Source organism: Haematobia irritans, chromosome 3 (assembly GCF_050003625.1).
Source record: "Haematobia irritans isolate KBUSLIRL chromosome 3, ASM5000362v1, whole genome shotgun sequence".
NCBI lineage: Eukaryota > Metazoa > Arthropoda > Insecta > Diptera > Muscidae > Haematobia > Haematobia irritans.
Window position 1 is genome coordinate 191069196 of NC_134399.1, and position 144179 is coordinate 191213374.

The 144179-nt window shown below is 34.6% G+C and overlaps 3 protein-coding genes across 5 annotated transcripts; all 3 read right to left on the reverse strand.

Annotated features, from left to right (window-relative positions):
- Positions 1-13263: 13263 nt before the first annotated feature.
- Positions 13264-34563, reverse strand: LOC142229557 (uncharacterized). Its single transcript, XM_075300123.1, has 17 exons — positions 34383-34563; positions 34140-34325; positions 33902-34084; positions 33654-33842; positions 33250-33438; positions 33000-33182; positions 32757-32939; positions 27541-27729; positions 27291-27479; positions 27047-27229; positions 22110-22292; positions 21857-22042; positions 21605-21790; positions 20714-20893; positions 13719-13886; positions 13467-13655; positions 13264-13393 (listed from the first exon to the last, which is right to left on the reverse strand). Exons 1-17 carry the CDS (start codon positions 34447-34449, stop codon positions 13347-13349), a joined length of 2880 nt encoding a protein of 959 aa, XP_075156238.1. The 5' UTR covers positions 34450-34563; the 3' UTR covers positions 13264-13346.
- Positions 34564-38020: 3457 nt separating this feature from the next.
- On the reverse strand, positions 38021-58189 carry LOC142231361 (uncharacterized). Its single transcript, XM_075301972.1, has 4 exons — positions 57941-58189; positions 38574-38820; positions 38286-38500; positions 38021-38214 (listed from the first exon to the last, which is right to left on the reverse strand). The coding sequence occupies exons 1-4, from the start codon at positions 58170-58172 to the stop codon at positions 38021-38023; spliced, it is 888 nt and encodes a 295-aa protein (XP_075158087.1). The 5' UTR covers positions 58173-58189.
- On the reverse strand, positions 41192-48406 carry LOC142231567 (uncharacterized). Of its 3 annotated transcripts, none has more exons than XM_075302206.1 (3): positions 48279-48406; positions 47161-47366; positions 41192-41379 (listed from the first exon to the last, which is right to left on the reverse strand). In XM_075302206.1, exons 1-3 carry the CDS (start codon positions 48358-48360, stop codon positions 41341-41343), a joined length of 327 nt encoding a protein of 108 aa, XP_075158321.1. In that variant the 5' UTR covers positions 48361-48406; the 3' UTR covers positions 41192-41340. The 3 variants fall into 3 exon arrangements, with proteins under 3 accessions (XP_075158321.1, XP_075158320.1, XP_075158322.1); XM_075302205.1 differs by having other exon boundaries at positions 41192-41426; XM_075302207.1 differs by lacking the exon at positions 41192-41379 and adding an exon at positions 44721-44916.
- Positions 58190-144179: the final 85990 nt, after the last annotated feature.

Here is a 144179-nt window from a genome sequence, read left to right on the forward strand (position 1 = left end):
ATTCCTAAGACAACTTTGCAGCCCTTCCGGATCCAAAAATCTCATTTTCATTGCTTTTTTTGGCTACACTTTGTTCGCTGGGTACCTGTGGATCAGTCTTGGTTATTAGAAGACGTCTACTAAAATCACGTAGCAAATGTTTTATCCGGACCATATAAAATTTACTCCTTTAATAGACTCCGAAGATCTGTGATCGGTTTATATGGTGACTGTATATGATTATAATCATATACAGTCACCATACGAGGGCGGTCCGGAAACTTCTTAGCCTATCAATGAAAGAGAATAATTAGTTTTTCAAAAATATTTTTATTTTTCAATATAATCTTCTGAAGCTTCAATACACTTAGTCCAACGCTTTTCTAGCAATTCGATCCCTTGATTAAAATACTTTTCCTCAAGGTCTTCAAAATAGTGGTTTACAACTGTAATTGCATCTTCATTTGAGGTAAAACGCTTGCCATCAAGGAATTTGTTTAGATTTGGGAACAAGTAAAAGTCACTGGGAGCTAAATCAGGAAAATAAGATGGGTGGTCAAGCAACTCGTACTTTAATTCGTTGTTTTTAGCCATTGTTAAAACACTCTTGTGCGCTGGTGCGTTGTCTTGATGAAAAATTATTTTTTCGTGTTGTAAACTAGGACGCTTTTTTCGAATTTGTACATTTAATTGATCCAAAAGGTTGCAATAGTACTCTGAATTTATTGTTTTACCCTTTTGCAGATAGTCAATAAATAAAATACCTTTGAAGTCCCAAAAAACCGTTGCCATAACCTTAACAGACGATTGAATTGTTTTTGCCTTCTTTGGGGCTCTTCCTCCAGCTTCAGTCCATTGTTTGGATTGTTCTTTTGTTTCTGGAGTATAGTGGTGGATCCATGTCTCATCAACGATCCAAACAAGCTTGAGAAATGTTCATTCTTATGCGTTTTTGATCGACTGTTAACAAATGCGGCACCCATCTTGCAGAAAGCTTTTTCATGCAAAATTAAATGGACTCGATCATTTGATATTAGCAATTTCACGCAATTTTATTCGTCGATCATTTAATACCATATCATGCACTTTGGCTACAATTTCTGTTGTTGTTGCTGTTTTTGGACGTCCACTACGTGGTTCATCTTCAATGCTTGTACGACCACTTTTAAATTCAGCAATCAAATTTTTTACTGTTGCATATGAAGGAGCACTTTCACCTAACACATTCACCATATCATTATAAATTTCTTGTCCCGATAAACCTTTTTTATGTAAATATATAATGACAGCACGCATTTCTAATTTTTCCATTGTAAAAAAAAAATTGCGGATGTTTCTATATGAAGGAGTTGCCAGATCGAAACAAAATTTAACATGTGTTCATAACAGAGATGGTAGTTTACAAAACACTCAACTTTTTTCTTTTTACACCGCGCTTTTTGTGCTAGGCTAAGAAGTTTCCGAACTGCCCTCGTATAATTATAGCCCGATATGGACCAATTACTGATGGTTGTTGGAGAGGATACACTAACATTACCTACCAAATTTTAACCGCATCAGATAAAATTTACTCCTTCACGAAGCTCCGGACATCAAATCTGGGTGGTGGCTGTATATAATTATGGACCAATATTGACCAATTTTTCCATAGTTGTTAGAGGGCATATTCCCGAAAGGTGTTAGATAGGGTCCATTTGCAATATCATCCGACCTACATCAATAACAACTGCATGTATCAAGTTTCAAGTCGACAACTTGTTTTGTTCGGAAGTTGGAGTTATTTCAACGTAGTACAGGATGTTCATCGCAAGATAGGCTCAGAATTTCCCCACGATCCAAAATATATATACATATACTTTATGGGATATGAGAGCAATATTTGGATGTGTTACAAACAGAACGACAAATTTGGTATACCCCTCATTCTATCCTGTGGAGGGTATAAAAAGTTGTTTGACAGGAACCATTTCGAGATCAGACGTATTAGGTTTGATAAAGTCATAGAGAGCTTTTCCCTGTTTATATCGAATGCTCTTGGTCTAGATCTTAGGTATATATAAATACACCCAACTTGTTATCCTTTTCACCTAATCTAATCTAATACAGAGTCTATGCCCATTCCTATTATGTGTTACATTTCTATTTGTTATCAGAGAGGCAATCCTGATTCCATAAGTATCACTGTTGTATTAGTACATTAATTAATGTATCAGAATCAATTCGGAGGAAAAAACCAAGGCAATTTTCTTGTCCTCTTAGATCACCCGAAGGATTTCGATACTGTTGATCAAACAATGTTATGTCTGAAACTCCGGCTATTCTTCTTCTATTTCTCTCCAAGCATTAAATTTCCAATTACTTCCTAATTTACCAATTGCTTACAGTCAGCTTACTAGGGAGTTTCTGTTTCACTGGAATACGGAGATTCTTTTTCACAGTAACTAAACGAATACCACAGGGTTCGGTAACTGGTAACTCAGTTATTTTGTTTGTACCTGAATGACCTTCCTCTCGCAACTATAGGAAGTTATGGTTACCAAATGCCTAGGAAAACTTAACAATGAAGGACCCTAAAATACTCTGAAACACAACTGAAGTTCTCCTAGCAATTTTGTATTGGCCATTATTGACAAATTATCCCATTGTACAAATGTGCTAACTTAAAGATCTGTCAACAAAAAAAACTATATTGAGATAAAAAAGAAAGAAATACACGCACCAACTACAGTTTCAAATAGAAAACAGCGGAAGAATTCACCACTTACACCCTCAAAAAAAATCGCTTCTCTAACATATATTCCAAACATATTTTGCAGGAAGCACATATATTATTGGATACTGCCGAAACATTAATATGTTTGTTTTATGTGAGCATATTATATGTTTGGAAGCATTTTGAGTCCAAAAATAGTATATGCTTGGAAGAATTCCTCAAAGAAGATTGTGCTCATTCCCTCACATAATTTTCATTTCCACGAAATTTTTGAGTTCTTCGCATCTTTTTCTGTAATACAAATATGCTGTTTTTTTTTCAAATGTCTATTTTCTTGGTTCCGAATGTCTATTCTCTTTATTCCGAATACTCATTCTAATATTCAAATTAAATAATATTTAGACTTAAGCATATTAAATTTTTGGCCTTATCATGAAACAGTTTTCCGAAACAACATACAAGCGGTTTCCCAGAAATTGCTCTCATTTCATTCTCTCGCTGCGTTATGTTGATATCTTTCAACATAACAACCCTCCCGTTTTTCATCTCTATTTCTTTCTCTATATTAACTCTCTCTGTCGCTCTATGAATAAAGTATCACAACATATATATGTTTACTCGAAATTTGTAAATTTATATATGTTTACATTCACACATATTATTTTTATGAAACATTCATGCCCCAAACATAATATATTCTAACATATTAACATATGTGTCCCAAACATTTTGTGTTAGTTTAGGAACATTACATGTTTGCACTTAAATATATTGTGTTTAAAAATTGTGCCCGAAACACATTTTGTTTATATCGGAACATATGAAAAACATATTTTTCTAACAGTGTACTCATAAAGCATGTTTTGCGCTATTGTTGAAGTTCTTGCTGTTGTTGCCGCAAACAAGTGAAATGTTTCAGCTGATTATCTCATCTCCATGTCGTGTCGTTTATTTACCCGCTTATATTACAACCGTGCTCAACGTCGCAGCGTTGATGTGATGGGTAAGTTGACATCCGGTGGTGGTGACATGTTCAACATCCTTCTCTACTCGTATGCAGTAAACTCTTTACGACGACAACATGAATCACTCATTCATATCCCCGCACGTTTATCATACGTACCGGTGTGCTCGATTTTTATTTTTTATGTTCATGGGGGGAATGGGGGTAAGGCATGTCTGCCGGAGGTTTTTTTTATACCCACCACCATAGGATGGGGGTATATTAACTTTGTCATTCCGTTTGTAACACATCGAAATATTGCTCTAAGACCCCATAAAGTATATATATTCTGGGTCGTGGTGAAATTCTGAGTCGATCTGAGCATGTCCGTCCGTCCGTCCGTCCGTCCGTCTGTTGAAATCACGCTAACTTCCGAACGAAACAAGCTATCGACTTGAAACTTGGCACAAGTAGTTGTTATTGATGTAGGTCGGATGGTATTGCAAATGGGCCATATCGGTCCACTTTTACGTATAGCCCCCATATAAACGGACCCCAAAATTTGGCTTGCGAGGCCTCTAAGAGAAGCAAATTTCATCCGATCCGGCTGAAATTTGGTACATGGTGTTGGTATATGATCTCTAACAACCATGCAAAAATTGGTCCATATCGGTCCATAATTATATATGGCCCCCATATAAACCGATCCCCCGATTTTGCTTGCGAGGCCCCTAAGAGAAGCAAATTTCATCCGATCCGGCTGAAATTTGGTACATGGTGTCAGTATATGGTCTCTAACAACCATGCAAAAATTGGTCCACATCGGTCCATAATTATATATAGCCCCCATATAAACCGATCCCCCGATTTGGCTTGCGAGGCCTCTAAGAGAAGCAAATTTCATCCGATCCGGCTGAAATTTGGTACATGGTGTTAGTATATGGTCTTTAACAACCATGCAAAAATTGGTCGACATCGGTCCATAAATTTATATAGCCCCCACATAAACCGATCCCCCGATTTGGCTTGCGAGGCCTCTAAGAGAAGCAAATTTCATCCGATCCGGCTAAAATTTGGTACATGGTGTTAGTATATGGTCTCTAACAACCATGCAAAAATTGGTCCACATCGGTCCATAATTATATATAGCCCCCATATAAACCGATCCCCCGATTTGGCTTGCGAGGCCTCTAAGAGAAGCAAATTTCATCCGATCCGGCGGACATTTGGTACATGGTGTTAGTATATGGTCTCTAACAACCATGCAAAAATTGGTCCACATCGGTTCATAATTATATATAGCCCCCATATAAACCGATCCCCAGATTTGACCTCCAGAGCCCCTTGGAAGACCAAAATTCATCTGATTCAGTTGAAATTTGGTACGTGGTGTTAATATATGGCCTCAAACAACCATGCAAAAATTGGTCCACATCGGTTCATAATTATATATAGCCCCCATATAAACCGATCCCCAGATTTGACCTCCAGAGCCCCTTGGAAGACCAAAATTCATCTGATTCATTTGAAATTTGGTACGTGGTGTTAATATATGGCCTCAAACTCCCATGCAAAAATTGGTCGATATCGGTCCATAATTATATATAGGCCCCATATAAACCGATCCCCAGATTTGACCTCCAGAGCCCCTTGGAAGAGCAAAATTCTTCCCATTCGGTTGGAATTTGGTACGTGATGTTAGTATATGGTATCCACCAACCATGCAGGAATTGGTTCCTATCAGTCCATAATTATATATAGCTCCCGTATAAACCGATCCCCAGATTTGACCTCCGGTGCCTTTTGGAGAAGCAAAATTCATCCGATCTGCTTGAAATTTGGTACGTGGTGGTAGTATATGGTATTTAACAACCATGCCAAAAGTGGTCCATATCAGTCCATAATCGTAGATAGCCCCATAAAAACCGATCCCGAGATTTGGTTTTGGAACCTCTTGGAGGAGCAAATTTCATCCGAGTGAGTTGAAATTTGGTACATTGTGCTAGTATATGGTCGTTAACAACCATGCCTAACTAGGTCCATATCGGTCTATAGTTATATATGGCCCTCAGATAAATCGATCCCCAATCACACAAAAATTGGTCCATATCAAGTTCATAATTGTATATAGCCCCCATATAAGCGACCCCCATATTTCAATTCTGGCTCTCTACGTACAAAAAGTCCATATCGATTAGTAATTATTTGTAGACTTAACTATACATAACTTTTTTGTCTAATATATACCATGTATGGACTAAATCACAATTTAGAAAACGATGTTAAGAAGTTTTAAGATACCACAACCCAAGTAATTCGATTGTGGATGATAGTCTTTCGTAGAAGTTTCTACGCAATCCATGGTGGTGGGTACATAAGATTCGGCCTGGCCGAACTTGCGGCCGTATATACTTGTTTTTTTTTTTGTTTTGGCGAGGCGGGAAATTTTCGCATGTGGAGTAAAAACCTTATGACAAAATGTGATGTTCTTACATCCTCATTATGCTGAAAAGTGGTTAAAAAGTTTGTTTTTCTTTTCATTCTTTTATTTCATTTTATGAACATTCTTTTTCTTACCTAAAGACATACATTCATAAATACAAGAGAGTGAAACAAAAAATACGAAAATAAGAAGATAACTCGTTAAACTTACATGGACAAGTATGTCAAACGGGTTTATGTACCGTAAGAAATTTGTAGTAAGAAGATAATACTAATTTTTTTGTTATTAGTGGAGCCACCGTGGTGTAATGGTTACCGTGCCCGCATTGCATACAAAGGGTCGTGGATTCTCTCCGTTCTTCGACCGAACACCGAACATTTTTCAGCGGTGGATTGCAAAGCTTCTCTAAGTGGTTTCACAGCAATGTGAAACGCCGTTCGGACTCGCTATAAAATGGAGGTCCCTTGTCACTGAGATTAACATGGAATATATTAGAGAAGCTTTGAAACATTGTCAACAGCATTATTGAAGTGGGATAATCCACCGCTGAAAAACTTTTTGGTGTTCGGTCGAAGCAGGAATCGAACCCACGACCTTGTGTATGCAAGGCGGGCATGCTAACCATTGCACCACGGTGGCTCCAGGGGGGTTTGATGACAGATATTTTCCCAAGCAGATCAGTTCAACTAGTACGCTTCCCACAGATAAATGTAAAGATTTTACTTATGAAGACTACATCAGATTATGAATTTATAAAAACCATTTTTTGTTTGAGTTTTAGAGAAATAATAAACATCTCTTGTAAGTGTGCAAGAAAATTATGAAATTACGCCTTGATTTGAAATCTATAATCTGTGGATTTTCATACCAATTATTTAAATGACTACGAGAAGTAAAATCTGGAAATTTTGCATTCAGTTTCAAGCAATTTTCATGATCAGTGCGCCTTCTATAACCTCAATAAGTGAAATCGGTCTATATAGAGACCTTACCAAATGGACCGATAAAACTAAATCATATACACTTTGTTATGGGTCTAAAATGCCAGTATATTTTCAATTTGTGGCAAATCGGATAAAAACTACAATTTCTAGAAACCCTAGGAGTTAAATCGGGAGTTCGGTGTAATGGGGGCTATACCAAAACATGGATAGATACACACAGTATTCAGCACATTTAATTGTAGTTCTAGAATCTCGACACCAAATCGGAGGGCCGGTTTATAAAAGAGCGTTCACCGTCCTCCATGCTCATTTCACCACGCTTGAATTTGGCATACCAATCAATTATTGTTGATTTCCCTGGGGCAGAGTCCGGAAACTCATTATCAAGCCAAGTTTTTGCTTCCACCGTATTTTTTCCCTTCAGAAAACACGAAATTCCTTTTTTCCATTTTTTTTACAATAACAAAAGTTGCTTCACAAAAGACGCTCTATCTCACAAACTAATTGACTTACAGACGTTAAATTTTGACACGAATCATTTGAAAATTGGTACTACATAAAAATAATATGCATTTAATACTAGCGACGCCATCTATGTGTCAGACCGGTTACATATCAGCCAACCTGTTAGACCGATCTCCAGATTTGACATCTTAAGTCTATAGACATCGCAATTTTTATGCGATTTTTCAGAAAATTCAAAATCAAGAGATACTTTTCTATCGATTTTTATATAATATATAGACCGATCTAACGATTTGACTTCGAGATGCCGCAATTTTTATACGATTTGCCGGAAATTCAAAATTTACAGTTATTTTCGATCCGTAAATAGGCGTAGCGAATGGACCGTTTTGGTATAGTTCCCATGAGTTTAGTGTCCCGATTTCTATGTTTTCTTGGCAGAGTGTCTATCATCAAATTCACCTGAAAGTCTATATATTTATTATCAAGTAACCTGACGAAGAGTTTCCTACACCGAAAAAAAAGTAAATTGTTTTATAAGAAGAATGTACTACCTCGTGTGAAAAATGAACTAAATTGTACTCCACATTTTGAGATTTCCCCAAAGCGTTGTTAAAACCTAGAAAATTGAATGCCTTGTTGTACTTTTTAACTGCTGCTCACGATTACATCCTCTTGTAGAAGATAAAAATGAATTAAAAGTAAAGAAGAAAATCATTGGCGCCAAAGCATGACTATTTTAACCGTGCAATAGTTAATTCTTACTCTTTTTGGGAACCATACAAACATTTTCTTTTGCATTGGTTCATTGAACTTTATACCAATGTTTAGTTTATAAAATGTTTGAGACAAATTTCGTAAAAAATAATAAAAATTAACTACAAACTAATAATTTTTTCCTACGGTTTTTTTGTGTAAGGAAACAATTTTATTTTTTGATTCATGGTGATGGGAATTTAAAATTCGGCCCGCCTGTATATACTTAGGTTAGGTTAGTTTAGTTTAGGTTAGGTTAGGTTAGGTTAGGTTAGGTTAGGTTAGGTTAGGTTAGGTGGCAGCCCGATATATCATGCTCACATAGACTATTCAGTCCATTGTGATACCAGATTTGTGAACTTCTCTCTTATCACTGAGTGCTGCCCGATTCCATGTTAAACTCAATGACAAGGGACCTCCTTTTTATAGCCGAGTCCGAACGGCGTTCCACATTGCAGTGAAACCACTTAGAGAAGCTTTGAAACCCTCAGAAATGTCTCCAGCATTACTGAGGTGGGATAATCCACTGCTGAAAAGCTTTTTGGTGTTCGGTCGAAGCAGGAATCGAACCCACGACTTTGTGTATGCAAGGCGGACATGCTAACCATTGCACCACGGTGGCTCGTATATATTTGGTTTAACTAACTTTCTGTTCTTAGGTTGATTAAAAAGATATTTATCAATTAATTTTGTAATTAAAGACGAAACTAATTTCAATCACTTTCTTAATTGAATTTTTGTTTTTATTTTGATTAAAATGTTATTATTTAATTAATTTTTGAATTAAAAAAGTTTTCAGCTTCAATTGGTTTTACCTGGAAATATTTTGGTGATATTTTTTCTGTGCAGTGTCAGCCTCTGAGTCGATCTAGCCATGTCCGTCTTTCTGTAAGCACATTTTTGTGTTCAAAGTCTAGGTCGCAGTTTTAACCCAATCGCCTAAAATTATCACAACAATTCTTCCAATTAAAATGTTAATTGAATTTTAAAAAACTTATCAATTCAAATTTAATTGGATCAACAAATTTTTTAACTGAAACAATAAACAATCACAACAATTAATTGTATCAATAATTTTTAATTGACTTTGGTGATCGATACTCATCACTTCTTTGATTGAAGACATTTCAATTAAAAATTATTTGGATCAATTAATTTCGTGATTGAATATAAAAAAAAGTATATACGGCCGTAAGTTCGGCCAGGACGAATCTTATGTACCCTTCTTCTACGAAAGACTGTCATCCACAATGGAAATACTTGGGTTGTGTTATCTTAAAACTTCTTAACATCGTTTTCTAAATTGTGAGTTAGTACATACGTGGTATATATTAGACAAAAAAGTTATGTATAGCTAAGCCTACAAATAATCACGAATCGATATGGACTTTTTGCACGATACGTAGAGAGCCAGAATTGAAATATGGGAGTCGCTTATGTGGGGGCTATATACAATTATGAACTTGATATGGACCAATTTTTGAGTGATTGGGGATCGATTTATCTGAGGGCTATATATAACTATAGACCGATATGGACCTAGTTAGGCATGGTTGTTAACGGCCATATACTAGCACAATGTACCAAATTTAAACTGACTCGGATAAAATTTGATCCTCCAAGAGGCTCCGATCTCGGGATCGGTTTATATGGGGGCTATATATGATTATGGACTGATATGGACCACTTTAGCATGGTTGTTAAATATCATATACTACCACCACGTACCGAATTTCAACCATATCGGATGAATTTTCTTCTCCATAAGGCACCGGAGGTCAAATCTGGGGATCGGATTATATGGCAGCTATACATAATTATGGACTGATATGAATCAATTCTTGTATGGTTGTTGGATACAATATACTAACATCACGTACCAAATTTCAACCGAATCGGATGAATTTTGCTCTTCCAAGTGGCTCCGGAGGTCAAATTTGGGGACCGGTTTATATGTGGTATATGTAATTATGGTCCGATTTCGACCAATTTTTGCATGGGTGTTTGAGGTCATATATTAACTCCACGTACCAAATTTGAACAGAATCAGATGAATTTTGGTCTTCTAAGAGACTCCGGAGGTCAAATCTGGTGATCGGTTTATATGGCGGCTATATATAATTATGGACCGATGTTGACCAATTTTTGCATGGTCATTAGAGACCATATACTTACATCATGTACCAAATTTCAGCCGGATCAGATGAAATTTGCTTCTCTTAGAGGCTCCCCAAGCCAAATCAGGGGATCGGTTATATGGGGGCTATATATAATTATGGACCGATGTGGACCATTTTTGGCATGGTTGTTAGAGACCATATTCTAACACCATGTACCAAATTTCAGCCGGATCGGATGAAATTTTCTTCTCTTAGAGGATTCGCAATACAAATTTGGGGGCCCCTTTATAATGGGGCTATACGTAAAAGTGAACCGATATGGCCCATTTGCAATACCATCCGACCTATATCAATAACAACTACTTGTGCCAAGTTTCAAGTCGATAGCTTGTTTCGTTCGGAAGTTAGCGTGATTTCAACAGACGGACGGACAGACGGACATGCTCAGATCGACTCATAATTTCACCATGACCCAGAATATATATACTTTATGGGGTCTTAGAGCAATATTTCCATGTGTTACAAACGAAATGACAATGTTAATATACCCCCCATCCTATGGTGGAGGGTATAAAAATTTATTGGCTTTTAGATGCCAGAACTAAACCCCGAGAAGTAATATGGTCACCCTAAACATAACAAGTATGTACGGCCGTAAGTTCGGCCAGGCCGAAGCTTATGTACCCTCCACCATGGATTGCGTAGAAACTTCTACTGAAGACTGTCATCCGCAATCGATTTACTTGGGTTGCGGTAACTTTAGCTGATCTTAAAACTTCCTAATACCGTAATATATACCACGTAGTCCATACGTGGTATATATTAAACTTAAAATGGCCGACTAAATACGTATATAATTAAGTTTGACAAAATTTTCTATAGAAATAAAATTTTGACAAAATAAAATTTTGACAACATTTTCTATAGCAGTAAAATTTGGATAAAATTTTCTATAGAAATACGATTTCAACAAAATTTTCTATAGACATAAAATTTTGACAAAATTTTCTATAGAAATAAAATTTTTACTAAATTTTCAAAAGATTTAAAATTTTGACAACATTTTCTACAAATTTTTTTGCCAAAATTTTCTATAGAAATAAAATTTGACAAAATTTTCTATAGGAATAAAATTTCGACAAATTTTGCTAGATTATTTTTGCTCGAGTGGCAAGCATGATTATGAACCAATATGGACCAATTTTTGTGTGATTGGGGATCCGCTATATATAACTATAGACCGATATGGACCAATTTTGGCATGGTTATTAGCGGCCATATATTAACACCACGTTGCAAATTTAAACCGGATCGGATGAATTTTGCTCGTCCAAGTGGCTCCGGAGTTCAAATCTGGGGATCGGTTTATATAGGGGCTATATATAATTATGGACTGATATGGACCAATTTTTGAATGGCTCTTAGAAACTATATACTAATATCATGTACCAAATTTCAGTCGGATCGGATGAAATTTGCTTCTCTTAGTGGATCCGCAAACCAAATCTGGGAATCGGTTTATATGGGGGCTATATATAATTATGGACCGATATGGACCAATTTTTGCATGGTTGTTAGAGACCGTATAATAACACCACGTACCAAATTTCAACCGGATCGGATGAATTTTGCTCCTCTAAGAGGCTCCGGGGATCGGTTTATATGGGGGCTATATATAATTATGGGCCGATATGGACCAATTTTTGCATGGTTGTTAGAGACCATATACTAACACCATGTACCAAATTTCAGCCAGACCGGATAAAATTTACTTCTCTTAGAGCAATCGCAAGCCAAATTTGCGGGTCCGTTTATATGGGGGCTATACGTAAAAGTGGACCGATATGGATCAGTTTTTGCATGGTTGTTAGAGACCATATACTAACACCATGTACCAAATTTCAGCCTGATCGGGTGAAATTTGCTTCTTTTGTAACAATCGCAAGCCTAATTTGGGGGTCCGTTTATTTGGGGGCTATACGTAAAAGTGGATCGATATGGACCAATTTTTGCATGGTTGTTAGAGACTATATACTTACACCATGTTCCAAATTTCAGCCGGATCGGATGAAATTTGCTTCTCTTAGAGCAATCTCAAGCCAAATTTGGGGGTCCGTTTATATGGGGGCTATACGTAAAAGTGGACCGATATGGCCCATTTGCAATACCTTCCGACCTACATCAATAACAACTACTTGTGCCAAGTTTCAAGTCGATAGCTTGTTTCGTTCGGAAGTTAGCGTGATTTCAACAGACGTACGGACGGACGGACATGCTCAGATCGACTCAGAATTTCACCACGACCCAGAATATATATACTTTATGGGGTCTTAGAGCAATATTTCGATATGTTACAAACGGAATGACAAAGTTAATATACCCCCATCCTATGGTGGAGGGTATAATAATACAAGGGAAACGTGGAATATTTTTGTGGCTAAAATTTTTTTTCTCGCCTAACATGCGGATAGATATCAAATATATAATTTCCGATAAAATAACATGGTAACAACAAACATATTACATATTTCTCGTGAAAAAGTAAAACTATACTCATGAAACATTTTTGGGGTAATAATATTCCTTCTTTGCGTGTATCTATCACAGTTAATATGCAATCTTTCAGTGTATTAATTTCGTTTTTCCGTGTTTTTGTTTTTCCAGAGAAAAGTATGCAGTACCATGACAAAAAGTTATAAGAAACCAGCATGAGTTAATAGTATGAAACTCGTATGTCATGAAATTATGTCGTACAATGTAGAAATGAACATAATATTTTGCTACAGTGTTGATGTGAAATAAATGTAATTTTTACTTTAATAATGGAGAAAGCGAATGCGAAAACTTAATAAATTAAATGAAAATTTGAAACTACTGCGCAACAAAAAAAAGATCATTAGTATACTTATAGAAGAAATTAAGATTTAAAATTCTTTACTAATTTCATAAAAAAAAATAACATGTCAATTAACAATTTGTAAAATTAATTTCGTATATTCGAGCAATTTTCTTCACCCACGGGCCAGAAATCTAAAATCAAAAAAAGCAAATTATTTAACACCAAGAAAGTAGATCTCAAAAAAAAAAAAACACACGAACTTACTTCTACATGTCCAAAAATTGTAGTGTTGTAGCTGACACTTTGAGCTAAACCATTTGAATTGATCATCATAGCGGGCGCAAACATTGCGTTGCCTATCTTGAGTTGCTAAACAAGTCGGCTGTTGAACACATTTCCCTGGTCTACCAAAAGCCAGACATTTACATTGGCTGCGATCTACTATAGAATATCCTGGAAAGAGAATTTGTTTGCAATTAAAAACAAATGTTGTTCATACGACACAGCTAAACTTACTTAATTGCAAATTATTATTCACAGCATTCAATTGACATCGATTAGCGAACATACGACAGGTGTTATCTGGGGCACGACCACATATGGCATTCTCTGAAGACAGGGTACATTTGCCAATTTCATTAGTATGAAATTGACAACAGTTCTGAATTGAAGTTTCCTTCCAATCTTAAGGAGAAAAGTAAAAACGTATTAGTCCAATAGAGCTGCTTAATTAAAAACATGAAAAACAAACTTTATTCTTTCACTGAAAGGCAGAAAAGGCTACTTTTCTCCATAAAACAGTTTTCCTTTTGTTATATCTCTACGGGAAATAGGGTGGCTTTTCAGAGTGTTTCAAAGCTTCCTTAACCCTTTCGACCCCGAATTTTTATAGGTATCGCTAAAATTTTTTTTACTTTTAATGATGTTGAAGTCATTTAAGAAGCGTCTAGCCAAAATTTCGGGTCGCCACGCCCATTCGTTTAGGCGGTAGAGAATGTTGCCTGTGGGCAACTTTGGGCAATTGTGACTACAAACTATTTTGTTTTGTAATGATAGACGTATTACGTTTTATTGGATTTTTGTTAAGTTTTTTGTTATTTTACAGTAAATATATACTTAGATGCGCGCGTGAATTTCAATCACGCTCAAACACATTCACGAAGAAATATTTGTACTCACGCATGCCATGTGGGTAGGAATTCACGGTCACGAAATGAAAAGTCATACTCGCACACGCTCACACATGAACAATGTTTATGTCTCACGCTTTCGCACGATTCACGACAATTTTCGTAATCTCGTAAGTCACGAATATTTTCGGAACACAACAATTTTCGTGGCTCAATAAAATTCTGGTAATTAACGAAATTTCTCGTGACTCACACTATTGAAATCTTAAGCGTGATTAAATATGTAAAGGTGATTAAAATCGGTGAGCTTGAATTTAATCGTGAACGTGAATTTGTTCGTGATTGTGACTTTTTGTGTCTGTTTTACCGTGAGTGCGAATTTTATCGTGAATATGAATTTTATTGTTAACGTGAATTTTATCTTGAGCGTGAGTTGGATCGTGAGCGTGGGTTGGATCGTGAAAGTAAATTTTTATCGGGAGCGTGATTTCGGAGAAAGTTTACTCACTCACAATCACGAACACGATTTGATTTTTACTCACGCTCACGCGCCACACATTTTTCTTTAATCCCGTTCACGCACATTCACGAGGTTTCGTTTAAATTTCATTCACGAGATTTCGTTTAAATTTCATTCACGACTTCGCGTGAATCACGCGTGACTCACGAAAATGTTTTGTTTTTTTTTTTAACCCATGTCAATTTAACTGGCGGTGTAAAAAACCAAAGTATTATAAAGCGCCAATATTCGTGCTAATCCACTAATATGTTGCCCCCCTTTTTACGATTCCTTCCAAATTCCCCACTGCACTGCAGATATGTTTTCCACATCATCGCCGCATTTCTCGTCACTGGGACATTCCAATTGAAGTTCAAAATTTTTTAAAAATCATTGTTTTTCAAACCTTTTTTCTCCAGGACTTAGGTTCAAAAATATGTAATTTTACTACCACAATTGCCCAAAGTTACCCAAGGCAACTTTTCAATTTTAAAAATTTCCTATCTGTTGTTTTTTTGCAATTCTAAGATTTGACTTCCAGAAATATTTTATTTGACATTACTACAGTAGATTTAATAAAAACTTTCAACATTTTAGTTGTAATTTTTGAAAAAAGTCCCATGTATAAAAACCTCTTTTTAAATTCGCAAATATTTTTTTCTTGAGGTACTTGCATATTAATGAACAATTGTTTGCCAATTGACAACCAAATTAGCTGATTTTTCATTCAACTTGAAGAAAACACTTGTAGCTTTCGATACCGTTACAGTTTTATGAACAAAAACAACGCTGACAGTGAGTCTCAAAACACACAGGCAACTTTAGGGTAAAAATTGTTAAGTGGTTTCACTGCAATGTGGAATGCGGTTCGGACTTGACTATATAAAGCCTTGCCATTGAGGCCACGGCCATCGACTGCCGCAAATCTCTCAATGAGATGGCTGAGCAGTACAATATTAACCTGATATGGGTGCCTGGCCATAGGAACATACCGGGGAACTGCGAAGCGGATGAGTTGGCAAGGCTAGGGACTACCTTATATATTCCAGGGGAATATGTAAGGTATGCCCCTAGCTACCTGCAAGCTCATGCTGTGTGAGAAGGCTGTTATGATGGCAAATATTCAATGGGAGAATTGCAAGGGTTGTAACGACACCAAGCAAATATGGCCCCATTTCAACTTAAACCGCACACTAGATATGCTAGTGTTCTCAAGGCGTCAGATAGCACTCCTGATATCTGCTATAACGGGTCGCTGCCTGATAGGCGAATTTGCAAAAACTATTGGCGCGAAGTATAATGACTATTGTATGAGCTGTCATGATGCGGAGGAAAAAGAATCAATTAAACACCTCTTGTGTGAGTGTCCTGCATTTTATGTAAAGCGCAAGCAACTTTTAGGAGCATATAGCTTCAGATTACTGGCGGATCTGGAAAACGTTAACATAAGCAGTCTGCTAATGTTTTTGGAACAATCTGGTTGGTTCAACAAAGAAAAATAATCAAGAACGTTCAGCGGTTAAAACTAGAAGTGCCCATATGTAATATGTACTTTTAGTTAATGTGGTATCACAATGGACTGAATAGTCTCAGTGAGCCTGAATCTTCATCAGGCTGCCACTTTAACCTAACCTAACCTAACCTTGCCATTGAGCTATACAAAGAACTAAGCAGCATATTTCAAAATTTTCATTGTGAAACTTTTACCTCCGTGGACAAATGAATCTTAATCGGGCAAACATGATATATCTAAATCTGAACCAATTTTGATCACATTTGGCATATATAGTTGTTGAATGTAAATTATATTACCTCCTCAACATTTTACGTAAATCGTAGTAATACGATTTAATTGGTGGTTATAAGAGAGCAAATAGGAACAAATGTATTAATTGGAGCTATATATGTACATTTGTACCAATTTCGACCAAATTTGGCATGTTTAGCTATGACCTCTGTCTAAATCTGAACCTATTTCAATAAAATCTAGCACATTTGAGGATGGTATAAAGTATACCAGCAAAAAAAGCGTCGCCAAAAAAGTATTGAAAATATTCTTTTTGGATCCGGAAGTGGTGCAAAATTGGCGCAGAAGCGATGAATTTAGCATGGGCTTGTCGTAGGACGGATGGCCACCATTTCAACAGCCGTTCCACTGAATTTGCATCACTTCTTAAGGTGTCATCCCAATTCAGCGTTTTGGATGTGAATTAAGAAATTTTGTGATATTTTGACAAATAATTAATTTTTATATTTTCATTATAAAGCTTGTCTGGAACGTTTGACACCAAATATTTTCAAAAATTGGCAATTTTTCTAGAAAGCATTTACCATTTTTTTTTCGGCAAAATTTAAATAATTTGGACCATTTTATTAATTCTTACGGCCATTTTCTTATAGTTCGGTAAAAATATTTTAACGGAAAAGTTAGCTAACGATATTTTTTTCTAAAAAAAAATTTAACTGGTTTCTAAGGAAATGAATTTCAGAAGAGTCAAGTTAACAAACCTTATGTTTTGTTTATTGTGATCAAACATTTTCGTGATTGTGATATATATGTCATTTTTATGAACAATATCCCTCCAAATATTCTGCGATGATTGATCATTGGAATGATTATTTTATGACTCCGTTGGATGTTCAATTATGGATTAATTATAACCATGAGTAATTATTGACTCTTTTGTTATGCCAAAATATGATGTTCTGATTTTTATTACTCATTTTGGAGAATAATTTCCTAATCATTAATGATTGCGTGATGAGACTCATTAAATGATATATTCTTAATCATGTTTGTTTCATTTTGCTGATTTTCATATGCACGATGCCTAAAGTAATTATTAAAAAGTCATACATATGATTGTTTTTTTTCCAGTTAGTTTGAAAAAGCGATCGTCAAACAATCACCCACATAACTCTTTAATGATAAAAACATGAATTACATGGAAAATCTTTCTGGTAGAAGTTTTTCAAATTCTGCAGATGTACTTAAAGCAAAAAATTTGGCGGAAAATTCGTCTATACTAAACGAACTTCGATCACTGAAACAGGAAATGATACGCAGGGATGAAGAAAAACAAGTATATACGGCCGTAAGTTCGGCCAGGACGAATCTTATGTACCCTCCCCCAGGGATTGCGTAGAAACTTCTGCGAAAGACTGTCATCCACAATCGAATTACTTGGGTTGGGGTATCTTAAAACTTCTTAACATCGTTTTCTAAATTGTGAGTTAGTCCATACGTGGTATATATTAGACAAAAAAGGTATGTATAGGTAAGTCTACAAATAATTACGAATCGACATGGACTTTTGCATGGTACGTAGAAAGCCAGACAATTATGAATTTGATATGGACCAATTTTTGTGTGATTGGGGATCGATTTATCTGACGGCTATATATAACTACACGCAAAGAAAAAAAAAACGTTTGGAAAACGTGCACCGAAAACGTTTTTCTTTTGTGAGAGTTTTTTGAATTGCTTCGAAAATTTTAAACTTTTTCACCAAAAAAATTCGTTTGTTACAAAATTTTTATTTTTTCAATAAAAAAAGTTATTTTTGAAACAACAACACAGTCCATTTCGTTTATATCAAACACTGTTCTTTTCTGACTTTAGGTCTTTAATAAGACACATTTTACAGTTCAAAATTTAATATACTACAATGTAATGTTGAACATTTTTTCGGAATCTTCCGAACATATCTGGAATATATGTAAAAAAAAAATAAAAATAAACTTTGGTCGAAGCAGAGATCGAACCCACGACCCTTGGCATGCAAGTCTGACGTAGCAACCACTGCTCCACGGTGCCAAACTAAATGTTTGTTTCTGTTAAATAAACTTTGTTTATTCGGTTCGTGGGCGCCGCAAGCTATGCTATATAAATATAACTTATATGGATAATTATCTATTGATGACCATAACAGGTACATAGCTCAGTGGTTAGTGTGTTGGCTTACAAAGTGCATGGTCCGCGGTTCGATTCTCCGTCCAGGCGAAAGGTAAAACAATTTAAAAAATTTATAAAATCGTATAATTTCTTCTACATTGTTGGTATTACAGGAAAAGATGTTAAATACTAAAAAACCTCGTGGATGTGAGAAAGATGTGATTGGCAAGAAAACAATGTTTTTTTGTCTTTATGAAATTGTTTTTAAATCCTGGAAAAGAATAAACGTTTAACACAAAAAGTATATACTTTTCTTCCAAATACACTTCCTTACAGCGAAAAGCAAATGAGAAACGAACTTTGTTTGTCTAAAATTTCGTTTGGGAGGAAAGAATTATTTTTTTGCGTGTATAGACCGATATGGACCTAGTTAGGCATGGTTGTTAACGGTCATATACTAGCACAATGTACCAAACTTCAACTGACTCAAATGAAATTTGCTACTCCAAGAGGCTTCAAAACTAAATCTCAGGATCGGGACTGATATGGACCACTTTTGGGATGGTTGTTAAATATCAAATACTACCACATCGTACCAAATTTCAACCGAATGGGATGAATTTTGCTCTTCCAAGGGGCTCCGGAGGTCAAATCTGGGGATCGGTTTATATGGGGGCTATACATATATAATTATGGACCGATTTCGACCAATTTTTGCATGGGTGTTTGAGGCCATATATTAACACCACGTACCAAATATCAACTGAATGAGATACATTTTGGTCTTCCAAGAGGCTCCGGAGGTCAAATCTGGTGATCGGTTTATATGGGTGCTATATATAATTATGGGCCGATGTAGACCAATTTTTGCATGGTCATTAGATACCATATACTAACACCATGTACCAAATTTCAGCCGGATCGGATGAAATTTGCTTCTCTTAGAGGCTCCGCAAACCAAATCAGGGGATCGGTTTATATGGGTGCTATATATAATTATGGGTCGATGTAGACCAATTTTTGCATAGTTGTTAGAGACCATATACTAACACTATGTACCAAATTTCAGCCGGATCGGATGAAATTTGCTTCTCTTAGAGGCTCCACAAGCCAAATCTGGGGATCGGTTTATATGGGGGTTATATATAATTAAGGACCGATGTGGACCAATGTTTGCATGGTTGTTAGAGACCGTATACTAACACCATGTACCAAATTTCAGCCGGATCGGAAGAAATTTGCTTCTCTTAGAGGGTCTGCAAGCCAAATTCGGAGTTCCGTTTATATGGGGGCTATACGTAAAAGTGGACCGATATGGCCCATTGGCAATACCGTCCGACCTACATCAATAACAACTACTTGTGCCAAGTTTCAAGTCGATAGCTTGTTTCGGTCGGAAGTTTGCGTGATTTCAACAGACGGACGGACGGACATGCTTAGATCGACCATACTAGCGTAATGTACCAAATTTCAACCGAATCGGATGAATTTTGCTCCTCCAAGAGGTTCCGGAGGTCAAATCTGGGGATCGGTTTATATGGGGGCTATATATAATTATGGACCGATGTGGACCAATTTTTGCATGGTTGTTAGAAACCATATACTAACACCATGTACCAAATTTCAGCCGGATCGGATGAAATTTGCTTCTCTTAGATGCCTCGCAAGCCAAATTTGGGGATCCGTTTATATGGGGGCTATACGTGAAAGTGGACCGATATGGCCCTTGGCAATACCATCCGACCTACATCAATAACAACTACTTGTGCCAAGTTTCAAGTCGATAGCTTGTTTCGTTCGGAAGTTAGCGTGATTTCAACAGACGGACGGACAGACGTACAGACATGCTCAAATCGACTCAGAATTTCACCACGACCCAGAATATTTATACTTTATGGGGTCTTAGAGCAATATTTCGATGTGTTACAAACGGAATGACAAAGTTAATATACCCCCATCCTATGGTGGAGGGTATAAAAATACTTACTTTGATCTTGACAATGAGCCGCTTTCCTTTGACAATCATTCTCGAATAGCCTACAAGTGTTACCAATTTCTCCGCATACTCTCTGTTGGCGGTCACACTGTTGCAGCTCTGGACACGAGCAAGTGGCAGTGGCTCCCAATGGTATTCCTAAGCATTTTGCAGGATCTGTTCTGCTAAAAACTATAAGCAAAGAAAGAAAATATCCGTTAGTTAAATAAAACTACATTTGTAAGGCCACACCCAGAGAAGGAATATGATCACCTCAAACATGTTTCAAGAGCACCATGTTATTTTTTCACAGCGACCATGTAGCATTTTGGTCGCAAAAATATTCTTTTCTCGTCAAACATAACATGCTATCCGAAATCAGATACATAATCTCCGAGAAAGGAACATGGTTTCGACAAACATGCTACATGTTTTCCGTGAAAAAGTAACATTTTGCTCTTGGAACATGGTTGGGATGATCATATTACTTCTCTGCGTGCATATTGAAGATACGGGAATATGTATGTGTGTGTGTTGTTTTTTTTTTTTTTTTTTGGTTAAAATTATTTAATATAAATAATATCATCTACACAAACTCTCAGGGTTACCACCATTGAAATATTTGCATCATATTCCCCTGTATTTCCGATGTTGATTTTTCGTATTGTTTAGTCAAAATTCGATTAGTCGTAAAAAGTCGACAAGTATCACTTTTCAAAAATACCAAAAATCGATTAGTCCAATTTGACTTTTCTTTGGTCATTTTTTGATAAATTAAGTCCATTATATTTTGTGTAATTTTTTTACTTAGTTTTTCAAAGAAAAATAAAACTTTTTTATAAATTTAAATATATCTACAGAAAATGTAATAAATTATTAATAAATAATCGTATAATTTCTTACCCTTTCCTTTACACCAAGCCATATCCAAATCACATTTATTACGCATATGGGTACATTTACCACGATGTGTGACACATATACTAGAATTACCCATTATGGGGCATGTTTCCAATGCTGGGCAAAAACAGGCCCCAGTGTGGCCGGCAGGAATATCTCTACATTGAATAGAATTCTGAGTTTGCCAAACTGAAATTTGTAAGAAAACAAAACATTCAAAATTATTTATGCCTTATAAATAATTTAGGGACCCACCTTCTCCTTTACATTTGGCCATTTCCACCTCGCAACTATTCGATATTAGCCTGCAACCATTGGGCCCTTTAACGCAAATATTAGATGTTGTATTTAGACTGCATGTTTCAAGAGCAGGGCAAGAGCAAGGTTTCACTTCACCTATAGCAAAATTTCTGCATTGCAAAATGTTGGTAACATTAAAGGCTAGAATTTTTGAAATCAAGATAATATTTTTATAAAGAGCTAAAGTTGAGAAAATTTTAGATTTTACCACTTCCTCTGCATTTCATTTCTTCCAAGTCACAATGATTTCCTAGAAGCTGACAACCCCTTTCTGTGGTAATACAAACTTGAGATTGATTCAGGGTACAATTCAACCATGATGGACAAGCGCAAGCTCCTCTTGCTCCAGATGCAATAGATCTACACTGGATTTCGGGTAATATCATAAAATCTAAAAAAAAATAAACATTTTAAAGTTTTTTGTTTATTATTAAAAAAAAAAAAACTTCTCCAAGCTAAGATTGCATTAAAACAAAAAGGTTTTACAAAAAATTTTCACAAGGAAAGATACCCCAATAAAGTTGAAAGTTTTAAAGTTTTTTTTGTTTTTGTTTTTTTTTGTGGCATTGCGCTATGAAAAGATCGCCAGTGTTACAAAAAATAGATTATTGTTTTTTTATTCCTCTCAATTCACTATTTGTTGGTAACTTTTTAACTAAGACCAAAGTCATGAAGTGAAGTGCAACAAAATCTTGGTAAGTTTAGAGACAATACACTTGAATTTACTTTTTTAATTCATTTCTAGAGACCTATCGTGGACACGGTTGCCACAGTTGGTAGAATTCTACGAAAAATGGTAGATTATTTTACTTTTTGGTATATTGGTAGAATTCTTGATGTTTTGGTAGATTTTGCAAAATAGACCTGTCCAATTAATAGGTACTTTACAAACTTTCTATAGAAAAAAGTTTTTACAAAACTATCTATAGAAATAAAATTTTTTATCAAATTTTCTATAGGAATACAATTTTGTCTAAATTTTCTATAGAAATAAAATTTTGACCAAATTTTCAAAATAAATAAAATTTTGACAACATTTTCAATATAAATAAATTTTGATAAAATTTTCTATAGAAATAAAATTTTGACAAAATTTTCTGTTGAAATAAAATTTTGACAAAACTTTCTAAAGAAATAAAATTTTGACTAAATTTTCCATAGAAATAAAATTTTGAAAAAATTGTCTATAGAAATAAAATTTTGATAAAATTTTCAACAGAAATAAAATTTTGACAAAATTTTCTATAGAAATAAAATTTTGACAAAATTTTCTATAGATATAAATTTTTGACACAATTGTCTATAGAAATAAAATTTTGATACAATTTTCTATACAAATGAAATGTTAATTAAATTTTCTATAGGAATAAAATTTTGACAAATTTTTCTATAGAAATCAAATGTTGACAGAATTTTCTATAGAAACACAAACAAAATTTTCAATGGAAATAAAATTTTTATAAAATTTTCAATAGAATAAAATAAAATATAATAATAATAAAAAAAATTGATCAAATTTTCTATAGAATACAATTTTGTCTAAACTTTCTATAGAAATAAAATTTTGACCAAATTTTCAAAATAAATAAAATTTTGACAACATTTTCAATATAAATAAATTTTGATAAAATTTTCTATAGAAATAAAATTTCGACAAAATTTTCAATGGAAATAAAATTTTGACAGCATTTTCAAAAACAACAGAAATAAAATTTTGATAAAATTTTCAATAGAAATAAAATGTTGACAAAATTTTCAATAGAAATCAAATGTTGACAAAGTTTTCAATAGAAATAAAATGTTGACAAAATTTTCAATAGCGATAAAATTTTGACAAAATTTTGACAACATTTTCAATAGAAATAAAATTTTGACAAAATTTTCTATAGAAATAAAATTTTGACAAAATTTTCAATAGAAATAAAGTTTTGACAAAATTTTCTATAGAAATAAAATGTTGACCAGCCAAATACATACAAATCGATGATTTGAGTTTGGCAAAGGAAAAGAGATATGCTGGCAAATTTGTTGAGGCAGTAGCCGACTATCAAACCCTTTTTCGGGAGGTTCAAGTGTAGTTCACGTTGGGTTGAGTGAATTACCCGAATTTATTCTGATAATTGGTTGATAGTTTTGCTGCAAGTAGAGGATGCTGATGAGGAATGTGGTAATTCCGAAACAGCTGTACATCCAACCATCTTGCAGTCTATAGGGCTTTGCCCAGATAAATTTGACAAGCATACTTTTCCTCTGTTGGTTAAGCTACACTTGTAGTTTAGCCAATGCATGGCTTTAAGCTGAGATCAAAAAACAAAAAAACAACAATAACGATTGAAGAGAAGGCAACAATAACAAACAAAACGAATAAATTTTCTAAAGAAATCAAAATTTTGACAAAATTTTCTATAGAAATAAAATTTTGACTAAATTTTCTATACATATAAAATTTTCAATAAAAATAAAATTTTTACAAAATTTTCTATAGAAATAAAATTTTGACTAAATTTTCTATAGAGATAAAATTTTGACAAAATTTTCTATAGAAATAAAATTTTGACAAAATTTTCTATAGAAATAGAATGTTGACAGTAAAATTTTGACAAAACTTTCTATAGAAATAAAATGTTGACTAAATTTTCTATAGAAATAAAATTTTAAAAAATTTTTTATAGACATAAAATGTTGACAGAATTTTCTATATAAATAAAATGTTGACAGAATTTTCTATAGAAATAACATTTTGACAAAATTTTAAATGGGAATAAAATTTTGATAAAATTTTCAATAGAAATAAAATTTTGACAAAAGTTTCAATTGAAATAAAATTTTCGTTTTTTATTGTGGGTTTGTACTTCAATCATATTTGTTGTTTTTATCTCAGCTTTAAAACCATTGTGTTGACTAAAGTACAAGGGTAGCTTAACCAACAGAGGAAAATAATGCTTGTGAAATTTATGTGGGCAAAGCCCTATAGACTGCTAGATGGTTGGATGGACGCACGTTTCGGAATTACCACATTCCTCATCAGCATCCTCTACTGCTGATAATTGGTTGATAGTTTGCTGCAAGTAGAGGATGCTGATGAGGAATGTGGTAATTCCGAAACGTGCGTCCATCCAACCATCTTGCAGTCTATAGGGCTTTGCCCACATAAATTTCACAAGCATTATTTTCCTCTGTTGGTTAAGCTACCCTTGTACTTTAGTCAACACAATGGTTTTAAGCTGAAATCAAAAAAAAACAACAGAAATAAAATTTTGATAAAATTTTCAATAGAAATAAAATTTTGACAAAAGTTTCAATTGAAATAAAATTTTCGTTTTTTATTGTGGGTTTGTACTTCAATCATATTTGTTGTTTTGATCTCAGCTTTAAAACCATTGTGTTGACTAAAGTACAAGGGTAGCTTAACCAACAGAGGAAAATAATGTTTGTGAAATTTATGTGGACAAAGCCCTATAGACTGCAAGATGGTTGGATGGACGCACGTTTCGGAATTATCACATTCCTCATCAGCATCCTCTACTTGCAGCAAAACTATCAACCAATTATCAGAATAAATTCAGGTAGTTCACTAAACCCAAAAGTAAACTACACTTGAACCTTCCCAAAAAAGGTTTTACATGATAGCCGGCTTATGCCGAAATAAATTCATACAAACATTTCTCTTTTCCTTTGCCACCATCAACTCATCGATTTGAGTGCAGATGGCTGGGTTTATTTTGAGCGTGCTTCCTCTTACTTCATTCGTGTTTTGTTTTTTATTGTGGGTTTGTATTTCAATCATATGTTATTTGTTGTTTTTCAAGTGTGGTTCACCATGGGTTTAGTGAACTGCCTGAATTTATTCTGATAATTGGTTGATAGTTTTGCTGCAAGTAGAGGATGCTGATGAGGAATGTGATAATTCCGAAACGTGCGTCCATCCAACCATCTTGCAGTCTATAAGGCTTTGCCCAAATAAATTTGACAAAAATTATTTTCCTCTGTTGGTTAAGCTACTCTTGTAGTTTAGTCAACACAATGGTTTTAAAGCTGAGATCAAAACAACAAATATGAGATAAAATTTTGACACAATTTTCAATAGAAATAACATTTTTACAAAATTTTTAATAAAAATAAAATTTTTACAAAATTTTCAATAGAAATAAAATTTTGATAAAATTTTCAATAGAAATAAAATTTTGATAAAATTTTTAATAGAAATAAAATTTTGAAAAAATTTTCAATAGAAATAAAGTTTTGACAAAATGTTTAATAGAAATAAAATTTTGACAAAATTTTCAATAGAAATAAAATTTTGATAAAACTTTCTATATATATGAAATTTTCTATAGAAATAAAATGTTGATTAAAATTTTATAAAAAATTTATAAAAATTGTCAAAAATTTATTAAAGATTTCTGTGAGGAATTTTAATTTAAATTTAGGTTTTTGGGGATGAAAGTGTCCCGAAATAGGGACAAGGGCCAGAAAATATATGAGCAATAAAAAAAATCGATTTGATGGGTCATCCGACGTATAATCCTGATGTAGCACTGAACGGCGTTTTTCGATACCTGAAGAAGCGGGAATATTTTGAAAAACTGGGGAAATTTTGAAAACCAATAAAACGATTTTCGGTTATGGGCATTTGTATTTGTTCTCTAATACCGAAATATAAAAGGCAACCTTCGTAAAAGGTTTCACCGAAATGTGAACCGCCGTTAGGTTTCGCCTATAAAAAGGAGGTCCCTTGTTATTGAGCTAAACATGGAATCTGGAAACACTAAGTGATAAGAGAGAAGCTCACCACTGGAGTATCACATTGGACTCAATAGTCTACACAGAATATTTTTGATATTCAATTATAAAATTAATTTATCCACTTAATTTTATTTAATTAATTATTTAAATTTAATTGAATTATAAAAAATATTCAATAAATAATTTATACATTTTGTTGAATGCTATTTGTTTAAATTGAAAAATAACTTTAATCAATATAATTTTTAATTAAATAGTTTCTTACATCAAAATTTTTAAAAATTCTCATTATTTTGGAGGAATATTTCATTGGGGATTTTTTGTTTTGTAATGATTTTTTTTTGGTTTTTGCAATATCTTCCATGTAAGGCAATTTGCATAGAGCCACCGTTTACTTACCTTTTCTAAGACATTTTAATTCTTCTAATTCACATTGATTTTTCAAAAGTCTACAACCGCCTTTATGGCTAATACATATGTTCCTTGGGCTGCTGGAACAAGTCTGCAAATTTGGACAAGAGCAATTTCCTTTTTGACCATATTCAAAGTTACTACATTGTAAATGGGCAACAGTTTCAAGAGCTGAAATTAAATGAATGTCATATTATCTTCTAACAAATGTAGAAAATATTTTCCGTCTCACCCCTTCCACGACATTTTTCCTCCTCCACTTCACATTGATTTCGCAGCAATTTACAACTATTAGCGATTTTCACACATACACTTGGGGCTGATGGCAATGAGGTACAATTAAGGAGATTTGGACAAGTACATAGTCTAGTATCTCCTAGTGTAAAATTGCTACATTGTAAAGGTGATACCTGTGTCAGATCTGAAAATCAAGGAATAGGAGGCTCATTGTTTTGTAGTTGAATCATTTCAATCAAACGTACCTTCTCCTCTACATGTTGCTGATTCAAAATCACAACGATTTGGTAATAACGTGCATCCCCTTGGACCAATTGCACAAACATTTGTTGTAGAATTCGTAGAACAATTTTGTAATCCAATGCAATAACATGGCCTAACCTCTTGACCCACTTCCAAATTTCGGCAAAATGAATTTTCGGTAACGTTAAAAACTGAAAAGAAGAATTGAAAGAAACACCAGTACATCGAGTTGATAATAAAAATGATAATGAATAATAGATAGCGAAAGATACAAGGGTTGCCTTTTCCATTTAAGGATTAGAGAACGAAAGCAACTATTAATCAAAGAAAATCCCTTTATTGTTTTTGAAAATATTCCCCAATAAGATCTATAAACTTTTGTGTGCGTTTGAACCAATTGTCGAAGCATTGTATTTTATTTTATTTTGTACCGAGATAAAAAGAAGTCATTCGGTTCCAAGCCAAGACTATACGGTAGATGACCCATCAAATCGATGTTATGAATGTTTAAAATGCCTGCTCAGAATTGACTGTTCTGCATTGTTCTAGTGGTACAATTGCGACATGTCCAGTTTCTCCGATAAAATCATTTGCTTCTAATTTCTTCGTGCGCGTACTTCTTTTGTTGGATTTGGCTCATCGTAAAAAAGCCTACACAGTCGACTGCTGTTTACTTTCAGGCTAATACGCGTAAATCCACGACTTATCACCTGCTATTTCTTTCCAGCAATCGACACGAAGTTTTGAGCGATTGACTAATTGTGTGGGATCGAATGCGAAATTTTGTTTTTACCGTCAAATGTTCAACAAATATTGAGTGTAAAGGGGGATACGGTCAAAATTTGGCCAATATAAACTTGACGTATTTCTTTCAATTTTTCATTTAAAAAACCTGAACACCATTTTGGAAGTGTGTGTGTGTGTGTAAAATGTTGCTCCTATTTTGATTTTGGAATTCACTCTTCAGTTGTCAAAATGCCGTCCAAGCAAGAAGAGCAGCGTATCAAAATTTTGCTCGCGCATCGCGAAAATCCGAGCTACTCGCCCGCAAAGCTGGCAAAATCGCTAAATGCTGCCAAATCAACCGTTACAAATGTAATAAAAGTGTTTGGGGAACGTTTGTCGAGACGAGACGACAAAGAGAGTTGTCGCTGAGACGACAAAGAGAGTTGCCGGTAGTTTCAAGCGAAACCCTAACTTCTCTCTCCGAGATGCCGCAAATAAGCTGGGTGTATCGTCTACAACCGTGCATCGAGCCAAAAAACGAACCGGACTATCGACTTACAAGAAGGTAGTGACTCCAAATCGCATTGATAAACAAAATACGACGGCCAAAGCGCGATCCCGGAGGCTACTGACGAAGTTTGACTGCGTGGTAATGGACGACGAAACCTACGTCAAAGCCGACTACAAGCAGCTTCCGGGACAGGAGTTTTATTCGGCAAAAGGACGGGGAAAGGTAGCAGATATTTTCAAGCACATAAAACTGTCAAAGTTCGCAAAGAAATATCTGGTTTGGCAAGCCATCTGTACCTGTGGCTTGAAAAGCAGCATTTTCATAGCTTCCGGGACTGTCAACCAAGAAATTTACGTGAAAGAGTGTTTGAATAAACGTCTGCTGCCTTTCCTGAAGAAACACGGTTGTTCCGTACTGTTTTGGCCGGATTTGGCATCTTGCCATTACGGTAAAAAGGCCATGGAGTGGTACGCCGCCAACAACGTGCAGATGGTTCCCAAGGACAAGAACCCTCCCAACACGCCAGAGCTCCGCCCAATTGAGAAATACTGGGCTAAAGAAGACCAAAAAAAACTGCTAAGGACGAGCAGCAGTTCAAGGCAAATTGGCTTTCTGCGGCGAAGAAGGTGGACAAGGTGGCTGTACAAAATCTGATGGCAGGTGTCAAGCGTGAGGTCCGGATTTGGAAAAGCGAAAGCCTAACTGAATATTTTTCCTGAATTTTATACTAATTGAACTTGAAAAAGAAATTTAATTTGATTTTTTAAATAAACGATTTCACGGATTTACACGCGTTTTCCCTTGACCAAATTTTGACCGTATCACCTTTTATTCTGGTCCCACTAATGCCGATCATGGCGCACAGCTTCAATGGTTCCAGGTCCCTGCTTCCAAGCTGGGCCAAGTCTCTAATCATCTCTTCACAGATATGGTTTATTCTTTGCCTAGTAAAGGCAGGACAGTGAAAAGGTAGTGCTCAGTCTCATCATCTCCAAAATATGTCCTACATGTACCATCCTCTGCTGCTCCTATTAGGTACAGATGTACTATCAAGTCTAGGTGATCGGTCCTTCTGGCTGTCCTCTTTCTCTCATTGAACAGTTCTCCACATCTTTTCTTGTCTGGGTCACTCCATAGTATTTGGGAGCCACCGTGGTGCAATTGTTAGCATGCCCGCCTTGTATATACAAGGTCGTGGGTTCGATTCCTGTTTCGACCGAACACTAAAAAGTTTTTCAGCGGTGGATTATCCCCATTATCTCAGTAATGCTGGTGGCATTTCTGAGGGTTTCGAAGCTTCTCTAAGTGGTTGCACTGCAATGTGGAACGCCGTTCGGACTCGGCTATAAAAAGGATGTCCCTTGTCTTTGAGCTTAACATGGAATCGGTCAGCACACAGTGATAAGAGAGAAGTTCACCAATGTGGTATCACAATGGACTGAATAGTCTAAGTGAGCCTGATACATCGGGCTGCCTCATACGCGTAAATCCACGACTCATTACCTGCTGTTTCTTTCCAGCAATCGACACGAAGTTTCGAGCGATTGACTAATTATGTGGGATCGAATGCGAAATTTTGTACCGTCAAATGTTCAACAAATATTGAGTGTATTCTGGTCCCACTAATGCCGATCTTGGCGCACAGCTTCAATGGTTTCCGGTCCCTGCTTCCAAGCTGGGCCAAGTCCCTAATCATCTCTTCACAGACATGGTTTATTCTTTGCCTAGTAAAGGTAGGACAGTGAAAAGATAGTGCTCCAAGGTCTCATCATCTCCAAAATATGTCCTACATATACTATCCTTTGCTGCTCCTATTAGGCACAGATGTACTATCAAGTCTAAGTGATCGGTCCTTCTGGCTGTTCTCCTTCTCTCATTGAGCAGTTCTACAGATTTTTTCTTGTCTGGGTCACTTCATAGTATTTGGGAGCCATCGTGGTGCAATGGTTAGCATGGCCGCCTTGCATACACAAGGTCGTGGGTTCGATTCCTGTTTCGACCGAACACCAAAAAGTTTTTCAGCGGTGGATTATCCCCATTATCTCAGTATGGCTGGTGGCATTTCTGAGGGTTTCCAAGCTTCTCTAAGTGGTTGTACTGCAATGTAGAACGCCGTTCGGACTCGTCTATAAAAAACAAGTCCCTTGTTTTTGAGCTTAACATGGAATCGGGCAGCACTCATTTATAAGAGAGAAGTTCACCAATGTGATATCACAATGGACTGAATATGTTGGTCTAAGTGAGCCTGATACATAGGGCTGCCACATAACCTAACCTAACATTGTATTTTTTCATCCTTCCGACCATTGCATTACTATACATCGCTCCTAGTGTCTCCCGTGCCCAGTGATCCAATTCGCCCCTCGTTGCCTCTATTGACTTTATGTTGCCTAAGTTCACTACTCTATGTGTCCTAGCTCTTATTGCCAGTTCATTTGCTTTACGTTTCCTCTTATTCCGGCCAGCCCGGGCATCAATATGATGCGGATTTTGACGTGCTCCGAGTGTTCATTGATCATGCTTTTGCAGTCCAATACGGTTCGCGATTGAATTGTATTGCCTGCTATTGCATTCATATCCCGCAATCTGTGAAAATATTCACATTTTGGTTTCGGGCTATTTCCGAGCCATTTAACACCTTCCGTTATGGCTTGTTCTGTGATCCGGTAATCTGAATAGGACTTCCGTGTCTGGGTCCTCCACATATGCGCCCAGTCCCGTCCCCTCACTCATCGGTGTAACAGTTATTTTCCTCTGGTGTATGTTCTGAGGTCCCATTCTCCAGGTCCGTCTTACTGGCCTCAGAATGTCACACTCGGCAACTATGGCCACCACCGTAATACGATCGTGGATTGGTATGGTATCAACCATTCCACCCACTGACAACCCCCCTCTTATCCATTAATGTTTCGTCATGTTTCGTTTTCGTCCATTCTCTCGACATCTTCAATTTCATCGCACCAACGGCGCTTTTAATCTGAACCTCTATAGCCCTTAAGTCCAGTATTGGCGCCAAATCTCTGGTGGTCTTCATTACCCAAATGAGACGACATGTCCTTTGAAACCGTTGTACAACCGTGGTGCAAAGGCTAGCATGCCCGCCTCGTATACACAAGGTCGTGGGATCGATTCCTGCTTCGACCGAACACCAAGAAGTTTTTCAGCGGTGGATTATTCCACTTCAGTAATGCTGGTCGTTCAGACTCGTCTATAAAAAGGAGGTCCCTTGTCATAGAGCTTAACATGGAATCGGGCAGCATTCAGTGATAAGAGAGAAGTTCACCAATGTGGTATCATAATGGACTGAATAGTCTATGTGATACATCGGACTGCCACCTAACCTAACCATTTCTACTTTGAATTTCCCATTTATTGAAGTCCACGACACTATTGACACTTAAGACTATTGACACTTAAGTCACGACTGGCTCTTATTACGCAGTCATATATCCAGTGCATCACCTTTGGATTCAGGCCCCATTTAGATCCCATCACTCTTCAGCTCAATGTCCAACATCTCATCTTTCTCAGTCCTCTCTTTTATGTGGCTCTTCCAAATTAGTTTTCTGTCTAAGGTTACTCCTAAGGACTTTATTTGATCTGACACTGGTATCATCTTGCCCAAAAAACTCGATTTGATATAATGGGAAATGTTAGTCCTTCTAGTGAATAAGCATAATTCTGTCTTCTCTGATGGGTTCAAATCTCTCCTTAGCTAGAGGCCGTGTATAGTTTTTACCCATAGTAGTGGCGATACTATACCTCCCTATGGAGTTCCCAGCACTACACGGTCCGTTATGGTCACATAATGCGATCTTCACTTTAGCCTCCTATTCCTTAGCATATAGGCTATCCAATCTCTTGAAGATCTGGTCAAAAGATTTGGTAAGTGTGTCCGAGATATTATTCTCGAAAGCTCCTCAATGTCCATACCTACAGCTAGCGTTCGAAATTATTTTAGTTAAAATTGTTTTCTCTTACCTTCTCCGTGACACTTTATTCTTTCCACATCACATTGATTCTTCAATAATCTACATCCTCCTGCCATTTGAATACATACTTCAGAAGATGAGGCAGAGCAAGATAACCACGAGGAACAAGCACATGCTCCAGATTGACCAGATCTCAGTAATCTACACTGAGCCTCGGGTAATAGGGTCACAACTAAAATGACATAAGTGCTATATAAAAATCAATATGAAGTCAATTGATTTCAAAACTCACTTTCTCCTCTACATTTTAATTCTTCCAATTCACATTCGTTTCTCAATACGGTGCAACCATCTCCAGATCTGATACATATAGGACGTTCGGTATTGGAGCAGCTTAACAGTGCCGGGCAGGAGCAATTTCTCAATTGGCCAAAATCAAAACCTCTACACTGGTGTAAGGGCACTGTTCCGTTTACTAAAAAGACAAAGGACTCGAATGCCACTTATACGTTTTTTGGTTTAATCTGAAAATATTTTTTTACCATTATTTTGGCATGTTTCCTGTTCCAATTCACATTGATTCCTTAAAAGTTTACATCCGTTAGCCATTCTGGCACAAATTCTTGGCCCAATTTCTGTCAAAGAACAATTGAATAGTGAAGGGCAGTTACACTGTTGACTCACACCAATGGTAAAGTTTTTACACTGAAATTGCGGAACTCTTGAGAGATCTGAAAGCAGGAATAAAAATTGTGTGAAAATATTAAAGAAATATTCCCCAGTATAGAACGACATTATTGTAGAATTGCCCTAATATGGGTACATCGCCACAAACAAATACGAACGTAGTCCGATAATTATATACCTTTATGATCTGAGGTAGGAACAACTTAATTTCAATTTATTATCGTGTAAATATAAAACCTCGTTTGGAACTTAATCTTACTTTCTCCATTACATCTGGCCAATCTCAAATCGCAAGAATTTGCCAAAAGTCTGCAAGAACTATTCGCCCCTCGAACACATACACTGCGAGTATTGTTACGATTACAAGTTCTATAAGCAGGGCAGAAACAAGGACGATCTTGCCCCAATTCAAAATTTCTGCAATGCACTACATCAGCAATATCAAAAGCTAAGAAAACAGAAATTCCATTTAGTGCGAAATTCAAATACACAGAAGGCCAGACAAACCTTCTCCTTGGCATTTCATTTGTTCCATTTCACATTGATTCCTTAATAGCTTGCATACCTCTCCTCGAGCTGTACAAACTTGTGATGTTCTTGTGGAACAAGTTAACCAAGTGGGACAAGCACATTCTCCACTATCACCAGGTCTTAATAACCGACATTGGGCTTCTGGTAAGAGGGTTACAACTACGAACGAAATAAACTGAAAAGTGATATTTTCTTTGACTTGAATTGTACATACTTTCTCCTTGGCACCTTAGCTCTTCCAATTCACATTCATTTCTTAACATTTTACATCCATCATTGGTTCTAATGCAAATATTGGTAGCCGTACTTCCCAAACATGTTTGTAGACCAGGGCAAGAACAATTTCTCATTTGATCATATTCGAAACCTCTACAGAATAGAGAAGAAACAACTTCGACACCTAGAACAAAAGATTAATAATTTCACTATTCATGAATTATCCTGCATTTAGACATACCAGATTGTTGACATTTTTCTTGTTCCAATTCACATTGATTCCTTAGGAGTTTACATCCATTTGGCATTCGAACACATATACTTGGACTTGTTGTGTTTCTTGAGCAATTTAAGAGATTTGGACAGGAACAATTTCTAGATTCTCCCACTTCAAAACTGCTGCACTGTACTTGCGGAACAATGGAAAGATCTGAAAGTCAGATAGGATTCGCATTATCGAGAATAATGAGTAAAAATGCGGGCTTATTGGATGTATTATTGCCTTAATCGGAATTGTCAGTGTATTAATACACACCCGAACATCCATCTCTTGACTTCATATTAGATTCAAAACGAAAAAGCTATCACCAAATTATTACACCTTTAATATTTCGGGTGAGTCATTAAAAGTGGCTATATTGTATTTCAAAAATATTCCTCATTAAGATTTATACACTTGTGCATGCGTTTGAACCAATTATGGAAGCACTTTGCCACTCTAAAAAACATGAAATATCTACAAAACATGCACTCTGAACGCATCAATCGCCACAGATGTCGAACGTAGGCCTTTCTTTTTTTTTTTTGTTAGGTACGGGAATATAAAGAAGATATTCGGTGAGGATGATCCATCAAATCAATGGTTTAAGTGCTGGAAAATGAAGTTGTTGAACCGGTGTGTGAGAGCTCGAATTGTCGTGGTGAAGAATGATCTGTCTTGGGCGGTTAGTTTTCCTGATTTCTTAAAAGACAACTGGCGAACAATGGCATTGTGAATCTGATGGAGGTGAACGTATCGAAATGTAAACATATGTAATTTTTAAGAATAAAACTTTTGCACTCATGCTATGTCTTGAACGCTCGTGAACTTAAATCTTTGGTTTTCTATATCAGACCTTGGAGTCACATTAGACCCACGACTGGATCGACACACATATTTCATTAACTATTAATAAAGCAAATGGAACTCTTGGATTCTGCAAAAGGTGGAGCAAAGAGTTCTGCGATCCTTCTGTTACCAAACCATTATATATTTCGTTTGGCCGCTGTATGCTCGAATAAGGAGCCACTGTGGTGCAATGGTTAGCATGCCCGCCTTGCATACACAGGGTCGTGGGTTCAAACCAAATTTTGACCAAACACCAAAAAGGTTTTTAGCGGTCGATTATCCTTCCTCAGTAATGCTGGTGACATTTCTGAGTGTTTCAAAGCTTCCCTGCAATGTGGAACGTAGTTCGGACTCGGCTATAAAAAGGAGGTCCCTTTTCATTGAGCTTAACATAGAATAGGGCAGCACTCAGTGATAAGAGAGAAGTTCACCACTGTGGTATCACAATGAACTGAATACCTAACCTAAAAGCGAAGTCTACACCGAAAAAAAAGTGAACTGTTATATAGGAAGAATGAACTATCTCGCACGAAAATTGAACTAAATTTTATTTCACATTTTGAGATCTCCACAAAGCGTTGTTAAAACCAGGAAATTGTAATGCCCTGTTGTACTTTTTTATACCCTGCGCCACACTGTGGAACAGGGTATTATAAGTTAGTGCATATGTTTGTAACAACCAGAAGGAGACGAGATAGACACATGGTGTCTTTGGCAATAATGCTCAGGGTGGGTCCCTGAGTTGATATAACCATGTCCGTCTGTCCGTCCGTCCGTCTGGCTGTGAACACATTTTGTGATCAAATGTGGCACATGTTCCTAATTTGGGTCAGAATAGAACCCTATTGATTTTGGAATAAATCGGTTCAGATTTAGATATAGCTCCCATATATATCTTTCGCCCGATATGCACTAATATGGACCCAGCAGCCAGAGTTTTATACCGATTTGCTTGAAATTTTGCACTAGGAGTACAATTAGTAGTATAGTCAAGTGTGCAAAATTTTATTGAAATCGGTTCAGATTTAGATATAGCTCCCATATATATCTTTCGCCCGATATGGACTTATATGGCCCCAGAAGCCAGATTTTTGGCCGAATTTGGTTGAAATTTTGCACTAGGAGTACAATTAGTAGTGAAGTCAAGTGTGCCAAATTTTATTGAAATCGGTTCAGATTTAGATATAGCTCCCATATATATCTTTCGGCCGATATAGACTAATATGGTCCTAAAAGCCAGAGTTTTGGCCCAATTTGGTTGAAATTTTGCACAGGGAGTAGATTTAGCATTGTAACTATGCGTACCAAATTTGGTTGAAATCGATTCAGATTTAGATATAGCTCCCATATATATCTTTCGCCCGATATGCACTTATATGGACCCAGAAGTCAGAGTTTTATACCGATTTGCTTGAAATTTTTTACAAACATAACACGTAGTCGTAGAGTCAAGTGTGCAAAATTTGATTGAAATCGGTTCAGATTTAGATATAGCTCCCATATATATCTTTCGCCCGATATGCACTAATATGGACCCAGCAGCCAGAGTTTTAAACCGATTTGCTTGAAATTTTGTACAAACATAACACTTAGTCGTATAGTCAAGTGTAAAAAATGTGATTGAAATCGGTTCAGATTTAGATATATCTCCCATATATATCTTTCGCCCGATATGGGCTTATATGGCCCCAGAAGACAGAGTTTTGGCCCAATTTGGTTGAAATTTTGCACAAGAAGTACAATTGGTAGTATAGTCATGTGTGCCAAATTTGATTGAAATCGGTTCAGATTTAGATATAGCTTCCATATATATTTTTCGCCCGATATGGACTTATATGGCCCCAGAAGCCAGAGTATAGCTCCCATATATATGTTTTTCTGATTTCGACAAAAATGGTCAAAATACAAACATTTTCCTTGTAAAATCGCCACTCATTAGTCGAAAAGTTGTAAAAATGATTCTAATTTTCCTAAACTTATAATACATATATATCGAGCGATAAATCATAAATAAACTTTTGCTAAGTTTCCTTAAAATTGCTTCAGATTTAAATGTTTGCCATATTTTTTTACTAACATTGTGTTCCACCCTAGTGCATTAGCCGACTTAAATTTTGAGTCTATAGATTTTGTAGAAGTCTATCAAATTCTGTCCAGATCGAGTGATATTTAAATGTATGTATTTGGGACAAACCTTTATATATAGCCCCCAACACATTTGACGGATGTGATATGGTATCGAAAATTTAGATTTACAAAGTGGTGCAGGGTATAATATAGTCGGCCCCGCCCGACTTTAGACTTTCCTTACTTGTTTTAACTACAGTTCACGAAATTACATCATCTCGTAGAAGAAAAAATTAACTAAAAGTAAAGAAGAAAATTATTGGCGCCAGATCATCATACAGTAGTTCATTCTTACTATTTTTGGGAATCGTACAAAAATCTTCTTTTGCTTTAGTTCATATTGAACTTATGTGTACGGTCATTGATCTTTATACTCACGTTTAGTTCATAAAATTTTTGAGACATACTTAAAAAAAGTAAGATTTCATTAAGCTTTTGGAAAATTTCGATAAAAATCATAAAATTGAACTACAAACAAATAAATTTTTTCCAATAAAAATATGGTAAATTTAGCGTTAGTTTAACTATGAAAATTTTTTTCCGTGTAACGATAAAATTCCCAATGGAATAAACATAATTTTTACATATTCGCATTAATATTAATATCAAAATTCCAGCAACACCCAAATGTAAAATCCCCACTCTTACTCACCATCTCCATTACATCTCCTCTGTTCCACATCACATTCATTGGCCATCAATTGACATGAGTTCATGGTATTGCGAACACAAATATTGGTTTGATTTCGTTGACAGTTCAATAGTCCTGGACAATGACACGATTGTGTTCGATTCACTTGAAAATTATGGCAGTGAAGAATGGAGACATCTCTCAAGCCTGTGAAATATTGGAATATTTACAAAAGTCGTCCAAAATCGAATTTAATCACTGGCAAATATCTAACTTACGTTGTTCGCCATCACATCTGCTACTTTCTAGGTCACATTCACTGCCATACAAACGACAAACTCGGCGATTCACTTGAACACAACGTTGAGTTCGATTCGCCCAAGAACATTGCAAGAGATTGGGACACCGGCAAGGATTACTTTGATTTAAAGTGAATCCTCTACACTGTCTATTGTCGCTGTTATGCCATTCTAAGTAACGAAACCCAAAAGTGCTTTCATGATAATGAATAAATTTCCCCCGGCCAGATGATGGAACATCTCTTTAGTTTGTGGGCTACGTTATACCTATCTTGACCAGAACAACGGGCTTGTCTTAAATCACATTCTGTTCGAAATAGACGACATGCTTGGACTCCTCCGGTTATTGTTGTTGTTGTTTCTGTTGTACTAGCACCAGTAACACTGGAAGTGCAAATTCCTTGTGTCACTGTCTCATTGGAACATTGACGTAGACCTTCTGTTGAGCAAGCACATAAGCCAGTTTCATTGATACGTAAGTGAGAGCATTGGACATTGGCAGTAGAGTTCCAGGCTAAAAGAAATGAAAGACAATGTTCTATAAGTGCTATGTGGAAATAGGACTAGAGTTCAATTGTCGATGTCAAAAGATACTAAAGCCTCTTCGAAATAATCCCATTATACATTGGAAGATCGTATCATGTGTCAATGCAGTGTAGCAATGTCCCAATTTCATGAAGAGATGAATCGAGTGTATATGATGATAACAATATTGGGTAAACGATTATTTGGGAGGATACTGAAAAATTGGTTTACAACTTGCGTAACTCGAAGTTTTCTTTGGGGACCGGGATGGATTAAAATTTTCTCTTTCAATGCTTAATGTGAACTATAATGTTGTACTACTATGGGTCCATTGTACCTATTACGTTAAGTTAACGTTAGCGTTGATATTAGTATCATTTAAAACATTACAAATATTATTGAACATTTTTTAACAGATTATCGGATAAGGAAAGATTGCTCCTCCCCGACGTAAAAATCAAGTACCCTATATTCATTTCATAACTTCCTCAGTGTTTCCTAGAAATTCCAAGTAAATCAAAATAATTTAGTTTAGTTTAACTATTCGAAAAAGAAGTTCGCCTTTCCCGACCCCAAAAATATAAATGTACAGTGAATTAATTTAATTACCTTTTACTGTAGATTCCAAGTACATCGGAGAAGTTTAGGTTATGCTCTATTCTTTTAAACAAGTAAGTAAAGTCTAAAGTCGTGCGGGCCGACTAAATTATACCCTTCACCCCTATGTAGGCCAAAATTTGTGTTACCATCTTAACTACTTCACATTTGAAGGAAGCTATATAAAGGAGACAATTTTTTTACTTCTACAAAATCTCTAGAATTAAAATTTAAATCGGCTAATGCTATCCAGTTAATTGGTGGAAACTTCCATTGAAAATGGGTCCAAAATGTGTAACAGTCTACCATATTTCCCCAACTCTGGTGTACGTATATATGGGAGCTATATATAATCTGAACCGATTTTGACTAAATTTGCCATATATATTTAGAATAATAATGCTGCTATCTATGCGAAATTTCACGTAAATGGGAGTATAACTTTGGCCTCCCTGGTCATATGAGTGCAAATCGGACGGAAGATATATATGGGAGCCATATCTAAATCTGAACCGATTTCAACCAAATTTGGCACAATTACTGATACTACTAAATGTACTCCTTGTGCAAAATTTGAAGCAAATCACGACAAACCCCTGGATTTTGAGGCCATATAAGTTCAAATCGGACGAAAAATATATATGGGAGCTATATCTAAATCTGAATCGATTTTGACCATATTTGGCACATACACTCAGAGAAGAATGAACCCCGCCACGAGTTAAAATGAACTTACCTGTGAGAAAATTGAACTTCGTATGTCGCCAAAGAAATTGGTACCAACAGCAAGTTCATAAAGTTATTTCAATTTAAGAAAGAAATTGTACTAACAGCTAGTTAAACAGTATTTTACTACAATACCTGGTTGGAATTCATGAGTACATTTACATCAAAGGTAAGTTAAAAAAAACAGTCAACGAATGCATATAACAGCAATATAGTTCAAATTTTATTTGTTGGAACAAACTAAAGTACCAACTGTTATACTTTCGAACTTGTAACAAATATGAGTTGTAGGTAGGTAGAGTAAAGAATACACGACGTTAAGTTGACATTTACTTTCACTTGATTAGTTCTTTATCGAAAATAAGTTTATATTTGCATGCTGTTAATACTATTTTTAATGGTGTTTAGTACACTTGGTACACAAATCTGAGTATATTTGCCTTATGTAGGAGTAAAAAGTTTTTACTACTTAATTACAATGCAATCTCTGTAGGTACTATCATTACTGAGATCAAGTAAATAAATAGTACGTTTTAATATTTTTTGCTTGTGAGAAAGAATTTTTTAATAATAATTGAAATAACTTGAACTCACATAAAGTGTACATTTTCTAATATGGAGGTAAACATGTAATTACATGGAATAGTATTTACTCGTGAATGAGTTAATATATCATGGTACGGAGTTTACAAATTCAATAAGAACATATTAGATAAAAGTCCAATTGTACTCTCAGAAATACTTTTGGTAATAGCAATAGGTAGAACATTTGCTCATATTAAGTTCAAATATCAAAATCGATGTACTACCGTATAGTAAATTTTTTCTACCACCCAGTTTGTAATAAATATGCATTTTTGTCTCTTCATAGAGTTCAATTAAATCTTTATTTTTATAAGGTTCTTTTGTAGAATTGTAGACAAACATTAATGTAATTATGCTTTAAATTTATATTTATTTTAAGAATTCTATGCTTTTTCATTTTTAGGAAATTATGTAAAACTTAAATTAAATTAAAATTTTATTTTAAAAAACAATTGTTAAATTATGCAATTTTATTATATTTTTGGTTTCTTATAATTGGAATATATACAAAAGTCTTAACTTTTTTATTTTATGTACATAAATTTTAATAATTTTTAAATATTAAAATTCAAATCATGCATTTGATTATCAGCTCTTCAAGTCACTGGCCGTCAGATGAGAAGATATTTTTGTAACATATCTGAAAGTAAAACCCAAACAGTAAACCATTTCTCGTTTGAGGATATCCTGTGAGATGGAAAAATATATGTTTAATTTAAGCTGGAAAACTAACAAACAATTTGTATTTTTTGAGAAATGAAAAATGTTTAGGAAACATTAAAAAATAATGAATATTTTTACGTTTTATAAATTTTATTATATATTATAATAATTTGAACAAAATAAAAAAGGAAAATAATTTTGAATATATACTAGATTAGAAAGGAAAATCAAATTTTATAGTCTTCTAGACTATTAACCACAAGTTCACATTAAAGATTAAAACATAGCGAAATTGTAAGTGAATAAAAATAAAGAATAAAGGACAACGTTAAAATAATGGGACATACAATTTCATGCAAACATATAAATGTTTGGTATTAATAATATAACGATTTCTATACAAAATAAATGAAGATAAATTATTTTGTCACTTGAAACTATTTTATCATTCAGCTGTTTAATGTAACCACTAATAAAGAGGCTTTGGTCTAAGTAAGTATTTTCCATTTAAAATTGTCATGTGAATTGGAGGAGAGACTATGTCTTCTGCTTCTAAAATAATAAATTGATCAGTCTCAGGTTCAATGAAATACGATAAATAATGTCTTTCGTAATATAAAACTTTAATTTGTTTACAAAGCATTGAAATCTTCCCATTCAGAATAAAAATTTCAGATATTATAAATGCGCAAAATCTGGGATTATAATTATATATAACAAACCCTTTTTTATACACCGTTCCATATCGTGTGAAGTTTTGATAACATTCTATAGCGTCCAATTCAGTTGTTGCTATGTGGCTTTTTAGTTGATCATAAAATTGAGAATTTGGAGAACAGTATATTGGAGGACTTAGTTGAATGGTATCATATTTGAAATTTACAATGAAATCCGCAAAAGAAAAACAAAATTTTATTGCCAATGACAATTGAACATTTTTTCTAGACATTATATTTTTAGTGTATGTCTTCAACTGTCTATGCTTAGACTCAAAGCCAAATGTCCATAAAAATTTAAGCGGGCCTGATTGCTCTATTAACTGGCAATAGTGGATAAGGAAATGGTGTTTTGGCTTGAGCGTGTCGGAAAAGATTTTGCAATATTCTGTGTTATGGAACTTAATGTGAGCTTTTAGATTTATTATGTCTAGATTTGAAAAACTCGGCTGAAGCAGAATATCTACCAATTCTACTAAGTTCATTAGAAAATTCCAGACTTTGCTGTCGGTGTCAACTAAATCACCAACCATGACAGGAAAAAAATGTACGAAAGTGAGCATTTCACGAGCTGACATTTTTAAGTTTGATGAAAAAAGATTCTTTTCACTGATTCGAGGAGACTTATTGCCATTTTCTGTTTCTCCGTAATCAAAAAATTCTTTACGAATATTTAGTAAGTCCAAATCAAAAGCATTTTCTTTTATCAAACCTAAAATAATTTGGGGCATGTCATATTTTAGGACACCTTCAAAAATATCGTGAAGTAAATCCGCATAAAAATTTTCAATAACATGAAATTTTGATATTGTATTAAAAATAGAAACTTCACGAATTCCTGCCTTTTGTGGATCACTAGCATGAAGTGTGTAACTACCAATGTTCCTTTTCTTGAAATAATCTTCTTCTGAAGCAACTTGACTCTCTTTTTTATTCATCGTACAAAATCTACAAAAGTAGTTCGCTGAAAATGAGCGTGAAAACCCTAGAACATTATTAAGAGCCAAATTGTCTCCCACAACTAGTCCCAAACAAAGAAAAACCTTTCTTTTTATTCCACCTTTTTCTATCAAAATTCCATTACTCTCTATTTCATTTAAAGTTTCAATGAGCTTATAGAAGCACTTTTCATTACCGAGGTTTTTTACGTCCACTGACTTAAATAATGCCGCAATAAATATATTGTCTAGCTTAAATTTTAATGGAATTGGAGCGGAGGGAAATGAGTAGTATATGGCCAATAGGCTTGAAGAATGTGACCCCAAAGGATTATTGATTTCGAAGTCATCGAAATATAATAAGTATGGAATATATAAATCTTTTCCTCTTACATGTCGAATCTTATCTTTCCAAAGCTTACCACAACAAAAATTTTTAAGATTGTTGTTGTCATTAAAATTCTTAATATTTTCTTCGAAACCTTCCAATACACCGTCGAGCTCAAAAAACTTCTTCATTTGAAATTTTATTGGAAATATTACACCTTTGTTTTGTACTACATCTTGTGAAGTAAAATGTTTTAGTTGCAAGTTCGCAATTGTGTTGTTTATAGAGACTAGTTTTGGGCTTTCATATAAATTCATTTTTTTTAATTTTTGTATAAATTTGTATTCAGAATCAATTGTATCAAAAGGCTTGTCGCAAAAAGAAGCAATACGACTAAGATAGCTCTCTGTATTATCCAAAGATTCCGACCGCAGACCTTTCAAAACTTTCATTATTTCATTTTTAATAGGATGTGTAATATTATACTTAATATTATTCTGAATATCTTTTGCCTGCTTTCTAGAAAAATGTGGGTTTGCATAATTTCTAAGAGTCAAAGTAAAGGAACTTTCTGTGAAAGCCAAATGAGAATGAGAGACACATTCTGGAGTGTTCTCAGAAAAATAATTTGTGTTTGGAGGCGAATAAGAATCGTGTCTTTTATTTTGGGAATAAACAGACAGAAATTCAGAAGAGCGCAATGTTGACCTCTGTGGCTCGATGAGTTTTTCATGGATATTTTCTGAACTTGTGGCATTTTTTGTACTACATTTAAAGACTTCGTTTACCATATGTTTTGAAAAGTTTTTAAAACAATCAAATTTTTGTGTACATTTTGGAAATCCACACTCATATGCTTGATTGGATAAGAGATGATGTAAATGTTTCAAGTGACAAAATAACTTTTTACAGTCATCAAATTTTTCATTACAAACAAAACAGTTCAAATTCATTTTTATAGTTTTGGATTTTGGAGAAATATAAATAAGTCAAAGATTTTTTTAATATATGTATTTTGTACTGATATATGATTTATACTCAAAATACCTAGAAATTCTTAATATCATTCAACACTGTTATTAATATGTTATCTTTTTCATTATTTTTAAGGGGTATTTCATAAAAATAACATTGAATAAAACGCCAAACTGTTTGACAATCATGGGGATATTTCAAATCTAAAATTTGAAATATTTTAAATCCTACGTCAATGGCTTGTATAATATTATTAAGCTTGTAGAAAATATTTGCGTAAAAAATAAATACATCTGAGAACTCTTCGCTGGATTTTCCAATTCCATATACAATCGGTTGTAGCGTTTCTCGATTTTCAAACAATCTGTCAATTTTTAATTTTATTTGAGACTGTAATTCTGTTATTGTAGGGGCCCAGAGCAAAAAAGCATTTCTCGAATCGGCAACTGTTGTTTTGTGGAAGTTTCTTTTCTTCGTTTCAATATCTATTGTGCAAATTCGTGTGCTTGGCTTCAATACTTCATGTATAAGATTCAATATTATCAGTGCTCGATTTTCTGAAACCCGAAAAAATCGAAATTAAAAACTTGAATTGCTCCAATTAATTTTTTTAATTAAAGTTTCTTAAATCGTGAAAATGATTACCTTTTTTAATTAAAAAAATAATACAGTTTTGTCAACATCAATTAAATTTTAATTGAATCAATTAAAAAATTAATTGAACTTTGCTAATAAAATCAATTAATTTTTTAATCAAGAATTTTTCTATGTCCAATTAAAACTGTGATCGATACTATCATTTTCGTAATTGAAGACATTTCAATTAAAAAATTAATTGGATCAGTTAATTTCGTGACTGAATCAGAAAAAAAATTTTGTGAATAATCAAAAAAATGTTTCTGCTAATAAACTATATAGAAAAATAAATATTGTAATATCTTGAGAAAATTTATGCAATATGGAAATTTATATACCAGAACTTATATCTGAACCACTCAATTTATTTAAGAGTTCGATTTTGTCAGCATTTGAAATTTTCTGCTCCATTAGTTTTGAAATAGATTTTGAAAATGACTCCCATTTTTCGAACAACAAATTTTCTTTTCCTGGATATTTTGTGGTAAAGTCGGCAACAATCTATAAGTAATGTATTTTTATATCAGCAATAGCTCCATTTATGTCAATAGTTTCTAAATTATACCAGTTTGTAACCAAACGATTGTTTGAAAAGCGGCCACTCTTCCAATAGATCATTCAATGTGCAAATCTCCCGAATACATTTTTGCCTAATATGAAAAGTTGCACTCCATTTTTCTAAAATTTCATCAAATGGCTCTACATTGTACTTAAGCCATTCTTTATATATTACATCGTTATTTTCTGAAATTTGAAGTCAAATATTTCTTTTAATGAAATAATCTATTTTGAAGCAGTCTTTGCGTCCATTGTAAAAAATAATGCAGAACATAAAACAAATTAAAAAGTAAAAGCAAATTTTTCGCCATAAAAAAATTGAGTCAAAGACAACTCATTTTCAGGAGTGTTAGAAAAACTAACGTTTATTTGCCAACTACATTTGTAATCTTAGCTCTTTGCGAAAAATAGGGGAGGTATCGTTACCCCGAATGTCGCTATGTCCCGGGATTAGCTCCCCGCCGCTCCCGCAAAGGCTGAGTACAAATTACCGATCTTACAGTATAACTATCCATAGTAATGATAAACAATTACATCACTGGCGAATTTTTGTCTTTACTTTCTTAACTTAAGATAGGGTCCACATTAATTTATTACAAAGTCACATAAATTAACCTTCTCATTGCCTGCAGTTATTTGTTTTGATATTAAAAGTGGTAAAAAAAACGTAAAAACCTATTTTCAATATGCGATATATTGGAAATAGCTACTTACATAATTATAACACCGTAAAATTTTAGAACAAATAAGTACTATGCAATCAGAGGGAATAACCATGTCTACTTCCAAAAAGATGTAAATATCCTAATACCTATACCAGAATTAACGACTGGCTCATCTTGAATTTCCACAACTGTTTCGATGGACGTGGAAGCAGCCCACAAACCTTCCTTTCTTAGTTTCCCAATGGAGTTGTGATACTTGCTATATAAACATCCAGCAGGTTTTCTTCCCGCCTTTTTTATAAAATAAATGTCCTAGTTTAAGTGAAAAATGCTGGTTAAACCATAAAAATACAAAAACAAGAATCCTAACAAAAACTATTTCAAGTCAAACTTACTTTACTTTCATTAGGGAATATTGTAGAAATTTCATTAGCGAATGAATCAAACATTTGTGGTGAAGTTTTCACATTATTTTCCAATAGGTATTCGGTAATACAATTTGATAAAATTCGGCGATATTTGCTATTTAAGGCGTTTTTATTTGCATAATATTCCATTATGTATTTTCCATTCAGAGATTCACTTAAAATTTGCAAAACAGAAACCTAGAAATATATTGTGTATGTTTTTAATATTAGTAAATTCTAACTGCACAAAACAAAACTTCCGTAGCTAACATTACACTAAATTTAATTTATTTTTATTGCAAAAAATTCTTTGTTTTTAGTTAAATTTTATTATTATTTTGGTATAAATCAGATTACTTTTTTTAATGTTTTTTTAACCTATAACATGCTCTATAAAAAGCGCCCAAATTAATTTTTTTATTTAATAAAAATTCTACAAATAGTTTTGAAAATTTAATTTTTCACTACTATTGAACTTCATGTTCAATAGTAGATAATATATAATAATGGGGCAATAATAATTTGTAAAACTTACCTCGCTTACACTAGTTTTGGGTATGGGCAGCTCAAATATGGAGTTGTTATGTGAAACGCTGGGATTATCTGATGCAAACTGCTGCTGTTGCCAAATTTTCAAATGATATTCGAAAATGATTTGCTCTCCGTAACGGCTTCGCGGAATTATAACATCCAAATGGCTTTTTGTAATAAATTTCAAGCTTTCTTCATTGATTGAATGTTCTATATTAAGATAATGAACAAATGTAAATTTAAACACATATTTAAAAAGTTAAATAATGTTTAAATAAATTATTTCAAGAAGCAACTAAAATGCCTAAATCTAAATGTTCACTATATCCGTTTTTATTAAAAATGTTTTCCATTTTCCTATTTCATATAAATATTATTTGCAATGCAAAGATTTGTGTAAATACCGATCGAATGCGATAATCAAAAAATCTGGCATCTCTATAATTCAACCCTTTTTTTCAACATTCAATGACTGCTTTGATCATAGGCAACAAAATGAGGAATATACTTAAGCTAATACATGCATTTCACTATTGCTAAACACGATTGTTTTTTCTGGCCACTCGTCTTGCTATTGCTCTTCTCTTTTTCGCTACAGTTATGTTCTGCTTGAATACCAGCGTACAAAAAACATTTTTGTTAGTTGTTGCTGTGCTGCACTTGCATGACGCTCAAAAACACACACACACATATATATATGGTATATACCAACTTTGCATAGAAATCAAAGCACATGAACAAAATTCGATATAATTAATGAGTATATTGTTTTTCTCCCAAACTAGTTAATAAAATGCTTCTACTTCGTAACACTTGCATAAATTCTATAATTATTCTATATTTATTTCGGTTCACAATAAATAGTTTAGTTTTTTAAAAACATTTACTGAAACACATCGGGCATTAGAAGACAACAAAACCAAAAACAAATAAGTATGTACGAAAAACTTTGTGTTGTTTTCTGTTGTTCTGTACCTACATGACGCTCGCAAACACATACCTACAAGCTTTACATAGAAATCATATCACTTAAACAAAATTCGATAGAATTAATGTACATGTTGTATTTGTAAAATTTTGATAATTATGTGATTTGCCGGTTTCACTTTTCCACATACTTACCTTCTAAAATTGATATAAATTTTTCTCCATGAAGATTTTTCAAAATTGATTGCAAATTATTTTCTATTATTTTTTCTTCCATTTCACTTCACTTTAACTTGCACTTCCATAGACAGATAGTTACCGACTGAGAGCTTAGTAGCAACGTATGCACTATTGATGATACACTTTAACAACAGTGATGGCACATGTCCATATGTACTGTACATCAGAGGAAATAGTACGAGACACATGGCATGTGGTACAGAATAATTTAACGATGTCACCAATTAAACATTTTTTTACATAATTTGATATAAAAAAATTTATTAAATCATAATTAAAATTTTTACTTAATGGAATGTTATGACTTTCAAAAACTTGTGTTTCAGCAAACTCCAATACAAGATGGAAATCGGCTAAAAGTGTAAGGGAAAATAAAAACATAAGTTGTCATGGCAATGTTGATAAAAGTTGGGGAAAAACAATGGGTCCTATGTGTAGAAGAAAAGTAATTTGAAAACACGAAGTGAATATTACAAATTAATTAATTTCAAAATATCTACATTGATTTTATAGTTTAGAATCGCGACTGTTGCCTTTCGCTGGGATTACCATTTTAATTTTAAAGATTGAATGAAAGAACTTATTGCTTTATTGATGCGTAAAACACTTTCAGCTGATAGTTTGAACAGAGAATATATTGTCCATATCTATATTGCTAATTACGAAAAGAAACAAATTTGAAATTGAACTAATTTTAACAAAAAAAAGTCAAACAGCGTCTGCCAATTGCTTGGAGAAATGTAAAATATTTAAACTAGTTGTGAATGTGAACATACTTATGGAGCAACTGCACCTAGCACCAGGGTTTGAAGACCACGAAAAAATTTAGATATTTTTGGTTATATAATGTTCTATATTTAAACAAACAAGATCGAATAAGAAACAAAATAACTCAAATATTTTTGGGTATTTTCCCAATTCTGTAGACACTTCATTGTATTTGGGCATTAACAGAGGAAAACAATTAGTTCTGTGCTATATTTTCATTAATAGTACCCAAACTATCATTTTCAAACAATACATTGCATACATAACAATAATATGTATGCAATGTATTGTTTGTATATTTTAGTCTGTAAGGATTTTTGTATCTATAGACTTAATAAATAAAAAAATGTACATAATGTACAAAATTAAGGCACAAAAGGCCAATGCCAACACAAAGAGATCGGATAGAATATGAAACCTTCTCAATTGCCACAACAGAGAGAATAAAAAGACAAGAGTTTTTTCATTCTCTCTCGCCACTATAAGGCAGAGATGCCAGAGTATTAATTTGTTGTATGTAAAGTTGTCAGGCCTGTTCTGGTTTCCACATATCGTCGAGTAATTGAAACGATTTGAAATCGTGCGTATTATATTTGTGTGTTCGCACATTTTCAAGATTTCAAATGAAATTTATGTTCAAGGTGTGGCATCGCAAATCAGGTGAAGGCTTTATTTTGCACACAGAGTGCTTTTCGGTGTTGCCAAACGCTTCATAACTTTAGTGGATAGAATCATACAGAGTATTAGAAAATGATTAATTTTACCAAGAAATAAACTTCTGATGTGATATTAATTGGTACAAATCAACTCATATGTGTATTGTCTATTATATCACTTTTCGTTTTGAACATATTTTGTCGTAATGGTAAATATTAAAATATTGAATCGCGCGAACGGAGCTAACCTTTTATGTATGCGTTGTTCATATGTAAACACAACCATAACGAAAGGCGAATACTTGTTTTTATTATGGGGAGCCAAAAATTCTCAACGGGACACCGTGACTAGCGGCTAACGGGGAAAATTAAAATCTGATCTATTTCTTTGCCGATAAATAGGATTTTTTGCTGACAGTATTAATGTATTTGTACCCCGTCGAAAAATGTTTCGCATACCGCCTAACGTTATGATTATGTTTACATAAAGATACTTTGTTTGGACGATTTTTTGGGGATTTTACATAAAAACATGGTAACGCTAATTTGGCTCCTAACGATTCTCTCATATTAAAATTAGTTATATAATACAAAAACGTAAATAATTATTTACCAGTGATATGTTCATACTGTATTGATCAGTAGTTTATATCAATTCATACTGAATAAGAACTTGTTCGTAGTTCGCTCTTACAAAAATTTAAATTTAACTTCTTTCCTAAGAATTTTTGTAAAAAGTTGTCATCCAATAAAAATATATCTGTTCATTTTTACAAAATGGAAATATAGTTATTAACTTATAGGAAGGAAATATCTTCCATATTTGGGAGTACATACGTACTCAGGAATTTAATATAACAATATCTAATATTAGTTATTGGTTTACACGTTAAACGGAACTAAGTACCTAATTGTACTAATTATATACTCCACCCGAAAATTTTTGTTCTATTCATAAATATGACTCACTATTTTTCTGCATAATAGCTAGTGGTATAATATACTATCAGTCAGTTAAAATTCCTCCCATGCAATATATTTTAACTAATGTTAAGTAAAAAAGTTTGAACTGTGTCTTATTATGGACTATACACATGATTACGACACTAATTTTTTTGAGACCAGTAAAAAATGCTGTTCTTTCGTAGTTAAAGCATACTTAATATTAAAATTTTTGTTAAACAAGTGCTTCGTCATAACGAGTAGTTGAATTTAATTAAACCTAAGTAAACTTTTACGATATTTCGGAAAAACATATACTCATGACTATGAAATCGGCTTGAGTCCATTTACTTACTAAAGGGAAGGATATGGCCATTCTGAGTGTACTTCAGATAAGTTCATTTTACAACAACAAAGTAAATTTTCTTCACTTGTAGGTAAATTTAACTAACTGTAAATAAAAATCATGAACTTACCATTAATATGAAATTTACTCGTAGTTACGATATGCATTTTTCTGAGTGTACAATAGTATCGTTAAAAGTACCGCTTATACAAAATTTGAAGTAAGTCAGGGCAAAACTCTGGCTTTTGAGACCATATAAGTCCAAATCGAGCGAAAGATATATATGTGAGCTATATCTAAATCTGAACCGATTTTAACAAAATTTGATACACTTAACGATACTATTAAACGTACCCCTTGTGCAAAATTTTAAGCAAATCACGGCAAAACTCTGGCTTTTGTGGCCATATAAGTTCAAATCGGACGAAAGATATATATGGCAGCTATATCTAAATTTGAACCGATTTCAATCAAATTTACCAAGCATTGGTAGAATGTCAATTCTACTGTCTGTGCAAAATTTCACGAAGATCTGTAGTAAACTTTGGCCTCTGTGGTCATATGAGTCTACATCGGACGAAAGATATATAGGGGAGCTATATCTAAATCTGAACCGATTTGGCTGATATTTTGCAACATTTTCGAGATTCATAAAATATTTGGACGTACGGTATTTCAAGAAAATCGGTTGATAAACACGCTAACTATGACCACATCGGGTATAAATATATATGGCAGCTATATCTAAATCTGAACAGATTTTTTCCAAAACCAATAGCGATTGTCTCTGTCCCAAGAAACGTCAAATGTCAAATTTGAGGACGATCGGACTTCAATTGCGAGCTGCACTTTGTGTACAAAATTACATATACAGACAGACGGACAGACAGACAGACAGACGGACATCGCTAAATCGACTCAGAATTTAATTCTAAGCCGATCGGTATACTAAAAGAAAAAAGGGGGACGTCCCCTTCCTGATAAAATGTCAAACAATAAAACTGAAAAAAAGCATACTCGGTTCCAAAGATTTTGTCTTTACTTTAAAAAATTTTGTATTGATTCCGAGCCAAAGAAGCGGAGAATACAAGTAAGGATACTTTTAAGACACAATTCTCTTTTAAATGTAGGTTTTGTGTACTTGCTTCTAGGAAGCAAATTTCAATTTTTCGCTTTCTCAGCTTTTTTTCTTCATATGCTGTCAAAGTCCTTTAAAAACGAGTTAACGGCAACTTTATTTTCCAAATTAGGACTCGACTTCCAGTAGAAATTATGCTATGTTTGAAGTAAACAACTTCTTTAAAATAAAGTTTTGAAAAACATGTCCTATATTTGAACGATTTTTTGCTTTGTAGTCAAGATGCAAAAAGACAACAAATTTAAAGACAATTTCATTAAATTTAAAGAATTTTTCTGAATTATTAAAGTCAAGTTGACCTTAGCCTATAAATTTTTTCTTTCATGTTAAGATACCCATTTTTAAGTCAAATCACTTAATTATAAGGACAATACGATTTCATTGAAAAGTTTATCGACTTTTGGACAAGGAAAATAACTTTATTTTAGAGAAATGCGTCTTCTATGCTAAGCAAAATTTGTATTCGTATTTTAAAGACATGAAATCTTTGACCTCACGACAATATTTTTTTCAGTGTAGACACCATCAATCATTCTTGAAGTTTCAAAATGTCGGGCATGGAGTAGATTGCCCTCCCCGGGTAAATTTTGAAAAAAAGGAAAGTGATTTTTTTTTCAAGAGACCTATTTCAGCTGAACAGTGATGAAAATTTGTGAATTTGCATATTGCAATATGTCGGACAGTGGTGAGAGACCTCTCCACATCGAAATATCGAAAAATCAGGGACCCCATATGAATTTCATAAAATTTCCTACCTCTCTCAAGTAAATCGGAAATATGCTGCTAAGAAAGGAACACAGATAACGCAACAACTCAGCAGACTAATGGCGAACTAACGCAGTCCGCTGCCAAAAAAGCGAAAGCTCCTGATGGAAGCCTGCAAATGGTCTACTTTACGGAAGCAAGATATGGCCAAGCCCATATCTGAGACATGGAAATAAGGCGCGAACGCTCCGGGCAGTACAGTGTACGGTTGCTTTACTTGTAACACATGCATATCGCACGGTATCAGCGGTATCGGCGGTACTGATCATAGCCGGCATGATCCCAATAGATCTTCAAGCTGAAGGAAGGAAGAGTGTTTTTGATCTAAAGATTTCTAACACAAACACTGTAGAGGAGGTGAAGGTTAGGTTAGGTGGCAGCCCGTTGTATCAAGCTCACTTAGACTATTCAGTCCATTGTGATACCACATTGGTGAACTTCTCTCTTATCACTGAGTGCTGCCCGATTCCATGTTAAGCTCAATGACAAGAGGAGGTGAAACGACTATGCAACAGTTGCAAGATCAATGGAACTGCGTTATATACGTCAGGTGGACAGCATAACTTATCCCCGATATGGAGAATTGGACGAACAGACGGCACGGGACGTGAACTATTACATAACATTGCCTCTACGAACATGCGCATCACACGTTTTTCAGGTGCGTACAATGGGGCAACGAAAGAACTAGAGGGACAAATAGGCGAAATAGAGCACCAATATGGGGGTCCACCTCGAAGTAACGTGAAACGGTACTGGGTTGGAGCAAACCTCAAGGAGCGATAAGGGTCGGGTTTCGTAGCCGCTATTATCGATATACATCGATCGAGTCCGGCATACGACGGGAGACGTTCCTTGTCAGATGCGTACACACCCTACACTGACAAAAATATTGACCTAATATGGAAGATTATGCAACTTAAATTTTAGGACTCGAAATTTACGCAATGCTAAGTACAAAATTCTTTAAAATAATGACATTTCAACTAAAAGAAAGTTTATAATCCTTGCTTCAAAAATTTTTTGCATTAAATTTAGGACACATATCTTTAAATTTTGCGTCCCTCTGTTGAAGTTGGAGATCTTTGAAGTAAGGCAAATGTTCCTTAAAATAAAGAAAACCATTTTTAATTTAAAGAAATCGTCTTTAACTCAACTGACATATTGAATTTTTAAATTTAAGATAAATATGCTTCAAATATAGGCTAAGACTTATTTTAAGCATTTGCGTCTTTGGTTTAAAGTTTCTTTAGCATTAAGAAAACAGTTTTTGCTTTGAAGTACTTGTCATAATTTGGATTTTTAAACTGGAATTTGTTTATACATGAACACCTTTATTATACCCTCCACCATATTTAGGATGGGGGTATATTAACTTTGTCATTCCGTTTGTAACACATCGAAATATTGCTCTAAGACCCCATAAAGTATATATATTCTGGGTCGTGGTGAAATTCTGAGTCGATCTGAGCATGTCCGTCCGTCCGTCCGTCTGTTGATATCACGCTAACTTCCGAACGAAACAAGCTAACGACATGAAACTTGGTACAAGTAGTTGTTATTGATGTAGGTCGGATGGTATTGCAAATGGGCCATATCGGTCCAATTTTACGTATAGCCCCTTTATAAACGGACCCCCAAATTTGGTTTGCGATTGTTCTAAGAGAAGCAAATTTCATCCGATCCGGCTGAAACTTGGTACATGGTGTTAGTATATGGTCTCTAACAACCATGAAAAAATTGGTCCATATCGGTCCACTTTTACGTATAGCCCCCATATAAACGGACCCCCAAATTTGGCTTGCGATCGCTTTAAGAGAAGAAAATTTCATCCGATCCGGCTGAAATTTGGTACATGGTGTTAGTATATGGTCTCTAACAACCATAATAACACCGATCCCCCGATTTGGCTTGCGGAGCCTCTAATAAACGAAAATTTCACCCGATCCGGCTGAAATTTGGTACATGGTGTTGGTATATGTTCTCTAATGACCATGCAAAAATTGGTCCATATCGGTCCATAATTATATATAGCCCCCATATAAATCGATCCCCAGATTTGTCCTCCGGAGCCTCTTGGTGGAGCAAAATTCATCCGATCCGGTTGAAATTTGCAACGTGGTGTTAGTACAAGGCAGCTAATATCCATGCGAAAATTGGTGCATATCGGTCTATAGTTATATATTTTATTTTGTCAAAATTTTATTTCTACAGAAAAATTAAACTTAATTATATACGTATTTAATCGGCCTTTTTTAGTATAATAAAAAAGTAGTAATATATACTACGTTTGGACTACCTTGTAATTTAGAAGACGGTGTTAGGAAGTTTTAAGATACCTTGCCATCGGCAAGTGTTACCGCAACCTAAGTAATTCGATTGTGGATGGACATAAAGCTTCGGCCTGGCCGAACTTACGGCCGTATATACTTGTTAATATATCGCAAACAGAGAATAAAAATTCGATGAATGAGATCTGTATCCAATTTTAATTTTATCGATCCTAGATTTAAAGCCAGGGTGGTCCCTAAAAAACTATCTTTATTTTAAAGAAGCCGTATCTTTGGCTCAGAATCAATACCAAAATCCTTAAAGGAATGTCAAAATCTTTGGATCCAAGTAATACTAATACTAATACTAATACTAATACTAATACTAATACTAATACTAATACTAATACTAATACTAATACTAATACTAATACTAATACTAATACTAATACTAATACTAATACTAATACTAATACTAATACTAATACTAATACTAATACTAATACTAATACTAATACTAATACTAATACTAATACTAATACTAATACTAATACTAATACTAATACTAATACTAATACTAATACTAATACTAATACTAATACTAATACTAATACTAATACTAATACTAATACTAATACTAATACTAATACTAATACTAATACTAATACTAATACTAATACTAATACTAATACTAATACTAATACTAATACTAATACTAATACTAATACTAATACTAATACTAATACTAATACTAATACTAATACTAATACTAATACTAATACTAATACTAATACTAATACTAATACTAATACTAATACTAATACTAATACTAATACTAATACTAATACTAATACTAATACTAATACTAATACTAATACTAATACTAATACTAATACTAATACTAATACTAATACTAATACTAATACTAATACTAATACTAATACTAATACTAATACTAATACTAATACTAATACTAATACTAATACTAATACTAATACTAATACTAATACTAATACTAATACTAATACTAATACTAATACTAATACTAATACTAATACTAATACTAATACTAATACTAATACTAATACTAATACTAATACTAATACTAATACTAATACTAATACTAATACTAATACTAATACTAATACTAATACTAATACTAATACTAATACTAATACTAATACTAATACTAATACTAATACTAATACTAATACTAATACTAATACTAATACTAATACTAATACTAATACTAATACTAATACTAATACTAATACTAATACTAATACTAATACTAATACTAATACTAATACTAATACTAATACTAATACTAATACTAATACTAATACTAATACTAATACTAATACTAATACTAATACTAATACTAATACTAATACTAATACTAATACTAATACTAATACTAATACTAATACTAATACTAATACTAATACTAATACTAATACTAATACTAATACTAATACTAATACTAATACTAATACTAATACTAATACTAATACTAATACTAATACTAATACTAATACTAATACTAATACTAATACTAATACTAATACTAATACTAATACTAATACTAATACTAATACTAATACTAATACTAATACTAATACTAATACTAATACTAGTTCTTACATTAACTGACATATTGAATCTTTAGTGTTAAGATACAAACGATTCAAATATAGGCAAAGATTTATTGTGAGGATTTAGCGTTTTTGGTTTAAAGTTGTTCGTGTAATTAAAAAAACTTTTTTACTTTGAAGTATCCATTATAAGTTGCATTTTAAAACTTGTATTTTGGTGTATATGAATATCTTTATTAGTATACCGCGAAAAGATAATACAAATTCCGCCAAAAAGAGAGTAAAAATTAGATCTGTATCCTAATTTTAATTTTAGCGATCCTAGATTTAAAGCCAGGGAGGTCCCTAAAAAAATGTCTTTATTTTAAAGAAGCGGCTTCTTGGGTCGGAATCAATTCCAAAATCCTTAAGGGAAGGTCAAAATCTTTGGATCCAAGTAAAGTGTATGAATGGGCTAAGAATACCTCTAAATTTTAAATATTAAGCAAATAGGATAAAAATGTCGGCTTCGATGCCAGAACAAGTCAAATCGGGATATTGGTCTTTATGGGGGCTATATCAAAACATGGGTTGGACCTGTGAACTGCAGTTAAAAATACAACAGGGCATTAAAATTTCCTAGTTTTAACAAAACTTTGCGGAAATCTCAAATTGTGGAGTAAAATTTAGTTCAATTTTCGTGCGAGGTAGTTCATTCTTCCTATAAAACAGTTCACTTTTTTTCGGTGCATATGGGATGAATCATGGTCACTTTTAGGTACCATTTAATAAAGAAAAACTATAAAATGCATACCAGAAAATATTTTGTGATATGTGTAAGAAAAAGTTTCGTTGCCGGAATTTGTAATTTTAAACTATTAACCAATTTAATTATAATGAGATTTCCATAAATTTCTGGAAAATTTTACTAACTCGTTGTAAGTGTTATGAACTAAACTGAAGTTTTCAACTTCTTTAATATGTAGGGAGGTAAAATCGGAATGCCCAAACCAAAAATAGAAATAACCCAACCATTTTAGAATTCATTTAGAATTTCCATTGTCCATGCTAGATCTTCCAATTTTCTAATTTCCTTCGTGGTGTCACGACCTAATCCCTGCCAGTGACCAAGACACCTATAGCATCGATTGAACTTACCTGTTGCCACAGTTAAATTACAATTTTCCCTCTGTAGTTCACAGTTCGAGGGAAAACGTTTACAAGTTCGACCATTTGTTGCACATACATCGATATGGGTTCGATTACATGGCTGACTCAGTTCACAGTCATTTCGAATTGGTCCAGTTTGTTGGGCCACACACACCTCGAGCACCAATATCGAATACCAAAGGCCACACAATATAACCACAATTTTAGAAGATATTTGCATTGCTAGCAAATAAATTGTTTAACTACTTCTTCGTTCGCACAACGTTCGATGTCTGTTCTCCTTGTAAATCACTCTACTTACATGAGTTTTGTAGATGTAATGCTGTGTCAATAATGGTCTTTTATAGAAGGCGCAATTGAAGCAAGGGAAGGAGACAAGGTGAATTGTTCGTAGAAATATGGTAATCATTGTATTGGGCGAAACGAAAAGTTTATAATAAATATACATACAAAATAAATTACATTGGAAAAAATTACTTGCTATTAAGTTCATATTTTCCATGCAAGAACTTTAAAAGTACGAATTAAAACCAACACTGGAAAATGTTCACTATTTAATTATTTACTAAAACAAAAAAACACATTAACAAAAAGTAAAAAACAAAATCATTGGCCCTACATCATGACCATATTATCCATGCAGTAGTTCTAAAAAATATTTCTTTCCTCCCAAACGATATTCTATATAAAATCAAATATTGTACATCTTTTGCTTTTCGTTGTAAGGAAAAGTTTGTAAAAATTTTAGACAATTGTATAGACAATTGTGCCAAAACTTTATTTCTACAGAAAATTATGTCAAAATTTTATTTCTGCACAAAATTTTGTCACAATTTTATTTCTGCAGAAAATTTTGTCACAATTTTATTTCTACAGAAAATCTTCTCAATATTTTATTTTCATAGAAATTTTATTTTTATAGAAATTTTAGTCAAAATTTTATTTTTGTAGAAAATTTTGCCGAGATTTAATTTTTATAGAAAACATTGCCAAAATTTTATTTCTATAGAATTTTTTTCGAAATTTTCGAAAATTTTCTCAACATTTTATTCCATAGAAATTTAAGTCAAAATTTTATTTTTATAGAAATTTTTGTCAAAATTTTTTTTATAGAATATTTTGTCAAAATTTTATTTCTACAGAAAATTTTGCCGAAATTTTATTTTTATAAAAAATTTTACCAAAATTTTATTTCTATAGAAATTTTTTTCGAAATTTTATTTATATAGAAAATTTTGTCAAAATTTTATTTCCAGAGAAAATTTTGTCAAAATTTTATTTCTATAGAAAATTTTACCAAAATTTTATTTCTATAAAAAATTTTGCCAAAATTTTATTTCTATAGAAATTTTTTTCGAAATTTTATTTATATAGAAAATTTTGTCAAAATTTTATTTCCAGAGAAAATTTTGTCAAAATTTTATTTCTATAGAAAATTTTGCCAAAACTTTATTTCTATAGAAAATTTTGCCCAAATTTTTTTTATATAGAAAATTTTGCCAAAATTTTATATCTATAGAAAATTTTGCCAAAATTTTATTTACATAGAAAATGTTGTCAAAATTTTATTTACGTAGACAATTTTGTCAAAATTTGATTTCTTTAGAAAATTTTATTTCTATTGGAACTTTTGTCAAAATTTCATTTCTATCGAAAATGTTGTCAAAATTTTATTTCAATAGAAATTTTTGTCGAAGCTTTATTTCTATAAAAAGTTTCTCAAAATTTTATTTCAATAGAAAATTTTGTCAAAATTTTATTTCTATAGAAAATTTTGTCAAAATTTTATTTCTAATATTTTTTTTTCGAAATTATATTTCTATAGAAAATTTTGACAAATTTTTATTTCTACAGAAAATTTTATCAAAATTTTATTTACATAGACAATTTTGTCAAAATTTGATTTCTTTACAAAATTTTGTCAAAATTTTTTTTCTTTAGAAAATGTTATTTCTATAGAAAATTTTGTCAAAATTTTATTTCTATAGAAAATTTTGTCAAAATTTTATTTCTATAGAAAATTTTGTCAAAATTTTATTTCTATACAAATTTTTGTCAAAGTTTTATTTCTATAAAAATTTTCTCAAACTTTTATTTCAATAGAAAATTTTATATTATTATTATTTATTATATATATATTATATTTAAATTTTATATTATTATTATTTATTATATATATATTATATATATATATATATTATTATTATTATATTTCTATAGAAAATTTTGACAAATTTTTATTTCTACAGAAAATTTTATCAAAATTTTATTTACATAGACAATTTTGTCAAAATTTGATTTCTTTACAAAATTTTGTCAAAATTTTTTTTCTTTAGAAAATGTTATTTCTATAGAAAATTTTGTCAAAATTTTATTTCTATAGAAAATTTTGTCAAAATTTTATTTCTAAAGAAAACTTTGCCAAAATTTTATTTCTGTAGAAAATTTTGGCAATTTCCATAGAAACATTTGTCGACTTTACTTCTGTAGAATTTATTTCTTTCTACACGCAGTAAAGAAACATGATTGTCACAATCATATTCGAAGAGCAAAATAATATGATATGAGCTAATTTTGCGGCAACCATGTAACATTTTCACCTGCAATCATGTTGGCTCAGTGAACAGGTTCTAAGAAAAATAAAATTGTCCTCATCTAAAATGTTATTATGTTGATAAATTTTATTTCTTTAGAAAATTTTATTTCTATTGGAACTTTTGTCAAAATTTTATTTCTATCGAAAATGTTATCAAAATTTTATTTCTATAGAAAGGTTTGTCAAATTTTTAGTTCTATAGAAAATTTTGTCAAAATTTTATTTCTATATAAATTTTTGTCGAAGTTTTATTTCTATAAAAATTTTCTCAAAAATTTATTTCAATAGAAAATTTTGTCATAATTTTATTTCTATAGAAAATTTTGTCAAAATTTAATTTCTATAGAAAATTTTGTCAAAATTTTATTTCTAAAGAAAACTTTGCCAAAATTTTATTTCTGTAGAAAATTTTGGCAATTTCCATAGAAACATTTGTCGACTTTATTTCTGTAGAATTTTTTTCTGTCTACACGCAGTGAAGAAACATGATTGTCACAATCATATTCGAAGAGCAAAATAATATGATAGGAGCTATTTTTGCGGCAACCATGTAACATTTTCACCTGCAACCATGTTGGCTCAGTGAACATGGTTCTAAGAGAAATAAAATTGTCGTCATATGTTATGTTATTATATTGATAAAAAGAATTTTGTTTCCATTAAAAAACAATGGTCACGATCTAAAATGTTATGGTATTCGTCAAAAATGTTTTTCTTCCAGTTAAAAGAACATGGTCACAACCTAAAATGTTTTGATCTGTAAGAAAAAACTTTTTTCGTCGTCGAAAAAAAGGACGCCACTTAAGAAAAGAAAACATAAAATTAATTTTAATTTATTGTTTATTTGTGTATATAATGTCGTGCAAGCAAACATCACATATTTTTACACACTTTATGTTGGTTCAATTTCAGCAATAAGTAATTATTCCATATTTACTTCGTGCCCATAAAATGTACCAACGCAGACATCATGTAACTGCAAATAAAAGTAAATTATACCAAAATGCAGAACAAAAACAGGTAAATTTTTTTCAATTACACTTATATTTTTTCCGTATTCTCCGTCCATTCCAAGAAACAATCAACACACGATTGACGCGCAAAATGAAAATCGTGTGTACCTGCTTTAATGTTTTTTTAAAATTATTTTCGCTGCAAAAAATTTTAAAAATTAAATGGTCACGAAAATAATGTACATGTTCTTTATGGTCATGTAATGGTTCTAGACATGTCTATACGTAACTTATAAAAACACTTTTTTCTCTTCAAAAAAGTAAACAAATTAAATGGTCAGATACATGTAATGGTCTCAAATTCTATCATTTGAATAATAGAACATGTTTGCGGCATTTGAGAACCATTTAAATGCTTATTGCCAACACATATTTTTCTCCGCTCGAAAATCATTTTTACAAAGACAAAATACATGGTTTTCGCGATAATTACATACTCTAGATAAGCATTAAATAGATGCGGCAACCATGACCAGCCATGTTTTTTCTGTGCGTGTACCGAGAATTTTATGTCTAGAGAAAATTTTGTCAAATTTTTATTTCTATAGAAAATTTTGTCAAAATTGTATTTCTATAGAATATTTTGCTAAATCTACCAAGGCATTATGAATATCTACCAAACTGACCAATCTACTAAACTGAAAAAAAATCTACCCATTTTGGTTGAATTCGACCAACTGTGGTAACCATGACCTCAAGCCGTTGCGCCTGCAGCATTTTGGAGAGTAAGGTTGGTACTAGAAAATACTAAAGTGTCTACCATATCAAAATAGCGCACTTTCGTTCAGCGTATAATGACTTTGCCGGACGTTAAAGATAAACTATTGGAACAAATCTAAACTAGTTATATTATTTGATTTTATTGCCAACACTTTTAGCTCTTGAACAATAAAATTAGAAAATAAAGGGATTTACTTTGTAGCATTATATATGAGCCACCTTGTACTTACTTTAAATCGAAACGCCAACTTAGAGAAGCTGTAAGATGATAATCTCTTAGTAATCTCTTTGTTTTACACGAATTTCTTGTCTACCACAAATGATGCTAAATATTCCTCCTATATTTCACTTAATGTAGTTTTTTTTTTTCAGTGTATAATTTGCATTACCATCAGTGCGACAACAATGAGTTGGTATAACCCACATATTGAGTTCCTGGTTGAAATTGAAAGCCATTTTTATGTCAAATCCGTACACTTATATACGATATTTAAAAAAGGAAAATCTTTTATGCGAAATCTCATTAAACATATCAATGGTAGGTCAATGAAAGAAATAAGATCGATTCAATTTTTTTTGTATTGCTCATTGAAATGCAAACAATGCATCTTTTATGTGTTCTGTGGGTCTTTGTAGCGTAAAATATGGGTTAAGTTTAAATGACTCGAAATTAAATGGCTTTATTTATGGAGGTAAAATGAAATAAATTTAAACCGCAGTAAATTGTTTACCTCTTTGTGTAAATATTGAGACAGTTGGAAAATATGTAAATGTATTTTGGGTGAATTCAGAGAAAATAAATAAATGTTTTCCTATTGGAAATTATCAGAAACGATCTGTTGAAAATTTCAAAGTATTTGACATATATTTATTTTTTATTTTCCCATTAATAAAAGAAGCACCCAACATGAAGAATTGAATTAATTAAGCATCCCCTGCATCTATTTCGCATTAGTTCTTCAGATATGGTATTATTCTCACGATAATATTTTTGTTTTCAGTACTTTTTTAAAAGAAGATCATTGATAGCATTTAAGAAAAAACAAGCCTTGAAGTAATAATCTAACATGTATGCTTTAGAGAAGTTTTAAATTTTTCTGGACAATAATTTACGAAATTGGTGAAACGTATAGGGATATATTTCTTCTTTATCCAATATAGGCCATTCCGTATGCAACTCATCGAAGTATTGCTATCAGACCCTATATAGTATAGGTCGTGCTGAAATTCTGAGTCGATCTAGCGATGTCCGTCCATCTGTAGAAACCAGGCTAACTTCCGAACGAAAGTAATTGTTATTGATGTAGGTCGGATGGTACTGACAATGGACCGTATTGGAACACATTTAGGTGTAGCTACCATATAAACCGACCCCCCAGATTTGATTTGCGGAGTCTCTTGGAAGAGTCAATTTCATCCGATCCCGTTGTATTTTGGTACGCGATGTATGTACATATGGCCTCTAACAACCATATCAAAATTGGTCATATCGCGCTATAAACATAAACCGATCCTCATTTGTTAGTGGACAGCAGTCTGCAGACAATTGGAAAGCAATCACTGCTCTTCAAAAAAAAGGAAGTTTTTCCTGAGTCATTACAATCCAAAAATGCTCTTCTACTGATTGACTTCATATTCACTTCACACGAAGCTCGTACACAGTTAGAATAATTAAAATAACTTATATTTCCAAAATCACATCAATTTTTATAGATATAAAATTTTGGCAAAATTTTCATTAGAAATAAATTTTTGACAAAATTTTCTATAGAAATAAAATTTTGACAAAATTTTCTACAGAAATAAAATTTTGAAAAAAAATTTCTATAGAAATACAATTTTGACAAAATCTTCTAACAGGTTGGCTGATAAGTCCCCGGTCTGGCACATAGATGGCGTCGATAGTATTAAATGCATATTATTTTTAGATAGTACCAACTTTCAAATGATTCGCGTCAAAATTTGACGTCTGTAAGTCAATTAGTTTGTGAGATAGAGCGTCTTTTGTGAAGCAACTTTTGTTATTGTGAAAAAATGGAAAAAAGGAATTTCGTGTTTTGATAAAATATTGTTTTCTGAAGGAAAAAATACGGTGGAAGCAAAAACTTGGCTTGATAATGAGTTTCCGGACTCTGCCTCAGGAAAATCAACAATAATTGATTGGTATGAAAAATTCAAGCGTGGTGAAATAAGCACGGAGGACGGTGAACGCAGTCGACGCCCGAAAGAGGTGGTTACCGACGAAAACATCAAAAAAATCCACAAAATGATTTTGAATGACCGTAAAATGAAGTTGATCGAGATAGCAGAGGCCTTAAAGATATCAAAGGAACGTTTTGGTCATATCAATCATCAATATTTGGATATGCGGAAGCTCTGTGCAAAATGGGTGCCGCGCGAGCTCACATTTGACCAAAAACAACAACGTGTTGATGATTCTGAGCGGTGTTTGCAGCTGTTAACTCGTAATACACCCGAGTTTTTCCGTCGATATATGACAATGGATGAAACATGGCTCCATCACTCCACTCCTGAGTCCAATCGACAGTCGGCTGAGTGGACAGCGAACGGTGAACCGTCTCCGAAGCGTGGAAAGACTCAAAAGTCCGCTGGCAAAGTAATGGCCTCTGTTTTTTTGGGATGCGCATGGAATAATTTTTATCGATTATCTTGAGAAGGGAAAAACCATCAACAGTGACTATTATATGGCGTTCTTGGTGCGTTTGAAGGTCGAAGAAGAAAAAAGTGTTGTTCCACCAAGATAACGCACCGTGCCACAAGTCATTGAGAACGATGGAAAAAGTTCATGAATTGGGCTTCGAATTGCTTCTCCACCCACCGTATTCTCCAGATCTGGCCTCCAGTGACTTTTTCTTGTTCTCAGACCTCAAAAGGATGCTCGCAGGGAAAAATTTGGCTGCAATGAAGAGGTGATCGCCGAAACTGAGACCTAGTTTGAGGCAAAACCGAAGAAGTACTACCAAAATCGTATCAAAAAATTGGAAGGTCGTTATAATCGTTGTATCGCTCTTGAAGGGAACTATGTTGAATAATAAAAACGAATTTTGACAAAAAAATGTGTTTTTCTTTGTTAGACCTGGGACTTATCAACCAACTTTTATGGTGTGTATCGGTCTATGGTTTGCTATAGCCCTCATAAAGCCCGATCTCCTGATTGTACTTCTTCTTGAGGGTATAGAAGGTGCACTGACCATGAGAGTTCCTTGAAACTAAAAATACAAATTCCAAATCTATAGTTTTTAGAATTCAAATTAAGGCGCTATTTAATCATTTCTATATATTATTTAGCATTCTATACATTATCAAGTAACACGCTACCGCGAAAAGTTTTCAAAGGTAACTGTTATATTTGATTCAAGGTGGTGGGTATTTAAGATTCGGCCTGGCCGAACTTAAATTAAATTGGAAATATTGAAATAGCATCACACCTAATGAACTCATACAAAATTAATGCAGCGGATGCTTAAATACATGACTTCCACCCTATGACAAAAGTTTATTGCTTCCGGATACAAAAAGAAAATTTTTATAGTAAACATTGTCTCCCATTTTTGAATTTCGATTACCCATTAACTTGTATTGTATTGTATCAATATTGTGATATTGATTTTTGTTTTAATAAAAAAATTTGTTGAATCAATTAAATTTGAAAACAAGTATATACGACCGTAAGTTCGGCCAGGCCGAAGCTTATATACCCTCCACCATGGATTGCGTAGAAACTTCTACTGAAGAGTATCATCCACAATCGAATTACTTGGGTTGCGGTAACACTTGCCGTTGGCAAGGTATCTTAAAACTTCCTAACACCGTATTAAACTAAAAAAGGCCGATTAAATGCGTATATAATTAAGTTTAAAGTTTCTATAGAAATAAAATTTTGACAACAAATTCCATAGAAGTAAAATTTGGCAAAAAAATTTCTAAAGAAATAAAATTTGGAAAACATTTTCTATAAAAATAAAATTTTGAGAAAATTTTCTATAGAAATAAAATTTTGACAAAATTTTCTATAGAAATAATATTTTGACAATGTTTTCTATAAAAATAAAATTTTGGTAGATTATTTTTGGCTCGAGTGGCAACCATGATTATGAACCGATATGGACCAATTTTTGTGTGATTGGGGATCGGCTATATATATATATATAACTTTAGACCGATATGGACCAATTTTGGCATGGTTATTAGCGGCCTTATACTAACACCACGTTGCAAATTTCAACCGGGTGAATTTTGCTCTTCCAGGAGGCTCCAGAGATCAAATCTGGGAACGGTTTATATGGGGGCTTTATATAATTATGGACGTTATGGACCAATTCTGGCGTGTTTGTTAGAAACCACATTCTAACACCATGTTCCAAATTTCAACCGGATCGGATGAATTTTGCTCCTCCAAGAGGCTCCGGAGATCAAATCTGGGGATCGGTTTATATGGGGGCTATATATAATTATGGACCGATATGGACCAATTCTTGCATGGTTGTTAGAGACCATATACTAACACCACGTACCAAATGTCAACCGGATCGGATGAAATTTGCTTCTCTTAGAGGCTCCGCAAGCCAAATCGGGGGATCGGTTTATATGGGGGCTATATTATGGACCGATATGGACCAATTTTTGCATGGTTGTTAGAGACCATATACTAACACCATGTACCAAATTTTAGCCGGATCGGATGAAATTTGGTTCTCTTAGAGGCTCCGCAAGCCAAATCGGGGGATCGGTTTATATGGGGGCTATATGTAATTATGGACCGATATGGACCAATTTTTGCATGGCTGTTAGAAACCATATACTAACACCATGTACCAAATTTCAGCCGGAACGGATGAAATTTGCTTCTCTTAGAGTAATCGCAAGCCAAATTTGGGGGTCCGTTTATATGGGGGCTATTTCAGGACCCCCATCCTATGGTGGAGGGTATAAAAACAATGTTCTGTGAGGTATATACTTCTGGCTGTATATACTTGTTTACTTTTACTTACTAGTGGTTCCGTCAACAGTTGTAACGAGAATAGTGGCGAGTTGCGAAAATATTGGTTAATCTAGAGTATTGTAATGTCAGAAGAATCACGAAATATTTAATTATAATTTTAGCTAATTTTTGCTGGGAATAACGAGAAACCCTCTGCTACCTCTTCCATTAATAAATTAAACTTGGACATCAGCAAGAAGAACTCCTTCTATCTTCGAGGTGGTGATAGTATGTTCATGTTACTCACCCCAGAACCAAATATCTTAGTCCCTATAAATTCGTATATCTAATATACTGAAATTCACAAAAAAGGATAACAGAATTGACAATGTTTTGATTTTGTTAAACATATTCAATGTATTCTTGTCGGGCCATGTCGTTCTAGGCAACGGATGTTTTAACAATACAACAAAGAAAAAAAGACAACAAATGATTTTCGAAATCCACTGAAACATGTTCTCTCCCACCCGTGACATTATATCTATTCCCCGTATCGTATAGCCATTACATTTTACATTTCCATGTTACGTTTTCTTGTTTTTTGGCAAGGGATTTACCTAAGTTTAAACGTATGTCGCACGTCATTGTGTAGACATTTTTATTACCATTTGCAAGGGTGTATGATGTCCAATTCCCTCTTAGTTGAGGGGGGTTTTTGAGAAAACCTTAAAATCGTAAGCCCATGTGAATGACAATCTTGACTGACTTACATTGGGGTATACATTGAAAGGAGATGAAAAAATAAATAAAATCATCAATTCAACATCAATTATCTCACTCTTCCTCAGTGTCATCGAAATTAAGTCTGATGAAATTTAATCCTCCATGAATCAAATATGACGTCTATATACATATATGTATGGATCGATTCCGATCAATTTTCGGAATCGATCTATTCTAGGCCTCATCCCATTCTGGAATTTGGTACATGCTGTACGTAAATGCCCTCTAATAACCGTGCAAACATTAGTCCAAATAATATTCATGCCAAAATCGCCCCATATTGGTTCACAATTTTTTTGGTCCCAATATAAACCGACCCCCAAGATTTGATTTCTGGACACGGTTGCCACTCATGCCAAATATAATTTACCAAAATTTGAAGAAAATTGTATCAAAAATCACCAAATTTAAAAACACAAAGAAATTGTATAAATATCACTTGGAAGGTAAATATGTAGAATTTTATACGCTCTAACGATTTTAGTTTGCACTAACAATTTTATTTATATTTCTATAAACAATAATTGTCAAAATGTTATTTCTATAGATAATTTTGACAACATTTTATTTCTATAGAAAATTTTTGCAAAATTTTCTTTCTGCAGCAAATTTTGGCAAAATTTTATTTCTATAGAAAATGTTGGCAAAATTTTATTTGTGTACAAACTCGTGTCAACATTTTATTTCAAATAAAAAAAAATTTTTTAATTTTATTTCAAATAAAAAATTTTTCAAAACTTTATTTCTATTACAAAAAATTTGTCAAAGTTTTTTTTTTACAAAAAATTTTTGTTAACATATTATTTCTATATAAATAATGTCAAAATACTAATACTATACAAAATTTTGTCAAAATTTTATTCCTATAGATTTTTTTTGCAAATTCTATTTCAATATATAATTTTATCAAAATTTTATTTCTACGGAAAACTTTTCAAAATTTTATTTTTATGGAAAACTATGTCGAGATTTCATTTCTAGAGAAAGTTTTTTCAAAAAAAAAAATTGTGTCAACGTTTTATTTCTATTAAAAATTTTGTCTACAATTTTATTTCTATTAAAAATTTTATTTCTAAATAAAATACTATTAAAACAAAAAAAAAAAAAAAACAAAAATTTATTCAAATTTATATTTCTATAAAAAATGTTATCCAAATTTTATTTCTATAGAAAAAATTTTCAAAACTTTATTTTTAGAGAACAATTGTCAAAATTTTATTTCTGTAGAAAATATTATCACATTTTTTTCCTATACAAAATTTTTTATATAGATAGTTCTTCAAAATTTTATTTGTGTAAAAAAAATTGTCAACATTTCATTTCTATTAAAAAAATTTTTCAAAAACAATTTTTTTAAAATATATAATTTTAAAATATATAATTAAAAAAAAAATATAGAAAATGTTGTCATTTTATTTCTATAGAAAATATTGTCAAAATTTTCCTATACAAAATTTTTTATATAGATAATTCTTCAAAATTTTATTTGTGTAAAAAAATTTGTCAACATTTCATTTCTATTAAAAAAATTTGTCAAAAACAATTTTTTTAAAATATATAATTTTAAAATATATAATTTAAAAATAATATAGAAAATGTTGTCATTTTATTTCTATAGAAAATTTCGTCAAAATGTTATTTCATTGTTGTTGTTTTTTGATTTAATGTTAAAACCATGCATTGATTAAACTACAAGTGTAGCTTAACCAACTAAACACTTGTAGTTTAGTTAATGCAGGTTTTAAGCTGAAATCAAAAAACAACCAAAATTATGGAAGGAAACAAACCAACAATAACAAAACAAAACGAATGAAAATTTTATTTTTATAAAAAATTTTATTAACATTTTATCTCTATTGAAAATTTTGTTAAAATTTTATTTCTATAGAAAATTTTTGCAAAATTTTCTTTCTGCAGAAAATTTTGCCAAAATTTTATTTATGGAAGGAAACATTTTATTTATGGAAGGAAACAAAATGTTGGCGAATTTTTTTTTTATTAAAAATTTTGTCTACAATTTTATTTCTATTAAAAATTTTATTTCTATATAAAATGTTGTCAAATGCTATTAAAAAAACAAAAATTTTTTAAAAATTTTATTCATATTTATATTTCTATAAAAAATGTTATCCAAATTTTATTTCTATAGAAAAAATTTTAAAACTTTATTTTTAGAGAACATTTGTCAAAATTTTATTTCTGTAGAAAATATTATCAATTTTTTTCCTATACAAAATTTTTTATATAGACAGTTCTTCAAAATTTTATTTGTGTAAAAAATTTATCAACATTTCATTTCTATTAAAAAATTTGTCAAAAATGTCTGTCTATAGAAAAGTTAGAAATATACTTTTCTATAGACAGCAATTTTGTAAAAATATTTCTACAGAAAATGTTGTCTTTTTTTTGTAGAAAAGTTTGTCAAAATATTATATCTATAGAAAATTTTGTCAAAATTTTATTTTGAAAGAAAATTTTGTCAAAATTTTATTTCTATAGATATTTTGTCAAAATTTTATTTCTATAGAAAATTTAATCAAAATTTTATTTCTATAAAAAATTTTGTTAAAATTTTATTTCTATAGATTTTTTTTTTTAATTTTATTTCTATAGAAAATTTTGTCAAAATGTTATTTATACAGAAAATTTTGTCAAAATTTTATTTCTATAGAAGATTTTGTCAAAATTTTATTTCTGTAGAAAATTTTGTCAAAAAATTTATTTCTATAGGAAAGTTTGTCAAAATTTTATTTCTATAGAAAATTTTGTCAAAATTTGATTTCTATAGAAAATTTTGTCAAAATTTTATTTCTAGAGAAAATTTTGTCAGAATTTTATTTCTATAGAAAATTTTGTCGAAATTCTATTTCTATAGAAAATTTGTAACGAGCCAATTACTCGTACATATTTATTTCATTTCTGTTACCATCGTTTTCCACTATTTTTTTTTTCCTTTGTACCACTGTACCCACTTGTTAACTGTGAGCCACAGTATCCATTATAACTATATGTCATTTTTGCCATGTGGTACAAGTGGTATCAAAGGGAAACTTGTTTTCGTCACCTAACGTTGGTTAGATGACATGTTGATAATTCTCTCTGGGTTGATGTCTCGGTCGACTTAAGAAGGCAGGCTTTCGGCGACAATGGCATGAATCACCCGAAGCTCAACGACCAGTAAAGCGAGTGGCCCGACCGCTGCCGAACCTCCGAGAGCCGACCCGATTCATCGCAACGCGATTCGTTCGCATCAGTAGTTTGTAAACGCGATTCGTTCGCTTCATAATTGTGTAGTAGATTAGCGCTCCCACTACCTCCGCTCCCCCCCCTTACTTTTCCCCTTCCCGGCTATACTAACACCCTCCTAACGCGGTTCGTCCGCTTCCGCGATTCGTTCGCTTCAGCGGTTCGTCCGCATCCGCGACTCGTTCGCTTCAGCGGTTCGTCCGCATCCGCGACTCGTTCGCTTCAGCGGTTCGTCCGCATCCGCGATTCGTTCGCTTCAGCGGTTCGTCCGCATCCGCGACTCGTTCGCTTCAGCGGTTCGTCCGCATCCGCGACTCGTTCGCTTCAGCGGTTCGTCCGCATCCGCGACTCGTTCGCTTCAGCGGTTCGTCCGCATCCGCGATTCGTTCGCTTCAGCGGTTCGTCCGCATCCGCGATTCGTTCGCTTCAGCGGTTCGTCCGCATCCGCGGTTCGTCCGCTTCAGCGGTTCGTCCGCATCACACGGGTACTAGTATAGCCGAATCCTGTCCTTTTCCCTCTCCCCTCTTACCGTTCTAGGAAACAACATCACCGTGCACGGACACCATCGGCCCGACATCATCGCCATCATCGGATACGACCACCACCGGCCCGACATCATCGCCATCATCGTATACGACCACCATCGGCCCGACATCATCGTCATCATCGTATACGACCACCATCGGCCCGACATCATCGCCAACATCGTATACGACCACCATCGGCCCGATATCATCGTCATCATCGTATACGACCACCGTCGGCCCGACATCATCGCCGTCATCGTATACGACCACCATCGGCCCGATATCATCGTCATCATCGTATACGACCACCGTCGAACCGACACCGCTCATCATCGTACCCAGCCAATTCACCGATCACCGTTCATCATCGTAACCAATCAATTCACCAACACCGTTCATCATCGTACCCAGCCAATTCACCGATCACCGTTCATCATCGTACGCAGTCAATTCACCGACACCGTTCATCATCATATCCAGTCAATTCACCGACACCGTTCATCATCGTACCCAGCCAATTCACCGACCACCGTTCATCATCCTATCCAGTCAACTCACCGACACCGTTCATCATCGTACCCCGTCAATTCATCAACCACCGTTCATCATCCTATCCAGTCAACTCACCGACACCGTTCATCATCGTACCCCGTCAATTCATCAACCCCGTTTCACCATCGTCATCACGCAACATCACCATACATTAACCTACATCGCCCGAGTCTTCGCCATCGTCCGATCCAGACCAGCCTACATCTCATAGCCGAAGCCCCACCAGTCGTCGTCGCCCCTTCAGCCCACTCATTGCCCATTACCCACAATTGTATTGTATATAAGCAAGAATCGTCAATAAAACCCACAAAAGAATAAAAGTAGTGTGTTATTTAAGGTTTGTGGATCCTTGAAATTAGCCCTGGACGGCCACTGGCCTACCTCAGCCCACGAAGAAAACCACGTTACAAAATGGCGCCCGAGCAGGGACTCGACCAGAATCGATCTGCGGAAAACCGAGAAACGACCGCCAACGAGGATGAATCGAGTTCCACACACTACAACAACAAGCCCGGCGGTTCCAAGCAATTGACAACCGACTCGTTGGGTTGGATATATTTGCTGCGGAGAGAGCAGCTAATTGAGCAATGTCAGACCGCAAATATCCCCACCGACGGCTACACGGTGGAGCACCTGAGAAAAGAACTGGCCAAATACATTCGGGCCAAACGATTGAGAGCCTCTACAGAAAACATTTTCAAAGAACTGGAGGCCGAGCTCAAAGCCGAAGAAAAGACAGTAGTGCAGTCGTTACCCGTGCCGAACTTAGCCGTAAGAGTTGGTCACGGACTTCCCGCAACGACCTCCAGACACGAACCGGCCGACCATGAAATAATGGGCATCGTGCAGCGATGGGATTTGAAGTACACAGGCGAAGGGGACCTCATGGAGTTCCTAGAGAGGATGGAAGAGCTCGCCGAATGCCACCATCTCTCCCAAGATCGGTTGTTGCCCACGCTCCTCAGTGTCCTACAGGGAAACGCCCTGAGATGGTTCAGGGTGAAGAGGGTTGATATCACGAGCTGGTCCCAATTCCGAGCGGAGGTGGAAAAATTTTTCTTATCTAAACGACATGCCACCCAACTGGAACATGCATTCTACAACCGCCGGCAGTTCCAGCGCGAAAGAGCAAAAGACTACATTCTGCATATGTTGACAACAGCACGACAGCATCCACGGCTTCGCGAGATGAACCACCTCGACCGAATATACGACGGGCTGAGATCCGAATATCGCCACTATATCCGAAGACACGACTTCCATACGTTGGACGAGTTAATCGATCTAACCGATGATTATGAGCTATTGAAGAGAGACGAGTCACGTCAATCGCAGCCTCATACGTCACATATGGTGGTAGAAACTCCTTACTCCAGAAACGACCACTGTTGGCGTTGCAAGCGCCCGGGTCACTTCCGTACTCAGTGCAGAAACCGCCGTATTTTGTTCTGCTCTTATTGTGGTACGGAAGGAACATTAACTAAGGACTGCAGTTGCAGGACTCAGCTCCACGACGAACGAAAGGATGAGCCACCCACAACCCGATACTTCATTGAGGTAATGATATATGGCCAGCCTTTCGAGGCGCTTATCGACACCGGGGCCTCCTCGAGCTATATCTCGGATACCGTAAGGAGCTTCTTGAACCATCGGGGCATTCAGCCGGAAGTCGTGCAACGTAACGTCCAAATGTCAGACGGACGATTGACCACATGCACAAATTTGTATGACATCGACATATTTTATAACGAGAAGAGTACCACTCTGAAAGCAGCGGTGCTTCCTACGCTGGCCGAGAATCTCATACTTGGTATGGACTTCCTTTGTCAGCGAAATGCCACTCTCTACATAGATGATAAGCCCATATGCCGCCCCGTTACTGAACATTTTGTGCCAGCACACTGCCTAAGTGCACTCGTATCACATGATTTCTCCTTGAAAGGGCAGGAGGTCTGTCCTCTCAGGAAAAATACAAAATCTAGGAAACTAACCCAAACACATATACCCACAAAACGTCATTCTACTATAACAAGAGAAATGCAGGGCGATCGTCATTCGGTCCTAAAAGACCCTTCGAGGAAGTCGGGGCGAAAGCAATCATACCCGAAGAAGGTTGCTCCGCCAAAGAGACTAACGCCCCCACTCCAATCCACAACACAGATGAAAGCCAGGGCAAGAGCAAGTTTAGGTCAAGAGTCGGTACCCCGAAAAGTGACAATGGGGTCCCCTAGGGGGTCCTTTCCGTCGCTACAGCCAGCACAATATCTCAAAATACCTAGACGACAAAACCCAGCAACAAAGCCAGTATCCGTGCCATCACCGCTTAAAAAAAAAAAAAAAGGAGTTGAGTTGCACAACTTCCGCAAAGCCAAAATGGAATATACGCATTGGAGATCGTATACACACGTCAAGACGGAGTAGAAGTACTATGGTGACGTGCCGATGTCTTACTACTAATATATTAGAATAGTGAATTATATTTTCAATTATAACATTGTAATCTGAAAAAAAAAGGAAAAAAAAAGGGAAAATAATAAATAAATAAAAAAAAATAAAAAAATATATATATAAGTAACAAAAAAAAAAAAAAAAAAAAAAAAAAACAAAAAAAAAAAAAAAAAAAAAAAAAAATTATTTAAAAAAAAAAAAAAATATATAAAAAAAAAAAAAAAAAAAAAAAAAAAAAAACGATAAATAGTTTAGTTTCTTAAGTATACCGGGGCTTTTGGTAACCCATCATAACTGGAATATATAAATTCGGATTTAATTTTCTTTTGTAATTTTGAATAACAATAATTAGTTTAAGTATACCGTAGTGTAGGATTATAGGAAAAAAAAAAAAAGCAAAGATTGGGCTGAGCTCTCGTTCAGAGAGTAAAATATACCTCTTTGAGGTAGTGCGGGTCTTCGGACCATAACCCGCCCACGGCCACGACTCAGGAAAGAAAACTGACGTTTTCTTCCCACTAAGTAGGGGGGGATGTAACGAGCCAATTACTCGTACATATTTATTTCATTTCTGTTACCATCGTTTTCCACTATTTTTTTTTCCTTTGTACCACTGTACCCACTTGTTAACTGTGAGCCACAGTATCCATTATAACTATATGTCATTTTTGCCATGTGGTACAAAGTGGTATCAAAGGGAAACTTGTTTTCGTCACCTAACGTTGGTTAGATGACATGTTGATAATTCTCTCTGGGTTGATGTCTCGGTCGACTTAAGAAGGCAGGCTTTCGGCGACAATGGCATGAATCACCCGAAGCTCAACGACCAGTAAAGCGAGTGGCCCGACCGCTGCCGAACCTCCGAGAGCCGACCCGATTCATCGCAACGCGATTCGTTCGCATCAGTAGTTTGTAAACGCGATTCGTTCGCTTCATAATTGTGTAGTAGATTAGCGCTCCCACTACCTCCGCTCCCCCCCCTTACTTTTCCCCTTCCCGGCTATACTAACACCCTCCTAACGCGGTTCGTCCGCTTCCGCGATTCGTTCGCTTCAGCGGTTCGTCCGCATCCGCGACTCGTTCGCTTCAGCGGTTCGTCCGCATCCGCGACTCGTTCGCTTCAGCGGTTCGTCCGCATCCGCGATTCGTTCGCTTCAGCGGTTCGTCCGCATCCGCGACTCGTTCGCTTCAGCGGTTCGTCCGCATCCGCGACTCGTTCGCTTCAGCGGTTCGTCCGCATCCGCGACTCGTTCGCTTCAGCGGTTCGTCCGCATCCGCGATTCGTTCGCTTCAGCGGTTCGTCCGCATCCGCGATTCGTTCGCTTCAGCGGTTCGTCCGCATCCGCGGTTCGTCCGCTTCAGCGGTTCGTCCGCATCACACGGGTACTAGTATAGCCGAATCCTGTCCTTTTCCCTCTCCCCTCTTACCGTTCTAGGAAACAACATCACCGTGCACGGACACCATCGGCCCGACATCATCGCCATCATCGGATACGACCACCACCGGCCCGACATCATCGCCATCATCGTATACGACCACCATCGGCCCGACATCATCGTCATCATCGTATACGACCACCATCGGCCCGACATCATCGCCAACATCGTATACGACCACCATCGGCCCGATATCATCGTCATCATCGTATACGACCACCGTCGGCCCGACATCATCGCCGTCATCGTATACGACCACCATCGGCCCGATATCATCGTCATCATCGTATACGACCACCGTCGAACCGACACCGCTCATCATCGTACCCAGCCAATTCACCGATCACCGTTCATCATCGTAACCAATCAATTCACCAACACCGTTCATCATCGTACCCAGCCAATTCACCGATCACCGTTCATCATCGTACGCAGTCAATTCACCGACACCGTTCATCATCATATCCAGTCAATTCACCGACACCGTTCATCATCGTACCCAGCCAATTCACCGACCACCGTTCATCATCCTATCCAGTCAACTCACCGACACCGTTCATCATCGTACCCCGTCAATTCATCAACCACCGTTCATCATCCTATCCAGTCAACTCACCGACACCGTTCATCATCGTACCCCGTCAATTCATCAACCCCGTTTCACCATCGTCATCACGCAACATCACCATACATTAACCTACATCGCCCGAGTCTTCGCCATCGTCCGATCCAGACCAGCCTACATCTCATAGCCGAAGCCCCACCAGTCGTCGTCGCCCCTTCAGCCCACTCATTGCCCATTACCCACAATTGTATTGTATATAAGCAAGAATCGTCAATAAAACCCACAAAAGAATAAAAGTAGTGTGTTATTTAAGGTTTGTGGATCCTTGAAATTAGCCCTGGACGGCCACTGGCCTACCTCAGCCCACGAAGAAAACCACGTTACAAATTTTGTCATAATTCTATTTCTATGGAAAAGAGTTTCAAAATTTTATTTCTATAGTAGGTTAGGTTAGGTGGCAGCCCGATGTATCAGGCTCATTATTCAGTCCATTGTGATACCACAATTGTGAACTTCTCTCTTATCACTGAGTGCTGCCCGATTCCATGTTAAATTCAATGACAAGGGACCTCCTTTTTATAGCCGATACTTAGAGAAGCTATGAAACCCTCAGAAATGTAAGCAGCATTACTGAGGTGTGATAATCCACCGCTGAAAAACTTTTTCGTGTTCGGTCGAAGCAGGAATCGCACCCACGACCTTGTATATGCAAGGCGGACATGATAACCATTGCAACACGGCGGCTCCTTATTTCTATAGTAAATTTTGTTAAAATTTCATTTCTATAGAAAATTTTGTCTTAATTTTATTTGTAATCAAAATTTTATCAAAATTTGATTTCTATAGAAAATGTTATCAAAATTTCATTTTTTGTCAAAATTTTATTTCTATTGAAAATTTTGTCAAAATTTTATTTCTACAGAAAATTTTGTCAAAAAATTTATTTCTATAGAAAATTTTGTCAAAATTTTATTTCTATAGAAAATTTTGTCAAAATTTAATTTCTATAGAAAATTTTGGCCAAAATTTTATTTCTATAGAAAATTTTGTCAAAATTTTATTTCTATAGAAAATTTTGTCAACATTTTATTTCTATAGAAAATTTTGTCAAAATTTTATTTTTGTATAGAAAATTTGGTCAAAATTTTATTTCTATAGAAAAGTGTTTCAAAATTTTATTTCTATAGCAGGTTAGGTTAAGTAGCAGCCCGATGTATCAGGCTCACTATTCAGTCCATTGTAATACCACAATGGTCAACTTCTCTCTTATCACTGAGTGCTGCCCGATTCCATGTTAAGTTCAATGAAAAGGGACCTCCTTTTTATAGCCGTTACTTAGAGAAGCTATGAAACCCTCAGAAATGTCAGCAGCATCACTGAGATGTGATAATCCACCGCTGAAAAACTTTTTGGTGTTCGGTCGAAGCAGCAATCACACCCAAGACCTTGTATATGCAAGGCGGACATGCTAACCATTGCAACACGGTGGCTCCCTATTTCTATAGTAAGTTTTGTTAAAATTTTATCAAAATTTTATTTCTGTTGTTTTTTATCTCAGCTTAAAACCATACATTGACTAAACTAAAAGTGTAGCTTAACCAACAGAGGAAAAGAATGTTTGTCAAATTTATTTGGGCAAATCCCTATAGACTGCAAGATGGTTGGATGGACGCACGTTTCGGAATTACCACATTCCTCATCAGCATCCTCTACTTGCAGCAAAGCTATCAACCAATTATCAGAATAAATTCAGGCAGTTCATTAAACCCAACAATGAACCACACGTGAACCTTCCGAAAAAAGGTTTTACATTGATAGCCGGCTTATGCCGAAATAAATTCGTACAAACATATCCCTTTTCCTTTGCCACCGTCAAATCATCGATTTGAGTGCAGTTGGCTGGGTTTCTTTTTAGCGTGCTTCCTCTTCTTTTATTTTTATAGAAAATTTTGTAAAAATTTATTTCTTTAGAAAATTTTGTCAAAATTTTATTTCTATAGAAATTTTTGTCCAAAAAATTATTTCTATAGAAAATTTTGTCAAAAAATTTATTTCTATAGTAGGTTAGGTGGCAGTCCGATGTATCAGGCTCACTATTCAGTCCATTGTAATACCACAATGGTCAACTTCTCTCTTATCACTGAGTGCTGCCCGATTCCATGTTAAGTTCAATGAAAAGGGACCTCCTTTTTATAGCCGTTACTTAGAGAAGCTATGAAACCCTCAGAAATGTCAGCAGCATCACTGAGATGTGATAATCCACCGCTGAAAAACTTTTTGGTGTTCGGTCGAAGCAGCAATCACACCCACGACCTTGTATATGCAAGGCGGACATGCTAACCATTGCAACACGGTGGCTCCCTATTTCTATAGTAAGTTTTGTTAAAATTTTATTTCTATAGAAAATTTTGTCTTAATTTTATTTATGTAGAAAATTTTGTCAAAATTTTATCAAAATTTTATTTCTATAGAAAATGTCATCAAAATTTCATTTCTATATAATTTTTTGTCAAAATTTAATTCTATAGAAAATTTTGCCATAATTTTATTTCTATAGAAAATTTTGTCAAAATTTTATTTCTATAGACAATTTTGTCAAAATTTAATTTATAAAGAAAATTTTGCCATGATTTTTATTCTATAGAAAATGTTGCCAAAATTTTATTTCTATAGAAAATTTTGTCAAAATTTTATTTCTATAGAAAATTTTGCCAACATTTTATTTTTTTTTGTGTAAAAAGTCAAAACGAAAGCATATAGCTTTTACATCGGAACATATGAAAATCATAATTTTTTTTCGTGTAATACAAAATGAAAATAATTAGAAAGAAAATTAAATTTTTTGGTGAAGCCTCTCAAACTTAGACCCTCTAAAAAGCAAATACCTTTCAAAAGGGAACAGTTTTCGTGAGACGTTTGATAAGTTAGCATAATAAACTTAATATCTAATATATACACTAAAAAAAGTATGCCCGGTTCCAAAGAGATTGTCTTTACTTTAAAAATTTTGGTACACCCAGAAAAAAAGGGGCTCTAATGCCAACTGAACTTTATTTTAGTTCATGAAGTTAGTTGATTTTAGTTAAATTTTGCACAATGTTCCTTATTTGAATAATTTTTTGCTAACTTTAATGACGTGAACTAAAAATAAGAAAAAAAGTTGTATACAAATATAGTGCACAATTTTACGAAAAAATTAAATAGTTGATATTTTCCTAAAATGGCAGAAGTTTGCTTAAATTGAGTTCATAAGTCTCTCAAATGAGTAAATTTTACAAAGACATTTGAACAATTTTTAAATCCATTTTTTTTCTTCCAACATATGAAATTTTCTTAAACAACCGAAACAAATTAATTATTTTTAAAAAGTTTTCTTCAATTTGACAATAAGTATTAACTTATTTGTAACATGTTGCAATTAGAAAACTATTTTAGTTAAAATTTTCTAAAATAAACCTACATTTTTTTCCACGGTCACTTTTTTTTGGGTGTATTGATTCCGAGCCAAAGAAGCGGAGAATACAAGTAAGGATACTTTCAAGACACAATTCTTTTTTAAATTTGGCTTTGTGTACATGCTTCGAGGAAGCAAATTTTAATTTTTTTGCTTTTTCAGCTTGTTTTCTTCATATGCTATCAAAGTCCTTTAAAAACGAGTTAACAACAACTTTATTTTCCAAATTCAGACACGACTTCCAGTATAAATTATGTTATGTTTCAAGTGAAAAACGTCTTGAAAATAAAGTGTTGAAAACCATGTGCTATATTTGAAAGATTTTTTGTTTTATAGTCAAGATGCAAAAAGACAACAAATTTAAAGACAATGTCATTAAATTTAAAGAATTTTTCTGAAATATTAAAGTGTGATACGGTCAAAATTTGGTCAATATAAAATTGACGTATTTCTTTCAATTTTGAATTTAAAAAACCTGAACACCCCTGATTTTGAAGGTGTGTGTGTGTAGAATGTTGCTCCTATTTTGATTTTGGAATTCACTCTTCAGTTGTCAAAATGCCGTCCAAGCAAGAAGAGCAGCGTATCAAAATTTTGCTCGCGCATCGCGAAAATCCGAGCTACTCGCACGCAAAGCTGGCAAAATCGCTAAAAGTTGCCAAATCAACCGTTACAAATGTAGTTAAAGTGTTTGGGGAACGTTTGTCGACAGCTAGGAAGTCAGGATCGGGGGGAAATCGAAAACCGGATTGCCGGTAGTTTCAAGCGAAACCCTAACCTCTCTCTCCGAGATGCCGCAAATAAACTGGGTGTATCGTCTACAACCGTGCATCGAGCCAAAAAACGAGCCGGACTATCGACTTACAAGAAGGTAGTGACTCCAAATCGCGATGATAAACAAAATACGACGGCCAAAGCGCGATCCCGAAGGCTGAACACGACGATGCTGACGAAGTTTGACTGCGTGGTAATGGACGACGAAACCTACGTCAAAGCCGACTACAAGCAGCTTCCGGGACAGGAGTTTTATACGGCAAAAGGAAGGGGAAAGGTAGCAGATATTTTCAAGCACATAAAACTGTCAAAGTTCGCAAAGAAATATCTGGTTTGGCAAGCCATCTGTACCTGTGGCTTGAAAAGCAGCATTTTCATAGCTTCCGGGACTGTCAACCAAGAAATTTACTTGAAAGAGTGTTTGAATAAACGTCTGCTGCTTTTCCTGAAGAAACACGGTTGCCATTACGGTAAAAAGGCCATGGAGTGGTACGCCGCTAACAACGTGCAGGTGGTTCCCAAGGACAAGAACCCTCCCAAAACGCCAGAGCTCCGCCCAATTGAGAAATACTGGGCTATTGTCAAGCGGAACATAAAGAAGACCAAAAAACTGCTAAGGACGAGCAGCAGTTCAAGGCAAACTGGCTTTCTGCGGCGAAGAAGGTGGACAAGTTGGCTGTACAAAATCTGATGGCAGGTGTCAAGCGCGAGGCCCGGCAATTCGGATTTGGAAAAGCGAAAGCCTAACTGAATATTTTTCGTGAATTTTATATTAATTGAACTTGAAAAAGAAATTTAATTTGATTTTTTAAATAAACGATTTCACCGATTTACTCGCGTTTTCCCTTGACAAAATTTTGACCGTATCACCCTTTAAAGTCAAGTTGACATTAGCCCAAACATTTTTTCTTTCATATTATGATACCCACTTTTAAGTCAAATCACTTAATTATAACGACAATACGACTTCATTGAAAAGTTTATCGACTTTTGGATAAGGAAAAAACAATTATATTAGAGAAATGCGTCTTCTATCCTAAGCAAAATTTGCATTCATATTTTAAGGACATGAAATCTTTGACCTCACGACAATAATTTTTTCAGTGTAGAAACCTTTTAAATATGTAGAAAAATAGGTCCTCACCTTTCTGAAGTCCTCCTAAATTCAATCTGAATGGTATTGCAACAATTTGGTGTTCCACTATATTTCGTTCCATCCTAATGTACACGTATTGTATCCCATAAAAGTACATTCACTGAATATTCTATATGCTATATTTATAATGTTATGCCTGTAGATTCCACATAATATTGTTGTTATTTTAATACAAAAAGAAAAAAAAAGCAGCAACGGAAGCCGAAAAAAGAACATGTCTACCGGGTATTCCTAAAAAATATCTTCAATATTCTCGTATGAAGGGGGCCTTTTATGCTCATGTTCTGGCATTATGAATATATTCTTGCTATTGAACGATTATTTCTGAAATTGAAAAGAATCAAACTCTGTGACATTGCAAAATAATCAAATTCATTCAACAAGTTTCATCGAAGTCCTTTCAATGTCGAATATGCGGAAGAGTCTTTTTATCTGACATAGCCTTAAGGTTACAATACCATTATTACCAATTTCATTATTTCGTATGAAATATGACAGACACAATCGATATTTTAAATTTGAAAAAAAAACGAAAAATTCATAACATAGGAAAATGAAAAGATGGAGGGCCCTTTATTTAGATTTGCATGCATGTAATATGAAATATTTAGCATGAATAGAATATAGATGTCGGTTAGATTTAAACGTGTAATAATGTCACTTTTGAAAGATTTTGGACATTCATAAATAATAAATAAGTAGAACCTGTTACCGGTTTCGTTTATAGTTTTCAACCTTTCAGCATTTGTGTTCTTTTATATTATACGCCAATCATTTGTGATTGGGTACACTTTCGGGAATTTCGAATTTCGAACTTATAGAACGTTTTCTTGGATACAAAGATTTTGGCATTCAATTAAGAATTTTGATACACAGAAAAAAATTCCATTGCTACAATGATGCAAAAATTAGCTTACGTTTCTTCACAGAAAAAAAGTGTCTGGTAAATTTAAGCAGATTTTTACAATAATTTATTACAAGAACTTTCCAGAATTTTAGTTAATTTTTCGTATCTTTAACGAAAATTTACTACTCGAAAGGAAATTTTACAAATTTTAAGTAGCAATCGTTTAGTTCATAGCCTACAAAATACGATGGAAATTTCCTTAAAAATTTTCTTAAATGGTAGTAAAAAATTCTTTCGTCATACTATAAAACTACTTATGAAATGTAAAATACTTTCTAAATAATAAGTGTAATTTACTCATTGGCGGAGCTAGAAATTTTCTCTGGGGGGGGGCTATGCCCCCCCCCAGACATCCTTCAAAATTTTGTCGAAATTTCCGAAGCGATAAATTACCCCTATTGATAAAACTATACATCCTCAATTTTATTGCGGTGTTAAAGGCAATATGCAGCAAAATCAATCAAAAACAAAAAAACTCAATCGCAAAAATTAGTTGTATTAATTAATTTTTTAATTGGCTTTGATGATTGATACTATCATTTTTTTTTTTTTTTTGATTGAATACATTTCAATTAAAAACAAGTAAGTAAAGTCTAAAGTCGGGCGGAGCCGACTATATTATACCCTTCACCACTATGTAGACAAACATTTGTGTTACCATCTCAACTACTTAAAATTTGCTGGGAGCTATATAAAGGTTTGCATTTCCAGATACAAATACTTTTAATGGAAACAATTTTTTGTACTTCTACAAAAACTCTAGAATTAAAATTTAAATCGGCTAACACCCTGGGATGAAACACAATGTTAGTAAAAAATATGGGAAATATGAAGCGAGAGAAATTTTAATGCAATTGTACAAAAGAGATTTATGATTTTTCAGGCGATACATATGTATTCGAGATATAGGACAATTAGAGTAATATTTACAATTTTTGCTACTCAGCAGTGGCGATTTTACAAGGATATTGGTTAGATCTCGCCAAGATATGTGTAGGGCGACTTGGAGCCTTATTTAAAACTCATCCGTTCTGTGGAAATTTTGGCATTGCAGTGTGTAGGATATGGCTAAGATATGGGGAAATTATCACAGAATTTTGTGTAAACTGTGAGAATTTTGGCCATATTTGTATTCTCTGTGGAAACTATCCAGTCAATTGGAGGAAAATCCCATTGAAAATGGGTCTAAAATATGAAACAGTCGACCATATTTCCCCAACTCTGGTGTACATATATATGGGAGCTATATACAATCTGAACCGATTTTGACTAAATTTGACATGTATAGTTAGAATAATAATTCTGCTATCTATGCGAAATTTCACGTAAATGGGAGTATAACTTTGGCCCCCCTGGTCACATGAGTGCAAATCGGACGGGAGATATATATGGGAGCCATATCTAAATCTGAATCGATTTCAACCAAATTTGGCACAATTACCTATACTACTAAACGTACTCCTTGTGCGAAATTTGAAGCAAATCACGACAAACCCCTGGATTTTGAGGCCATATAAGTTCAAATCGGACGAAAGATATATATGGGAGCTATATCTAAATCTGAACCGATTTTAACAAAATTTGACACACTTAACGATACTATTAAACGTACCCCTTGTGCAAAATTTGAAGCAAATCACGGCAAATCTCTGGCTTTTGTGGCCATATCTAAATTTGAATCGATTTCAATCAATTGTACCAAGCATTGGTAGAATGCCAATTCTACCCTCTGTGCAAAATTTCATGAAGATCGGTAGTAAACTTTGGGCTCTGTGGTCATATGAGTCTAAATCGGACGAAAGATATATATGGTAGCTATATCTAAATCTGAACCGATTTGGCTGATATTTTGCAAGATTTGCGAGATTCATTAAATATTTGGATGTACGGTATTTCAAGAAAATCGGTTGATAAACACGCTAACTATGACCACATCGTAGATAATTATATATGGCAGCTATATCTAAATCTGAACCGATTTTTTCCAAAAACAATAGCAATTGTCTCTGTCTCAAGAAACGGCCCTATGCCAAATTTGAGGACGATTGGACTTAATTGCGAGCTGTACTTTGTGCACAAAATTACATATACAGACAGACGGACGGACAGACAGATAGACGGACATCGCTAAATCGACTCAGATTTTAATTCTTACCCGATCGGTATACTAAAAGATGGGTCTATGACCACTATTTCTTGGCGTTATATACAAATGCACAAACTTATTACACCCTCTACCACAGTAGTGGTGAAGGGCATAATTAATTAGATCAATTAATTTCATGGTTGAAGACAAAAAATATTTTATTGTGTGTGGGAGCCGGTTCCACGACACCGCTATAAATAATCAAATAGCAACTTACCATTATTTAATATAACAAAAAATAAAAGCATTGCTTTAAGTATGTGTTTGAAAAATATTGTTTGTAATTTATTTTTAATTCAAGACAACAAACATATGAATTTTAAATTTTATTTAAAATGTGTGTTTTAAAACAGGACTAGAAATCATAAAGCAAAACATAAACTTAACATATTCATCGTGTATAAAAAATACTAAGAATAAAAAATTAAATAAAAGCCAAAAAATAAATTGAATATTATATATTATATATCTTCGATTAGTTTTTAAAAATTCTCTGAGAACAGAATACAACGAAGCAACTGTCGAGAGCAGCGGTGCCAACTCTGTGGATTTTTCGTGATTTTGACGATTTTAGATGGTAAATTGGGCATGTGACGATTTATGATTTTAATCAACGTAGTTATAAATTGACTATTTTTGAAAATGTGCGTCTCAAGTTTCCTTTTAGTGTTTTTATTTCGTGTTTTTAGTTGTAATGTAAATATCAATACTAAAAAATATGCTTAACATACTCTCTCTGCCACAATCTTAATTGGATTAAACAAATCGCAAAGCTTGAATTAAAATATAAAACAACTGTAGCTTTGATTATTCTGGGGGGGCAAGAACTATTCTGGGCCAGCCCCCCCCCCAGTACCCCCCTAGCTACGCCAATGAATTTACTATAAAGAGTTTTAGTATGAGAAAATATTTTTTTTACGAAAATTGAACTTGAAAGCGGATAGCAATTCCTTACTGGCAATTCCTATAATTAATAATAGTTGGTACAACATTTCTCAATGAAATATTTTCAGTTCACATGTAATTAAATTTATAGACATTTTCGTCAAAAATGGGTAGATATCATTTCATGAAGTTTTTGCTAATTATAAGTTAAACGTTTCATCGTTCTTATACTGATATGCATTTGATAGTATTGTTTTTAGAGTAAATTGTGTACAGATGCGATGAACTAATGCATAGTACAGAGATCTTTCTCGTCAAAGTGGAATATGTTTAATGTAAAGATGATGTTACTTGAATTTTTTTTTTAAAGTGAGAGAATGCAATGCAATAATGAGAAATGGTAGCGAGTGATGGGGATGTTGTGTATATCTGAGCGTGGGGTTGTTTTTATTTTTGTTCTTTCAGTGGTTTGTGTGTGTGTGTTTATTTTTCGCGAATGGTTTATTTATCTGGATGAGGTGTTGTTTTCACTGAAGGCACATGTGTATTTGTTGTTGTAGGAATGTTTTGGTTTTGTTTGGCATGCTTCAGTTGTATAGTTGGCGTTGGCGTGGGCTGTTGCATCTTTTTAGCAAGTAAGTAACAAGGGAATATAAAGGTATGGAATATTTTGGTTTTTATACCCTTCACCACTACTGTGGTACAGGGTATAATAAGTTTGTGCATTTGTATGTAACGCCAAGAAATAGTGGTCATAGACCCATCTTTTAGTATACCGATCGGCTTAGAATTAAATTCTGAGTCGATTTAGCGATGTCCGTCTGTCTGTCTGTCCGTCCGTCTGTATATGTAATTTTGTGAACAAAGTACAGCTCGCAATTTAAGTCCGATCGTCCTCAAATTTGGCATAGGGCCGTTTCTTGGGACAGAGACAATCACTATTGGTTTTGTAAAAAATCGGTTCAGATTTAGATATAGCTGCCATATATATTTATCCCCGATTTGGTCATAGTTAGCGTGTTTCACAACCGATTTTCTTTAAATACCGTACATCCAAATATTTTATGAATCTCGAAAATCTTGCAAAATATCAGCCAAATCGGTTCAGATTTAGATATAGCTCCCATATATATCTTTCGTCCGATTTAGACTAATATGATCACAGAGGCCAAAGTTTACTACCGATATTCGTGAAATTTTGCACAGAGGGTAGAATTGACATTCTTCCAATGCTTGGTAAATTTGTTTGTAATCGGTTCAAATTTAGATATAGCTCCCATATATATCTTTCGTCCGATTTGAACTTATATGACCACAAAAGCCAGAGTTTTGCCGTGATTTGCTTCAAATTTTGCACAAGGGGTACGTTTAATAGTATCGTTAAGTGTGTCAAATTTTGTTAAAATCAGTTCCGATTAAGATATAGCTCACATATATATCTTTCGCCCGATTTGGACTTATATGGTCTCAAAAGCCAGAGTTTTGCCCTGACTTACTTCAAATTTTGCACAAGCGGTACTTTTAACGATACTATTGTATGTGCCAAATATGGTCAAAATCGATTCAGATTTAGATGTATCTCCCATATATATCTTTCGTCCGATTTGTACTTATATAGCCACAAAAGCCAGAGTTTGCCGTGATTTGCTTCAAATTTTGCACAAGGGGTACGTTTAATAGTATCGTTAAGTGTGTCTAATTTTGTTAAAATCGGTCCAGATTTAGATATAGCTCCCATATATATCTTTCGCCCGATTTGAACTTATATGGCCTCAAAATCCAGGGTTTTGCCGTGATTCGCTTCAAATTTCGCACAAGGAGTACGTTTAGTAGTATCGGTAATTGTGCCAAATTTGGTTGAAATCGGTTCAGATTTAGATATGGCTCGCATATATATCTTGTCTCCTTTATATAGCTTCCAGCAAATGTGAAGTAGTTGAGATGATAACACAAATTTTGGCCTACATAGGGGTGAAGGGTATAATATAGTCGGCCCCGCCCGACTTTAGACTTTACTTACTTGTTTTTTTTTACCATTTTGCAGGTAAAAAAGTATTTTCATAGGTTACGTATAGATATGTCTATAACCATTACATGGTCATAAAGACCATATACTTTTTTGTTCGTGACCATTTAATTTTTTAACTTTTTTGAAGCGAAAAGAATTTTATAAAAACTTTGAGCATGTACACACGATTTTCATTTTGCGTGTCAGTCGTGTGTTGATTGTTGCTTGGCATGGACGGAGGATACGGAATTACTATGTTTTGTGTTAATTTATTTACTCATAAGTGTCAGGTGGTTTTAGGTGAGCATAAAAGAAGGGAAATGTAATTGAAAAAATGTACCTGTTTTTGATCTGCATTTTTCTATTTTGTATCATTTATTATTATTTTTCCACGTACATGATGTCTGTGCTTTTTCATTTTTTTCTGTTTATACCGCGCTTTTTGTGCTAGGCTAAGGAGTTTCTGAACTGCCCTCGTAGATGAGGACAATGTTATTTTTCTTAGAACTATGTTCACAGGTAAAAATGTTACATGGTCGCCGCAAAAATAGCTCCTATCATATTATTTTGCTCTCCAAATATGATCGTGACAATCACGTTTCTTCTCTGCGTGCTCATGGTGATGGATATTTAAGATTCGGTCGTATATTGTTGCATTGCGGAATAAATTCTTAAACATTTAAAAAAATTCCGCATTTTGAATTTACGCTCCCAATATGATCTCATAAGATTCATGATTTTTAAAACTCTACCGTCAGAAAGTCAAATGTCTAAATTCCCTGTTGTTTATAAATTCTTTTTTTTTGTGCTTCAAGAAATAGGACCAAAAACAGATGTTAGAACATAAAAATGTATTAACATCGTTAATGTTTGTCATATACCTTTATGTATACAAGTACACTGAAAACACCTGAGAAAGAGTAGAGGGCCATTTGGTTGTAAGAAAATTTATTTTTTTTTGTATCTTTCTTTCTATACCATACGTTAAAATATGCCCAAAAATACCTTGTGTGAAGTTATAAAAGAAAATTTCATACCATTACCAAAAGAAAAACCCAAGCCCATACTTTCAAAAAGGTGTGGTAGCACTTTACTTCCGTTTTATAACAGACTTCCGTTTCCGAATGAATGGCTTTTTATGAGTTGATGTCTTTACTTGGCTTGGCAAAAGGACCCACCATAAAAGTATGAAAACAACAAAACATTTATGAGCCACATAAAACCATACAACTGTGAACGTCGTCCTCCGTATAAACATTGTACTCGAAAAGAGTTTTGTGAGTATTGTGACTTTCGAGCCGAATCAACTCTTCCGCAGCATACGACTACATTCTCATAAAATTTTATAATATTTTCGTACGTTTGTTTGTTTGTCATATTCAATATGTCCGACTAACGATTGACAGAGGTAGCCAGAAACCAAAGACCATTGAGCTTACCCACATACATATTTTGGATAACAACAAAAGACAAATTTAAATTCTAATACCAAATGTCAGAAGGGGGTTTACGGTTTGATATTTTTGTGTGTAAAAATATAATAGAATTGGCCAATTTTACAAAATTTTATATCAGTCATAGGCCATAAGACTAATGGTAAATTCCTGTCAATTTTATATGTTCGAGTCGTAAAGTAAAATGGAATTAAAGATATTAACAACTCAGATTTTTTAATTTTTGCTTTTGACATTTGACTTTAAGGATGAATATTGGTTTTTAAATGAAAATGATAAAATAATCCTTGCAATTAAATAAAGTTTACAATAGCATAGAAAATAGTTATGTCTTTGTGTCTTTCGTAGTAGAACCAAGCTCCAGCTTTGATAGATAAAATAAATAAATTTTGTTATTTATGAAGCTATTGAAAAGAAACTGTCAAATTCAATCAAGAACAACTTCAAAATCATATAATAACCAAAATTTTTTTTGATATTTGTTTTGATAATGAAGGTCCTGACAACCGGTGTTAATGCTCCACTTATATTTTTGTGAATTAATTTAAATAAAATAAAATTTAAATATTAAAACACAACTAAGGATATTCTAAAGTCAGGCGAGACCAACTATATTATATCCTGCACCACATTGTATACAGCAAAAAAATGATGCTAAAATGAACTAATATTTATTGTAACGATTTTATTTTTTTTAATTTATTTTTAAAATTAAAAAAAATCTTTAACAGGTTGGCTGATAAGTCACCGGTCTAACAAAGAAAAACACATTTTTTTCGTCAAAATTCGTTTTTATTATTCAACATAGTTCCCTTCAAGAGCGATACATTGATTATAACGACCTTTCAATTTTTTGATACCATTTTGGTAGTAAAGGGTACTACGGTCAAAATTTGGTCAGGGGAAAACGCGTGTAAATCGGTGAAATCGTTTATTTAAAAAATCAAATTGAATTTCTTTTTCAAGTTCAATTAATATAAAATTCAGGAAAAATATTCAGTTAGGCTTTCGCTTTTCCAAATCCGAATTGCCGGGCCTCACGCTTGACACCTGCCATCAGATTTTGTACAGCCACCTTGTCCACTTTCTTCGCCGCAGAAAGCCAGTTTGCCTGAACTGCTGCTCGTCCTTAGCAGTTTTTTTGATCTTCTTTAGGTTCCGCTTGACAATAGCCCAGTATTTCTCAATTGGGCGGAGCTCTGGCGTGTTGGGAGGGTTCTTGTCCTTGGGAACCACCTGCACGTTGTTGGCGGCGTACCACTCCATGGTCTTTTTACCGTAATGGCAAGATTCCACATCCAGCCAAAACAGTACGGAACAACCGTGTTTCTTCAGGAAAGGCAGCAGACGTTTATTCAAACACTCTTTCACGTAAATTTCTTGGTTACCAGTCCCGGAAGCTATGAAAATGCTGCTTTTCAAGCCACAGGTACAGATGGCTTGCCAAACCAGATATTTCTTTGCGAACTTTGACAGTTTTATGTGCTTGAAAATATCTGCTAACTTTCCCCTTCCTTTTGCCGTATAAAACTCCTGTCCGGAAGCTGCTTGTAGTCGGCTTTGACGTAGGTTTCGTTGTCCATTACCACGCAGTCAAACTTCGTCAGCATCGTCGTGTACAGCCTCCGGGATCGCGCTTTGACCGTCGTATTTTGTTTAACATCGCGATTTGGAGTCACTACCTTCTTGTAAGTCGATAGTCCGGCTCGTTTTTTGGCTCGATGCACGGTTGTAGACGATACACCCAGCTTATTTGCGGCATCTCGGAGAGAGAGGTTAGGGTTTCGCTTGAAACTACCGGCAACTCTCTTTGTCGTCTCAGCGGCTTCCGGTTTTCGATTTCTCCCTGATCCAGACTTCCTGGTTGTGGACAAACGTTCTCCAAACACCTTAATTACATATGTAACGGTTGATGTGGCAACTTTTAGCGATTTTGCCAGTTTGTGTGCGAGTAGCTCGGATTTTCGCGATGCGCGAGCAAAATTTTGATACGCTGCTCTTCTTGCTTGGACGGCATTTTGACAACTGAAGAGTGAATTCCAAAATCAAAATAGGAGCAACATTCTACACACACACACCTTCAAAATGAGGGGTGTTCAGGTTTTTTAAATGCAAAATTGAAAGAAATACGTCAAGTTTATATTGACCAAATTTTGACCGTATCACCCTTTATTCCTTCGGTTTCGCCTCAAAATAGGCCTCAGTTTCGGCGATCACCTCTTCATTGCAGCCAAATTTTTTCCCTGCGAGCATCCTTTTGAGGTCTGAGAACAAGAAAAAGTCGCTGGTAGCCAGATCTGGAGAATACGGTGGATGGGGAAGCAATTCGAAGCCCAATTCATGAATTTTTGCCATCGTTCTCAATGACTTGTGGCACGGTGCGTTGTCTTGGTGGAATAACACTTTTTTCTTTTTCATATGGGGCCGTTTTGCCGCGAATTCGACCTTCAAACGCTCCAATAACGCCATATAATAGTCACTGTTGATGGTTTTTCCCTTCTCAAGATAATCGATGAAAATTATTCCATGCGCATCCCAAAAAAACAGAGGCCATTACTTTGTCAGCGGACTTTTGAGTCTTTCCACGCTTCGGAGACGGTTCACTGTTCGCTGTCCACTCAGCCGACTATCGACTGGACTCAGGAGTGTAGTGATGGAGCCATGTTTCATTCATTGTCACATATCGACGGAAAACCTTGGGTGTATTACGAGTTAGCAGCTGCAAACACCGCTCAGAATCATCAACACGTTGTTGTTTTTGGTCAAATGTGAGCTCGCGCGGCACCCATTGTGCACAGAGCTTCTGCATATCCAAATATTGATGAATGCTATGACCAACACGTTCCTTTGATATCTTTAAGGCCTCTGCCATCTCGATCAACTTCATTTTACGGTCATTCAAAATCATTTTGTAGATTTTTTAGATGTTTTCGTCGGTAAGCACCTCTTTCGGGCGTCCACTGCGTTCACCGTCCGCCGTACTCATTTCACCACGCTTGAATTTTGCATACCAATCAACTATTGTTGATTTCCCTGGGGCAGATTCCGGAAACTCATTATCAAGCCAAGTTTTTGCTTCCACCGTATTTTTTCCCTTCAGAAAACAATATTTTATCAAAACACGAAATTTCTTTTTTTCCATTTTTTCACAGTAACAAAAGTTGCTTCACAAAAGACGCTCTATCTCACAAACTAATTGACTTACAGGCGTCAAATTTTGACACGAATCATTTAATACTAGCGACGCCATCTATGTGTCAGACCGGGGATTATTAGCCAACCTGTTATTCCAAATATGTCTCAAAAATTATATGAACTTAATGGCAATAAAATTTCAATGACATACAAATTAGTTCAATCCTAACTAAAACAGAAAAAGTTTTTCGTACACTTCTCAAAAATAATAAGAATGAACTACAGTGTGGTTAAAATGGGAATGATCTGGCGCCTAAGATTTTTTGTTTATTTTTAGTTCGATTTTTCTTTTCAAGAAAGATGCATTTCGTAAATGGTAATTAAAAATCCAAAAATGTCAGAAAATTTTCGTTAATTTAATGAATCTCAAAATTTGGAATAAAATTTAATTGAATTTTCACATGAGATAGATCATTTTTCACATAATGAAGTTTACTTTTTTTTGTGTGTAGATTTGCATTTTGTATACCATTTACAATCTTTAACAGTTGAAAAGGATTATGTTCACACACTGAAAAAATATTGTCGTGATGTCAAAGATTTCATGTCTTTAAAATGTAATAATCATATAAAAATCGATTCATAATTATTTATAAACTCCTCTATATATGCCGGTCAATAACTGAAGTCACTTATATGAGAATATGTATTTAATTTGCCTCTTGTCTAACATAGCTTCCATATGGCCTAACCTTAGATATCGTGCAACTGTTACCTTAACCCTTTAATACAACTTTCTACGCCATCCATGGTATGGGGTAGATAAGAGTCGACCAGGCCGTATATTCATTTATATTTGAAGAGGATTGATACCCTTAGGCGTAGCCGGCGGAGTGTAACCTCCAGAAAATGTTATCCCACCATCAGAATTTTCAGCCGACCTTTGACATTTTTATTTTGTAGCCTAGTGTAATTACCTTACTATCGTGAAAAATAGAAACTTCTGTTATCACACATAGGCACACTCTGCCGTACTAATATTTCCACTTGACTAACTCATCACGTTTAGTGTGTCTTTTTTTTCTCAAACGGATTTGTATTTTGTTACTGCTGTTCAAATAACAAAACCATATTTTTATGTAAACTTGAAAAAAATTCAAAAAAAAAAAAACAGAAGCACTTTGTCCACAGTTAAAAACTTTTATAACATAATTCCTATTTCATATCGAGTTTTTATTTATTTCTCTTTTTTTGTCAAATACAGAGTTCCACTAACATATCGAGTACACAAAAAGTTTTTTTTTTTTTTGGTATAATATCATCTCTGTATTGTAGTGGTTTGTTCACTAATTCTTGTTTTTTTTTTTTTTGATGGTGCGGGAAGAGAGTTCAAAACAACCAAAGTTTACAAAAAACGATGAATTTATGGAATTGTTTGAATGGACAATAAAAATATGTTTTAGGAAATATGTTTTTGGAACAAGTGTAAAATAAATCTGCAACTATAGTGAATAACATTTAATACATTTTATTTATTTTTTATTGGCCATAGTTAAGAATAACTTTTTCGTGTGTGTTTTCAAAACAATCAAAACTTATCTAATAATTCAAATTATAAGGTTTATTGTAATGAAATTGTAAAGGAAAATATTGTAAAAAAAATTGTATGTGATGATATGTTAAAATTGATGGAAAAAATTGGCGCCACAGAAGTTTGTTTAAACTTGTTAAATACATATGATATGAAATATGATATAATGAATGTGAGTGGATCGCTAAATATCTAGCCTCAAAAAAAAGTGACACTTACTGTCGTCCGAATAGAGAAAAAAAAACATTTTTGGAGTCATTTTAAAGTGTTCAATCACGAAAATGCTAAATTCAATAACAGAAATACTGATGGCAAGGTATCTTAAAACTGCCTAATATCGTCTTCTAAATTGGCAGTTAGTCCATGCGTGGTGTATACTAAACTAAAACAAGTATATAAGGCCGTAAGTTCGGCCAGGTCGAAGCTTATGTACCCTCCACCATGGATTGCGTAGAAACTTCTACTGAAGACTGTCATCCACAATCGAATTACTTGGGTTGCGATAACACTTGCCGATGGCAAGGTATCTTAAAACTTCCTAACACCGTAATATATACCACGTAGTCCATACGTGGTATATATTAAACTAAAAAAGGCCGATTAAATACGTATATAATTAAGTTTAAACTTTAAAGTTTCTATAGAAATAAAATTTGACAACATTTTCTATAGAAGTAAAATTTGGAGAAACAAATTCTATAGAAATAAAATTTGGAAAAAAATTTTCTATAGAAATAAAATTTTGACAAAATTTTCTATAGAAATAAAATATTAACAAAATTTTCTATAGAAATACAATTTTGACAAAATTTTCTATAGAAATACCATTTTGACAATGTTTTCTATAAAAATAAAATTTTGGTAGATTATTTTTGGCTCGAGTGGCAACCATGAATATGAACCGATATCATATGCTGACACCACGTACCAAATTTCAACCGCATCGGATGAAATTTGCTCCTCGTAGAGGCTCCGCAACCCAAATCTGGGGATCGATTTATATGGGGACTATATATATAATTATGGACCGATATGGACCAATTACTGCATGGTTGTTGGATACCATATACTAACACCACGTACCAAATTTCAACCGGATCGGTTAAATTTTGCTTCTCTAAGAGGCTCCGGAGGTCAAATCTGGAGATCGGCTTATATGGGGGCTATATATAATTATGGGCCGATGTGGACCAATTTTTGCATGGTCATTAGAGACCATATACTAACACCATGCACCAAATTTCAGCCGGATCGGATGAAATTTGGTTTTCTTAGAGGCTCCGCAAGCCAAATCGGGGGATCGGTTTATATGGGGGTAATATGTAATTATGGACCGATATGGACCAATTTCTGCACGGTTTTAGAGACCATATACTAACACCACGTACAGAATTTCAGCCGGATCGGATGAAATTTGCTTCTCTTAGAGCAATCGCAAGCCAAATTAGGGGGTCCGTTTATATGGGGGCTATACGTAAAAGTGGACTGATATGGACCAATTTTTGCATGGTAGTTAGAGACCATATACTAACACCATGTACCAAATTTCATCCGGATCGAATGAAATTTGCTTCTCTTAGAGGCTCCGCAAGCCAAATCCGGGGATCGGTTTATATGGGGTTTTATATATAATTAAAGACCGATGTGGACCAATTTCTGAATGGTTGTTAGAGACCATATACTAACACCATGTACCAAATTTCAGCCGGATCGGATGAAATTTGCTTCTCTTAGAGCAATCGCAAGCCCAATTTGGGGGTCCGTTTATATGGGGGCTATACGTAAAAGTGGACCGATATGGCCCATTTGCAATAGCAACCGACCTACATCAATAACAACTACTTGTGCCAAGTTTCAAGTCGATAGCTTGCTTCGTTCGGAAGTTAGTGTGATTTCAACAGACGGACGGACGGACGGACAAGCTCAGATCGACTCAGAATTTCACCACGACCCAGAATATATGGATAAACGGTTTATATGGGGGCTATATATAATTATGTACCGATATGGACCAATTCGTGTCCATATCGTGTTTGCTAGAGACCACATACTAACACCACGTTCCAAATTTCAACCGGATCGTATGAATTTAGCTCCTGCAAGAGGCTCGGGGGTCACATCTGGGGATCGGTTTATATGGAGGCTATATATAATTATAGACCAATGTGGAGCAATTTTCGCATGGTTGTTAGAGACCACATACCAATACCATGTACCAAATTTCAACCGGATCGGATGAAATTTGCTTCTCTTAGCCACCATATAAACGGACCCCCAAGTCCGTTTATATGGTGGCTATACGTAAAAATGGACCGATATGGCCCATTTGCAATACCATCCAAACTACATCAATAACAACTACTTGTGCCAAGTTTCAAGTCGATAGCTTGTTTCGTTCGGAAGTTAGCGTGATTTTAACAGACGGACGGACGGACGGACATGCTCAGATCGACTCAGAATTTCACCACGACCCAGAATATATATATTTTATGGGGTCTTAGAGCAATATTTCGATGTGTTACAAGCGGAATGACAAAGTTAATATACCCCCATCCTATGGTGGAGGGTATAAAAAAGGCCGCTTAAATACATATACAATTCAGTTTGAAAACATTTTCTATAGCAATAAAATTTTGACAAAATTTTTTATAGAAAAAAAAAAATTTTGACAACATTTTCTATAGAAATAAAATTTTCACAACACTTTCTATAGAAATAAAATTTTGACAAAATTTTCTATAGAAATAAAATATTAACAAAATTTTCTATAGAAATAAAATTTTAACAAAATTTTCTATAGAAATAAAATGTTGACAACATTTTCTATAGAAATAAAATGTTGACTACATTTTCTATGGAAATAAAATTTTGACAAAATTTTCTATAGAAATAAAATTTTTACAAAATTTTCTATAGAAATAAATTTTTTACAACATTTTCTATAAAAATAAAATAAATTTTGACAAAATTTTCTATAGAAATAAAACTTTGACAGAATTTCTAAAAAAAAAAATTGTACAAAATTTTTACATAAAAATAAAATTTTGAGAAAATTTTCTAGAGAAATAAAATTTTGACAAAATATATACGAGGGCAGTTCGGAAACTTCTTAGCCTAGCACAAAAAGCGCGGTATAAACAGAAAAAAGTTCAGTGTTTTGGAAACTTCCATCTCTATTATGAACACATGTTAAATTTTGTTTCGATCTGGCAACTTCTTCATATAGAAACAGGTATTCAAACAAAAAACTCATCCGCATTTTTTTACAATGGAAAAATTAGAAATGCGTGCTGCCATTAAATATTTATATAAAAATGGTTTATCGGGACAAGAAATTCATAATGATATGGTGAATGTGTTAGGTGTGCAACAGTAAAAAAACACAACAGTAAAAAAATTGTGTTGCTGAAGGTTAACTTGGTCGAACAAGCATTGAAGATGAACCACGTAGTGGACGTCCAAAAACAGCAACAACAACAGAAATTGTAGCCAAAGTGCAAGATATGGTATTAAATGATCGACAAATAAAAGTGCGTGAAATTGCTAATGTCATGGGCATCTCAAATGATCGAGTCCATTTAATTTTGCATGAAGAACTGAAGATGAAAAAGCTTTCTTCAAGATGGGTGCCGCATTTGTTAACAGTCGATCAAAAACGCATGAGAATGGACATTTCTCAAGCTTGTTTGGATCGTTGATGAGACATGGATCCACCACTACACTCCAGAGACAAAAGAACAATCCAAACAATGGACTGAAGCTGGAGGAAGTGCCCCAAAGAAGGCAAAAACAATTCAATCGGCTGGTAAGGTTATGGCAACGGTTTTTTGGGACTTCAAAGGTATTTACTTGATTGACTATCTGCAAAAGGGTAAACCAATAAATTCAGAGTACTATTGCAACCTTTTGGATCAATTAAATGTAACAATCCGAGAAAAACGTCCTAGGTTACAAGACAAAAAAATAATTTTTCATCAAGACAACGCACCAACGTACAAGAGTGTTTTAACAATGGCTAAAATCAACGAATTAAAGTACGAGTTGCTTGACCACCCACCTTATTCTCTTTATTTAGCTAAACCACTATTTTGAAGACCTTGACGAAAACTATTTTAATCAAGGGATAAAATTGCTAGAAAAGCGTTGGACTAAGTGTATTGAAGTTTCAGGAGATTATATTGGAAAATAAAAATATTTTTGAAAAGCTAACTATTCTCTTTCATTGATAGGCTAAGAAGTTTCCGAACCACCATCGTAGAAATACAATTTTGACAAAATTCTATAGAAATAAAATTTTAGTAGATTATTTTTGGCTATAGTGGCAACTATGATTATGAACCGATAGGGACCAATTTTTTGTGTGATTGGGGATCGGCTATATATAACCATAGACCGATATGGACCAATTTTGGCATGGTTTTTAGAGACCATATACTAATACCAAGTTCCAAATTTCAACCGGATCGGATTTTCTGTAGAAATAAAGTTTTAACAAAATTTTCTAGAGAAATAAAATTTTGACATTTTCTATAGAAATATAATTTTGACAAAATTTTCTACAGAAATACAGATTTGACAGAATTTTCTATAAAAATAAAATTTTGACAAAATTATCTAGAGAAATAAAATTTTGACAAAGTATATAGTGTTAAACCTAGTTTAACAGTTGCGTTTTTTTATATATATATATTTGGAATTTCATGAATTAATTACTTGAAATACACTTGTATAAATCTGAATTAATAATTTTAAGCTTAACGTATCTATTAATATTAACATTGAATTTATTATTATTGGCAACGCTATAAGCAAAGAAAAGCTTTTATCTATTAGTACTATAAGCCTAGTTGTCTCGCTTCAACTTTCTTTTTAACTCCTTTTTTAAATACTCTCTCTAATGGTCAATTGTCAGCTTACATTATTATACTCGGTCACTTTGAATTCTGTCCTCCAGCCGGTAAGAAGCTCAACACACCAATAAACTGTTACAACATTTGAAATCTGAAACCTGTTCTTTTTCTTATTTCTTTTATTTTTTACTTGGCATAATTTTACGATTCCTGAGCTGCACTAAAAATAAATACAGTCCACTTCCAGACGGTCGATCAGGAATTGTACATATAGAAATACAATTTTGACAAACTTCTATAGAAATAAAATCTTAGTAGATTATTTTTGGTTCGAGTGGCAACTATGATTATGAACCGATATGGACCAATTTTTGTGTGATTGGGGATCGGCTATATATAACCATAGACCGATATGGACCAATTTTGGCATGGTTGTTAGAGACCATATACTAATACTAAGTTCCAAATTTCAACCAGATCGGATTAATTTGGCTCCTCCTAGAGGCTCCGAAGGTCAAATCTGGGGATCGATTTATATGGGGGCTATATATAATTATGGATCGATATGGACAAATTTTTGCATGGTTGTTAGAGACCATATACCAATACCAAGTTCCAAATTTCAACCGGATCGGATCAATTTTTCTCCTCCAAGAGGCTCCGGAGGTCAAATCTGGGAACGGTTTATATGGGGGCTATATATAACTATGGACCGATATGGACCAATTTTTGCATGGTTTTTAGACTTATACAAAGTTTCAAGTCGATAGCTTGTTTCGTTCGGAAGTTATCGTGATTTCAACGGACGAATGGACGGACATGCTTAGATCGACTCAGAATTTCACCACGACCCAGAATATATATACTTTATGGGGTTTTAGAACAATATCCCGATGTGTTACAAACGGAATGACAAAGTTAATATACCCCCATTCTATGGTGGAGGGCATAATACTTATATTGACTAAAACGTTAATTGAAATATATTGGTATTTTCGTTTAATTTTTTTTATTGATTTTGATCGCAAAACTGAATTAAATCAAATATCTATTGAACTTCTCATTTTCAATTAATTTTTTTGATGCAATTACTTAAATAGTCTCATGTTAAATCATATTTTAAAACACATATTTAAGTGTGCAACATACCTAATTTACAACCAATTCATTGTGGTTCATTGCCTAAAATCTCTTGCTATCTTGTGCTCAGTGCGAATGGTTTAAAAGAAAAAATCTTCTAGATATAAGCCAGTATTTTTGGCAATTAAAATTTGCTTTAATTAGAGAATAACCATAAGTATACAAGTTCGTCTGTTTGTCTATATAGAGTACTGGTAGGTCACAGATGTATATAAGAGTGGGTCGAACAGCTTACATTGGTAATCATGACACATTGAGTTCGAGAGGATTGACGGTTATAAACACATAAAAAAGGAAACCGTTTTATGCAAAAAATCAAATATTTTGGGCAAAATTTTAATTATTTTGCATTTGGTTTTTTACACTCATAAAAAATTTTTGAAAATTTTAGCTAAACTGTATCACAATCGCCGATATCATACTGACATCTCAAAAACAAAATAAAATTTGTAAAGAAAATTACGCAGTTTAGGGAAAAAATGAATCCAAAATTGCAAAAATGTCAGCGCCGTACGAAGTTCAATTTTACAAGTTTTTAACTAAAGGGTGATTTTTAAGAGCTGTGTTCAAGAAAAAAACACTTACAATTTAGAACAATGCCTTACATCTTTATGTGAATCGACAGTACGGTCAATTTTATTTAATGCCTGAAGATTATTTCATGCAATTGTTGACCGCGACTGCGCCTCAAATGGTCCGTCCACTTAGTACAATTTTGGCATACTCTGTGCAAGATTTCGGCCGATATCTCACGAATAAATGGGTCAATGTTGTATTCCAATGCACCAACTGAAGCAGATTTGTCTGTATTAGGGCTGTCACCCGGGATAAATCCCGAAATTCCGGGATTTTCGGTACGGGATAAATTCCGAATCCCGGGATTTTTTATTTTCAATCCCGGGATTTTTCGGGATACCGAAAAACTAATTGCAATTTGTTAAATTTGTGGCATTTTAGCATTATTTATTAATAAATTTGAGTCTTCTTCTTAAAATAAAAAGCAATGATAAAAGGTCCGTCGACAATATGACAAGATCGCGTTTATCTAATAAACATTTGGATGCCTAAATATATTTAGAATAACTTCTATAAACCAAATTAACTCACCCACCCTATTGTACACGCGTGCCGCTGTAACTCCTTGAAGATTTCGGCAGCTCGTTACATCGAACTGCTTTAACAACCGTCAGAACCTACAAACCTAAGCCAAAGATTACTCGCGTAAACTTTAGTACCTGATGTTGGCAGCGTAAACAATGAGCACAACATAAACTTACGTTTAATTATACACCTACCATTGGGGGTTCCTTTGGCTCAGAGAGTGAGCCCGCTATTTAAACACTTCCAAGACTGGCGAAGAAAAAACAAACGACGAAACTTAAAAGTGAAACAAATGGCAAATGGCCCACACTACCACCACCACCTATCTCATTTAGAGTGTGGTATATTTACTTTACAAAAGCTACTCCCACTATTCCAGACCTCTTCTTCATTATCCACCACAGCAACACTTAGCTGTTAGTAATAAAGACTCTCAGAGACTGAGGTGGATTTTATTTTCTTTTATTTACTTCTCATTTTCATTGGTGTATTAAAACGTGCATAATACCAACAGCCAAACGTCTTAAAATGCAACTCTGCATTTTTAAATAGAATTTTGTTTGCACAAAACGCTGATTAGATGGCAAACGTGGTAGCTCACTCTGGAGCTACGGTTTCCCGTAGAAATTTCTGCAATGGTAAGATCTTAATTAAATTTTTGTGTTTGTGGTCTGGTATGTGTGCGTGTGAGACAGAGAGAGAGAGTGAGTATGTGTGTATATTTGGAAAATATATTCTCTATAGTTCTTTTCGGGTTTGTGTATTTAGGTGATTCAAATTAAAACTCCAGTTGTTTAATGTTTAAATTCAAATAGAAATTTTTCAGAAAAAATACTGTTAAAATATTAATGCTATTTTTGGTTAAGTGCAACCAGTTGTATGGAAACAAACAAAAATTGAAGGTTTATTGGTATGTGTATAATGATGGTGCTTCCATTAAACATACGTTAAGAATTTTAAAAATGTTTGTCTTGATTCCACAAAGAATTCGTGAGACATGACAAGAAAGAAAGCTGAAGAGATAGATACGGGTTTAAAACGAAATGGACCCAAAATATTAGCAGATTGCATTTTGGCAGCTCATTATTTGATTGATTTTGCATATCGTTTTTGTGAAAGTGTGTTGCTCCAGTGTCAAAGGGTTAAGGAATTGGTATCATTAAGTTATTGAAAAGAAAATGCCAGATACCAATCCTCACAAGCTTAATGCGGGCTAAAACAAATTTAATAATATTTTGGGTTCCAGTATCCAACAGCTATGACAGTGTCCTTGATATTTTGATATCTACGCCATTATACACCATTTTATGTTTCTCTTCATAGATCAAATTATGCCAATTTTGACCCAATTACTAGAGCTTTAAAAGAATTTAACAGAATTTTTAAATTCCAATATAGACTTATTTGGGCCCTTAAATAGTTTTGTAGCTATGTATATTGATATAGTTAACTATGGTATATATTGCTTTTGTTTATATAAATAATATGCCTTGTAAATAAATTGCTTAGTCTGTACGCAACTTGGTGTTGCTATTGACTAAAATAAATATATAAATAAAGATGTTTTTAATGAGTGTTGCACTTTTTATTCCAGTCAAAATCGCCATAAGCCCGCCTACACTTTTGGTCGAAGAGCTCTATTGAAAAATCATTTTATTTGATCTTGTGGTTTCAAGGATTTTTCCATACTATTTTTTTTTTTGTTTTTAATATTTCAGAATCCCAACAAAAATTCCATTGGAAAATTATTGTCAAGTGTCCTTAAGACTGCTTACTTGCTTCTATGTAATCAAAATTTAATACATACAATAAGCCTTGAATTCACAATTTTTGTATTGTCAAAAGAAATTAAAACAAGTATATACGGCCGTAAGTTCGGCCAGGCCGAATCTTATGTAATCTCCACCATGGATTGCGTAGAAACTTCTACCAGAATTGTAAAATGGGGGTCGCTTATGTTGTTATGAACTTGATATGGACCAATTTTTGTGTGATTGGGGATCGATTTATCTATATATAACTATAGACCGATATGGACCTAGTTAGGCATGCTTGTTAACGGCCATATACTAGCACAATGTACCAAATTTCAACGGACTCGGATGAAATTTGCTCAGCCGGATCGGATGAAATTTGTTTCTCTTAGAGGCTCCGCAAGCCAAATCGGGGGAACGGTTTATATGCGGGCTATATATAATTATGGACCGATGTGGACCAATTTTTGCATGGTTGTTAGAGACCATATACTTACACTATGTACCAAATTTCAGCCGGATCGGATGAAAAGGAGGTCCCTTGTCATTGAGCTTAACATGGAATCGGGTAGCACTCAGTGATAAGAGAGAAGTTCACCAATGTGGTATCACAATGGACTGAAGAGTCTAAGTGAGCCTGATACATCGGGCTGCCACCTAACCTAATCAAACCTATATGGGGGCTATACGTAAAAGTGGACCGATATGGCCCATTTGCAATACCATCCGACCTACATCAATAACAACTACTTGTGCCAAGTTTCAAGTCGATAGCTTGTTTCGTTCTGAAGTTAGCGTGATTTCAACAGACGGACGGACATGCTCAGATCGACTCAGAATTTCACCACGACCCAGAATATATATACTTTATGGGGTCTTAAAGCAATATTTCGATGTGTTACAAACGGAATGACAAAGTATATATACCCGCATCCTATGGTGGAGGGTATAAAAATAAAAGAGAATCTTAGAGAATTTTAACCCCAAACCTTTTCCACACGCGGTTTTTAACTGGAATTTTTGGAATAGAATGCCCAAAGGACAATCTAGCCAACAAAACCAAGAGCAATAAGTGGAACTAGGAAATTCATCCACAATGTCACATCCTTCACATAGAATGAAGCCGCAGAGTCGCGCCGCTGATTTCATCGATAATTTCTCTATTACTGAGGAAAAGACGATATGTTATAACGATATGTTATAACCAAGATACCTATCGGAGATAAAAAAACCAAGTTCCTTATTACGCGAGATTCGAAATTTAGCTACTTGTAATGGCGGTGTAAAAGACGAAATTTTTGAGAACAATGTGGCTTTAAAGACTTCCGTCACAAATGCAAGCAATTCTTGTTATATCCTCGGAGACTTTGGATAACCTCGCCATTATGGCAGATACACGCGGAGAAGAAACATGATTGTCACAATCATATTCGAAGAGCAAAATAATATGATATGTAACATTTTAACCTGCAACCATGTTGGTTCAGTGAACATGGTTCTAAGAAAAATGTAATTGTCCTCATCTAAAATGTTATTATATTGATAAAAAGAATTTTGTTTGAATGAAAAGACAATGGTCACGATTTAAAATGTTATGGTATTCATTAAAAACGTTTTTCTCCTAGTTAAAAGAACATGGTCACAACCTAAAATGTTTTGATCTTTATGAAAAAACTTTTTTCATCTTCGAAAAAAGGACGCCACTTGAGAAAAGAAAACACAAAATTAACTTTATTTGTTTGTTTTTATTTATTTATAAACTAATTCATTGTTTATTTGTACTTATAATGCCGTCATATATTTTTACACACTCTATTTTATTTCAATTTCAACAATAAGTAATTATTCCATATTTACATCGTGCGCATAAAATGTACAAACGCAGACATCATGTAACTGCAAATAAAAATAAATGATACCATATAGCAAAATGCAGAACAAAAAACAGGTACATTTTTTCAATTACACTTTCCTTTTTTGTGTTCACATAAAACCACGTGCCACTTCTGAATAAATAAATTAACACAAAACACAGTAAATCCGTATTCTCCGTCCATTCCAAGAAACAATCAACACACGACTGACGCGCAAAATGAAAATCGTGTGTACCTGCTCAATGTTTTTATAAAATTCTTTTCGCTGCAAACAAGTTAAAAAATTAAATGGTCATGAAAAAAATGTAAATGGTTTTTATGGCCATGTAATGGTTCTAGACATGTCTATACCTAAATTATAAAAATACTTTTTTCCCTGTAAAAAAGTAAAAAAATTGAATGGTCAGATACATGATTTTCCCGACCATTTAATGGTCTCAAATTCTATCATTTTAATGATAGAACAGGTTTGCGGTATTTGCGAACTATTCAAATGCTTATTGCCACCATACATTTTTCTCCGCTCGAAAACTATTTTTACAAAGACAAAATAAATGATTTTCGCGGCAATTACATGCTCTAGATAAGCATTAAATGGATGCGGCAACCATATCCAAACATGATTTTTCTGTGCGTGTAATGGGGAGCCACGGTGGTGCAATAGTTAGCATGTCCGCATTGGATACACAAGGTCGTGGGTTGGATTCCTGTTTCGACCAAAAAGTTTTTCAGCGATGGATTATCCCACCTCAGTAATGCTGGTGACATTTCTGAGCGTTTCAAGCTTTTCTAAGTGGTTTCACAGCAATGTGGAACGCCGTTCGGAATCGGGCAGCACGCTTAACATGGAATCGGGCAGCACTCAGTGATAAGAAAGAAGTTCACCACTGTGGTATTTACGTCGTTTCAAGAAAATCGTGGAATCAGTGATAAGAGGGAAGTTCACCACTTTGGTATCACAATGGACTGAATAGTCTAAGGGAGCCTGATACATCGGGCTGCCACCTAACCTACCCATAGCAGATAACGTCAGAGATATATTTGGTAGTCTACCTAACCTGTCATCGATTCAAGGTTCTTCAGAAGTCAATGAAATACGCCAACAAATTGCAGCACTAACCAATGCAATACAATAATTGCAAGTTGGAAAAATCCTAAGTCCTGTTAATTTTCACAAAGTGGACAACAAAGAAGCCTGAGTTCATTACAAAAGGTATGCCATTATCATAGAAAATGTGGCAGAAATGCTCGTTGCAGTCGTCAACCATGTTCGTTAAAATCTGCTCTTCCAGAACTTTAAATCGAATATTTATTTACGACCCAAAACTTGGCACACATTTTTTAGTTGATACAGGAGCCGACATTTCAGTTCTTTCGCCCACAAAAAACGAATCACGGCGCAATCTCGAACAGTACAATCTATTTGCAACCAACGGAACCCCAACCAATATATATGAAGATTAGAGGTGTGCGCGTGACACGAAATTCTCGTGACACGCGTGAATCACGTTAGTCGTGAACAAAATCCAAAGCAACTCTCGTGAATGTGCGTGAATTGGACTAAAATAAATATGTCGTGCGTGAGCGTGCGAGAGAAATAAAATCGGTTCGTGAATAAAATGTGTGCAAAATCACGCTCAAGATTTAAATCAAGATTTAATTCATACCCGTATAACATATTAACTGAAATTAATTTAGCTCTCGAACTATATTCTATTTTTGAATTTTGTTACCTTTGTCGTGAATCGTATGTGAGCGCGAGTCTTTGAAAGTAGTTCGTGCGTGAGTACTGGTTTTCATTTCGTGAATGTGCGTGAGTGGGATTGGCTACCACACTTTTCGTGAGTGAATATACATTTTGCTTCGTGAATGTGAGTGAAATTTCAGTCACGCGCACATCTCTAATGGAGATACAATTCTCACACCAAACGTCGGCTTGCGAAGGAATTTCACTTGGGAATTTAACATATCGTAACAACGTCCAATATCCTATGATTGGGTCAGATTTTCTTCGATATTATGGTTTGTTAGTCGATATTCAAAAGAGAAAATTAATAGATAACAAAACGTGATTAACAGGTTGACTGATATGTCCCCGGTCTGACACATAGATGGCGTCGCTAGTATTAAATGCATATTATTTTTATATAGTACCAACCTTCAAATGATTCGTGTCAAAATTTGACGTCTGTAAGTCAATTAGTTTGTGAGATAGAGCGTCATTTGCGAAGCAACTTTTGTTATTGTGAAAAAAATGGAAAACAAGTACAAACGGCCGTAAGTTCGGTCAGGCCGAATCTTATGTACCCTCCACCATGGATTGCGTAGAAACTTTTACGAAAGACTGTTATACACAATCGAATTACTTGGGTTGTGGTATCTTAAATCGTTTTCTAAATTGTGAGTTAGTCCACACGTGGTATATATTAGACAAAAAGGTATGTAAGTCTACAAATAATTACGAATCGATATGGACTTTTGCACGGTACGTAGGGAGCCAGAATTGAAATATGGTTCTTGATATGGACCAATCTGGGGATCGGTTTATATGGGGGCTATATAGAATTATGGACTGATATGAACCAATTCTTGCATGGTTGTTGGGTACCATATAATAACATCACGTACCAAATTTCAACCGAATCCGATAAATTTTGCTCTTCCAAGGGGCACCGGAGGTCAAATCTGGGGATCGGTTTATATTATGGACCGATTTCGACCAATTTTTGCATGGGTGTTTGAGGCCGTATACTAACACCATGTACCAAATTTCAGCCGGATAGGATGAAATTTGCTTCTCTTAGAGGCTCCGCAAGCCAAATCTGGGGATCGGTTTATATGGGGACTATTTATAATTATGGACCGATATGGATCAATTTTCGTATGGTTGTTAAAGACCATATACTAACACAATGTACCAAATTTCAGCCGGATCGGATAAATTTGCTTCTCTTAGAGGCTCCGAAAGCCAAATCGGGGGATCGGTTTATATGGGGGCTATATATAATTATAAACCGATGTGAATCAATTTTTGCATGGGTGTTAGAGACCATATACTAACACCATGTACCAAATTTCAGCCGGATCGGATGAAATTTTCTTCTCTTAGAGGCTCTGCAAGCCAAATCTGGGGATCGGTTTATATGGGGTTATACGTAAAAATGGACCGATATGGCCCTATTGCAATACCATCCGACCTACATCAATAACAACTACTTGTGCCAAGTTTCAAGTCGATAGCTTGTTTCGTTCGGAAGTTAGCGTGATTTCAACAGACGGACGGACGGACATGCTCAGATCGACTCAGAATTTCACCACGACCCAGAATATATATACTTTATGGGGTCGTAGAGCAATATTTCGATGTGTTACAAACGGAATGACAAAGTTAATGTACCCCCCATCCTATGGTGGAGGGTATAAAAAAGGAATTTCGTGTTTTGATAAAATACTGTTTTCTGAAGGGAAAAAATACGGTGGAAGCAAAAACTTGGCTTGATAATGAGTTTCCGGACCCTGCGCCAGGGAAATCAACAATAATTGATTGGTATGCAAAATTCAAGTGTGGTGAAATGAGCACGGAGGACGGTGAAGGCAGTAGACGCCCGAAAGAGGTGGTTACCGACGAAAACAACAAAAAAAATTTTGAATGAAATGAAGTTGATCGAGATAGCAGTGGCCTTAAAGATATCAAAGGAACGTGTTGGTCATATCATTCATCAATATTTGGATATGCGGAAGCTCTGTGCAAAATGGGTGCCGCGCGAGCTCACATTTGACCAAAAACAACAACGTGTTGATGATTCGGAGCGGTGTTTGCAGCTGTTAACTCGTAATACACCCGAGTTTTTCCGTCGATATGTGACAATGGACGAAACATGGATCCATCACTACACTCCTGAGTCCAATTGACAGTCGGTTGAGTGGACAGCGACCGGTGAACCGTCTCCGAGGCGTGGAAAGATTCAAAAGTCCGCTGGCAAAGTTGGCCTCTCTTTTTTTTATCGATTATCTTGAGAAGGGAAAAACCATCAAAAGTGACTATTATATGGCGTTATTGGAGCGTTTGAAGGTCGAAATCGCGGCAAAACGGCCCCATATGAAGAAGAAAAAGTGTTGTTCCAGCAACACAACGCACCGTGGCACAAGTCATTGAGAACGATGGCAAAAATTCATGAATTGGGCTTCGAATTACTTCCCCACCCACCGTATTCTCCAGATCTGGCCCCCAGCGACTTTTGCTTGTTCTCAGACCTCAAAAGGAAAAAATTAGGCTGCAATGAAGAGGTGATCGTCGAAACTGAGGCAAAACCGAAGGAGTACTACCAAAATGGTACCAAAAAATTGGAAGGTCGTTATAATCGTTGTATCGCTCGTGAAGGGAACTATGTTGAATAATAAAAACGAATTTTGACAAAAAATTGTGTTTTTCTTTGTTAGACCGTGCACTTATCAGCCAACCTGTTATGTCGTGCGTGACCGTGCGTGAGAAATAAAATCGGTTCGTGAATGTGCGTGAATAAAATTTCTGCAAAATCATGCTCACGAAAAAATCAAGATTTAATTCATACCCGTATATTAACTGAAATTAATTTAGCTCTCGAACTACATTCTATTTTTGAATTTTGTTACCTTTGCTAATTTCCGTTGGGAAAAGGTTCGGTATATTGCAAAAGACCTTAGCAAATAAGTTTGTTAAAGATTTTCTCAAAATATTAAAATATATTATTGTACCATGAAAACTGACTTCGGTTCAAAACTGTGTACACAAAAGGTACAAAATCTTAAGTGTTGAAAAAGTACTATAGTACTGCATTTTACATCCCTTGTCCGTAGTTCTCTACAAACTAAAAGCATCTGCGCAAACTAAATTTTAATTAAACAATTTTCCAATTAATTCTTCGAGTATTGTCAATGTTTTCTAAGCACTGTAGCATTTCTAAGACATTTTCCATGATGATTACTTTACTGAATTTTATTCCATTGCAATTTTCTCTTACGCACTTAAGCGTTATTCATTACATTTCATTCGTTTTATTTAAGCAAATCCTAGATTAAAATAACAAAACGAATATTTACCAAAGTTGTGTATTCACACCTTAAGAACAACAAAAGTCGTTTGCCATAGATTTGCCTGGTAAATGGTTTTCGTCTTTTGCGTCTTCTAATTTAATTTAAAGGTGTAAATATATTTAAATTGTATGCACGGGCAAACAAAAACCAGAATCGAACGATGCTCATAAATCTGCCACGTTACATCAAGGATTTTAGAAAACTTATTGGAAGTTTATGGTTCAACTTCTTCTTTTTGTGAAGATAGGAGGATTTTTCTTTTAGGTTGGTTTCTCATTCATTCCGTTTTGTGGCATAAGGCGTGCTACACGAAATGGTTGGTAAATTGATTTTGTTATTTGGCTTGGGAATATTTTTTTTGTACGATGAAAAATAGTTTAAGATTTTGCTACTGCTAATTGTAAATAATTTTTTACAATTGAAACATCCAAAAGTAAATAAGTTAGAGCGTATGTCCGCACCAACCAAAATGAGGCAACATAGGCGTAATATATCTTCGGCAATATTACTCAGGGCCGGCCCCTGAGTTGATCTTGCCATGTCCGTCTGTCTGTGAACACACTTTTGTGATCCGAGTCTAAGTCGCGCTTTTAACCAAATTGACTTTAAAATGTATGTTTTGGATCACAATAAAATCTTATTGATTTTGGAATAAATCGGTTCTGATTTAGATATAGCTCCAATATATATATCCCAGCAAAAAAAGCTTCGCAAAAATAGGGTTTTCCCTCTATGTATGTCAAATCTGGCGAAATCGGTTCAGATACAGATGTATCTCCCATATATATCTTCAGTCCCAATTATCCTCTTATAACCAACGATGCCAAAATGTTACTCCAATTTAGGTGAAATGTTACGAAAATAGTATAATTGACATGTATGGTACATTTGATGATTGAGATATAGCACCCATTCGCTCGATTTAGACCAACCAAAACCAAATCTCGGGAACGGTTTATGTGGGGGCTATATATGATTATGGACTGATATGGACCCCTTTTGGCGAATTAAATTCCTTTTCGCTCTAGGACGCTTAGTTTAGGAGATATGGGCAAGAGAATTTTTTCATATAAAAATTTCAATTTTTTAGGCTTTGGCTGGATTTTTCAATTTTTTGGGGGTGGTCACGAATTAAAGTCCTTTTCGTTCTAGAACGCTTAGTTTAGGAGATATGGGCAAAAGAAGTTTTTCATATAAAAAATTAAATTTTTGTAGGTTTTGGGTGTATTTTTAAATTTTTTGGGGGTGGTCACGAATTAAAGTCCTTTTCGCTCTAGGACGCTTAGTTTAGGAGATATGGGCAAAAGAAGTGTTTCATATAAAAATTTCAATTTTTTAGGTTTTGGGTGGATTTTTCAATTTTTTGGGGTGGTCACGAATTAAAGTCCTTTTCGCTCTAGGACGCTTAGTTTAAGGGATATGGGCAAAAGAAGTTTTTCATATAAAAATTTCAATTTTTTTAGTTTTAGGGTGGATTTGTCAATTTTTTGGGGGTGGTCACGAATCAAAGTCCTTTTCGCTCTAGGACGCTTAGTTTAGGAGATATGGGCAAAAGAAGTTTTTCTTATAAAAATTTCAATTTTTTAGGTTTAGGGTGGATTTGTCAATTTTTTGGGGGTGGTCACGAATCAAAGTCCTTTTCGCTCTAGGACGCTTAGTTTAGGAGATATGGGCAAAAGAAGTTTTTCTTATAAAAATTTCAATTTTTTTAGGTTTAGGGTGGATTTGTCAATTTTTTGGGGGTGGTTACGTATTAAAGTCCTTTTCGCTCTAGGACGCTTAGTTTAGGAGATATGGGCAAAACAAGTTTTTCATATAAAAAATTCAATTTTTTAGGTTTTGGGGGGATTTTTCAATTTTTTGGGATGGTTACGAATTAAAGTCCTTTTCGCTCTAAGACGCTTAGTTTAGGAGATATGGGCAAAAGAAGTGTTTCATATAAAAAGTTCAATTTTTTTAGGCTTTGGGTGGATTTTTCAATTTTTTTTGGGGTGGTTACGAATTAAAGTCCTTTTCGGTCTAGGGCGCTTAGTTTAGGAGATATGGGCAAAAGAAGTTTTTCATATAAAAATTAAATTTTTGTAGGTTTTGGGTGTATTTTTAAATTTTTTGGGGGTAGTCACGAATTAAAGTCCTTTTCGCTCTAGGACGCTTAGTTTATGAGATATGGGCAAAAGAAATTTTTCATATAAAATTTTCAATTGTTTTAGGTTTTGGGTAGATTTTTCAATTTTTTGGGGGTGGTCACGAATTAAAGTCCTTTTCGCTCTAGCACGCTTTGTTTAGGAGATATGGGCAAAAGAAGTGTTTCATATAAAAATTTCAATTTTTTTAGGTTTAGGGTGGATTTGTCTATTTTTTGGGGGTGGTCACGAATCAAAGTCCTTTTCGCTCTAGGACGCTTAGTTTAGGAGATATGGACAAAAGAAGTTTTTCATATAAAAATTTCAATTTTTTTAGGCTTTGGCGGAATTTTTAAATTTTTTGGGGGTGGTCACGAATCAAAGTCCTTTTCGTTCTAGAACGCTTAATTTAGGAGATATGGACAAAAGAAGTTTTTCATTTAAAAATTTCAATTTTTTTAGGCTTTGGCTGGATTTTTCAATTTTTTTTGGGGTGGTTACGAATTAAAGTCCTTTTCGCTCTAGGGCGCTTAGTTTAGGAGATATGGGCAAAAGAAGTTTTTCATATAAAAATTAAATTTTTGTAGGTTTTGGGTGTATTTTTAAATTTTTTGGGGGTGGTCACGAATTAAAGTCCTTTTCGCTCTAGGACGCTTAGTTTATGAGATATGGGCAAAAGAAGTTTTTCATATAAACATTTCAATTGTTTTAGGTTTTGGGTAGATTTTTCAATTTTTTGGGGGTGGTCACGAATTAAAGTCCTTTTCGCTCTAGGACGCTTAATTTAGGAGATATGGGCATAAGAAGTTTTTCATATAAAAATTTCAATTTTTTTAGGTTTTGGGTGGATTTTTCAATTTTTTGGGGTGGTCACGAATTAAAGTCCTTTTCGCTCTAGGACGCTTAGTTTAAGGGATATGGGCAAAAGAAGTTTTTCATATAAAAATTTCAATTTTTTTAGGATTAGGGTGGATTTGTCAATTTTTTGGGGGTGGTCACGAATTAAAGTCTTTTTTGCTCTAGGAGGCATATTTAAGGAGTTATAGCCATAACAAGTTCTTCATATAAAAATTTCAAACTTTGTAGGATTTTGGTGGATTTTTAAATTTTTTGGGGTGGTCACGTATTAAAGTCCTTTTCGTTCTAGGACGCTTAGTTTAGGAGATATGGGCAAAAGAAGTTTTTCATATAAAAAATTCAATTTTTTTAGGTTTTGGGGGTATTTTTCAATTTTTTGGGGTGGTTACGAATTAAAGTCCTTTTCGCTCTAAGACGCTTAGTTTAGGAGCTATGTGCAAAAGAAGTTTTTCATATAGCCGATGGCACCCATTCGCTTGATTTAGACCAACCAAAACCAAATCTCGGGAACGGTTTATATGGGGGCTATATATGATTATGGATTGATATGGACCACTTTTGGCATGGTTTTCAAATATCATATACTATCACCACGTACCAAATTTCAACTGAATCAGATGAATTTTTATAATTAAGTGATTTCACTTAAAACTGGGTATCATAACATGAAAAAAAAAAGTTTGGGCTAAGGTCAACTTGACTTTAATAATTCAGAAAAATTCTTTAAAATTAATGAATTTGTCTGTAAATTTGTTGTCTTTTTGCATCTTGACTACAAAGCAAAAAATCGTTCAAAAATAGGACATGTTTTTCATCATTTTATTTTAAAGGCGTTTTTTACTTGAAACATAGCATAATTTCTACTGGAAGTCGAGTCTGAATTTGAAAAATAAAGTTGTCGTTAACTCGTTTTTAAAGAAATTTGAAAGCATATTAAAACAAAAAGCTGAAAAACGAAAAATTATAATTTGCGTCATAAAATCAAGTACACAAAATCCAAATTTAAAAGAGAATTTTGTCTTAAAAGTATCCTTACTTGTATTCTCCGCTTCTTTGGCTCGGAATCAATACCAAAATTGTTAAAGTTAAGACAAAATCTTTGGAACCGAGTATGCTTTTTTTCAGTGCGACAACAAACAAAATAATTCGATAGTGGTTGACGATAGTTAGTGTAACTTTGTGTACAACACATGTTAGAGGGTACATCATGATTTGCGCACAGATTCGGCCTGTCCAAAATTCAGGAAAAATATTCAGTTAGGCTTTCGCTTTTCCAAATCCGAATTGCCGGGCCTCACGCTTGACACCTGCCATCAGATTTTGTACAGCCACCTTGTCCACCTTCTTCGCCGCAGAAAGCCAGTTTGCCTTGAACTGCTGCTCGTCCATAGCAGTTTTTTTGGTCCTCTTTAGGTTCCGCTTGACAATAGCCCAGTATTTCTCTATCGGGCGAAGCTCTGGCGTGTTGGGAGGGTTCTTGTCCTTGGAAACCACCTGCACGTTGTTGGCGGCGTACCACTCCATGGCCTTTTTACCGTAATGGCAAGATGCCAAATCCGGCCAAAACAGTACGGAACAACCGTGTTTCTTCAGGAAAGGCAGCAGATGTTTATTCAAACACTCTTTCACGTAAATTTCTTGGTTGACAGTCCAGGAAGCTATGAAAATGTTGCTTTTCAAGCCACAGGTACAAATGGCTTGCCAAACCAGATATTTCTTTGCGAACTTTGACAGTTTTATGTGCTTGAAAATATCTGCTACCATTCCCCTTCCTTTTGCCGTATAAAACTCCTGTCCCGGAAGCTGCTTGTAGTCGGCTTTGAAGTAGGTTTCGTCGTCCAAACTTTGTCAGCATCGTCGTGTCGCGCTTTGGCCATCGTATTTTTTTTTATCATCGCGTTTTGGAGTCACTACCTTCTTGTAAGTCGCTAGTCCGGCTCGTTTTTTGGCTCGATGCACGGTTGTAGACGATACACCCAGCTTATTTGCGGCATCTCAGAGAGAGAGGTTAGGGTTTCGCTTGAAACTACCGGCAACTCTCTTTGTCGTCTCAGCGGCTTCCGATTTTCGATTTCCCCCCGATCCAGACTTCCTGGCTGTCGACAAACGTTCCCCAAACACTTTAATTATATTTGTAACGGTTGATTTGGCAACTTTTAGCGCTTTTGCCAGCTTTGCGTCCGAGTAGCTCGGATTTTTGCGATGCGCTAGCAAAATTTTGATACGCTACTCTTCTTGCTTGGACGGCATTTTGATAATTGAAGAGTGAATTCCAAAATCAAAATAGGAGCAACATTCTACACACACACCTTCAAAATGGGGGGTGTTTAGGTTTTTTAAAAGCAAAATTGAAAGAAATACGTCAAGTTTATATTGACCAAATTTTGACCGTACCACCCTTTAAATCCAATAAAAAAATTAATGTAATGTGAGTAATAAATGAATTAAATTTTTAAGAATTTTAAGAAAACATCAATTGGATCAATTAATTTCGTTATTAAAATCTCAAAATTCCTATATTGCACCAAATCTAAATATGAAACCATATACCTTAAATGTAAATTGTTTTCAAATATTCCTTTATCTTTGGTGAAGAGCACCTCAAATTCGCTACAGTGGAAACAATTTTCCATTTCAACGCTTATTGTTTCGTAAATGGTAAAAAAGGCGCGAATCGACAAAAATCCCTTCAACATTTGCCAAGTTAATCTTTCCATCCACTAGGATTTGAGTTTTTCTACGTTTTGTATTTTGAATTTTCGATTTGAATGAGTTAAATAAAGCTGTCTGCTCTTGTCTCCCAACTTTATTACCGTTTTTTCACCGTTTGAGCTCACTGGCTGAGTGCCTGGCTGCCTGGCAGGAATAAAGAATATCGTTGTCCAGCTTTACGAAAAGTATAGGAATCTAGAAATAATGGTATTCCACGCTAAGTGTTCATCATTTCAACGCCACCACCATCATAATGTCTATTTGAAATTTTATTTTATTTTAATTCCCCACAAGGTTTTTGTGTCTTTTGTGCCTTAGCCACCTTTTAGTCGTACCACTACCACTGCTTTACCCGAATCCTCACCGCAGAAGCCACTTCAACTAGTGCTGCAGCTGCTGCTGCTGCTGCTCCTTTACCACTTTTACATGTTAATGACAGGTTCGCTGTGGCGCATTTGAATCCTTTTGTTTGCTAGTGGGAGTAAATTTGAGGGTGGTGAGGTGGAGGAGGGATGGTTTTCAGATGGCCCCTTTGCTTAGTAAGATGCCTAGTTTAGCTCTGATTCATTTGAATGAGGTTAGTTCTGGTGTTTACGGCTTTGACGAGTTTCCTGTTTTTACCTTTTCGCTGTTGTTGTTGTTATTGTATGGCTCAAAATTCTTTCACTGTTGTTGTTATTGTTTCATTTTGTATGGCGTAAAACGATTTACAAGTCCCCCTTGGTAATGATGCTGGAAGATTTTTATTTCATTTCTGTGTATTTTTGAGTATTATTCCTTGTTCTCCCAATGAAAGGATGAAGAGAACAAGAAACACCTAAGCAGGACTTCTTGAGGAAGTTTGCAAAATGATATAGTCTTCTTAACACTTAGGATGGAAATAATGGCATAAGTAAGTCTTACTACAAGAAATTTTCTATAGAGTGGTTACCCAGAAATATCTACAAAAACAACGGTATGGACCACTGTGCTGCAAATGGAGCTGTCCGTAAGGTAAGCCCTCTCTAAATTTTTATATCCTCCACCACTACACGCAAAAAAATAATTCTTTCCTCCCAAACAAAATTTTAGACAAACAAAGTTCGTTTCTAATTTGCTTTTCGCTGTAAGGAAGTTTATTTGGAAGAAAAGTATATACTGTTTGTGGTAAACGTTTACTATTTTCCAGGATGTAAAAACAGTTTCATAAAGACTAAATCTAAAAACAATTTTTTCTGGCTAATTGCATTTTCAATCACATCTTTATCACTTATACGAGTTTTTTTTAGTTCTTAGCGCCTTTTTCTGTAATACAAAAAATGTAGAAAAAATTATACGATTTTATAAATTTTTAAAATTTTACCTTTCGCCTGGACGGAGAATCGAACAGCGTACCATGCAATTTGTAAGCCAGCACACTAAAGGGTGATACGGTCAAAATTTGGTCAATATAAACTTGACGTATTTCTTTCAACTTTGCATTTAAAAAACCTGAACACCCCTCATTTTGAAGATGTGTGTGTGTGTGTAAAACGTTGCTCCTATTTTGATTTTGGAATTCACTATTCAGTTGTCAAAATGCCGTCCAAGCAAGAAGAGCAGAGTATCAAAATTTTGCTCGCGCATCGCGAAAATCCGAGCTACTCGCACACAAAGCTGACAAAATCGCTAAAAGTTGCCAAATCAACCGTTACAAATGTAACTAAAGTGTTTGGGGAACGTTTGTCGATAGCCAAGAAGTCTGGATCGGGGGGAAATCGAAAACCGGAAGCCGCTGAGACGACAAAGAGAGTTGCCGGTAGTTTCAAGCGAAACCCTAACCTCTCTCTCCGAGATGCCGCAAATAAGCTGGGTGTATCGTCTACAACCGTGCATCGAGCCAAAAAACGAGCCGGACTAGCGACTTACAAGAAGGTAGTGACTCCAAAACGCGATGATAAAAAAAATACGATGGCCAAAGCGCGACACGACGATGCTGACAAAGTTTGGACGACGAAACCAACTTCAAAGCCGACTACAAGCAGCTTCCGGGACAGGAGTTTTATACGGCAAAAGGAAGGGGAAAGGTAGCAGATATTTTCAAGCACATAAAACTGTCAAAGTTCGCAAAGAAATATCTGGTTTGGCAAGCCATCTGTACCTGTGGCTCGAAAAGCAGCATTTTCAGAGCTTCCGGGACTGTCAACCAAGAAATTTACGTGAAAGAGTGTTTGAATAAACGTCTGCTGCCTTTCCTGAAGAAAGACGGTTGTTCCGTACTGTTTTGGCCGGATTTGGCATCTTGCCATTACGGTAAAAAGGCCATGGAGTGGTACGCCGCCAACAACGTGCAGGTGGTTCCCAAGGACAAGAACCCTCCCAACACGCCAGAGATCCGCCCAATTGAGAAATACTGGGCTATTGTCAAGCAGAACCTAAAGAAGACCAAAAAACTGCTAAGGACGAGAAGCAGTTCAAGGCAAACTGGCTTTCTGCGGCGAAGAAGGTGGACAAGGTGGCTGTACAAAATCTGATGGAAGGTGTCAAGCGTGAGGCCCAGCAATTCGGATTTGGAAAAGCGAAAGCCTAACTGAATATTTTTCCTGAATTTTATACTAATTGAACTTGAAAAAGAAATTTAATTTGATTTTTTAAATAAACGATTTCACCGATTTACACGCGTTTTCCCTTGACCAAATTTTGACCGTATCACCCTTTATATATATGGGAGCTATATCTAAATCTGAACCGATTTCTTCCAAAATCAATATGGATCTATTCTGAGCCAAAACACATACTTGTGCCAAACTTGAAGTCGATTGGACTAAAACTGCGACCTAGACTTTGATTACAAAAATGTGTTCACTGACAGACGGCCAGACGGGCATGGCTATACCTACTCAGAAGCCCACTCTGAGCATTTTTGCCAAAGACACCATGTGTCTATCTAGTCTCCTTCTGAGTGTTGCAAACATATGCACTAACTTACAATACCATGTTCCACAGTGTGGCGCAGGGTATAACAACGGTATGGACCACTGTGCTGCAAATGGACCTGTCCGTAAGGTAAGCCCTCTCTAAATTTTTATACCCTCCACCATAGGACTTTGTCATTCCGTTTGTAACACATCGAAATATTGCTCTAAGACCCCATAAAGTATATATATTCTGGGTCGTGGTGAAATTCTTAGTCGATCTCAGCATGTCCGTCCGTCTGTTGAAATCACGCTAACTTCCGGACGAAACAAGCTATCTTCTTGAAACTTGGCACAAGTAGTTGTTATTGATGTGGGTCGGATGGTATTGCAAATGGGCCATATAGGTCCACTTTTACGTATAGCCCCCACATAAACCGATTACCCGATGTGGCTTGCGGAGCCTCTAAGAGAAGCAAATTTCATCCGATCCGGTTGAAATTTGGTTAGTATATGGTATCCAACAACCATTCAGGAATTGGTTTATATCAGTCCATAATTATATATAGCCCCCATACAAACCGATCACCAGATTTGACTCCGGAGCCTCTTGGACCCATGGCATCAAACACCCATGTAAAAATTGGTCGAAATGGGTCCATAATTATATATGGCCCCCTTATAAACCGATCCCCAGATTTGACCTCCGGAAATTTGGTACGTGATGTTAGTACATGGGATCCAACAACCATGCAGGAATTGGTTCCTATCAGTCCATAATTATATATAGCCCCCATACAAACCGATCACCAGATTTGACCCGTGGCCTCAAACACCCATGCAAAAATTGGTCGAAATGGGCCCATAATTATATAGCCCCCATATACACCGATCCCCTGGTTTGACCTCCGCTGCCTTTTGGAGAAGCAAAATTCATCCAATCTGGTTGAAATTTGGTACGTGGTGGTAGAATATGATATTTAACTACAATGCCAAAAGTGCATATCAGTCCATAATCATATATAGCCCCCATATAAACCGATCCCGAGATTTGGTTTTGGAGCCTCTTGGAGAAGCAAATTTCATCCGAGTCTGTTGAAATTTGGTACATTGTGCTAGTATATGGCCGTTAACAACCATATCCATATCGGTCTATAGTTATATGTAGCCCTCATATAAATCGATCCCCAATCACACAAAAATTGGTCCATATCAAGTTCATAATTCTATATAGCCTATATAGCTTAAATTCTGCTTAAATTCCGTGCAAAAGTCAATATCGATTCGTAATTATTTGTAGACGCGCCTATACATACAATTTTTGTCTGATATATACCACGTATGGACTAACTCACAATTTAGAAAACGATGTTAAGAAGTTTTAAGATACCACAACCCAAGTAATTCGATTGTGGATGACAGTCTTTTGTAGAAGTAGAAGTAGACCAGGAAATTTATTAAATTTTGGCCCTTTGTAGGGGTTTGTCTAAGTTTAGGAAATAGGAGATGTTTTGCTTGCAAAAGCAACATAATGGTTAAGGCACTCAAACGAAATACAGGTCCTTTGAAGTTAGAGAAGTCCTGAATTACCGGGACTTGAGAGTGCTCTTTATAACCACAGGTTCATTATTTCAGGTACACTCTATTTTCACTGAGTGCTGCCCGATTCCATGTGTAGGTACACACACTGAAAAGAAAGCATGCCCGGTTCCAAAGATTTTGTCTTTACTTTAAAAATTTTGGTTTTGATTCCGAGCCAAAGAAGCGGAGAAGTTAGGATACTTTTAATACACATTTTATTTTTTAAATTTGGGGTTTGTGAACTTGCTTCTAGGAAGCACATTTAAATTTTTCGTTTTTTCAACTTTTTATCTTCATATGCTATGAAAGTCCTTTAAAAACGAGTTAACGACAACTTTATTTTCCAAACTGATTCCCGACGTCTAGTAGAAATTATGCTATGTTTCAAGTAAAAAAAAAACGTCTTTAAAATAAAGTGTTGGAACACATGTCCTATTTTTGAACGATTTTGAACGATGCAAAAAGACAACAAATTTAAAGACAATTTCATTAAATTTACAGAATTTTTCTGAATTATTGAAGTCAAGTTGACCTTAGTCCAAACATTTTTTCTTTCATGTTATGATACCCATTTTTAAGTGAAATCGCTTAATTATAAGGACAATACGACTTCATTGAAAAATTTATCGACTTTTGGACAAGGAAAAAACTTTATATTAGAGAAATGCGTCTTCTATGCCAAGCAAAATTTATTTTAAAGACATGAAATTTTTGACCTCACAACAATATTTTTTTTTTTTTAGTGCAAGAACATGACATAAATTATGATTTGAGTTCATAATAACAGGTTGGCTGATAAGTCCCCGGTCTGACACATAGATGGCGTCGCTAGTATTAAATGCATATTATTTTTATATAGCACCAACCTTCAAATGATTCGTGTCAAAATTTGACGTCTGAAAGTCAATTAGTTTGTGAGATAGAGCGTCTTTTGTGAAACAACTTTCGTTATTGTGAAAAAAAATGGAAAAAAAATTTCGTGTTTTGATAAAATACTGTTTTCTGAAGGGAAAAAATACGGTGGAAGCAAAAACTTGGTTTGATAATGAGTTTCCGGACTCTGTCCCAGGGAAATCAACAATAATTGATTGGTATGCAAAATTCAAGCGTGGTGAAATGAGCACGGAGGACGGTGAACGCAGTATACGCCCGAAAAATCCACAAAATGATTTTGAATGACCGTAAAATGAAGTTGATCGAGATAGCAGAGGCCTTAAAGATATCAAAGGAAAGTGTTGGTCATATCATTCATCAATATTATTGACAACTTACGTGAAGATAAGGGTCTGCGGTGGTGCTGTGAAAAGTGCAAACATATTGATGGCGAGTTTTTTACCTTTTTTAAAAACTGTAGAGCCAGACTCGATGATATTTCGAAGGATTTTGATTTGATCTCAGATCGCTTTAAAAAATATAAGAATCTTCTTGATAATTCTTCAAACTTGGACACAGTGTTACAATCACCAACTGAAAATTCCAGAAAAAGGAAGAAATCTAAATCTAACAAGAATTCATCTAAAAATGAGATTGAAACAATTTCTCCGACACTAGTTAACGCCAATAATAATATTCAGGATTCAGAGACTGTTGTCATTCCTACTAACAAAGCTGAAACTGCACCTTTACCTATTCCACCTATTATTATTACCCCGTCGCATTCGAATTCACTGAACACTGGAACAGTTGTGGCACCAGCTACTGTGTTAACTGATACTAATGCATTCTTTTCTCCTTTTAATACACCTACAAATCAATCGCCTGCTGGTTCAGCTCCAAAACCTTTAAGGGTCTTACCCCCAATGAAAACCATTTTTGCCGCCCGTTTTGCTCCAGAAACAACTGAGGATGATATTCATTTCTACATAAAATCAAAACTGAATGCAAATGTAGACATTAAGGTATCTAAACTGCAATTTGTAGAGAGGAGGAACAAGTCGTCATTCAAAATTTTCGTACCTGTGGACATTTTTGACACAGTGGTCAATCCGGAATTTTGGCCTTACAGAGCTGTGGTGCATGAATTTGTTTTAGAGATAGAGTTGCCCGTTTACCTGCACGTCCCGTTGAGCAATCAAAACTGAATAAAACCCTGTCTGATACGAATTTTACTTAAGTTTATCAGAATGTTAGGGGACTTAACACAAAACTATGCAACCTATATACGGATAGCTTTGGCTTTGATTATGATTTGATTATATTTACTGAAACCTGGCTTCAAAGTAATATCTTAAATACTGAAATCTTATGCGACAAGTACCAAATTTATAGATGTGACCGCACAAATGGTTTGAAGAAATCTGGTGGCGGCGTCCTAATGCTGTTTCTTCTTGACTGCTATCCAATCGGTCCTATCTACTGCGAGATCCTCTGATTTGATTGTTTTGTCTGGTGATTTTAACATTCCATCTATTACATGGAAATATTGTGAGGAAATGAATTACTCCGTACCAATGCTAAGAAATGGATATCAATCTGAATTTGTTGAAAACTTGTTAAAAGATGGTCTTTTTCAAATTAGCAAAAACTGAACTCATTACTATTAAACGTGGATTGGAATAAAATCTTACCAGCGAGAAATCTTGATGAATCAATAAATACATTTTATGAAACTTTGAATTCATTCATTGCCCAATCTGTTCCATTAATTCGAATAACTTCGCACACGGGTCCACCTTGGAATGACAGTAAATTACGTAACTTGAAGAATAGAAAGAATAAACTTTATAAAAAGTATAAAAAATCTGGATCAGTGACTGACTATGCAAACTACTCAATTGCTCGTTCAGAATACAACCTGTGGAATAAACAATCCTATAACAATTATTTATCGAAAATTAAAAATGAACTGAAGCTTAATCCAAAGTCATTTTACAGTTTTGTTAATTCTAAACGTCAATCAAATGTGTATCCAAGAACCCTTCGCTATGGTGCTGTTGAAGGGGATGATAATGAATCTATATGTAATTTGTTTTCAAAGTTCTTTGCAACAACTTACTGCCATAAGGATTTCAAGCAATCTGATGCGTACCCATATAAGATACAGGAATATTCGACATTCACTACTCCATTTATTTCTCCTGATATTGTGATGAGTTATATGGAAAAGATAAAATGTTCATATCGCCCGGGCCCTGATGGGATTCCCAGTAACATCCTCAAATATTGTGCTCATTCTCTTTCGACTGCTCTTTCATTTCTGTTTTATGAATCTTTGCGCACAGGTCATTTTCCTACGTTGTGGAAGAATTCATTTATCATTCCGCTATTTAAAAATGGAAGCAAGTCAGATATTACGAATTATAGAGGCATTGCTAAATTAAGTGCTATTCCAAAACTGTTGGAGAAAATTATTTCTGATATTTTGAATCATCAAGTCTCCTCTCTTCTATCGCCTAAACAACACGGCTTCCGTAAATCTTGTTCGACCATAACAAATATATTGGAATTGACTACAATGGTTAATGAAGGCTTTAGAGATCGTTTACAGATTGATGTCATTTATACTGATTTTAGTAAGGCGTTTGACAAAGTAAACCATTCACTTTTACTGTACAAACTGCATCGCATGGGCTTCAGTGAATTAATGGTATCCTGGTTTGAAAGTTATCTAAAGAATCGTACACAATTTGTAGTATTTGATAAAATTATTTCAAAATGCCTTCTGGTGTTCCACAAGGCAGTCATCTTGGCCCTCTATTGTTCTGCTTATTTATAAATGACCTTCCATCAGCCATTAAATATGGTTACACTCTCATGTATGCTGACGATATTAAAATTATAAAGGTTATTCGGAATAGTGATGACCAATCCTTACTCCAATCTGATCTGAATAGCATGTACAGATGGTGCTCATCAAATATGATGGAACTGAACATAAGGAAATGCAAGCATATCTCTTTTTATAGATTAAATTATATCGACACGAATTATAACTTGAATGGCACAACGCTTGAAACTGTTGAATCCTTTAAAGATCTTGGAATACGTTTGGATCGCAGGCTAAATTTTAGATCTCACATTTCTATGACTGTAAATAAGGCCTATGGATCATTTGGATTTGTCAAGCGCTGGAGTAAGGAATTTTCTGACCCATTTGTTACAAGAAACTTATATACTTCACTTGTGCGTCCTATCCTGGAATATGGATCTGTAATTTGGGACCCACAGTACCAAATTCATTGCAATCGTATTGAATCTGTTCAGAAACAATTTTTACTGTTTTGTTTACGTCGGAATAACTGGACACCTCAAACCTTGCCGTCTTACAAAGAAAGACTATCGCTCATCAAATTACCTACACTGAAAAGTAGACGTACCATGCTGAATATCTGTTTTATGGTTGATTTAATTAACGGAAGATTTAAATCTGACTTCCTTATTAACAGCATATCATTCAATGTACCCTTTAGACCTACCCGCAACTTTGAACTGCTCCACATTGAATACTTTCGAACGAACTTTGAAAACAACGATCCACTTCGCCGTCTTTGTAAAGAATTCAATAAATTTTATTATTATCTTGATTTGTCAGAAGAGAAATACAATGTAAAGAAAAAGATAACATTATTATTAAATACTTGATATATTAACAAACGATATGTACATAATGTAATATATTACTGTTAGTCTGTAAGGGTTTAATCCATAGATGAAAATAATAAAAAAAAAAAAAAATAAATAAAAAAAAAAATATTTGGATATGCGGAAGCTCTGTGCAAAATGGGTGCTGCGCGAGCTCACATTTGACCAAAAACACCAACGTATTGATGATTCTGAGCGGTGTTTGCAGCTGTTAACTCGTAATACACCCGAGTTTTTCCGTCGATATGTGACAATGGATGAAACATGGCTCCATTATCTTGAGAAGGGAAAGACCATCAACAGTGACTATTATATGGCGATATTGGAGCGTTTGAAGGTTATATAGGAGCTATATATAATTATGGACTGAGAGGAACCAATTCCTGCATGTTTGTTGGATACCATATACTAACATCACGTACCAAATTTCAACCGAATGGGAAGAATTTTGCTCTTCCAAGGGACTACGGAGGTCAAATCTGGGGTTCGTTTTATATGGGGGCTATATATAATTATGAACCGATTTCGACCAATTTTTGCATGGGTGTTTGAGGCCATATATTAACACCACGTACCAGATTTTAACTAAATCAACTGAATTTTGGTCTTCCAAGAGGCTCCGGAGGTCAAATCTGGGGATCGGTTTATATGGGACCTATATATAATTATTGACCGATATGGACCAATTTTCGCATTGTCATTAGAGACCATATACTAACATCATGTACCAAATTTCAGCCGGATCGGATGAAGTTTGTTTCTCTTAGAGGCTCTGCAAGCCAAATCGGGGGATCGGTTTATATGGGGGCTATATATAATTATGGACCGATGTGGACCAATTTGTGCATGGTTGTTAGAGACCATATTCTAACACCATGTACCAAATTTTAGCCGGATCGGATGAAATTTGCTTCTCTCAGAGGCCTCGAAAGCCAAATTTGGGGGTCCGTTTATATGGGGGCTATACGTAAAAGTGGACCGATATGGCCCATTTGCAATACCATCTGACCTACATCAATAACAACTAATTGTGCCAAGTTTCAAGTCGATAGCGTGTTTCGTTCGGAAGTTATCGTGATTTCGACAGACGGACGGACGGACGTGCTCAGGTCGACTCAGGATTTCACCACGACCCAGAATATATATACTTTATGGGGTTTTAGAGCAATATTTCGATGTGTTACAAACGGAATGACAAAGTTAATATACCCCCCATCCTATGGTGGAGAATATAAAAAGTGTTGTTCCACTAAGACAACGCACCGTACCACAAGTCATTGAGAACGATGGCAAAATTTCATGAATTGGGCTTCGAATTGCTTCCCCACCCACCTCCAGGTCTTGCCCCAGCGACTTTTTCTTGTTCTCAGACCTCAAAAGGATGCTCGCAGGGAAAAAATTTGGCTGCAATGAAGAGGTGATCGCCGAAACTGAGGCCTATTTTGAGGCAAAACCGAAGGAGTACTACCAAAATGGTATCAAAAAATTGGATAATAAAAACGAATTTTGACAAAAAAGATGTGGTTTTCTTTGTTAAACCGGGGACTTCTCAGCCAACCTGTTAAACACATATGACAAAATAGAATTCTTATATCGGTCTATTTTTGGAACACTACACCTTAAAATTACGATTGGAATAATGTTAAAATGAGATTTAGGTACACCACCAGGAGTCGGAGTTGAGGTTAATAAGAAATGCTGGAGTCGGAGTCGAAGTCGGAGTCGAGAAAAATTGACTCGACTCCACAGCCCTGCTTAAGACTGTATACAAATTTCCAAACAATTTACGTTGCATAATCTTTCATATTGGGTCAATATTTTTCTCAAAATGCTATTCATACAAACACCACTGCATAGAAATAATATAGAATTATTCTTTGTGAAATGACGGCAAAGTCTAATCATTTCTTTAACAATCGTCACCTTTTTTGTTTTGGGCGCTTTGTTTTACTGGAGAATATATCAAGAATTCATTACTAGCCAACCAGAGAAGGTGTAGCGCGAAATAAAACCTTCCACCCAAAGCCTCATTTCTATACAATTTGAAGAGAAACTCACTCATCATAATCATCATCAGTAACACCAGCAGCCCTTAAGGACCCATCCCATTAAAATCCTTAAGTTTTACAAGTGTCTGTGTTCGGGTTCTCTCATTTCCTTCTGTGGGCTGGTGTCGCTCGAAAACTTCGTTAATGAAAAGTCATTGTGTTATTAATGCTGCTGTTGCCTTTCAAGTAGCAAGAGAATCAAAATCAGATTCAAAAGCAAATGAACGAATATACGACAAAGAAGTAGAACTCTCGGGCAAAAATTGTCTTCAACATATTTTAATTTTCATGTAATTATCATAAAATGCCTGTGGAATTATTTATTTACCGCCATAAAAGTTTCTAGCCAATATTGGTGAATGAAATTGAAATTGGAAATGGGTTGGTGGGGGGCGTCATAGCATTTTCTATTGGCATTGAATGCTGTCAATTGGTTTGTCTTCTTGATGAGATTGGCCTTGGCTTTCATTAATTTTTATTATTGTAGTCTCTTGTTCTTGTTTGGGGAGAGACTTTTGCAAAGTGCCTTTTGCATAAATTAGCACTTTTTTGCTTTAATTGTTTTAATGGGCCACAGTTAGGGTAGTAGGTTTAAATTTTATTGTACCTACCCAGTTCCAAAGATTTTGTCTCTACTTTAAGTATTTTGATATTGATTCCACACGAAATAGGCGAAGAATTAAAATAAGGATAATTTTAGAGTAGTTTATTCTTAAATTTAGTTTTAGGGATACAAAATTTAATTTATAGATTTTTCACATTTTTTCTTGTATATTCAAAGTTCTTAATAATCGTTTTAACTTGAAATTAAAATTACAAATTCAAACAGACTTCAAATATGAATGATACCACTTTTCAAGTAAATATCGTAAGTGGAAAAAATCAATGTGGAATTCCGTGATGTGCTTTAAAAGAAATGGTTGTGGAACAACATCCTATTTTTTTTTGCTGGGATATAGTGTTAAAAACGTCTCCTATTTTTTAAACCATTTTTATAGCCTGCGCCACATTGTGGAACAGGATATTATAAGTTAGAGCATTTGTTTGGAACACCCAGAAGGAGACGAGATAGACAAATAGTAACTTTGGCAATATTGCTCAGGGCTGGCCCTTGAGTCGACCTAGCTATGTCCGTCTCTCTGTGAACACATTTATGTGATCGACTTCAAATTTGGCTCAAATATGTGTTTTGGGTCAGAATAGAAATCCTATTGATTTTGGAAGAAATCGCTTCAGATTTTCATATAGCTCTTATATATATATATATATATATATATATATATATATATATATATATATATATATATATATATATATATATATATCATTCGCCCGATGTGCACTTATATGACCATAGTTTTACATTGATTTTTTTACCAATTTGTACAAAAATGGTCTAAACACCCCCATTTTTCTAGTACAATCGCCACTTCTAAGTTGAAAATTTATAATAATTACTTAAATCTTCCTGTACTTGTAATATATATCTATTGACCAATAAATCATAAAGTTACATAAAAATTGCTTTAGATTTAAATATTTCCCATTTTTATACCCTCCACCATAGGATGAGGGGTATATTAACTTTGCCATTCCGTTTGTAACACATCGAAATATTGTTCTAAGACCCCATAAAGTATACGGACGAAAAAGACTGTTTTGCATATGTTTGGGTGTAAAAATTATATGTTTGAAACTCAAATTTTTTAACAATATTTTTAAGTGCAAGCATATAATGTTCATAAACTAGCATAACATGTTTGGGAAATATAAGTTAATATGTTAGAACATATTTTGTTTGAGACATAAAATGTTTGTAAATATAATATGCTGAGATGCAAATATATATTTATTTGGAAATAGCCTATAAACATATATGTGTTTAGAAAGAGAGACCTAGAGAGTATGCTAGTAAAGTAAAATAATGAAGAAAATATGTCCCCACAAAGAAAATTTTATTAAAATGTTTTACTACCAGTATGTTATATGCGCTAAGGTGAAACATAATATGTTTGAATAATACAAACAATATTATGTTTGGACCAATCCTGAAAATATATACGAGTATGCTTGAAGCAAAATGTGTTTGGGATATATGTTACAGAAGCGATTACTTTGAGGGTGTATATATAATCTGGGTCGTGGTAAAATCCTGAGCCGGTTTTAGCATGTCCGTCCGTCCGTCTGTTGAAATCACGCTAACTTCCGAACGAAACAAGCTATCGACTTGAAACTTGGCATAAGTAATTGCTATTGATGTAGGTCGGATGGTATTGGAAATGGGCCACATCGGACCACTTTTATGTGTAGCCCCCATATAAACCGACCCCCAAATTTGACTTGCGGAGCCTCTTAGAGAAGAAAATTTCATCCGATCCGGTTGAAACTTGGTATGTGGTTTTAGCATGTGGTTCATGCAAAAATTGGTCCATTTCGGACCATAATTATATATAGCCCCCCTATAAACCGATCCCCAGATTTGACCTCTGCAGCTCCTTGGAGGAGCAAAATTTATCCGATCCGGTTTAAATTTGATACATGATGTTAGTATTTATATGGTATCCAACAGCCATGTGAAAATTGGTCCATATTGGTCCATAATTACATATAGCCCCCATATAAACCGATCCTCAAATTTGACCTTCGGAAGCTCTTGGAGGAGCAAACTTTATCCAATTCGGTTGAAATTTGGTACGTGGTGTTAGTATATAGTCTCTAACAACCATACAAAAATTGGTCCATATCGGTCCATAATTATATATAGCCCCCATATATACCGATCCCCGAATTTGACCTCCGGAACCTCTTGGAGGGGCAAAATTCATCCGATTCGGTTGAAATTTGGTACATTGCGCTAGTATATGGCCGCTAACAACCATACCAAAAGTGGTCCATATCGGGCTATAGTTATATATAGCCGATGCGCAATCACACAAAAATTGGTCCATATCGGTTCATAATCATGGTTGCCACTCGAGCCAAAAATAATCTACCAAAATTTTATATCTATAGAAATTTTTGTCAAAATTTTATTAGTATAGAAAATTTTGTTAAGATTTTATTACTATAGAAAATTTTGTCAAAATTTTATTACTATAGAAAATTTTGTCAAAATTTTATTACTATAGAAAATCTTGTTAAAATTTTATTTCTACAGAAAATGTTGTTAAAATTTTATTTCTACAAAAAATGTTGTCAAGATTTTATATCTATAGAAAATTTTGTCAAAATTTTATTTCTATAGAAAATTTTGTCAAAATTTTATTTCTATGGAAATTTTTGTCAAAATTTTATTTCTATAGAAAAGTTTGTCAAAATTTATTTCTATAGAAAATTTTGTCAAATGTTAATAACAATTTTAAATGTGAGCTAGTTGGACATGAAGATTAAGGAATTGGTATTATTATGTTATTGAAAAGAAAATGCCAGATACCCATCTTACAAGCCTGACTATACATATTTTTCAGTGTTGGCTAATCCATATATCCATAGTCTCTAGTAAGATCTGGCTGGGTGAGATGATTCAATTTGGGTTTTATATGCTAATTTCTTATGGAAATTACATGCGAGAATCATTTCTCCCAAGTTGAATCATTTTTTCACCACCACTGTGTATCATCTTCTCATTTAGCTAATCTTATTTTTTCGATTTCAATTTGTTATTACATTACTGCAATAACAGATTGAAATCTAATTAATTAATGTAAAGTAATTGATTTTGACGATAAACCAGCCTGCGTTGATATGAAATTTTATTTATATAGAAAATTTTTTCCAATTTTATGTCTATAAAAAATTTTTTCAAAATTTTATTTCTATAGAAAATTTTGTCAAAATGTTATTTCTATCGAAAATTTTGTCAAAATTGTATTTCTTTCGAAAATTTTCTCAAAATTAATTTCTATCGAAAATTTTGTCACAATTTTATTTCTATCGAAAATTTTGTCAAAATTGTATTTCTATAAAAATTTTTGTCAAAATAAATTATATACGTATTTAATCGCCTGTTTTCAGTTTAATATATAGCACGTATGGACTAACTTACAATTTAGAAGACGGTGTTAGCAAGTTTTAAGATACCTTGCCATCGGCAAGTGTTACCGCAACACAAGTAATTCGATTGTGGATGACAGTCTTTAGTACAAGTTTCTACGCAATCCGAATTTACTGCCATATATACTTGTTTTTACTACCATTGTGTTCCACCCTGGGCACAAGCCGACTTAAATTTAAAGTCTAGAGATTTTGTAGAAGTCTACCAAAATTTTGTCGAAATCGAGTCAAATTTAGATATATGTTTATGGGAACATAACCCTTTAATCGTCTTTTATTCTGGACAAGGAAAAAACAGTAACATTTGCATTTTAAGGACCAGAAATCTTTGGCTTCAGTACAATATTTTTTTCTGCATAATGAAGTGTAATATTTGCTATCGAGACAAACTTTTTATATACTGAATATCCACAAACATTTTCCAATTTAATTTTTTCATGCGAATATATTTCTTAGACAATTTAAGATTGAATCAAAGAAAAACAAAATAAATGAATGCAGGTAAATAAATAATACTTTATATACTGCAGTCTTCCGCCATATGTTTAGCTTTTTGTTTATAGCAACTCAAGCTAAAAGGAATTATTCTTTAAAATATAATTATTTAATATTATATTTAATACTTATAGAATGAAAAAGAATTTCCTCATGAATCTCTAGTATAAATATAAAATGGTCGTTAAGAAAATATGTCCAAACAGTATCTCAGATACAGTGAAAATGATTAAAGCTATTATCCTTCTAGGTGCGTTTTATTAACAAGTGATCATAACTGAATTATTAAATATTTTCGTTATACATTTTTAGTAGTTCTTGTGGCTGTTGTCCAAGGATGTAAATTTAACTGCACCACTAGACCATCCGATAGAATTTTATGTGCTTCAGATCAAATGGGACGACTTTCGACTTGTCATCGTTTGACCCAATGTCGTCTTAATGCCGTAAACTGTGAACGCAAACGAAAAAATCAACCACGTAAGTTCGAATACACCACTATAAAAGTTATCTTTGCTCACTAATAATTATTTGTTTGCTTTCAGGACTTGTAACAGTTGCTGATTTCCAATGTCGTGATATCACAAGGCCCAATGGAAAAGGTCCTTGTAGACGACTACCATGAAAAATAACTATACAATATTTATGTCATAAGTTTACTTAGAATTGTGCTAATGTGTAGTAATTACAAATTCAACAAAAATATTTTTTTATTACATTAAAAAAAAAACTTTGTATTAACTTTAATATTAATAAAACATATCCAAATTTGTACAGACTAATGGCGATTTCGATTGGGGAAAAAGGTGCAACTTTCTCGAAATTGATTGCAACATATCAAGGACACTGTCATAGATTTTGGATCCTTTATACCTCACAATATTATAAATTAACAAGAACTTTAGAATTACATTTGGGTGAAATGTCAATTAGGGAAAAAGTAGTGTAACACCAAGGCAACATATTTTTTGCGAATCGAAAACGACCTAAGATAATTTCTTTATTCTTCTTTCATTCTTCTTGGGAACCTACAAGGTTAGGTTAGGTTAGGTTATGTGGCAGCCCGATATATCAGGTTCACTTAGACTATTCAGTCCATTGTGATAGCACAACTTCTCTCTTATCACTGAGTGCTGCCCGATTCCATGTTAAGCTCAATGACAAGGGACCTCCTTTTTTATAGCCGAGTCCGAACGGCGTTCCACATTCCAGTGAAACCACTTATGAAGCTTTGAAACCCTCAGAAATGTCACCAGCATTACTGAGGTGAGATAATCCACCGCTGAAAATCTTTTTGGTGTTCGGTCGTAGCAGGAATCGAACCCACGACCTTGTGTCTGCAAGGCGGGCATGCTAACCATTGCAACACGGTGGCTCCCGTGGAACCTACAAAGAGAAATGTCAAAAAAATTCCAATTACGATAAATTAAAAAATCTTGAGTAGACTATTTAATGGAGAACGTCATATATCTTTATATTTTCACGAAATATCATTTGAATAAATCTAAACACTAGTAGGTAAGGAACTAAGTTTTCTTATCACCTGAGCTGTAAGCTGTGTTGAAATGGAGCTGTAAGTGGTGCAAAATTGGATGAATTTAACATGGGCGTGTCATAGGACGGATGTTCACCATTTCAACTGCCATTAAATTTGCATAACTGTTTAAGCTGTGTCCCGAATGCAGGATTTTCGATATGAATTATAAAGTTCTGTAATATTTTACCAAATAAATCATTTTAAAAATTTTCAATGATTTTTAATAATATGCTGAACAAAAACAAATAAGTAAAGTCGGCGAGATTGACTATTTGATTTTAATATATTAGGCATAAAGCGCAAAACTGGATTCAGGCTTACTTTTATTTTATTTTAATGAATGCATTAGTATCCAAACAAAAAAGCGTCGCCAAAAAGTAATGAAAATGTTCTTTTTGGAACCGGAAGTTGTGAAAAATTTACGCAGAAACGATGAATTTAACATGGGCTTGTCATAGGATGGAAGTCCTCCTTCGATAAATCATAAATGCTCGTTTGTATAATTGCAATAAAATGGTTCTAGCTTTATTTTCCCATAGTTAAGATTAAAATATTTGTATATGGGAATATAACCCTTTATATAACTCCCACAAAAATTTGAAGGAGTTGAAACGGCAATATCGTGGTGAGGGTATAATATAGACGGCCCCGCCCGACTTTAGACATTACTTACTTGTTATACCATCCATCATAGGATGGGGGTATATTAACTTTGTCATTCCGTTTGTAACACATCGAAATATTGCTCTAAGACCCCATAAAGTATATATATTCTGGGTCGTGGTGAAATTCTGAGTCGATCTAAGCATGTCCGTCCGTCCGTCCGTCCGTCTGTTGAAATCACGCTAACTTCCGAACGAAACAAGCTATCAACTTGAAACTTGGCACAAGTAGTTGTTATCGGTGTAGGTCGGATGGTATTGAAAATGGGTCATATCGGTCCACTTTTACGTATAGCCCCTATATAAAGGGACCATCAGATTTGGCTTGTGGAGCCTCTAACAGAAGCATATTTCATCCGATCCGGCTGAAATTTGGTATATGGTGTCTAACAACCATGCAAAAATTGGTCCACATCGGTCCATAATTATATATAGCCCCCATATAAACCGATCTCCAGATTTGGCTTGCGGAGCCTAAAAGAGAAGCAAATTTCATCCGATCCGGCTGAAATTTGGTACATGGTGTTGGTATATAGTCTCTAACAACCATGCAAACATTGGTTCACATCGGTCAATAATTATATTAGCCCCCATATAAACCGATCCCCAGATTTGGCTTGCGGAGCCTCAAAGAGAAGAAAATTTCATCCGATCCGGCTGAAATTTGTTACATGATGTTGGTATATGGTCTCTAACAACTATGCAAAAATTGGTCCATATCGGTCCTTAATTATATATAGCCCCCATATAAGCCGATCCCCAGATTTGGATTGTGGAGCCTCTAAGACAAGCATATTTCATCCGATCCGGCTGAAATTTGGTACATGGTGTTGGTATATGGTCTATAACAATCATGCAAAAATTGGTCCACATCAGTCCATAATTACATATAGCCCCCATATAAACCGATCCCCAGATTTGGGTTGCGGAGCCTCAACGAGAAGCAAATTTCATCCGATCCGCCTGAAATTTGGTACATGGTGTTAGTATATGATCTCTAACAACCGTGTCAGAATTGGTCCATATCGGTCCATAATTATATATGGCGCCCATATAAACCGATCCCCAGATTTGGGTTGCGGAGCCTCAAAGAGAAGCACATTTCATCCGATCCGCCTGAAATTTGGTACATGATATTGGTATATGGTCTCTAACAACCATGCAAAAGTTGGTCCACATCGGTTCATAATTATATATAGCCCCCACATAAACCGATCCCAAGATTTGGCTTGCGAAGTCTCCAAGAGAAGAAAATTTCATCCAATCCGGTTGTAATTTGGAACATGGTGTTAGTATATTATCTTTAACAACCGTGGCAGAATTGGTCCATATCGGTCCATAATTATATATAGCCCCCTTATAAAACATTCTCCAGATTTGACCTCCGGAGCCTCTTGGAGGAGCAAAATTCATCCGATCCGATTCAAATTAGGCACGTGGTGTTAGTATATGGTCGCTAACAACCATACCAAAATTGGTCCAATCACACAAAAATTGGTCCATATCGGTTCATAATCATGGTTGCCACTAGAGCCAAAAATAATCTACCAAAATTTTATTTCTATAGAAAGTTTTGTCAAAATTTTTTTCTAGAGAAAATTTTGTTAAAATTTTATTCGGTTCATAATAAAATTTTCATCATTGTCAAAATTTTATTTCTATAGAAAATTTTTTCAAAAGTTTATTTCTATAGAAAATTTTGTTAAAATTTTATTTCTGTAGAAATTTTTGTCAAAATTTTCTTTCTATAGAAAATTTTGTTAACATTTTGATTTCTATGGAAAATTTTGTGAAAATTTTATTTCTATAGAAAATTTTGTTAAAATTTTATTTCTGTAGAAAATGTTGTCAAAATTTTATGTCTACATTGTCAAACTGAATTATATACGTATTGGATCGATCTTTTTGATTTAATATATACCACGTATGGACTTACATACAATTTAGAAGATGGTGTTAGGAGGTTTTAAGATACCTTGCCATCGGCAAGCGTTGCCGCAACCTAAGTAATTCGATTGTAGATGGCAGTGTTTGATGAAGTTTCTACGCAATCCATGATGGAGGGTACATAAGCTTCGGCCTGGCCGAACTTACGGCCGTATATACTTGTTTTTGTTTCAGAATGTATTACAAATTTTAAAATGATTTATTTGGTAAAATATCACAGAACTTGGGAGCCGCCGTGGTTCAATGGTTAGCATGCCCGCCTTGCATACACAGGGTCGTGGGTTCGATTCCTGCTTCGACCGTTCGCCGTTCCACATTGGACTCGGCTATAAAAAGGAGGTCCCTTGTCAATGAGATTAACATGGAATCGGGCAGCACTCGGTGATAAGAGAGACGTTCACCAATGTGGTATCACAATGGACTGAATAGTCTAAGTGAGCCTGATACATCGGGCTGCCACCTAACCTAACCTATCACAGAATTTCGCAGCAAAAAAGCGTCGCCAAAACAGTAGTGAAAATGTTCTTTTTGGATCCAGAAGTAGTGCAAATTTGTCCCAGAAGCGATGAATTTCCACATAATCATTTTTAAAATTTTTTTAATGATTTTAAATGCATTCTACCGCTTGCTTGAAACATTTTAATTGAAATATTTTGAAAATTCGCAACATTTCTTGATTGGATTTAGAAAAAATTTAAATAATTTTTACATTTTTATTAATTCTTACCCTATTTACAAAATTTTACAATTACCCATTAAAATTAAGGACAGTATAAACAGTGGTAAGTTCGGCCGGGCCGAATCTTAAATACCCACCACCATGAATCAAATATAATAGTTTCCTTTCTTCTCTTCATCGCTGTGGGTATCTTGATAATATATGGAGGATTTAAGGGGGTTTAATGACAGATATTCTCCCAAGCAGATCAATTCAACCAGTACAATTTCCGAAGATAAATTTAAAGATTCTACCTATGATCTGATTCTGGATTTATAAAAACCAATTTTGTTTGAATTTTTGAGAAATCATAAACATATCGTGTAAATGATGAAAAAAAACCTTGATTTGAAATCTTAAATCCGTAGATTTTTACCGCCGAAGAGTAAAATCTGGAAATTTTACTTTTAGTTTCAAGCAGTTTTTATGATCAGTGCTATACCCTCAAGAAATTAAATCGGTCGATCGATCAATGTCTTACATAATGAACCGGTAGAAATAAAATGCGGTACAAATTTTTGAGGGTCTTAAATAACAGTATATTTACATTTTCAGGCAAAGTGGATAAAAACTACAGATTTTAGCATCCTAAGAAATAAATCCGGGAGGTAGGTCTATATGGGGGCTATACCAAAACATGGACCAATACTCAAAATTCTCGACACACCTCTTAATGTTCCTCAAATACCTCTAGAATTCCAATGTCAGACAAATTGGGTAAAAACTACGAAATCTAAAATCGGGCGATCGGTCTATAAGGGGGTTATACCCAAATTGAACCAATACGGACCATTTTCGACACACCTCTTTGTGGTCCTAAAATATCTCTAAATTTCTAATTTCTGGAAAATTGGATAAAAACTACGGATTCTATAAGTCCAAGAAGTAAATTTGAGAGATCGGTCTATATGGAGGCTACAACGAAACAAGGACCGATTCACCCCATTTTCTGAACACCTATTTGTGGTCTCTAAATACGTCTTGATTTCCATTTTTAGTCAAATCGAATAAAAACTACGGTTTCTAGAAGCTCAAGACCACAAATCTGGAGATCGGTTTATATGGGAGATAAATCAAAACTTGGACCGATACTCCTCATTTTCGACACATAAAATACCTCTAGATTTTCAATTTCAAGCAAATCGGATTAAGGATGATACGATCAAAATTTGGTAAAGGGAAAACGCGTGTAAATCGGTGAAATCGTTTATTTAAAAAATCAAATTAAATTTCTTTTTCAAGTTCAATTAGTATAAAATTCAGGAAAAATATTCAGTTAGGCTTTCGCTTTTCCAAATCCGAATTGCCGGGCCTCACGCTTGGCACCTGCCATCAGATTTTGTACAGCCATCTTGTCCACCTTCTTCGCCGCAGAAAGCCAGTTTGCCTTGAACTGCTGCTCGTCCTTAGCAGTTTTTTGGTCTTCTTTAGGTTCCGCTTGACAATAGCCCAGTATTTCTCAATTGGGCGGAGCTCTGGCGTGTTGGGAGGGTTATTGTCCTTGGGAACCACCTGCACGTTGTTGGCGGGGTACCACTCCATGGCCTTTTTACCGTAATGGCAAGATGCCAAATCCGGCCAAAACAGTACGGAACAACCGTGTTTCTTCAGGAATGGCAGCAGACGTTTATTCAAACACTCTTTCACGTAAATTTCTTGGTTGACAGTCCCGGAAGCTATGAAAATGCTGCTTTTCCAGCCACAGGTACAGATGGCTTGCCAAACCAGATATTTCTTTGCGAACTTTGACAGTTTTATGTGCTTGAAAATATCTGCTACCTTTCCCCTTCCTTTTGCGGTATAAAACTCCTGTCCCGGAAGCTTCTTGTAGTCGGCTTTGAGGTAGGTTTCGTCGTCCATTACCATGCAGTCAAACTTCGTCCAGACTTCCTGACTGTCGACAAACGTTCCCCAAACACTTTAGTTACATTTGTAACGGTTGATTTGGCAACTTTTAGCGATTTTGCCAGCTTTGCGTGCGAGTAGCTCGGATTTTCACGATGCGCGAGCAAAATTTTGATACGCTGCTCTTCTTGCTTGGACGGCATTTTGACAACTGAAGAGTGAATTCCAAAATCAAAATAGAAGCAACATTCTACACACACACACACCTTCAAAATGAGGGGTGTTCAGGTTTTTTAAATGCAAAATTGAAAGAAATACGTCAAGTTTATATTGACCAAATTTTGACCGTATCACCCTTTATAAAATACAGTATCTAGATGCCCAAGAAGTAAAATCGGGAGATCATTCTATATGGGGGCTATACCAAAACATGAACCGATACTCCCCGTTTTCGACACACCTATTTGTGGTCTTAAATTAACTCTAGATTTTCAATTTCAATCAAATCGTATAGAAAATACAGTTTCTAGATGCCCAAGAAGTAATACCGGGAGATCGGTTTATATAGGGTATATACCAAAACATGGACCGATACATCCCATTTTCGGCACACCTATTTCTGATCATAAAATACCTCTAGATTTCAAATTTCAGGCAAATCGAATAGTAAATACATATTCTAGAAGCCCAAGAAATAAAATCTGGAGATCGGTTTATATGGGGGCTGTACGAAAACAGGGACCGATGCGAACCATTTTCGACACACCTCTTTATGGTCCCATAAAACCTTTAGATTTCAAAATTTCAGTAAAATCGGGTTATAAATACAGTTTCTAGATGCCCAAGAAATAAAATCGGGAGATCGTGGGCCGACACACCAATCTTTGGTCCTAAACTACCACACAAATCGGGAGATCGGTTTATATGGGAGATATATCAAAACTTGGACCGATACTCCTCATTTTCGATACATAAAATAACTCTAGATTTTCAATTTCAGGCAAATTGGATAAAAAAAATACAGTTTCTGGACGCCCAAGAAGCGAAAATCGGTCTATATGGGGGCTATACCAAAACATGGACCGATAGGCACAATTTTCTGCACACTCTTTGATGAGCCTAAAACACCACTATATTTCCAATTTCAGGCAAATTGAATAAGAACTACAGGTTTTAAAAGCCCACACCCAGAGAAGGAATATGATCACCTCAAACATATTTCAAGAGCAAAACGTTATTTTTGGATGGTGACCATGTAACATGTTCGCTGCAACCATGTTATTTTCTGCGAAATTATGCATCTGTTTTCGGAAAGCATGTTATGTTTGCCGAGAAAACAACATTTTTGCGACAAACATGTTACATGGTCACCATCCTACAGACAGTCGACTGTTAAATAATACGTACGTGTTTTGTGCGAGCTCCGGCAGAATACATTGCTTTGGTGGCCAAACAAAGAGATAGAATCATAAAAACACCCTAAAAGATTGGTGGCAGCATATACTTGAAGGGGTGATGAAATATTTGGTGACGACTTGATATAAACCAAGTTTTTTTTTGTACGGAAAAAGTTAAACTATTGCTAAACTTCCTAACATTTTACGAATTTATTGGAAATATCAAGGATCTGTTAACCGGTAAAGCAAATAAGATAAATTATAACACAATAAACAACATTGAACAGCTGATAGTGATCTCGGATGTCTTTTTGAGGAGTAGGCCGTGTTTACACTATTGTAAAATTCAGTACGCACTCATATCAGTTACAATTCACAATAGCATTTTTTCGGCCGTTACACTTGCATAACACAGTGGCTCAAAGAAAATAAATATACAATCTGGAAAAAAGAAAAGCTTGTAATTTTTCTCCAGAGGGAGAAGTCAAGACTGTATCCAAGCTATTCAAAATGGATAATGATCAGCGAGTATCGGAAATTAGTGTGGCCAACTTAAGGTCAATAATAAAAGAATGCAATGAAGAGATGTTGGGGCGAATATCATCATTATCTGAAGAAGTTAGTAAACTTAAAACGATTAATAATGAGATATTGCATGAAATGGAGCTAATAAAAGACGAAAATAAAATGCTTAAACGACGTCTAAATGATTTAGAAGCAAGCATAAAAGGAAAAAACTTGGTATTTAGAGGATTATCAACACAACAAACTAGCACATATGAAGTACAAAAAATTTGCCAAGAAGTTATGAAAACGGAGAATAGCACACGTGTCACCTCAACAAGAGTGATATATCAAAGAAATGAACAAGTATCAGTGTTGGTTCAATTTGAATCTGAAATTGGCGTTGAAAATGTCTTGAAAAACACTAAAAAACTCAAAGGAACCCAAATTTATGTGGAGCGAGATCTCAATGCAGAGCAGAGGTTTGATAAAATCATTATGCTTCAATTACGCAGAAAACTGATGACTTTCAGTAAGAAATACCAAATAAAAGTGAAAGATGATCGCATGAAAATTGATAATAAGTGGTTTAAATGGAACTCGGAGAAAAAGCTGGTTTGCGGTACGATCAGTGCTACTTACATATTTAAGGAATTATATGGAGAAGAATTCAATTTAAATGTTAAGTACAATATTCTAAAAAACGAAATAAATTTAAAAAACTAGAAAACAGCCAGAATAATGAAAAAGAAAATAACAAAAAAAGAAATTTATCAGAAAATAGAAGTAATGAAGAAATGGAAGTTAGTAATCTATCAAAAAATATATTTAATATATTAGCTTACAATGTAAATGGTCTTAAAAATAAAATCCTTTACCCTGAATTTTTCGAATATATCATTGGCTTTGAAATCTTTGCACTAATTGAAACACACGTTACGGAAGAACAAACAAGTAGCTGGACAAAATATTTCAAGGATTTTCATTTGATCTGGAAAGCAGCAGAAAAGCCAAATACGTATGGTCGAGCAAGTGGTGGAATTGTATGTGGGGTTAGAAAAAATCTCCAATCAACGGGAATTAAACATATATTTGTACAGGAGAACAGATTAAATTTGATTAGAATAATAACACCAGTTATACGTTTTACTTTTTTGCCTGTTTATATACGAGGAGAAAATTGGACAAGTGAATTCGAAATATTACGAAATATAGTTGAAAGATTTGAAGGAGAACACATAATATTAGCAGGTGATATAAATATTCGAATTGGTAACCTTCAACAAAGCCTTGAGAGTTATTTTGAAAGTGAATTCACTGCAGGATTAGAGAACAGAGTTTCAAAAGACTCAACAGTTAACGCGAGAGGTAAAAAGTTTGTGGAGCTCTGCGAAGATAATGGGCTGTTAATCTTAAATGGAAGAACTCAAGGAGATGAAGAAGGTCACTATACATATGTTAGCACAAATGGTAGTTCGGTAAATGACATAGCAGCAATATCATACGACGGTTTGAAAATGGTCAAGAGTTTTGAAGTTGAGGAAAAAATATGGTCAGACCATTTACCTATCAAAGTAAAATTAGAATTGACCCAAACAGAAAACACAGAGAGAACATTGAATTTGTTACCAAAATTAATGTGGAGCCGTGAAGTACCAGACAGGTTCAAAAAAAGATTGAATCGAAACCTAATTTTAGCCAAAAGTAGTAATGGTTTAAATAATTTAGTAGACCTTTCGGATGTGGTACGGAAATCGGCTATTAACACATACAAACAAAATAACCAAACTAAATTTAAATCCAGCTGGTACAACAGTCGATGTGAGAAGGCAAGAGCTGAGTCTTTTAAATACCTTAACATATATAGAAAAAGAAATACGCAGTATGACAAAGAGAGATATTTGAATGCAGTCAAAGTATACAAAGTGATATGCAAGCAAAGGAAAATCGAGTTCGCAAGGGAGTTGGAATTGAAAATAACAACGACTTCCGATTCCAAGCAGTGGTGGAAGATTGCAAAGCAAATAAAAGGTAATAACACAAAGATCGGTACAAATATATCGGCGGAGCAATTTAGAACATATTTTAATGGCCTGTTAAATAAACCACAGTTTGCTATTGATATTCAATATGCGGTATGCTATAGAACTGATGCAGTGCTGGATAGAAAAATTGATGTAGTTGAGGTTCAAGAAGTATTGCGGAGGTGTAAAGAAAATAAATCTCCTGGAATGGACAGGGTGCCGTATGAATTTTTAAAGCATGCATCGTATGAATTTCTTGTTGAATTGGCATATCAGTATAATCATATATATGAAACAGGAGAAGTAGACACTATCATAGAAGAATCTGTAATATTCCCCATCTATAAAAAGGGAGATATAAATGTGCCGAATAATTATAGAGGAATCTCCTTCATGAATACGATGGCAAAAGTTCTGACCGGAGTTATAAACAATAGATTGAAAAAATGGATAGAGGATAACAACATACTCAATGAATTTCAAGCTGGGTTTAGGTCAGGATATTCAACGGTGGACAACATTTATAACTTAGCCTCAATTGTTCATTATAAATTTAACGAAAATATGAAAGTATATGCCTTTTTTGTTGATTTTTCCGCCGCCTTTGATATGGTCCCCAGACAACTACTAATTTATAAACTGCATGAGATGGGAATATCCACCAAAATGGTAAATCTGATAAGGAATTTGTACCAGTGTACTATATCTTCAGTATGGACTGGTGATGAGGTATCACAGCATTTTAATACATTTACTGGAGTAAGGCAAGGATGTTTACTGTCGCCATTATTGTTTACATTATACTTAAACGATCTACACAAGTGGTTGGAAGAAGGTCTTATGGTTGAAGAACTAAATATTCGAGTATTATTATACGCTGATGACATCGTTGTCTTAGCTGATGATAGATGTGTATTACAAAGAATGATAAACAGGCTGGAAGAATATTGCGAACGATGGAATATGAAGGTAAATATGGAAAAGTCCAAGATAATGGTTTTTCGGAAAGGAGGTAGATTATCAGCAAATGAAAAATGGAAATATATGAACCAAGAAATTGAAATAGTAAACGAATATTGCTATCTTGGAACCTTACTAACACCAAAAATGACGTTTAAAAAGCACGTGGATTGTCGAAATAAAAAGGCGAAGATATGTTTAAACGCAACCTGGAGAAACTTTATTAGTAAACCTCTGGTATCACTAATATCGAAGTGGAAAATTTTTCAAAGTGTGTGTAGAACAACACAGTCGTATGCGGCCGAGGTATGGGGATACAAATGGTTTGAGGAGGTAAACATTATTCAAAGATATTTTCTCAAAAAGGTTCTCAAACAGCCAACATATATACCTAATTATATTTTATCATTAGAAACAGACATACAGGACAACCACTTTCATACACTTAAACTACACATGAACTATATTTATAATACTTTGTTCAAATATAACAATAAAAGGTTGCCACATACATTGTCAAGAAAAATATGGAATAAACGAATTTTCTGGGCCGAAGCAATGGAATCTTTGTCACAAAGAACAAATGTTTCGACAGAAAATATAATAAGAACAGGAGAAGATTGGATCGTAATAACTGAGGCACTCATAAATGAACTGAAACGACAAGGATATATAGAGAAATTGGAAAAGGCTAAAACAAGTACACGATTTTATAGATTTCTGAATCCAGATGCCGGAATAGAGTATATGAGCAATTTTTGGAACTTGGAAAAAATTTCAATCATAATGAAAACAAGGGCTGATTTACTTCAGTTGAATGGAAACAAATTTGGAGTTGAAGGACACGAATGTACCATCTGCAACAAAAGAGAAGTTGAAGATTTGCAACATTTCATAGCCAAATGTCCAATGTTACGAGAATTCAGGGTGAGGTATTTGGGCGGTACATATTTTAATGAAAATGAGTTAATAACCATTCTAAATGGTAATTTTGATAATGGATGGGAGAGGTTGTATAACTATGTGCGTAGTGCTCTGACGTATAGAACACATATAATCAGAGAGGAATTTTAATAGTGTAATATAAATCAAATATATAGACTAGATTATTTAACAGCAAAATAGCAAACTAGGGTATTTGACAGACAACTTAAAAGTTATTGTCATTAAGATTCTA

Coding starts and splice junctions, on each gene's coding strand:
- LOC142231567 (XM_075302205.1), bottom strand. CDS start 48,360: ATGGAAGAAAAAATAATAGAAAATAATTTGCAATCAATTTTGAAAAAT. Junction 47,367..48,278: donor ATTTATATCAATTTTAGAAG/GTAAGTATGTGG, acceptor ATCTTAATATAG/AACATTCAATCAATGAAGAA. Junction 41,427..47,160: donor CCAAAACTAGTGTAAGCGAG/GTAAGTTTTACA, acceptor TCCATCTCACAG/GATATCCTCAAACGAGAAAT.
- LOC142231361 (XM_075301972.1), bottom strand. CDS start 58,172: ATGCAAATATCTTCTAAAATTGTGGTTATATTGTGTGGCCTTTGGTAT. Junction 38,821..57,940: donor TAATTTAACTGTGGCAACAG/GTAAGTTCAATC, acceptor CATTTCTTTTAG/CCTGGAACTCTACTGCCAAT. Junction 38,215..38,285: donor CAGATGTGATGGCGAACAAC/GTAAGTTAGATA, acceptor AATATTTCACAG/GCTTGAGAGATGTCTCCATT.
- LOC142229557 (XM_075300123.1), bottom strand. CDS start 34,449: ATGCCAAATGGATGTAAACTCCTAAGGAATCAATGTGAATTGGAACAA. Junction 13,887..20,713: donor GGCTCATTGTCAAGATCAAA/GTAAGTATTTTT, acceptor TTTCTCCTTAAG/ATTGGAAGGAAACTTCAATT. Junction 13,394..13,466: donor CAATTTTTGGACATGTAGAA/GTAAGTTCGTGT, acceptor TTTTGATTTTAG/ATTTCTGGCCCGTGGGTGAA.